This window comes from Argentina silus (genome assembly GCF_951799395.1).
Source record: "Argentina silus genome assembly, chromosome: Y".
Taxonomy (NCBI): Eukaryota; Metazoa; Chordata; class Actinopteri; order Argentiniformes; family Argentinidae; genus Argentina; species Argentina silus.
Window position 1 is genome coordinate 34,552,395 of NC_139654.1, and position 144,179 is coordinate 34,696,573.

Sequence of the window (144,179 nt, forward strand, 5' to 3'; positions counted from 1 at the left end):
CCTAGCAGCGGATAGTTCGGCGGGGAAATCTCGGGTTGAGGCGCCCCCGCCGGCTCCGGCTCCGCCTCAGCACAGAGCACATTACACGCCTCACACCTCCCTAGCTGTCGTGCACGCATCCCGGTAGCCCTCTTTACCGCTTGAGGAAACTCCTCCCAATCTACACCTAGAATCAGGGGATGCGTGAGGCGTGGGCTAACCGCCGCCTGTACACTATGTTTTTTTCCCTCAAAATGAATTTCGATAGCGACCACCGGATATTCGTGAATGTCCCCATGCACACACCTCACCCGCACCCTCGATGCCTTCAACAATGCCCCCGGCCGAACCAGGCGCTCCTGGATCATGGACTGCATGCAGCCCGAATCCAAGAACGCCTGGTGCGTATCATGCTGTATCCTTACCGGAACACGATACGCCGCTCCTGGTCCGGGGGGAGGGCCCGGTATGTCGCCGATGCGGACGACCTGTCCCACCTCCTTCGCCTGGCACTCGGCCTGCACATGGCCCGGCCGTCCGCACCGCCAACACACCCCCCCTGTCGCTCGGGGTGCTATCTGTCGGGCCGGGGTCGGCTCTGGATGGGTGCGCCCCTGCCATCTCGACCTTGGGGCGGGCGCCGGCCTTTCTCCTTCCGGTCCCTCGGCTCCTCCTGGGCGTCGGCCCCCCTGGCGCGGGGCCGGGGTTGGTCGTTGCGGCCCCCGCGGTGGGAGGGAGAGATGGTCCTCCGCCAACCCCACGGCGGTCTTGAGGTCCTGGGGGCGGTGGCGGCTCCCCTGACAGGAGGGGCAGCAGATGGTAGGCCCACTCTCGGTCCGGCCACCCCGAGATCCTTGCCGTCCCCTCGAACACCGCGAGGAACGCCTCCGGGTCGTCCAGGTCCCCCATCTTCTGTAGCTGGACCTTGGGGGGACCTTGTGCCGACCCGGTCCCCGGCGCCGGCCTGATGAACCTGGTAAGGTCCTGAAGGAGGGCACGGTCCGCAGCCCTCGCCGCTGTCAGCTCTCCCAGCGCAGCCTGCTGGGTCTGTTGTAAGATGGTCTGTTGCTCGAGGATCAATGAAATCCTCGAGACTGCTGCTGCTAATGTCTCCATTCCGTGTCCCAAGTTGGGCGCCAATGTAACAAGGTCCGTTAGTACACAGAGGCAGACGCAGTATAGGGATCAGGGATTGCTCCCGTTTATTCATAAAGTCTTTCGTAAAACTCTTAGTTGGCTTTCCAGCCTCGTCAAAAGGTTCGTTCGTTCGTTCGTTCTCTCTCTCTCTCTCTCCTCTCGCCGTTCCCAGCTCACCTACTGAAATGGCAGAAGCACACACATCTTAAGCACTCGCCAACGAGACTTTATTTGCAACAGGTGTGCAACGAAGCCTCGCCGACACAACCCCGGCCACGGTCCTGTAGCTCCCTCTACAGGCCGAACGCTGCATGTCCCCCCACAGTCGTCCTTCCAACACCAGCGACTGCTTCTCTCTTCCTCCCCCGGGTCGACGTTCCTCAAGACTGGTCCCCAATGAGCTCTTCCTCACTGGCTCCTGAGTTCTCCAGTCCTAGGTCAAGAGCTGCCAAGGTCCAGACGTTCCGCTTCTTGAAAAATGCGGGCTTATAGCTTCTCCTGAGAGCCCCAGTTCCTCAAGACTGTTCCCCCAAGGTCCCCAATGAGTCCTCTCTGACTGAGAGTGAGTCCTGAGTCCTGAATGAGTCCTGATTTATCCAGTCCGACGTCAAGAACTGCCAAGATTAAGCCGTGCCGCTACAAGATACTGCGGGCTTGTAGCTTCTCCTGAGAGCCCCACTTTGGGCGCCAAAAATGTCTCCCTGGTATTCAGGCCCTGTATAGCAGCCCCCGCCCAACCATCTGATAACAGGTGTGGATCCTCAGCCTGAGGGGTCTTACCCTGTCAGATGCTGACTGGTCCTATGTAGGTTGGTGTCGATTAGACTCACTCCGCTGTTAACGGTCTACGTCCCATAGTTCCTCCCATATCTTCCTCTACCCACCTCAGCTGCACTGAAAAGTCACCCCAAATAAAACCGTACACAGAAGTGGGTAATCTCTATGGTTAACGACCGCTCTAATCTGATATGAGTGCCAGTTGGTGTGGTTGCGGATAAAAGGGTTTATCGGTAAGGATAATTTACCCAAAGGAGGTAATAAGGGGCCAGATATAACCCTTCAGATCCTAAGATGTAATATGCACAGTAGTCTATAATATTTTATGTTACCAGGAGGAGGTAAAAAGGCTTATGATGGATGGAATGACTATAAAAAAAAAAATAATTATGAATTAAAATTGAGAGAACTGTTCCTTTAAATGCAGGTTACATTTTTTAATGATGGCTTAAAACATTGCAGCATTACAGGCAGAGTGATTAAATGGTAAAATGCTCGTATTCAAAAACGCTAAAAATTTGAAAAGAATAAATCAGTCTGTCCCTACTCTGCCTGTGAAATTTAGAGAAGTCCCAGTTTCACTCCGTCGAGCGTAGCCGGTGCCTCTTTACGCCATATCTGTTGTTGTACAAACAAAGGTCCTCCGTTGTGCTTGTGTGGCGAGGCCGTCAGTCAGAATTCAATCAGAGTGTGAGCTCCGGACAAGGAGATTCTGCTCGGGTGCTAGAGTATGAAAGCTCCAGTTTCCACTCCGGGGTAGTCTTCAACACACTCAGTCCTGCTCCGGTCCTTCAGGCGTTACGCTCCGCAGCGGGGAATGACCGTTGTACTGCTCCAGGGAGCTCTTTTTATAATCTTGCAATGGGGCTTTTTGTTACCCCCACCCTTTCTTATCTAGTTCATTTAGTCAGGCATAGAATTTGATCAAGTTCATTCAGTCAGCACTCTGAGTTCGCACCCATGCTTAATCATGGCCATAAGAGCACCTGTTGTTATGTCTACTAGACATACTTATCACACTCATGCTTAACCATGGACTCAAGGACACTTTTTGTTGACTTCTGCAACCTGACCCACTCCATCCCGCAGATCCTACACTATTAATCCTTCTTGTGCCATACTAATCTAGGCATTTCTCAAAGTTAACATTTAGTACATATGGTATACAATCAACATTAGCACACATGATTAGCCTACTTCAGTAATCATCCCGGAGTAAGAATTATACAGTCAACCATTAGTATGGTAGCCTACTTCAGTAATCATTTCTGAGTAAGAATTATACAGTCAAACATTCGTGCATTTGGTTGCCTACTTCAGTATCAGTTAAACCGCTATCACCACGAGGTCCAACAAGATATGTTGACCCGGAGTCATACACTACCCTTTATCATTTTTCTTATTCAGTTTTGCTTTTGCACATATTTGAACTCATTTATCATTAATCAGTTACCCATTTTTGAATCAACTTATCATTAATCAGTTACACACATTTGAACCAACTTATCATAAATCAGTTACACACTTTTGAATCAACGTATCATTAATCAGTTTCACACATTAACCAGGGTCATTTCATAGAGAAAATCAAGGAAGGACACCTCTCCTCCATAGGCCATTTCTGGTGGGGAATCTAACTGTAAATCCTCTGTGTCTAGGGTAATGATCGGCATCGGGTCATACCTCTGTATCTCTATGTCATGGGTTAAATCGAAGCTGAAGACTGTTTCAGGAGCCTCCTCGGAGGTGCACCGTCCCATCATGTTTGGCATGACAGGATCTTCAGGAACCTCAGCCATTGGCTCCAGTATGATCAATTCTGTTTTTGTGAGCGGCGAGTATGGGGACTGAGGTGAGCAGGGAGAGCTGAGGGCCTCGTCCAACACCACCCAGTCAGGCGGTATCTCTAGCTCTGGTAACTCCAGTGAGGAGATATCCCTTGGCTCCGATGGGCCCTGTGATATATTTGGTGGTGGTGGCATGACCTCCTTCTTCTCATGCACACTTCTGCCTCCTGTTGGCTTCTGCACACTGTACTTTGCCATTTTGCTAGGGGTTTGTGTAGCGTCAGGCCTAGGTCTGTTGGCCTCAGTCTTGGTGTCTTCAGAGGCCTTCTGTCCACAGGGGGTATAGATTAACACCGTTGTCGTCTCAGACGTGTCCTCTTCCTCCTTTAGTAATGCTCTCTTTGTCGTTGAAGTCCCCTTTGTTAAAGCTTTTTCAGTTGTGGTCTTTGAAGTTGATGCCTTTCCATTTGTGGTCTTTTTAGCTGATACCCTGTCAGGTGTGGATTTTTTAGCTGATGCCCTGTCAGTTGTGGTCCTCTTAGTTGATGGTTTGTCCGTTGTGACTTGGTAACCTTGGGTGTGGTGTTTAGGCCGGGAAAAGGCCATACTAATCTCGCCCTCGGCGACACTCTGTGTCCCTCGTTGGGCGCCACTGTAACGAGTTCCATTGTACACAGAGGCAGACGCAGTGGTGTGGTGAGGGAAAGGTCCCGTTTATTCATAAAAGTTCTCACAAATGTTCGTCTCTGGCTTTTCAGCCCTCTCAAACACTCGGCAACTTTCCAGTTGCCGTTTCTCTCCAATATCTCCTGCTCCGCCGTTCCCAGCCCCCCTACTGAAAGCAGAGGCACACACATCTTAACCATTTCGTTAAACGAGACTTCATTCGCACCAGCTGCGCAACAAAGCCTCGTCCCCCGTGACCCTGGCCACGGTCCTGTAGCACCCTCTACAGGCCGAACGCTGCATGTCCCCCCACAAGCACATACCTAAGAACGACATAACCTGTTTCTTAGTTTGTGGTTTCGGAATGTCTTGGATTGCTTGAACTCTTTTAGGGGAGAGGGATTTGCCCTCTGCTGTGATCACATGCTCTAGGAAAACAACCTTTTCTTTGACAAACTGTAATTTTGATATGTTAGCCTTTATGACCTTCCGCTGCTAAGTGTTTTAATAGTTTAACAGTGTCAGCCTCGCATTGTTCCTGTGTTGGACTACAAATCATCAGGTCATCAACGTATTGTAGGAGTGCACTTCCTGGCGATAGAGTGAGTTGTCTTTTAAACATTCATTGTAGATTGTTGGAGACTCACAATAGCCTTGACACAAACGTGTGAATGTGTAAGTTTGTTCATTAAATGAAAAGGCAAACCAAAACTGGCTGTCCGGATGGATGGGTATGCTGAAAAATGCATTTGCCAAATCTACCACGGAGAACCAATTACTCTTAGGAGGTACCTGAGAGAATATAGTATTCACCTTCTGTCAAAAGGTGATGACGTCACATGAATTTAATCATCAAAAATAATACTTGAAAATTATAAGTTGTAAAGTTATAAATTATAAAGAAAGTTATAAATTGGGGTGATGTGGTGGGTGTTGATGGTTGTGCAATGAGATGTAGGTGAGAGGTCAAGGTGTTCTGCTGTTTGTGAAATTAGAAATTAACCAGGGGCCCTGAGAGCTGGTCACAACGGATCAAAGACTTGTGACAGCTGCATCAGATCGATCTCTCAATGTTTAGTTTCAAACATGGGGGGCCCTGAACTGACTGAAGCCCAACCAAGGGCCAGCTAAAGTTTGTCACTGATAAGTGCTGTGTGATGTGTCGTGATGACTTCATGCCGCATACATACATCTATGTCAAAATTTCATATGAGGCTTAAAATAAAAGCTCAATACTGAGGGTTAAAATGTGCAATTAAAAAAAGGCAATTAAAAAATGGTTAGGCTGCTACTCTAGTGGTAGTAATGTGTTGAATAATGAAGAATAAAAATAAGTGTTCAATAATGAAGAATAAGATTAGATTAGATTAGATTAGATTCAACTTTATTGTCATTGTGCAGAGTACAAGTACAGAGACAACGAAATGCAGTTAGCGTCTAACCAGAAGTGCAAAATAGCAGAAAGTGCAATGAACAGTATTTACAGGTAGTGCAATATATGATCAGTAGTAGTGCAGTATGATATAGTATAATATAAGCAGTATAATATAGCAGTGCAGTATAGCAGTATGTGAGTAGCAGTAGCATTATAGCAGAATAAATAGTTACAGTATGAGCAGTGTAGCAGCATATGAGCTGTATGGGTAATGCAGTCTAGCAGTATATATGTATTAACAGTAACATAAAAATAAAATGGGGAATTAAAAAATGGTTAAATTTAAAAAAATGTTTAGTTTCAATCATGGGTATGACACGTCGCGGGCGTGTCACTGATAAGATCACATGTTTCCCGGGCAAAAAGGTGTATATATATGACCCTGTGTGAGATCTGTAGTAGTTGTCACTATATGACAGTGTCTAAAATGTCGTCTACAAGTAAGATGTGGGAATTGGACGGCGGTCGTGTAGTGCGTGTAGAGTTTGCATCAGGAGGTGCATTCCCCTATGTGGACATATACACTTTCGAAAAAGAATCTGAGAATCTTCTGAGAATCTATTCATCAGAATTCGAAAGATTGAAGGGTCACATCCTGGAATTCATCCGCTACATGCATTCTGTGCACGACATTCATTTTTACGGAATAAAAAATGTTAAAGGATTCCTTGGCTGTGCATACCTCTGTGTTCACTGTCACACGGGGTATAGCCGAGAAGGTGGACACTTCTGCGAAAAAGCTTGCAACGTCTGTCTTTCAGACTGTAAACAACAAGCTGCATTTCAAAAAGTCCGTTGTAATGATTGCAATCGTAACTGTTCAAATATGTTGTATGTATGTTATAGGATGCATAAAGTGTGCAGATGGCGCCCAAAAGCTGAAAAGATGGCGAGCAATTGTCAAATAAATAAAAAATGCCTTAAATGTGGATTTACATACCGTATAAACCTCACAGACTCTAAACCCCATGTCTGTACAATTCAAGTTTGTAACATCTGTAAACAACCCCTTCAGAAAGAGGTAGATATTCATCAATGTTACATGCAACCTAAACCTCATGTAGCAGAGGAGGAGATTAATCAGAAGCTGGTATTTTATGATTTTGAATCAAGCCAGACAACAGGAACACATATCCCTGTCTATGTGGCTACACAATCCTAAAATGGGGTGCACAGGGCCCTGATTGTGCTCTAGAGTTTTTAACGTATTACCGTCAAAAAAAATTCAAAGGCACAGTGTTCTTAGCACATTATAGCAAAGGTTATGACAGTTATCTAATTTTAGATGCTTATGTAAAACAGGGGATAACACCGTTCGTCATAGCCCAAGGGAGTAAAATCATACTCATTATAGATAGACAATTCCGGCTCAAATTCATTGACACATATTCCTTCATCCCCATCCCCTTAAGACAGTTTCCAAAAGGAAGCAAAAAAGGGATATTTCCCTCATAAAATGACCGATTATTCAAACAATAATCTAAAGTTAAATAACTACAAAGGTCGGTACCCTGCTGCTGAAATGTACGGGTGTGATGAGATGTCTGTAGAGCAGAGAAACAGTTTCTTTAAGTGGTATAACACAGTAAAAGATCAGGAATTTGACTTTTTTAACCGAGTTAAAGGCTTATTGTCAGAATGATGTGGAGATTTTAGCCGAAGGTGCCACCAATTTCCGCAATGAATTCATAAAGACAACTCGATGCGACCCTTTTGAGAGCGTGACAATTGCGTCAGCTGCTTTAGCTGTTTTTCAAACCAACTTCTTAATCAAAAACACAATCGCATTACCCTATGCTAACAACTACAGACGACAATTCAAGGCATATTCCCATGCTTCGATACAGTGGCTTGAGTATCTAGCGTCTTCACGCGGCATTGACATTGAACATGCATTAACACCGCAAGGTGAACGTTGTTTTGGTCCTCTTCATGTCGATGGATTTGCCGTGATAAAGGGTGTGAAAACCGCATTAGAATTCTATGGCTGTTATTTTCATGGTTGGCCGACTTGTTATAACCCTCATGACATATCACCGCTTACAGGATCAGAGTTTGGGGTGATGTACTCTGACACCATGAAAAGGCTAACTCGGTTAGAAACAGAGTTTAAGCTGAAAACAGAGGTTATATGGGAACATACATGGAATTCGATGAAACAACAGCAACCTTCTGTTAAATTGTTCCAATTGTTCCAACATCTACACATTCCTTAAGCAGAAGCAGGAGGCCTCTGGGTATCCTGATGAGGTTACAGACGAGGTTAGTAAACAGGCTTACATAAACGATTATATAGAGAACCAAGGTATCCAACTTGACCCTCATAAAATTGAGTACAACGCAGCCAAGCGTCAGATCGCAAAACTTTTACTTAATTCCCTCTGGGGAAAAATGGCTCAAAGATCTAATCAACTTACAACCAGCATAGTGAAAGAACGCAGAGAGTTTTTTCAGTACCTCTTTAGCAGTAAGTATGATATAAGCCAGTTCCATTTCATAAATAATGATGTTGCAATCATTCAATGGCGTCATAATTCCAGGTGTGTCTTACCACCCGGTGAATCAAATATTTTTTTAGCTGCGTTTACGACAGCATATGCGAGAGGTGAATTATACAAACAGTTACATTTATTGCAAGAGCGAGTCCTATACTATGACACCGACTCAATCGTTTACCTCTCTACCCCTGAGGATCTTTATACCCCTCCGACAGGCAATTATTTAGGTGATTTGACATCGGAATTAGCGGCTGATGATTATATTTGTGCGTGGACAGCAGCGGGGCCAAAATCCTACGGCTTTCTCACCCAGCAAGGAAAGGTGTGTTTGAAAGTCAAAGGTTTTATCCAGAATTATGAAAATTGTAAAAAACTTAACTTTAATAATTTGACTGATCTGGTAGAAGACTATATTATAGATCCTAACACGCGACGCGAGATCCCTCCCCGTTACAATAGAATTAAACGTGATATCAAAGCTTTTTCGCTCACTAATAAACAACAAGTGATCAACTTTTCAGTTGTTTTTGATGGGTAGAACACTGCCGTTTGGTTACTGAGTTGTTATTACCTGTTATCACCGGTTATTACCTAGGTTCCCAATAGACTGTGTTCACAATATTACCGGGTGTTTTCTATAGTTCTGTAGGAACATTATTTGAAAAAATGTATTCTACAATGTATCCTAATGGTGTTTTATTGTATTTGAAAAATGTATTCTACAATGTATTCTACGATGTATCCTAATGGTGTTTTATTGAAATTGAAAAATGTATATCTCATTAAATTCTTATTCATACGTCACCCCGCCTCATCATTTTTACATATTCCAGGCTGGATAAAATCAGGGTTCACCGTTAACCATGCTGTTAGTCTGCTATAGCTTACCCTTGAGAATGGAGGTGACTGTCGACCTGGCATTCCAAATGCCATGTAGCATGCTAATAGTGGGGCCTAGTGGCTCAGGTAAAACTTTTTTTTGTAAAACAATTACTTGAAAACATGGAGAGTACATTTTCAAAAGTGCCGGCTCGTATAATCTGGGCATACTCTTCCAGCCATTGTATGACGAACTCAGTCAAAATGTCAATATCGAATTCATAGAAGGTATTACCGCAAACTTTAATGATGAAAATCTTTTCCCTCGGAACCAGCACAATCTTTTAGTAGTAGATGATTCCATGGATGTGGGAGGCAATCATGATGAATTAATGAAAGCGTTCACAGAATATCGACATCATAAAAAATTGAGCGTATTTTATCTGCTTCAGAATTTGTTTAATCAAGGGAAACATTCGCGCACGATTAGTTTAAACACTAATTACATGGTGCTGTTTAAATCACCACGTGATAAAATGCAGATCCGGGTTTTAGCTCAACAAATGTATCCCGGCCTGAAAAAAATATTTTTAGAAAGTTATGAAGATGCTACAAGGGAACCGTATACATATTTAATCGTTGACCTACGTCCTAATTGCCCAGAAGCCTTAAGACTAAGAAGCGGGATACTTCCAGGAGAGTGGCCGACGGTCTATCAATCTAGAAAGTGACGAGACTTTTTAAATAAATAAACAATGTCTCAACGGATAAAAAGAAACCTTCCCATTTTAAAAGCTTTGCTCGCTCTAAAACCCAAGGAGAGAAGAAGCTTTCTATGTCGGGGGTCGGAAGATCTCATACTCGCCCTGTGTGAGATTGCATTAAACATATTGAAGGGAAACATCCCTCTCACACCTGACCAGTTCACCAAATTAAAAAAACAGAAAAAATTTATGAAGCTTTTTGCCAAGCGTAAAACAGGATTTAAGCACAAGCGGAAAGTGCTAACGCAATCTGGTGGCTTCCTGCTACCATTATTAGCCACTGCAATTCCGTTTATAACTAGTCTGTTCTCTCGTCAGAGATAGCCATAGACACTCTGGTTATGGCTGCGTTTAATAAAATGTACATGATTTCTACACAACAGTTGGATAATTTAACCCAAAAGAGCTCACAGAGCATTGGTGAGCGAGCCCAACATGTCTTGCAAAACAATATGGAACGAGTTCTGAAACAGACAAGTGTTGACTCGCATACTAAAGCCAAGCAGTTCAATGATTTACTCGATAAATATCTAACCTTGCTCCGCAAGGGGGAGACTCGAGATCGCGAAATCGTTTTTAAACTACCTGACAAGCCTTCTGAGAAATCAGGTGAAGCTGATGAAGGCTACATAAGAGTGGAGGAGGAGGAAGAAGCTTCTGACAACCTGGAGGATGAGATTTTGGAGAATATAGGTTCTCGCAATCGAAAAAATGCAGCCTACATTCTGCAGAAGCTTCGTCAATCAAACCTTCTAAGATGGAATCGTTCAGGCGAGATAATTGTCCAGGATACCCCTATTAAAGGATCTCATATTTTCGATTTGATGAAGACGCCGTCAAACCGACGGTTCCATTCCGGAACTCTACCACGCGGATGGGATGTATTTTTAAATACAATTTCTGAATTAAATATTCCAATCACAACGGTTACGAACACACATGCTCGCCAGCAATTATGGCTTAAACCCTCCAAAACCTCCAGTGAATCAATTCCTCAGATACGTCACAGCAAGAGAAACCGTGGAGAAAAAAATAAAAAATCTCCATTGTCAACATCATTATTAGACATGTCTTACGACAGGACCCCTTCTAAAACACCTAAGGATATATTACAGATGGCTACATCAGCAGACTCTGAATGGTCAACGCCCACCGAATGGCAGCTCTCTACACCAATCCCTCCTAGATGGCTAGATTTCAATCGAAAAAAATGAATTCAAGCAGACTGTATGATCTTTTAATCAATAAATGATTTATTGAAATTAATATATGACCGAAAGAGTATTCATTCATGACAATTATAACACTCTTTAAACAGTTTTAAAGAGCATGCATTCTGATTATACGTTTTAACAGTCTTCACCCGTGAAATACATTTAGCATATTTCTTGACAAACTTGCTGACCATAACATCATTCTTTTTTAAATGATCAGAATACAATCGCATTGTTTCTTGAAAGGAGAGTCCTTTAAATCGTTGACAGAGGAAGAATACTACATGGGCTCCACAAGTCGTTGAATAATCATCTTGAACCTTCTGTTTGTTATAGCGTATTTCATGAGCATTCCTTGATAGAAAACGCATAAACGCTTCAGGGTAGAATCTGTGATCTGGAGGATTCGCATATGAGTCAAAAAATGTTGCCTTGTCAGGTTCAGCTTCAATAATCATCCCCACCCAATGTTCACCCTCCCTGTTCTGATCGTGCGTGTTAACGACTAGGTAGCTCGGTCATCTATCTATCTTGGAGGGTAGTAAATCACTAGGCCAAACACCTGCAAAAGCATCACCTAAAATTGGCTTTAATATAGACTCCAGCTGATGGTTATCCATCCTTTTTCAGGTTTAAAGGTTTCCACTTTTTTAATAGTCGATCAGGACTTTGAGGCTTTGAGTTTATCTCTATGACACTGTCATAGCAGGCATACACTATCAAGGTCATTGTCTCGGGTAGGGCTACTCTGAATCTTAAATCCAGACGACAGGTACCATGCACCGAGGGTGAGAGAGCCTCGCTGTCTAATTCATCATCCCTCGACAAATTGAACAGGAACAATGAGTAACCGTTTTCAAAGTTGTCACGGTTAATGCAGAGCGGAGAGTCTCTGATATGTCGGTTTGTACCCAAATATAAGTTGTAAAATTCTCGAACACTCTGATGTGTATCAAAGTGGGGTTGGTAGGGTTTTGCAGGGATAAAGCGTGAATTTACACTGAGACTGAGATATTCAAGATCCGAGTGATGGAATCTGAATGGGTTCTTATCCCTTGCTCCAACGAAAGCTCGATGATCAACTAATCCCGCTACTATATATTTAGGGAGCCTCCCTAAATATAAATTGTCTTGCGCGCACACCCGTGAGCCTCTAGGGATTGTATAATTCTTAACGACTACCCGGCTTATAGGGTATAGCGCATTGGATTTCATCAGAGCAGCCGAATGTCCTAACATGACATCGGGTGAAACCTGTACTTTTTTCGCAAAAATACTTGCAGATAGGATTTTTAATGCATACTCCTGGTCTGCAGCTGACACCAGTGTAAAAGCACTTTTGGCTTTCACCAGTTTCAAACGGACATCCACATTGTTTAACAAGAGTCTTTCGGAGAAAAATATGTCACTGTGTAGAGGCCCCATTAGTTCGAATGCGCGTGAACCTCGACAGAAGCTCGCGCGCTTAACAAGCCCTGTGTTAGGACCATCAGCCGCGATAGATACAGAATCCAAATCTGCACCTTCATCTTTGTACCAGAGCCCTGCTGAAAACTGGTTCTCCAAGGTTTCTTTTGAAAAGTTGAGCAGAGTTTCAATAATAGATCTGTAAGTATGTGTTGCGGACGATGAGCTAATGAGAACATCATTCAGACTGACATCTACCTGTGAGAATATAGTATTTAATGGGTATTGTATTATTCCACAATTATCAGCGCCTGCAAGATCTGTTCCATCTGCCTTGGTAATCTTGAGTCGTAGATAGAGCAATGTTGAGTTTAGATCTAGATAGGCACTTCCACTTCCGGATATCTGAAAATCCAGAACCTCTTGATCCACTATAGAGTTTAGAGGATGGATCTCCACGTAACTGCTTTGTTCTATAGACAATTGGGTCATGGGCGGTGCAAAAAGGTCAAGTTCCGATTTGGTGCACTCAGCTGAGAGATGATGTACAAGAGACATTCTTCTTATTCTTATTCTTATTATTTTTAGAATATATTTCCGTCACTTAGTCTTTTAGCCTTTCTGGGATTTTTTGATATGCGTTTCTTAGAGGTGCGATGCTCTAACAATGCCACAGATCTTTTTCTTCTTCTTCCTCTGGCAAGGCGTCCTATTCCTGATCCTTCCTGAGACTGGCTGGCTCGATTGGCGATATGACTGGTTACGGCCCCCACAACGTCTGATGCTATCCCCTTCGCTGCTGATTTCAAATGTGGTTTAACAATATTTGCCCCTCGCTTAAGAAACGGTAGGACAAATCTGAACGCCCGACTTAAGATAGACCCTAACCCTCGGCCATATTGCACAGGAGCACCTACAAACTCACTTAGACTGCCACGACCTGTTTGGTTTCCGTAATAATTCACAAATCTTTGTGAATCCATTTTTTATTATTATTATTTTTTTTGCGGCTGTTTTTGCTTTGTTCTATAGATTCAGATGAGAGACTTTGGTTTAAAGTGCAGCTTGCAAATTGTCTTCCCGTATGTGAATCGAATCGGCTTGTTTAAATCCGTTTTTAGCTCAATCTGTATATCCTGTATGCGCTGTTTATTAACAGGAACGTAGTGTAGCTTGCTATAGGAGAGAGTGATTACATCACCGTAAGATCCTTCTTTTTTAACGATTCTTAGAAGGGGAACAACATAGTCTCCAACATGCTGTGCTTCCACGATATTCGTATAGACGAAAAAATTATACTGCCCTGCATTAATATCGCTGGGATATTTACTCATGGGATTTCCACCCGATCGTGTCCATTCGTCAGGCTCAAATCCTAGCATGTAGGCTAGTGGAGCCTTGAACCTGAGAGAATATTTATCAGGTCCTAATACAGAAATTCTTTTAGGTATAGAACTGTCATATAAAAGTAGATCTGTTTTTTGTTTCTTAAATAAGGCATTTATCTCCTTCACTATCGCATCGACACTGTCATAATAGGGATTTTCTGGTAGATTGGAGGGTCCCGCGGTCTCGAATGGTCTTTCAGGTCATAGGTATCTTCTAAACTTATAATATTATTCCATGTATGACAGTACATTATCTCTGCTAACGCCACCTCATAAGGTCCATGTAACTCTATAGGCTGAGACAGCGTTATCGTATAATTTGAACTGTTATTGCTAGGGTAAACGTTGTGACATGCATTTGAAGGGAGCGTCACATAGAAAGATTCTCGCTCCTCCATCCTTGCTTCTTCTAGTTTGGCTTCTTCTTGTTTTTCTTCTTCCCAAGCTCTATGACCTCTTTAGCAGGCAGCCATGAGTCAAACTGACTAGGCCAACCTTGCCAGTGGACTAAAACCATCTTCCGTCCGTTTTGAATTTTCTTGTCTAAAATCCTTTCTACCCGAAAGACTGTGTCAGGGGTGATTCTCACTTTCTGCAGTTCTGCCTCATAGAACGTGCCAGTAAGAATTTCACCTTTTATATCCCTTAATTTATAAACGGTCGGGAGTCTAGGGATACATTCGTTAACTATAAAGTATTCATCAGTGAATGATTGTTCGTACATTTTATCGAATATCCCCCTGTATTTGGAAATCCGCACAATGTCACCCTCTTTGAATTTAAACACTGGGGGCTTACTGTTCAGAGGTAAAGTCCCGTATAAATTCTCAAAGACTTGCATGCTATTGGAGGGTGTTACCTCAACAGGTTTCATTTTGATACTGCTATGATAACTATTATTATAGCTATCAAGCAAATCCGGAATCACATCAATATATCTGCGGGTGTTCTTAGCTGTGAAAAACCTCCACATGTTCGTCTTCAGCGTACGGTTAAAACGTTCCACGACTGACGCCTTCAAATCACTACCCGTTGCAAAGTGTTGAATATTATGTTTCTTCATTAGTTTTTCAAAGATACAGTTAAAAAATTCTTTTCCTGCATCCGTTTGAATTTTAACAGGTATACCGCTCTCCTCTAAGACTGCAGCAAAGGCCTCTGCAACTACGACGGCCGTCTTGTTTTTTAAAGAGCGTGCATAAGCTTTTTTTGGAAATTACTGTAAGCAGAAATTTAAAGTTATCATTGTCTTTAGACAGTGCACCCATATCGCAAAGATCCGCTTGAAATTGATACATAGGACGTGGCGCAAAAACACGATTTCTAGCATAGGTTTTACTAGCCGTTTTGTGTAAGGTATACGCCTCCTGACCAGACAGCCACTCTCGTACTTGATCAGTGCTAACTTTTTCAGCCGTCTGCTCTTCGACGGCTTTTTGAAGTTTTTCTACCCCTCCAAATGATCCCGGGTGTGCAGGGTCATAATATATTCTCTTCATTACACGCTCAGCCTTTTTTGAGGTCATGACGACTAGTAAGCATGCAAGATCTGAGTACAATGGCAATTTTGCATAATTATACCAATATACACCAATTCCTTCCAACGGTTAAAAGACACACAATCTCTCACAATTTCCAATGACCTCTCAAAACGGACAACTTGTTCAATGTCAACATCGCTCCATGTTTGAAATAAAGATTCATCATTAACACGATTAGCAATAGCCCGTTTTACAAGAGAGCTGACCCCAGGATGACCTGAAGCGGAATTTAAAAAGTTAAAGAATAGTCTGAAAGCATTCCCCATTTTTGATCAGTTTAGACTAGTTCAAAAGAGAGTGTGAACTATTTCAACACGCTTCCAGTAGGATACGAGTTCATCTATCATATGATCCCGGTCCTTGTTAACCCCCACATACGCATCAACGATCTCTTTAAGTTTCCCCTGGATGTTTTCTTCATACTTCAGACCGTATAGAAAGGCCTCGGCTGCTCCTTGAACACGGCCTGTTGCTATCTCCCCTAATCCAACCGTCTCCAGAGCAACCATAAGAGTCGGGAGAAATTTCCATGTCCACAGGGCGGTCATCAGCGCCTCAAAGTTGCTGTAAAAGTAATCACTCTCTAGAGGGTACAGACAAGCATGCCGACGTTGGCTTGGATGACCGGTTTTACACCCATAACATTCGTTTTTTATCTGATCATCTATCACCAATGTTAACACAATGGCAACGCCGGCCTTCACCGTGTCCAGAAAAACATCACCACCCTGACGCTGAGATTGAAGCCGGTTCTCTAGAATTTCTTTAACCTCTACAACCATCGGATCATCCAAGGGAGGGTTCTGAGGGGTCCCCTGAGCAGTGATGCTAGCTTCCGCACCGGGTTCGTTCTGAACCCCAGCGGATCCCGCTACTTGCAGGCGAGGCGAAGTCGGAGGTGTTGGATAGACGTTGAGGACAGAACGATCTTCAGCCACGGGGGCAGCAAAATCTGAAGCCTGGCCCCCAGGGGTGTACAGACCGGGTGCTTTGTCTGATGTTGGCTTGTTGGTATACGGCCTATATCTTCTGACGGGGAATTCAAGAGGCGCGTACAGAGTATTTGACACGTCGCTGTCGGGCGAGACGGGAGAGTAGGTGACAAGGCTAATAGGCTCCTCGGAATCGCTCTGATGTTCTAGGGCGTTCCACCTCGTGAGGTCGTCCGTCTGGGCATTCCGGTAGTCTTCAAGAACCGGTTTATACAAATCATCGTAGCCGCCAGATTCCTGAGAAAGGCTCGGAAGATAGCTGAGAAGCATAGACTCTTCATCCTGAGATTCTAGGGGTTTACATTCCCCAGATGTAGAGTAGCCTTCGTCTTCACTTGAGGAAGGCAAATCGTTGACTGTGAAAAAATCTGCCATGTTGAAGTAATAAGTAATGTCGCACAAACTCGTTTTTCCAAACTTCTTATATAGATTGAAGGTGAGGGGCGGGGAAGGGCTTGTGTCTAGTAGGCGTGTCTAGTAGGCATGTCTAGTAGACGTGTCTAGTAGCCATTGGTAGTAGAGGTGTCTATCATGATTTACTATGATTCAACACCGTCTGTTTCATGCATGAAAAGATTGGAAAAAGATTACGTCTGGATGGCTCAGAGTCAGACAGAGATCTAGGGGTTAAACGCCTGGAAGGGCCTGAGATCCGTTTACCAGAGCACGTGTTCAGACGTTTTGCCAGCTGGATGAGTCTCAGTCTTTGTCTTTCCTGATTGAAAAACTCGGTGATAGCTTTCAAGAGATTTGTCAACCTTGAGAAGTCTACCACTTTGAATGCCAATTTAATCGGACAGTAGCGCTCTTTCTCCATCACCGTCTTTGGTCTTTCAGAAGACTCTGCCTCTGTCTGGAATCGCACCAACAGCCATATGTGAGATCTTGAACAGTCAACAAGAAAAGCTTCCTGCAGGGAACGGCTCGGTACTCTGGGATCCACGTCCATGTGGATAGAGGGTTTCATACCCTTCAGGGTCACATTTTGCTTGTCGTGCACAGAATGCATGTAGCGGATGAATTCCAGGATGTGACCCTTCAATCTTTCGAATTCTGATGAATAGATTCTCAGAAGATTCTCAGATTCTTTTTCGAAAGTGCATATGTCCACATAGGGGAATGCACCTCCAGATGCAAACTCTACACGCACTACACGACCGTCGTCCAATTCCCACACCATCCTTGTAGACGACATTTTAGACACTGTCATATAGTGACAACTACTACAGATCTCACACAGGGTCATATATATACACCTTTTTGCCCGGGAAACACGTGATCTTATCAGTGACACGTCCGCGACATGGGTCATACCCACGTTTGAAACTAAACATTTTTTTAAATTTAACCATTTTTTAATCCCCCATTTTATGAACCCTAACCCTTCATTATTGAACACTTATTTTTATTAACCCTAACCCTTCATTATTGAACACATTACTACCACTAGAGTAGCAGCCTAACCATTTTTTAATTGCCTTTTTTTAATTGCACATTTTAACCCTCAGTATTGAACTTTTATTTTAAGCCTCATATGCAATTTTGACATAGATGTATGTATGCAGCATAAAGTCATCACCACACATCACACAGCCCTTATCAGTGACAAACTTTAGCTGGACCTCGGTTGGTCTTCAGACAGTTCAGGGCCCCTGGGTTCCTAGAAAGAGAAAAGGTCCCCCTAATCCAACCATTCTCACGGTTCTATATCCTATGGGGGGTGACCACATCCTCAAAAAAATGTCAAGTTGCTAAAACTAATTTCACAAACAGCAGAACACCTTGGCCTCTCACCAACGGCGCATTGGGCAAACAACAACACCCACCCCATAAAACTGTCAAGTTCCTACATCTAATTTCACAATCAGCAGAACACCTTGGCCTCTCACCCACGCCTCATTGTGCAAGCATCAACAGCCCACCACATCCGCCCCAAAGGGGCGGGACTTATAATTTTCAAGTATTATTTTTGATGATTAAATTCATGTGACGTCATCACCTTTTGACAGAAGGTGAATACTATATTCTCTTATGGGGTCAAAGTAGAGATTATCAGCTTTAAATGGGTTTCTTTTCAGATTGGATTCACCATTTAGAAAGTACAACCATTTTTAAACATCCCCCTGTTTCAGGGCTCCAAAAGCATTGGAAAAAATCATATAATGTCCAAATAAAGTACTCATGTTTAGTATTTGGTCGACAATCTGAAGACTGACTTGGCCAGTCAAGAACTTTACGCTTTTTGGCCCCAAACAACTCCCAAGTTGCTATGGCAGTATGTTTAGGGTCATTACCCAGCGTCTGGTGGGGTCAATGAGTTGCAGACTTCAGGTTATTGTATGCAAAGGATTGTCAACCAAATACTAAACATGAGTGCTTAATTTGGACATTTGATAAATCTGTCCCATTACTTTTGGGTACCCTGGAATAGGGGGACTATGCATAAAAAGTGGTGTAACTTCTGAATAGTGAAACCAATATGTACACCAATATGATTAAATAAAAGCTGATAATCTCTACTTTAACCTTATGGTAATTCTATAAGTGGAGTGTAGAGCCAAAAGAAGAAACAATGCTTTGCTGTCCCATGACTTACGCAGGGCACTGTATATCCATCCTTATGTATTCGTTTGTTAGTCTGCTGTTGGACTACTAGCCTTGCCTTGCTGTCTGTAGCCTGTCTGTCTCACTGTAACGTTTAGCTGTGTGTGGCAGCAATGTGTTATCCCTATATTGGTACTGTAATGGATTCCTGGTCTGTTTCTATTCATTAATTTCAGTCAAGACTGTGACTCTATCTAGCTATTGTTTTCAAATTGTTTGTATCATTTTGTAAAATACAAAAAATCTGCTCAAATGCATGAATTTATTTTTAAATCAAAATGACATCTTGAAGTGAGGCAAGACGACAATCATGGTTGTTTTTACACCAACTAATTGCAATTATTGATGATGAATGTGTGGAAATATATCTGTGCAAATGTTGGCTAATTGGAATTAAATGGGAATAATATAAACCAAACTGTCGTCGTTTATATCACCCAATTAAAGCTGAATGTGGACCTCAAAACTACTGTGATACTGCAGCCTATACATAAGTATAAGTTAAAAGGCTCAATGTGGTTATTCCCCACATTTGTGTAGTTGTGATACTTTTCTCAAAAGCATAACTTTATTGAACTGACAGATTCTTTGAGACCTAGCCCCTTGTGCAGACCTGGAAGGGTCGGATATGTACAGGCAAGATGGTAATAGCTTCACCTTTCCCTCTGATAGGCCAAGTATAATATTCATCTCAACAATACCTATAGACAATCATTTGTGATCTACACGTGTCTTGGGAGTAGGCGCTAGGGTTCCTTTCTGGACAGGGCACACAGCATTTATAGTTTCTGATGGCTTACTTTTCCACTTTCAATCTGATCTTCAAAGAAATACAGATCAAATCAAACCATTTGTATGGCACATTTCATACACAAATGCTATACAATGCCCTACAGTAAAAATACAGAGAAATACATAAGACAGTCTAGAAGCTTTATTGATAATTGTTAATATTTCACAATGCATTCCACAAACAGTTCTCAGAAGAGTTCATCACAATTCTATGAAGTATCACTTACAATTACCTGCATAACAAAGTTTCCAAGTTACATAATTTAAAAAAAAGACAGTAATGTTTTTTTTTCGTTTTTTTTCTTAACTTGGATGTTTGTAAACATGTTCTTCCAGAGTTTATTAACTAGGCAGCTGTAATGAGGTGAAATTATGTCCTCATTTTCTCAACAAAGTCTCCAAATGTTTCTAGCTAGAAATACACAGAAGTATGAAGTACTATGGATGCCCAACTGGCTGGCCAGTGTTTATAGACCTCAGTTAAGCATAGTGACAAGGTTGTTGAGCACACGCTCAGGCACCACTGAAGAGAGCTAGAAGCTTTGTGAAACTACAGTAGACCAATAAAACAGTAAAATCAAAAATACTTCATCATACCAAAAACACCACAGGTGTTGGTTCTCCACAATTGTAAAAAAAATGTGAAAAAAAAAAAGAAGAAGAAAGAAATACTTTGTTCCCAATTTTCCAAACAGTGGGTGAAAACAACCCAGCTCATGGTGCAGTTATTTTCCCAAAACGCATAATGTGCTAGATTAGAATACAATGCTTGTGTTGGTTTTACATTCACACAAACTAGTGTTTCGAACCAGATAAATGGCCATTACAGCACTTTATTTCATCAACAGCAGGGTATGCTTTTGAGCTGGTGCAAAAAAACAAAACAATACAATAACTGATAACCCAGGATGTTTTCCAGGGAACACTGGAATTCTCAATCACAGGACTTTCACGGACAGACGCATTATTCAATCAGCCTTGCGCTTCAGTCCAGGGACTTTGGCTTGGATCCTGGAGGAGACAGAAGGGACAGGGATTTAAGTAAGGTTCTCACTGGAGATTATGTCACTCCAGGACACGCCTCAATAACAAAACAACACCTCTCTACAACCACCACTGCTACATCCAATATTCTAGAGTAGCCATTTGTAGGATCATAACTGATAAATAAAAAGGAGACAAAATGGAGACAAGCACTTTCCTCTTCCATTCCTACAACACATTTTTTTTAAATGTTTGTTTCATGAATTTCAGCAGATATTATATCTTATTTCATCCAACAGTATTTACTTACTTTCCAACAATGTATTTGATCTGGTTGTTCACCAGGCCAATGTAATGGTCAATTTGTACCTGAAACACAATAAAACATTACAACACAATCATTACATGAAATCTAGAAGAACACCAACTTTTGCTTCTTTTACTTTTACTTGAACTCAACATTGATATTGAGCTTAATATACAAAAACACAAGGATGCTTACTGCACCAAAATACAGAGGTTCCTTTCCAATTCCTGGCTTAGTGAAAGGAAAAACAAGTTGTGGTGATGGTGTCATAAGGTATTCATACCTGGTACTTCTCATAGACGATAGGACAGCTGAACACTCCCACCAGTCCTGGTAAGAAGGGGGAAAGAAACAAAAGGTGAGATAATTTGTTTGCTTTTCCTAGAACAGAATAATGACAGACAAAATCAGTCTTAAAGTAGTATCAAAACCTTTCACAGTCCTAGTAAACTGGTGTGTACGCTACACGTCTGAATCAGGCCTTTAACATGGTTTCCTGAAATACCCACAGCTTAGAGCTGTTAGAGTTAACAGTTACTACATTGGGCTAGAGTGAGAGAGGAGCTAAAGCAGTCACAAGAGAGGCTGAGAGCATTACCAAGCACTATGCTGACTATGCACTAGAGTTATAGAACTACTGTAGGTATCATGAAAATAGCTTTTTTTCTATCACAGTTTACTATGATACAGGAAATAAAAGCTCTGTCTTACCAATAATCAGGAGAGTGAGTCCGTTGAACAAGGCACCAACATAGGTGAGAATCCACATGAGCACAGCAAACTGAAGAGAGAGAAAAAGCAATGATAGGTTTAAATTGCACATCTTTGAAATACAGTATTCAACAATCCTTCAATGTGTTCATAAGCACAGCACTCGAGCCTGACAGATACATCGGAGCACCGATATTATCTGCCGATACTGGCCTTTCACAGAAATATTGGTTTCGGCACATATTCCTCTGATAAAAATTAACGAAGTAAAACAATGCAGGCATAAGGTGTTGCACTTGTTTTGAGAATGTGTCAAAACATAGTTTTGCCAGCAGATATTAGCATTTTATCTGCGGACTCACTGACTACATACAAGGAATGCGCTGTGACTGCAACACATGGATTGAGGCAGAACTCATGAGCTTATGAGTTTCAATTTGGACATAATGTTTCTCAGTTGATTCCGTGCATTTCATCAGTAGGCTAGTGTATATGGACACAGTGCGCTCACAAAGCAAAGAGCTCAGTTTGTGTCATTAATTTTCTGCTCTGAATATAATAATAATCATTTATATTACCACGCCCAGCCAGTCGGCATGCTCCCCGTTTCGAGATAAATGTAGGCAAAAGATAAAGCAGTTTTGTGTTGTGATGATTTTGACAGGAAATAATATCTCACAGCAGTTTGTTGTTACCTTGTACACCTAATGGGTGTAGCTGAAATCAGAGCAATTGAATGAATGAAGCCTTTATTGCCCCTATGGGGAATTCGCTTTGCACAAGGAGCTTAAACATCAAGAGACATCAAACATAACAAAACATAAGCATTGTAAAAAACATAATAAAAACATCATAGAAACATCATAAATGGCATCATTTGGGAGATCATGTAATCAACGCTATATACCATAGAGGTTGCAGTGGATCTGCTATGATCTTATTTGCTAAATTCGTAGTGTACTGATCTGTCATGTAAGTAATACTACACATTGGTTCGCCAGTTATCTTGCCACCCAGTTTAACAACCCTGTCTAGTTTGTTCTTATTTTGTACAGACAATGCTCCTCCCCAACACTGAATACAAAAGGTCAAAATATTCTGAATGAAGGTCTTGTAAAACAGTGTCAGCATAGTTCTGTCCACATTAAAACTTCTGAGTTTCCTTAAAAAGTAGAGGCGTTGTTGAGCCTTTGCAAAACTAGCATTGGTGTTAGCATTCCATGTCAGTTTGCTTTCAATGATAGTGCCCAGGTACTTGTACTCCTGTATGCTTTCAATGGTTGTGTTGTTCATAATTACCGGGGACAGAGAGGAGTTTTTTCTGAAATCAATGACAATTTCTTTAGTTTTCTTTGTGTTTAAGATCAATGAGTTATTTGAGCACCAGTTGTAGAAGTGATTAATCTCAGCTCTATAACTGGTCTCATTGTCAGTTAAAAGGCCTATCAGAGTCACATCATCGGCAAATTTTATCATTGTACAATTATCCTGATGACTAACACTGTCATTGGTATACAATGTGAACAGCAAAGGTGAAAGGACACAACCTTGTGGTACCCCAGTCTGAGTGCTGATGACAGATGACTGTCCTCCATGAACATACTGTTGCCTCTCAATAAAGAAGTTATATATCCATGTTATGAGTGTATGATTTACACCCATGTTACCCAGCTTCACTGTCAATAGATCTACCTGGACAGTATTAAAGGCAATTGGAGTTGGCTGGACCGCCACTTTAAGAAAGTGCTGGATAGCTGGATAGCCTGGAGAAAAGGTTTTCCAAGATGAGACAAAAGTGGTGGTGCTGGCATGCATACTTGACCCACGCTACAAAGAGTGCCCCCTGTCAAACAAGTGTAAATCAAGCAAAAACTTGGCTTCGGAAAGAGGCAGAGAAGATTATGCAGGCAACTACTACACCTGACAGAACACCATCAGCAACCAACAGTGAGGAGGGGGACCCTAAAAGGCCTAGACTGGAGGAACAGTCCCACAGTCTCCTAGACAGTCTCTATGATAGTATGCTGACTTCACAGACTTTTCATCCATGGGGTACCTGAGGGGATAAATGAAGAGCTGGAGCGTTACCCAAAAGTGCTTGTGATTGACAGGAAGGCAAGGCAACCCTTGAGTGGTAGAGCCAAAATAGTGGCTGCTTTAAGGGACTGTCTCTACAGGCAAGGAGATACATCTCCACCCTCCTCTGTCCCAAGTGAGAGGGTTTTCAGCACTATTTGGAACATTTATGAGGACAGACGGAGCTCTGAAGGAAGAAAATGCAGAGAAACTGTGCTTCCTGCACTACAACCTGCAACTTTTGGATTGGCAGTATTGAGGACTTGTTTAACCTGAAGAACCTGTGACGAGTGTAAAATGCTATAGGCTAGGCCATCACTTCACATCATCTTGTTCTTATAGAACATGCATCTCTCTCTCAGAAAGGACAGGGATAGAGAATGGGAGAAAGAAAGATTTAATATCAAGTCGTATCGAAAAATTGTGTCTGAGGTGAGGGAGTGTGTGTGTATACACTCACCGAGCACTTTATTTGGAACACCTATACACCTTCTCATGGTGGGGGTGGTGTAATGGTGTGGGGAATGTTTTCTTGGCACACTTTGGGCCCGTTAATACCAATCAATCATCGCTTGAATGCCACAGACTATCGTCTGATGATCAAAACTATTGTATCATAACAAAATAGACATAAAATAAGAACTAAAACAGCACTAATCACGATAGTGTTGGAACCATGATGACGACTATTCATTTTGCATGTGGTCTGAGAGGTGCTGTATCGGTAGAATGGCGATTGATCACAGAAATTTCAACAAATGGAATTTAGTGGGACTAGGAGATCTGCAAGGAGTGCCATAGGATTCCATTTTTACTTGGCATGGTATTATAATGAAATTATGTATAATGATTAATAACACCATGAAATATGAAGGGAAAGACAAGTACAGTTTTGTCACACGATGTTTGCTAAATATGTGAAGGCACCAAGGCAATACAAGGATGTAACAAGCGTTCCTGTGAAATATCCTGTGCTCTTCTCCATCACAAGATATGCTGTCCCACTACATTTCAATGCAATCTCATAGAAAAAATGTGCAAGTTAAATAAATGTATTTGGAACAGCCCTCACAAGTTTACCATCCACAAAACTGCCATTGGCACCCTAATTTATGGAATGACCCGTATGCACTCTATCACCATATATGCATACCAATGCAACCCATCACCATACATGGATGTTTGAGAGATGCTAAGGTAGTGAGCACTGTACAAATTAAAAAGGAATTAAAGTAAACATACTTCACTGGGAAGCAGAATCAAAACATCAACTCTTTCTGTCAAGGTGTATTCAGGGAGGTGAAGTGTTCATAACATTGCATATAGACATGTTATGTTGTATAATCCTAGCACTGGCATGACTCCCTGACCTACATGATAGACGCTGATACTTGTTCTGATATTTTCCTGCCCAGGAACAACCACACAGATCTGAGATGATTTGGTTTAGGCAAACCACGCCCCCCCAGCCCCCACCATGCCAGAGAGGGGCAAGGCTAACTATTAGATGTCAGGGTGAATGCATTTCATCTGAAGGTGTATCAGGGCATGGGACCTGCTAAAAATGTATTATCCACAGTTAATTTCCCTAAACTCACATCAATTCAAAAGAACACTAAATCACGACAGTGATTTACAATACAGTGCCCTCCAAGTATTGGAAAGCATTTTGTCTTCTTTTAGCTCTATACTCCAACAGTTTGGATTTGAAATCAAACAATTACTATGGGGTTAAAAGTTTAGATTCTCCGCTTTAATTCAATGTTTTCTTTTTTCAGATTGGCCTCACCATTTAGAAATGACAAGCCTTCCCCTATCCCAGGGCTCCAGCAATATTGGGGAAAAAATCATATAATGTCCAAATAAAGTACCCATGTTTCGTATTTGGTCGACAATCCTTTGCATGCAAAAACTGCCTCAAGTCTGCGGTCCATTGACCCCACCAGAGACTGGGCATATTCTCTAGTGACGGTCTGCCAGGCCTGTACTGCAGCCATCTTCAGTTGTTGTTTGTTTTGTCTTTTTGAATGGCTGTGTAGGCAACCCACAGCTCCAACTCCATCAAGTTTGCTGATGACACCACTGTGGTTGGCTGAAGTGGAGAGTCAACAGTTTCAAGTTCCTTGGTGTCCACATCACAAAGGACCTAACATGGTCACAACACACTCATTCTGTGATCAAGATGGTGCATTAGCGCCTGTTTTTCCTCAGACGGCTGAGGAAATTTGGCATGGACCCCCAGATCCTCACAAACTTTTACAGCTGCACCACAGAGAGTATCCTGACCTGTTGCATCACCGCCTGGTACGGCAGCTGCACCGCCCTTGACTGTAAGGCTCTAACACAGAGGGTGGTGAAAACGGCCCAGTCTACCCCGGGCCGTGAGCTCCCAGCCATTCAGGACATTTACTCCGAGAGGTGCAAGAGGAAGGCCGGGGAGATCATCAGGGACAGCAGCCACCCCAGCCACACCCTGTTCTCTCTTCTTCCATCCGGGAAGTGGTACCGGTGCATCCAGACCCGCACCAATAGGTTCCGGAGCAGTTTCCACCCACAGGCCATAAGGGCCAAACTACACCAACGCCGTTACGGCACCGTAACGTCTCCGTAACGTCAAAAGCAGTTTAGCAACTGTTATGGAAAATACATTCATAAAACTATTTTCAGGTTATACACTTTCATATGACTGATACAACTTGTGTAACTACTGTGATTAAATTTTCTCTTGCCACACCTCTAAAGTTCTATAGCCATTGTTCTGAGAAGCAATGTATAATTTACCATGTGAACAGCGGTGGTTTCGGAGGGAGTGGTGAGAGAGAGCAATAATGGGGGGACAGGCGCATCCTGCCGATAGGTGTGAAATGTTGAACGCTGATTAATCAGTAAGAAAGCGCTGATTGATCAGTAAGAGAGTCTCCCCATTGTTCATTCTCTCCCGCCCTTTCTCACGTAAGCACAAGCCCATCAGCCGATAGCCGTGGCGGCGCCTACTATTATGTTCAAACTGTATAAAAGACAACCCAGTTCTACAACAGGTTCAACCACCCAGCTGCGGTGGCCTACCCCACCCCCTCTCCAGGAGCTGTCTCTGTCGGCGTGCAGGGCCATTCTACACCTCTCCCCCATCTCACACAGCCCCCCATCTTCAAAGGCGTCACCGACCTCAATCACCAGCCATCAGCCACTGTCTACTGGAGCGCCCAGGGACAAAGAGCCACCCCACCACCCACCCCCCCCAGCCTCCCAGCCCCTCCCCCCTACAATCACGGCAGACCAGGTGAGATCGGGACTAAAGCGACTTAACCCCAGGAAGGCAGCGGGTCCAGACAAAGTGTGTCCCAGACTGCTCAAGACCTGCGCTGCCGAACTGGGAGAGCCGCTGAGGTACTTATTTGACCTGAGTCTACGTCTTGGTAGGGCCCCAACACTGTGGAAGACATCATGTCTTATCCCTGTCCCAAAAAAGCCACATGCAAAAGAACTCAATGACTTCAGGCCTGTCGCACTCACCTCACACATTATGAAAACAATGGAGAGACTGCTTCTACATACACTCAGACCCCAGGTTAGCCATGCACTGGACCCACTACAGTTTGCATACCAGGAGAAGGTTGGAGTGGACGATGCCATCACATATCTACTGCACAGGACGCATTCTCACCTGGACAAAGGGAAAAGCGCTGTGAGAATCATGTTCTTTGATTTTTCCAGTGCTTTCAACACCATCCAACCCCTCAGATTAGGAGACAAGCTCCTGCAGATGGGTGTGGACGCCCACCTGGTATCCTGGATCACTGACTACCTGACAGGGCGGCCACAGTTTGTCAGACTGAAGGACTGCCTCTCGGACACTGTGGTATGCAACACCGGAGCACCACAGGGAACTGTGCTCTCTCCTGTCCTGTTCACCCTGTACACGTCTGACTTCTGCTACAACAAAGAGTCATGCCACATGCAGAAGTTTTCGGACGATACGGCAATTGTGGGGTGGATCAGAGATGGGCAGGAGGGGGAGTACAGCAACCACCTACAACTCAACACTACAAAGACCAAGGAGATGGTGGTGGATTTCCGTAGGTCTAAGCCCGCTCTGCTACCAGTCTCCATTGAGGGAGTCAATGTGGAGATGGTCAGCACATATAAGTATCTGGGGGTCCACCTGGACAATAAACTGGACTGGTCAGCCAACACTGATGCGATTTACAAGAAGGGACAGAGCCGGCTGTACTTCCTGAGGAGGCTGCGGTCCTTCAATGTCTGCAGCAAACTCCTAGGGATGTTTTACCAGTCTGTGGTCGCCAGCGTTCTCTTCTATGCAGTGGTGTGCTGGGGAGGAAGCACTAAGAAGAGGGATGCCGGACGACTGGACAGGCTGGTAAGGAAAGCTGGCTCTGTTGTGGGAGCTGAACTGGAGAGCATCACTTCAGTAATGGAAAAAAGAACTCTGAGCAAACTGCTCACCATCATGGACAATGAAGGTCACCCACTGTACCACACCATCATCCAGCAGAAGAGCTTGATCAGCTGGAGGCTACGAGCACTGACAAGCAAAACTGACAGACTGACTAAATCATTTGTCCCCAGAGCCATACAACTCTACAATAGGTCAATCAAGGGCAAAGAGATGGACTTCTCTGCATAACCTCCACCCTCGGTATCATATCACTATCATGTCACTGTTTCACCTCATTATCTACAATGTTTACTAGCTATGCTAGGTCTCATACACAGCCCCTACCTCCCTCCACCAGCCTGGACTAAATGCACTTTAAAATAGTCCATATTTATGTAGCCCGTATTTAGTTTTTAGTATTTAATGCTAGTGATGGCAGTTTGACACTGAAGCTTCGATACGTGCTTCAAACACTGACCAACAATTTTATCGAAGCACTGCTTCGAAGCTTGCTTTGGTGCGAAAAAAATCACGTGACATATGACGTCCGAAGCAGCAACTGCTTCGTTGCCTGAATGAATCACCTGACTGGTTCGCGGTCCAATCAGGTGATTCACTGGCACTGCCTCGTCTCGATTCTGACAGGTGAAAGGTTGCGACAGTTTTGAATTTGAGTGCCTCAACACTTTATAACCGCTCTAAACAATGCACAATTTGTGGATTGTCGTAGTAGGTGCGTTGTTGCTGTTGAGTTGTTGGTATTGCGTTTGTATTCTCTGAGTGTTCTTCTTGTAATCTTTGAGTGTTCCCCATCCCACATAATCACCCCCTGCCATAGTTACACAAACACACCCAACCTATGCCATATTTTCCCCAGCACTCTCTCCTGAATAACACAATACACACATTCATCAATCTTTATTTGTAAATAGAACATGATATTCAGTCTTAGTGTGTGTGTGCATCAAAGAATTTCATCAAAGCAAAGATGCTGTAGCGAACGGCGTGGTAGAGCAGCTTGCCTTAAGCGGGTATCGAACTCGCAATCTTTCACTTACAAACCGGCCGCGCTAGCCACAACACCAAGAGCGGTAACTCCCTTGGCGGAATTGCTAACGGGCCTTTCACAATACTTTAAATCCAAGGTTGATCAAAGCAAAGATGCTTCAGAACAAAAGATCTTTTCTACAAAAGTAAAGTAGTTTCTCCAACACTGCTCATTGAGGTGTGTGTGTTCGTGCGTGCGTGCGTGCGTGTAATTAAAAGCCTCCTGTCCACCAACTAGCCTGCCTAATTTGACTGCAGCCTTGCACTTCGCCAGGAGAGGTCACTGTAACTGAAGCTTCGAGTAATGAACCCATTTTCGAAACAATTGGCACAAGTGGTTCAGTGCTTCACAAAAGCTTCATTTGCCCATCACTATTTAATGCTATAATTGCACTGTCTGCCTTACCTTTTTGCACCTCACCGAACTGCAAAGACATTTACAACTGCACCTCGCCTGTATAAAATGCTGCTAATGTTGTATGTTGTATGTGTATGTTATGTGTGATACCCCTATGTCTGTATGCTACTTGGAACCTGAATTTCCCCCTGGGATAAATAAAGTTTCTATCTATCTATCTATCTATCTATCTATCTATCTAACCCTGATAATTGTCTCTTCAGACTTGCGCTGAACGGAACCCCGGATCTACGCTGGGCTGCTGTTACGCTCTTTTCTCTTGTTTGCAAACAATAAATACCGGACTCAGATATTGTGGCTACTCAGGATTTGTTTCTTGATTCTTACCTCAGAAGAGCTAAAGTACAGAGTGGTAAATCCTAGACTTCCACCACACAACTCATGGTGATCCATGAGACATGCTAGGGTTAGCATGCGAAAGCAGCACGTCTGTGAAGCGAGGCTCGCTTGAAGCAGCATAGTTTTACACTTCAAGTCTATTTTCCCCGGCAGCAAGACTGTTGTAGAGGTGTAGATGTAGAGAAATTAACACATATCATCAAATATAAATATAAAATACTTTTATGATGGCTTCTTTCTGATTTCTGGCTTGACCTGCAGTGACAACTCTTTGGTCTTCATGTTGACAGACACCAATACCAGACTCCAAAGGAAAGAGTCAGATGTGGAGTTTTTGCTGCTGAAATGCCGTCCCTATTATCTACCGAGGGAATTTACTGCTGTGTTTTTGGCCGCTGTTTACATCCCCCCGCGAGCTAATTCCACGGTAGCGCTCAGCAAACTCCACGAAGCTATCAGCGCGTTAGAGACTGCTCATCCTGATGCTGTTTTTATCACCGCCGGCGACTTTAACCCATTAGCCGCGCGACGAATACCGCCGGTTGCTGCATTGCGCAACTTTGAATCTACCGCCATTTTTGATTTGTCGTAATTTTCATGAGTGCAGCATATAATGCACTGTCATTGGTTCAAATACACATGAGGTGGGTCTTGTTGATTTTTTAAAACCACGTGAGCACCCAAATGTCGTGTGGTTCGCCGAAAATCACGAAAATCAATCAGACATACACGTGCGTTTATTGTAGATTTTTTAAAACGCACGTGTATGTCTGATTGATTTTCGGCGAACCACACGACATTTGCCACTCACGTGGTTTGCTGCACTCATGAAAAGTACGACAAATCAAAAATGCTGCGCCACGCAACAACTGGCGGTAGATTCAAAGTTGCGCAACGCAGCAACCGGCGGTAGATGCAATGTTGCGTCGCGCAGCATCCGGCACAAATGGGTTAACCAGTGCAATTTACGGACTGTATTTCCCAAATACTATCAACATGTGGATATTCCCACCCGTGAGAAGAACACACTGGATCATGTTTACAGTAGTATACGCAGTGCATACAAGGCTGCACCCCGCCCCCACTTTGGACACTCGGACCACATCTCATTGTTCCTGTATCCAGCCTACAGACAAAGACTGAAACAGATAAACCCTGTCACTAAACAAGTCAAACTCTGGACCCCAGAGACTGAGAGCACCCTGCAGGACTGTTTTGCTCGGACAGACTGGGATGTGTTTAAAGCTGCAGCCACGCTGGAGGACTCTTCTGTCAGCATACAGGACTATGCTGAGTATGTGACTGGGTACATTAGCACTTGTGTCGACAACATCATGCCCACCATACAAGTCAGGAAGTTTCCCAACCAGAAGCCCTGGATAAACAGTCAGGTACGCCACATGCTGCGTGCTCGCTCTCTTGCATTTAGATCAGGCAATGAGACGGAGTACAAAGCTGCGAAGTATGGACTGAAAAAAGCCATTACAGCGGCCAAGAGGCAGTACAGAGAGAAGCTGGACGGCTTCTATTCTACTGCTGATCCGGGCGGATGTGCCGGGACCACCCGACCCCCCTCCCCTCCACTAACCATCTCATCAGGCCAGGTAAACAAAGCCCTGAGGAAGATCAACCCCCGCAAGGCAGCAGGACCAGACAACATCCCTGGGCGGGCTCTCAGAGCATGTGCCAACGAGCTGGCTGATGTTCTCACCTCCATCTTCCACCGTTCCCTCCTGCTTCAAGACTACAAACATCGTCCCCCTTCCCAAGAAGAGCCAACCTGCCTGCCTGAATGATTACAGGCCAGTAGCACTCACTCCAATCATCATGAAGCGTTTTGAGAGAGTGGTACTGGCACACATTAAGAGCAGCATACCGGACACCCTAGACCCCCTGCAGTATGCCTACCGGCCCAACAGGTCCACCTCAGACGCTATCGCTGCTGTCCTCCATTATTCCCTCTCCCACCTGGAAAACAAAGACTCCTACATCAGGACGCTCTTTGTAGACTACAGCTCCGCTTTTAATACGGTCATCCCCCACAGACTCATCCACAAAATGTCCACACTTGGCCTGCACCCCACCCTCTGTGACTGGCTCCTAGACTTTTTGACTGGCAGGCCGCAGTCTGTCAGGATTGGTAATAGGAATTCAGCCAGCATTATTACAAATAGTATTGCCCCCCTTGGCTGAAATAACCTCAATTAGACGTTTCTTATACAGTCATGAGAAAAAATTAGGACACCCTATGAAAACCTTTGTCTTCTTCAACATATTCAAACATATGGACATTTGATATTCATTTGAACAATATTGAAAAATTGAGGTAATATAACTAAACAAATACAACTGAAACAAATTATTTAAAAAATGATTGGTAAAATGTAATTAATAGAAATGCAATCTTCTTGTGAGGAAAAAGTTAGGACACCCCCACATTTAGTTCCACTTAAAATGCCTAAAATTATAATAAAGAGCACCACATCAGGTGCAAATGATTAGAACATCGTTACAGAGGATTTTGGAGGAGCCTGTCCTATTTAAGCCTCAGATATTTAGTTTGGTTTGCTCTTGATTGTTGAAGTGAGTTGCATCACCATGGCGAGATCAAAAGAGCTCTCTGAGGCCTTCAGAAGAAAAATTGTAGATGCATATGAGTCTGGGAAGGGATATAAAAAGATCTCCAAACTATTCGAAATTGGCCATTCCACTGTCTGGAAAATAATTTACAAGTGGAGAACATTTAAAACCACCACCAACATGGCCAGGTCAGGCCGCCCAAGCAAGTTCAGCCTAAGAGCTGACCGAAAGATGCTTAAAGAAGTCTCCAACAATCCCAGAATGTCATCACGAGACCTACAGGTATCTCTTGCCACAATTGATGTCAAAGTACATGCATCCACCATAAGAAAGAGACTGAACAAGTTTGCATTACATGGGAGGTGTGCAAGGAGGAAACCCCTGCTGTCAAAAAAAAACATCAGGGCAAGACTAAAGTTTGCCAGAGAACACCTAGAGAAAGACCAGAACTTCTGGAACAATGTGCTTTGGACAGATGAATCCAAAGTTGAACTATTTGGGCACAGTAAGAGTAGACATGTTTGGCGCAAAACCAAGACAGCATTTGAGAACAAGAACCTCATACCAACTGTGAAGCATGGGGGTGGAAATGTCATGGTTTGGGGCTGCTTTTCTGCAGCAGGGCCTGGTCAGCTCACCATCATAGAATCCACTATGAATTTTGTATTGTATCAGAGGGTGCTTGAGGAAAATGTGAGACCATCTGTTCGAAAGTTGAAGCTGAAGCAGATGTGGACCATGCAACATGACAATGACCCAAAACATTCCAGTAAATCTACCAAGGAATGGCTCAAGAAAAATAAATTGAGAGTTCTGGAATGGTCAAGTCAAAGCCCGGATCTTAATCTTATTGAGATGCTGTGGATTGATTTGAAACTGGCTGTGCATGCAAGACACCCCTCGAACATCACACAGCTGAAAGAATTCTGCAAGGAGGAGTGGGAAAAACCTTCTCCCAATTGATGTCAGAGACCTGTAGACAGTTATAAGAAACGTCTAATTGAGGTTATTTCAGCCAAGGGGGGCAATACTAGCTATTAGGGCATAGGGTGTCCTAACTTTTTCCTCAGTAGGAATTGGCATTATTGTTAATTTTTCGTTAAATAAATGATTACAAAGTTACATTTTCATAGTTTTTTGTTCAATTACATCCCCTTTATCTATAGACATTGTTAGAAAGAAGATAACATATTGATATGTCCATATTTTTAAGAGAATAACTTAATATTTTGGGGGGTGTCCTAACTTTTTCTCATGACTGTAGTTCTCCAGTGGTCCAGCAAAGTCTATATGGACTCTTTGCCACGGTTCTTCAGGCCAGTCCCATGGGTGTGTAATGGAGCCAGCTGTGGGAGGTTTCTCAATTTCTGGCAGGCAGAACATAACTTTGCTTTTTCCTCTATAGCTGCGTCCAGGCCTGGCCACCAGAAATAGCTGTGTGCGATCTCTTTCATTCGCACCACACCACAGTGTCCAGAGTGGAGCTCATCAAGCACTTTCTCTCTTAGTGGCGGTGGAATGATGACACGATAGCCCCACAATAAGCATCCAGACTGGACTGACAGCTCTTTCCTTCTCACCAGGTAAGGCTTCAAACTCTGTGTCATCTCTCCTCTCCTTCCACCGGTGATGATGTCCATAACCTCAGACAGGACTGGATCAGCGCGTGTGTTTCTTCCCATGAGACGAGGTCACGGAAGCAGCAGGCACTTGCACGAAGTAGAATATCTCGGCTTGTGTTGGTTCAGAGTGTCTGACAGGCAAGTGGAGCCTGGAGAGCCCATCTGTGTTACCGTGCCAGTCTGCTTTCCTATACTTTATGTCATACTGGTGAGCAGACAATAACAGAGTCCATCTCTGCATGTGACTGGCTGCCAGTGACGGTATGCCAGTGTGGGGACCAAAGATAGAGGTCAGTCAGTAGCGTAAATTTCCTGCCAAAAAGATTTTCTCTACTCCAAATATTATAGACAGTGCTTCACGCTCAATCTGTGCGTACCTGCTTTCTGCCTGGCTCAAGGTCCTCGATGTGAAGGCAATTGGCCTCTCTTCCCCAGATGGTAAGATGTGTGACACTACTGCACCCACACCATACGGCGAGGCGTCACATGCCAACTGAAGTGGTAGTTTGGGGTCGAAATGAGTGAGGGCCTCTGATTCAGAGAGGGCCAACTTGAGTTCTCTGAAAGCTGCCTCACATTTGTCTGTCCACTTCCATATCTTGCTTTTGTTTAAGAGCTCATGCAGTGGCTTCAGCTTATTAGCTAGGTTAGGCACGAACTTTGCGTAATATGTCAGCAGGCCAAAGAATGAACTCAGGTGACTCACATTCTTCGAGGACGGTGCATCCACAATAGCCTTCACCTTTGACGGGGCCTTGTGGAGTCTGTTACTGTCAATTACATGGCCTATGTACTCAACAGAAGATCTGAAAAAAACACATTTAGTCTTCTTTACTCTCAGACCATAATCCTCCAGTCTTTGTAAGATTGCATCCAGGTTCCTTAAGTGGGACTGCTCATCTGGACCTGTGATGAGGTCATCCAGATAGCACTGGACCCCTGGAAGCCCACACAGGCTTCAGCAATCAGCCTTATCCTATGATCTTTATGCTAATTTTCCTTTTTAGCCAGTCCACTTTGTCTATCTTCATTTGTTGTTTCGTTGAACTTACTGTCCTTCCTTTCTCCATTTTCTTTGTCTCCTTTCCACTGCGGAGATTCCTGTCCTCTGTTCGAGCGTCGTCTTCTCTACAATGCAGTCGCTAGCTTGCTAGCTAGTAGCGAAGTTAGCCACAACCTCGTGCTGTACATCCGTGAAAAACTTGCTCACGTCGGACTTTCTACCGAAAATAATAAACACAACGCGGGAACGTATTACCTTGTCGCCAGTTTGTTGTACACTCCTACTTTTACTGGAGTATCACTGTTAATAAAAAGGCATGAGACGGAGGAGTATTTCTTATGGGTAATTGTATTCTTGTCAGAACTCCGGAATCAGCATAACACACAAGGTACATAAGGGATACGTGACGGTATCTTCGAAGGGACAAATTTAGATGGCCAATCCATAACAGGATCCTTGGGACGACCCTACCCTAAACCCTAACCATTTAACATTTGGAATTCAATGGGGTGACGTCAGAGTCGATTCGTCCCAAGCATCCCACTTAGCATTTAGCTTTCAAAAAGCCTCTCTATCAGATGCTCCTCTCACCTTGAGTGAATCCACCAGGTCTTTGACCAGGAAGACACACCGCAGGTCTGTGATGGTTTTGTTAAGCCTTACCAGGGCAGAGTCGCTGTACTTGTGGACCGCATCCTCTGGCAGAGCAACATCCTGGTCCAAGTACAGCCTGGGGGAGAACAATAAAAACAACATTAGAAAGTACAAATACAAATAACACACCTAAACATTACAGCTAGACAGAGATGGTATATACACCCTGGTCAGGGTACAGCTGAAATCTTCACTATTAAAACCCCTCAACATACATTGTATATTATACATCACATACACAAGTCTATATGATGACATCATGCACATGTATGACAGAACATAAGGGATGTCTGGATCCAAATACGAATTGGAATGAACCATCAGCTTCAACAAACAGGAATATAAGTCACTAAACAAAGGAAGAGGGGTCTGCAATGTTATCTAAAGCTCACAAGAGTTTGAGGAGACTGGCTGGCCTCTATTTGCTTGCTGGATTGAATCTTTCATCAGAAAGCATTGCCAATAGTGAAGATTGGGAATGTTTACCCTATATTACAGAGTCATGTTTGTGAAGAGTATTGTGACAGATGTTATGTTATATCCTGAATCCCAAATCAACCCCTCACCCCTACTCTGAGGTGAGCCACCACTTGAATGGTTGCCCATCAGATTCTATTCTTGCAACTCCATTCAGAGATACAAGTGCATGGGGTCTAGTTTTTTCGCTAAAGCTGCAGATGTGTCCTCTAAGGCTGTTTGTGTGGCAGCAATGATTTCCTTTTGCCCAGAAACATCCTTCATCTGCACTCAGGTTAGCCTGGTATCGATATGTTTTGACTGCAGAAGCTTGCTGTTCAACCCGAACCTGTAGTACACTCTTCTCCTTTTCTAGTGTAGATATTCTTTTTGAGAAACAAGAAGCTTGTAATGCGATGGCCACTTTATTTTTTTTATATATATTCTTTAACATCTTTGGGTTACTGTTGAGCTCAGACATAACCCACTTAGAGGGCTCATCTGGGCTGTCTAACCGTTGTAGTACATCATGCTTATCAATATACTGCCCCAATAACATTGGTTTCACAATGGCACATTCAAATCTAAATGAAAATCAATATGAAAAACTCAAACTGTCTCCCTTTCTCAAGAACAAAAGAAAATGACAAGTGTTCCCAAGGGCTGTCTATCCAATTACTCTAGGAAACCAAACCAGCCACGTTAGCAATCCCTTGTAACCGTATGACAATTACTTTATGAACAATACACACATCTACTGCCCCTGGATGTATAAAAAAAGAAACATATACACACACACCAAACACTTTATTAGGAACACTATACTAATACTGGATAGGGCCTCCTTTGCTCTCAAAACAGCCTCAATTCTACGTGGCATTGATTCCACAAGATGTTGGAAACATTTCTTTGAGATTCTGGTCCATGATGACATGACTGCATCACGCAATTCCTGCAGATTTTTCAGGTGCACTTTCAAGCTGTGAATCTCCCTTTCCACCATATCCCAAAGGTGTTCTATTGGATTCAGATCCGGTGACTGGGAAGGCCACTGAAGAACACTGAACTCATTGTCATTTTTATGAAACCAGTTTGAGACGACTTTTGCTTTGTGACATGGTGCATTGTCATGCTGGAAGTAGCCATTAGAAGATGGATAAATTGTGGCCATGAAGGGATGCACATGGTCAGCAACAATACTCAAATAGGCTGTGGCATTCAAGCGATGATTGATATACACACACAACTGGACTTTATTAGGAACACCTCTACACCTTCTCATGGTGTGGGGAATGTTTTCTTGGCACACTTTGGGCCCGTTATTACCAATCAATCATCGCTTGAATGCCACAGACTATTTGAGTATTGTTGCTGCCCATGTGCATCCCTTCATGGCCACAATTTACACAGACACACATTAACACACACTGCTCAAAAAAATTAAGGGAACACTTAATCGTCACAGTGGAACACCAAGTCAGCTAAACTTCAGGGATATCAATCTGCCCATTTAAGAAGCACAAGTGATTGTAAATCAATTTCACCTGCTTTGGTGCAAATGAAAGTGACAACAGGTGCACTGGAGAGGCAAAAGCAAGACAACCCCCAAAAAGGTAATGGTTTTGCATGTGGTGGCCACAGACAATTGCTCTCTCCTTATCCTTCCTGACTGATTCTTCTCTAGTTTTGTGTTCTGCTAGTGTCCTTGTCACTACTGGTAGCATGAGGCGGTACCTGCAGCCCACTCAGGTTACACAGGTAGTCCAGCTCCTCCAGGACGGCACATCCATACGTGCAGTTGCAAGAAGGTTTGCTGTGTCTCCCAGCACAGTCTCAAGAGCATGGAGGAGATACCAGGAGACCGGCCATTACACGAGGAGAGCTGGACATGGTCGTAGAAGGGCATCAACACAACAGCAGGACTGGTATCTGCTCCTTTGTGCGAGAAGGAACAGGAGGAGCACTGCCAGAGCCCTACAAAATGACCTCCAGCAAGCTACTGGTGTGCATGTGTCTGACCAAACTGTCAGAAACAGACTCCATGAGGGTGGCATGAGGGCCCGACGTCCTCTAGTGGGACCTGTGCTCACTGCCCAGCACCGTGCAGCTCGATTGGCATTCGCGAGAGAACACCAGAATAGGCAGGTCCGCCATTGGCGTCCTGTTCTCTTCACAGATGAGAGCAGGTTCACACTGAGCACATGTGACAGGCGTGAAAGAGTCTGGAGACGCCGTGGTGAACGTAATGCTGCCTGTAACATCATCCAGCATGACCGGTTTGGCGGTGGGTCAGTGATGGTCTGGGGAGGCAAATCCTTGGAGAGTCGCACAGACCTCCATGTCATAGCAAACGGTACCCTGACTGCTGTTAGGTACCGGGATGAGATCCTCAGACCCATTGTCAGACCTTACGCTGGTGCAGGGAGCCCTGGGTTCCTCCTAGTGCAGGACAATGCCCGGCCTCATGTGGCCAGAGTGTGTAGGCAGTTCCTGGATGAAGAAGGCATTGATACCATTGAATGGCCCTCTCGTTCCCCTGACCTAAATCCAATTGAGCACCTATGGGACGTTATGTATCGATGCATCCGACGCCACCAAATACCGCCACAGACTGTCCAGGAGCTCACTGATGCCCTGATCCAGGTCTGGGAGGAGATCCACCAGGACACCATCCGCCGACTCATCAGGAGCATGCCCAGACGTTGTCGGGAGGCACGCGGGGGCCATACACACGACTGAATCACATCATGAGTTGCCGTGATAAAATTCACACAAGTTGGATCAGCCTGTGATTTGAATTTTTTACTTTGATTTTCGGTGTGATTTTGAATCCAGCCCTCAATAGGTTGATGATTTTGGTTTCCATTGACCGTTGTTACGTCATTTTGTTCTCAACAAATTATACAATGTACATCAGTAAAGATTTTCAACTTGAATAATTCGTTCATCAAGATCTGATGTGTCCCTGTGGGGGGACATGCAGCGTTCGGCCTGTAGAGGGAGCTACAGGACCGTGGCCAGGGTGATGGGGCGAGGCTTTGTTGCGCACCTGGTGCGTATGAAGCCTCGTTTAACGAAATGGTTAAGATGTGTGTGCCTCTGCTTTCAGTAGGTGGGCTGGGAACGGCGGAGCAGAGAGAATTATAGCTGAAAAGCTAGCGAGAAGAGACAGAGACTGAAAAGTCCTCAGCGAACTAAAAATAAACAAACAATTCCCTCATACCGACACTGCGCCTGCCTCTGTGTGTCACGGACCTTGCTACATTGGCGCCCAATGTGGGGCCAGAGGCATGGAGACGCTAACTACGGCCATTACGAGGATGACGCTGATCCTGGAACAGCAAGCCATCCTGCAGCAGAACCAGCAGGCCGCGGTGGGAGAGATGACAGCGGCGAGGGCTGAGGACCGCGACCTCGCCGGGGCCATGAAGGCGGGGCCGGCACAAGGTCCCCCCAAGATCCACCTCCAGAAAATGGGGGACCTGGACGACCCGGAGGCGTTCCTGGCGGTGTTTGAGGGAACGGCGAGGATCTCGGGGTGGCCGGACGGCGAGTGGGCGTACCATCTGCTGCCCCTCCTGTCAGGGGAGGCGCAGCTCGCTGCCCACAGCCTACCAGCGGCCGCCCAACGGGACTACCCGTCCCTGGCCCGGGCAATTCGAGACCGCCTGGGCCTCTCACCGGAGGAACACCGTCGCCGGTTCTGGGCCCTGACTATGGAGGAGGGGAGCCGGCCCTTCGCCTACGCCCAGCAGCAGCGAGACAGCGCGTGGCGGTGGCTGGACCCGAGAAACAGCTCGGCGGAGGAGGTCGGGGACCGGGTGGTGTTAAAACAATTTCTCACGGGGCTCACGGCCCGAACCGCCACCTGGGTCCAGTACCACCAACCCCAGGATCTCGCGGCCGCCGTAGGCTTGGCAGAGGACCAACTCTCCCTCCCACCGCGGGAGCTACGACGACCAACCCCGGCCACGGGAGGAGCCGAGGGACCGGAAGGAGAGAGGCCGGCGCCCGCCCCGAGGACGAGATGGCAAGAGCGCGCACATCCAGAGCCAGCCCTGGCCCCGCAGGCAGCACCCCGAGTGACAGGGGGGGTGTGTTGGCGATGCGGACGGCCGGGCCATGTTCAGGCCGAGTGCCCAGTGATGGAGGTGGGGCAGGTCGTCCGCAACATACCGGGCCCTCCCCCCGGACCAGTAGCGGCGTATCGTGTTCCGATAAGGATACAGCATGATACGCACCAGGCGTTCTTGGATTCGGGCTGCATGCAGTCCATGATCCAGGAGCGCCTGGTTTGACCGGGGGCATTGTTAAAGGCGTCGAGGGTGTTGGTGAAGTGTGTGCATGGGGACATCCACGAATACCCTGTGGTCGCTATCGTGTGGGCTACCGGGGTGCGTGCATGACAAAGAGGGAGTTGTGAGGCGTTTAATGTGCTCTGTGCTGAGGCGGCGCCTCGCAACACTGCCGAGGAGCCGGAGCCGCAGGGGGGGTCTCAACCCGAGATTTCCCCGCCGAACTATCTGCTGCTAGGTAACTTCCCCCTCGAGCAGTCTCGTGACGAGACCCTACGAACGGCCTATGACCAATGATAGCGATTGATGGTACTTTGGTACGGCCAGACACAGTACGCGCCCACCCCTATTTCATGATTATCAGCGACAGATTGTACCGAGTAAGTCGTGACTCACATAGCCAGGAGGAAGTAACCCAGTTGTTGGTTCCCCGTAGCCGCCGGGAAATGGTCTTCCAGGCGACTCATTTCAACCCCATGGCGGGCCATTTAGGTTATGATAAGACACTAAACCGTATAATGGCTTGATTTTATTGGCCGGGAATTCGGGCAGAGGTGCGTAGGTGGTGCGCTTCTTGTCGCGAATGTCAGTTGGTAAATCCCCCAGCCATTCCACGGGCCCCCTTGTGGCCCTTACCATTGGTCGACCGCATTGCCATTGATATTATCGGGCCATTTGATCGGTGTACACAGGGATATCGATTTGTGTTGGTCTTGATAGATTACGCAACCCGATACCTCGAGGCAATACCGCTGCGCAATATTTCTGCCAGGAGTGTAGCGCAGGCATTGTTTCAAGTAATCTCCCGCGTGGGAATCCCGAAAGAGATTCTCACCGACCAGGGCACTAATTTTATGTCACGCACCCTTAAGGAACTGTACGGGTTGTTGAACATCAAGGCGGTTCGAACCAGTGTTTACCACCCAGCCACTGATGGCCTTTGTGAGCGGTTCAATCGGACCTTGAAATCAATGATCCGGAAGTTTGTACACGAGGATAGTCGGAATTGGCATAAATGGCTAGATCCCCTGCTGTTTGCGGTACGGGAAGTCCCCCAAGCTTCCACCGGGTTTTCCCCGTTTGAATTACTCTACGGGCGTAAGCCCTGGGGTGTCCTAGACCCTCTTAAAGAAAATTGGGAGGAAGGGTCTAGCGACAGTAAAAGTAAAAGCGCACAAAGCTCCACGCCCTAGGGGTTATCTCACGCGAGCATTTGCTGCAAGCCCAGGAGCTTCAAAAGCGCCTATACGACAGGGGAACTAACCTGCGAGAATTTACACCGGGAGACAAGGTGCTCGTACTGTTACCCACCTCCAGCACGAAATTACTCGCGAAGTGGCAAGGGGGACATGGATTATGAGGTAGTACGCTCGGACCGGGGGGATAGTTTGCAGGTGTATCACGTAAATCTCCTAAAAAAATGGAACGACGTGGTCACTGTTGCTCTGGCTACAATAATTCCAGAGGGAGATGAGTTCGGTCCGGAAGTCCCAAAATCAAAAGTTAGCACTCCGGTCGGTATTGATAACCATCTCTCTGCTAGCCAGGCCACGGACGTTGCAGATTTGCAAGCTAAGTCGCCGACGTGTTCTCTCCCCTGCCCGGTCGGACTACGCTTATCGACCACCATATAGAAACGCAGCCAGGGTTAACGGTGCGCACGCGTCCCTATAGGTTAATGGTACACAAATGAGACATTTTGTGCAGGGAATTGAAAGCCATGCTGGAGCTGGGTGTGGTCGAGGAGTCCCGCAGTGATTGGTGTAACCTCATCGTGCTTGTCAACAAGCCGGATGGGGCTATACGGTTCTGTGTGGATTATAGACGGGTTAATGCGGTCTCCAAATACCGCATATACCGGAGGGAGATCCGGTATCTGGGGTACCACTTGGGTCGAGGGGAGGTGCGGCCGCAGATTGAAAAGACTGCGGCCCAAGACGAAAAAGGAGGTGAGGGCCTTCCTGGGGCTGGCTGGCTATTACCGGCAGTTCGTGCCGGGATTTTCAGAGCTGGCCAGTCCCTTGACGGACCTCACCCGGAAGGGTGCCCCGGATCCGGTCCAATGGTCGGGCCAGTGCCAGGGGTCGTTCGAGGCCCTTAAGGGCGCTCTTTGTGGAGAAACGGTCCTGTATGCGCCTGATTTTAACCTCCCTTTCTCCCTACAGACGGACGCATCGGATAGAGGCCTGGGAGCAGTGCTGACCCAGCAGGTGGAGGGGGCTGACCGGCCGGTGCTGTACCTGAGCTGCAAACTGTCGGAGAGGGAGGGCCGGTACAGCACGGTGGAGGAGTGCCTGGCCATCAAGTGGGCGGTCGGCGCCCTCCGCTACTACCTGCTGGGTCGCGCTTTCACCCTCTACTCCGACCATGCTCCCCTCCAGTGGCTCCACCGCATGAAGGATGTGAACGCGAGGATCACCCGGTGGTATCTCGCGTTGCAGCACTTCAACTTTTCGGTCGTGCACAGCCCGGGGGCGCAGATGGTCGTGGCAGACTTCCTCTCCCGTGCAGGGGGGGGGGGGGGAGTAGGTTGTCGGCCGTCGTGTCGCCGGCCTGTGTCGGGCGGTGGGGGTATGTGGGGGGACATGCAGCGTTCGGCCTGTAGAGAGAGCTACAGGACCGTGGCCAGGGTGACGGGGCAAGACTTTGTTGCGCACATGGTGCGAATGAAGCCTCGTCTAACGAAATGGTTAAGATGTGTGTGCCGGGAACGGCGGAGCAGAGAGAATTACAGCTGAAAAGCTAGCGATAAGAAACAGAGACTGAAAAGTCCTGAGCGAACTAAAAATAAACAAACAATTCCCTCATACCGACACTGCGTCTGCCTCTGTGTGTCACGGACCTTGCTACAGTCCCTTAAGTGTTCCCTTATATATATATATATATAAACACTCACTGGCCACTTTATTAGGTACACCTTGCTAGTACCGGGTTGGACCCCCTTTAGCCTTCAGAACTGCCTTAATTATTTCTGGCATAGATTCAACAAGGCGCTGGAAACATTCCTCAGAGATTTTGGTCCATATTGACATGTTAGCATCACGCAGTTGCTGCAGATTTGTCGGCTGCACATCCATGATGCGAATCTCCCGTTCCACCACATCCCAAAGGTGCTCTATTGGATTGAGATCTGGTGACTGTGGAGGCCATTTGAGTACAGTGAACTCATTGTCATGTTGAAGAAACCAGTTTGAGATTATGTGAACTTTGTGACATGGCGCGTTATCCTGCTAGAAGTAGCCATCAGAAGATGGGTACACTGTGGACATAAAGGGATGGACATGGTCAGCAACAATACTCAGATAGGCTGTGGCGTTTAAACGATGCTCAATTGGTACTAAGGGGGCAAAAGTGTGCCAATAAAATATCCCCCACACCATTATAACACCACCACCAGCCTGAACCGTTGATACAGCAGGATGGATCCATGCTTTCATGTTGTTTACGCCAAATTCTGACCCTACCATCTGAATGTTGCAGCACAAATCGAGACTCAGACCAGGCAACGTTTTTCCAAACTTCTATTGTCCAATTTTGGTGAGCCCGTGCAAATTGTAGCCTCAGTTTCCTGTTCTTAGTTGACAGGAGTGGCACCCAGTGTGGTCTTCTGCTGCTGTAGCCCATCTGCTTCAAGGTTCGACATGTTGTGCGTTCAGAGATGGTCTTCTGCATACCTTGGTTGTAATGAGTGGTTATTTGAGTTACTGTTGCCTTTCTATCATCTCGAACCAGTCTGGCCATTCTCCTCTGACCTCTGGCATCAACAAGGCATTTTCGCCCAGAGAAATGCCGCTCACTGGATATTTTCTCTTTTTCTGACCATTCTCTGTAAACCCTAGAGACGGTTGTGCGTGAAAATCCCAGTTGATCAGCAGTTTCTGAAATACTCAGACCAGCCCGTCTGGCACCAACAACCATGCCACGTTCAAAGTCACTTAAATCACTTTTCTTCCCCATTCTGATGCTCGGGTTTGAACTTCAGCAGGTCGTCTTGACCATGTCAACATGCCTAAATGCATTGAGTTGCTGCTATGTGATTGGCTGATTAGATATTTGCATTAACGAGCAGTTGAACAGGTGTACCTAATAATAGTGCCTTTGGAAAGTATTCAGACCCCTTCACTTTTTCCACATTTTGTTATATTACAGCCTTATTTTAAAATGGATTCCATTTATTTTTTTCCTCATCAATCTACACACAATACCCCATAAAGACAAAGCGAAAACAGGTATTTAGAAATGTTTGCAGACCCTTTGCTATGACACTTGAAATTGAGCTCAGGTGCATCCTGTTCCCATTGATCATTGAGATGTTTCTACGACTTGATTGGAGTCCACCTGTAGTAAATTCAATTGACTGGACATGATTTGGATCGGCACGCACCTGTCTATATAAGGTCCCACAGTTGACAGTGCATGTCAGAGCAAAAACCAGGCCATGGGGTCGAAGGAATTGTCCGTAGACCTCAGAGACAGGATTGTGTCGAGGCACCAGGCTTGGAATTTCGTCATTTTAGGGGCAAGGCCATTTGGCCTTCCCGTTCACATTTTTTTTAAGGGCACAAAGGCCGTTGGGTTAAATTACGCTGGTTTTACCTTTCAGATTAATACCTTAACATTCTCATTCACCAAGCAACATTAATTATGTATTAAAACATTTGTTTTAATTTAATAACATTGTAAAGCATTTAGAGAGACTGTGAGTATGGGAGAGAAAGAGAGAGAATGTGTGTGAGAGAGAGAGGCTGAAACAGTGTGCACAGCCTGGCCATAGAAGTGAGAAGGTACAGACAAAAACTGCGACAGAAAGACAACAGCCACCACTGTGACCGAAACACAGAAGTATCAGAGATACACTTTCTCCTGACACAGTGCAGTGCACAATATATTAAATATATTAGAAAGAACCTTTTTGGAAAATGACAAATTAACCTGTTTTGAAAAGATGGCAAAATGAATCTCCTGCCTGAGTTCATCTAAGAGGAAAGAAAGAGAAATGCCTCCTCCCTGCCATAAAAAAGGAACCTGCTGAGGTGAAATTAACATCACCTAAATATGAACATATATACACTCAAAGACACAAACAAAACTACCTTAATAATACAAGCTCAATTTGAATTTGAAACAGAGTGTGTGTGAGAGAGAGAGAGAGAGAGAATGTGTGGGGGGGACAAAGAGAGAATGTGAATGAGAAAGAGAGATTAAGACAGTGTGTGTGTGTGTGTGTGAGAGAGAGAGAGAGAATGTGAGTGAGAGAGACAGGGAGTTAGATTATTTTAATCTGACTCGGAATCAGAATCAGAATCTGGAACAGGGTCAGAGTTCAGTCTTGGCCCATACGGCTGAATGTCTGGTCTCCTGCTTGAGAGGCCAGCTCTCCACCACCTTGCCACTGCATCCTCGCTTTGGTATTCCAAGGGATCACATCCCTGTGATTTAATTAAGAGATCTTCTATTGTTTTCAATTTCAATCTCAAGCGCCAGTCTCCTTGGATCCTCTTGATAGTTGAAAATTGGCGTTCAACTTGGGCTGTGGAGACAGGGAAGACGAGTACAATCCTGATGAGATGAAGGAGGTTTGGATAGATGGCTTCCTTTTCTGTGAACACCAGTCATTTTAAGATTACAAATGGCTGAATAGCAATAGTGTTTCTTAAACGTATACGTTAAGTTCAGCCATAAACCACATAAGTCAGTCATGTATTATAGCAAAACCGCTTAGCAAGAAAAATACTAGATTCAAAGCTGACCGTAGCTGACAGCTATCTGCTAGTAGAAGCAACACAAGATGTCGACCCCTTTTCCCTGAGGAAGGGAAGACGTTAGCGCTATCCCAACTAGCTAGCTATCGCTAGTTTTCATGACGCAAAAAAAATGTAACGTTAACGAGTCGACTTTAAATAGGCTAATACAATGGTAATTACCTATCAATAGTACTTTCTATAAAAACGTAAATGTTAGGTCCTGTCAAATACTACCACATACTTCAGTTAAACCAAATCAAAACAGCTTGGCCCGCTTGCTTACCTGTGCTTGTCTTGCTCCCGTTTTGAGAGGCTGAGGAGGAGGCTGGTTGACGTTCTTCTTGCATGTGATGTTAATACTTCACCTGCGCGGTTCGCGAAGTTGCGCAAGTTCTATTTTGGAACAATCACAGCAGAGCAACCGCTCTGATCCACAGACACGGGACTAGCCTACTGTGCGCACTAGGGTGGCTGTAATTCCATAAAAGCCCACCACGCGTCACTAGCGTTGTTTACACTGGAACTTTGACAGGGGCACAAAGGCCACCTTGGCCGTCGTGAAATTCCCACCCTGCGAGGCACAGATCTGGGGAAGAGTACAAAAACATTTCCGCAGTATTGAAGGTCCCCAAGAACACAGTAGCCTCCATCATTCTTAACCCTCGTATTGTCTTCACTTTTTGGACCCTTTGGAAGTCTTCGGGTCAAATTGACCCGGGACATTATTGGGGCTTTAAAAGCAATACAAAAATACAAATTTCCATTCAAAACTCTTTAACATATATTGTCTTTATCTCAATTCCAAACAATATAGATAACATGTATGATTAATATTTGCAATTAATCTCTGCTAGATCATATTTAACAGTGGAAGTGTAATTCGTTTTTTGTGATAAAGTTATAATTTATGTAAAAAATCTGCTATAATAAGGACTTGGGTGGAATGCTTATCTCTGAAAAGTTGAAATGAAACAATGTTTTCATTGATGTTTATTATTTTTGAAGAGATATTCTCATTTGATTTTCATCTTTATCTTATTATAATCAAAGCTGTGAAAAGCAAATACAGGTGATGAACGACAATAGAAACACGAGAACCAAACTTAGATCGATTTAGTCACTGGATATGAAATACATCTCTCAAAAATGTCTCAAAAATAATTTGAGATGATTTACAATAAATAGAAACACAAAACATGAACGAAATGTACACTGCTTTATTCACTGTCAGTGAAATACAGTACACTGAAAAATACATCTTTCAAACAATTCTGAAATAATATTGGATACATGTGAATTAGAAAAATGGTGTGTGTGCATGGGTATGCCTGTCTACACAACACATGATGCACAGAATTTGAGAGTATGTGTACTACAGATGTACTTTTAGCAGTTTCTGCATGTGGTTTGTGTCTTTGAGTCCTTTGAGGGTTCACACACCTCGCTGTGCTTCCTCTTGTTGCCACCAGCTGCAATCTAGAATAATGAAAATACTTTATTAGTTCAGGATTTTTTTCCCACCACATCTTCTAATAGTCAATTTCAATTTGACCCACATACATACAGAGATACTCAGAAACATACACACACACACACACACACAGATACATGCACACATAAACAACAACAACAACAGGACACTTACTTCAGGCACTGGAGGTTGTGGTTGTGTGGGTCGTGCAGGTGGGACAGCAGGAGCCTCCTCCACCCTCCTCACTATGGCTAGAGAAGCTGGGTTCCTGGGCACATGTTGTCTCCTCTGTATGTGCGGTGTCACCAGTGCTCATAAGCATCACATTTTTGCCCTTTTTGGGTATGTAGGATACCAGGGCCATGTTGGCCGTAAACACAAAGTGGGAGGAATGGACTGGCCTGTTCGTTACAGTTAGAAGCTGAGGTGGGAGCTCTGTCTTATTTTTTCTGACTGTTCCACCCATTGTCAGCTTTCTTTTGAGAAGTTCCTGTCCCGGGCTGTACGATGTGAAAAAATTATCCCAAGTGATGTTGTGGCCACTGAGGCCCTGTGACATATCCAGTACCACCCGTGTCCCCTGGTGTCTCTCAGGGTCTCCTCCCTCTGGCTTCCCAGAATGTTTTGTAACAACATTGTGCAGATTCTGTGTGTGTGTGTGTGTTTGTATGTGTGTGAGTGAGTGTGTGTGTGCATGTTTCTGTGAGTCTGTGTGTCTCTGTGTATATGCGGGTCAAATTGACCCGAAGACCTTGTGAAGGACATAAATGTGTAGGGGGGGTGTAGCATGTGCACTCAATGATTTTTTTTTCTTTGACATGTTCTTCACAGTAAATAAGCCAAGGCCATGGAGTTTCAGGTTGAAAAAATGTTTCTTTGTATATTTTTTCTTCAAGTAAAAATTTAAAACGGGTCAATTTGACCCGAAGACCACACAAGGGTTAAATGGAAGAAGTATGGAACCACCAACACTCTTCCTAGAGTTGGCTGCCCAGCCAAACTGAGCAATAGGGGGAGAAGGGCCATCGTCAGGGAGGTGACCAAGAACCCAATGGTAGACTCTGACAGAGCTCCAGAGTTCCTCTGTGGGAGAACCTTCCAGAAGGACAACCATCTCTGCAGCACTCCACCAATCATGTCTTTATGGTAGAGTGGCCAGATGGAAGCCACTCCTCAGTAAAAAACACATGACAGCCCGCTTGGAGTTTGCCAAAAGGCACCTAAAGGACTCTCAGACCATGAGAAACAAGATTCTCTGGTCTGATGAAACCAAGATTGAACTCTTTGGCCTGAACGCCAAGCGTCACGTCTGGAGGAAACCAGGCACCACTCATCACCTGGCCAATACCATCCCCGCGGTGAAGCATGGTAGTGGCAGCATCATGCTGTGGGGATGTTTTTCAGCGGCAGGGATGTTATGGAAAATACACTGAGAACTGTTTTCAGGTTATACACTTTCTTATGACTGATACAACTTGTGTAAATACTGTGATTAAATTTTCTCTTTCCACACCTCTGAAGTTCTATAGCCATTGTTTTGAGAAACGGCGGATAATTACAATATGGATAGCGGTAGTTTCAGAGGGAGTAGTGGGGGGAGAGGAAGAACAAAGGAACAGGCCCATCTTGCCGACAGAAAGGTGGATAAGTGTGAAGTGTTGAACGCCGATTGATCAATAAGAAAGTCTCCCCATTGTTCATTCTCTCCCGCCCTCTCTGTTACGCTCTTGTCTCTTGTTTGCAAGCAATAAATACCGGACTCAGATATTGCGGCTACTCAGGACTTGTTTCTTACCTCCGAAGAGCTGAAGTACAGAGTGGTAAATCCTAGACTTCCACCACAATTTGGGGGCTCGTCCGGGACCGCCTGCCCTGAGTTCGTCATCTCTCTGCCAAGAAGGTCAAAAGTTGTATATGGACAGGATATATTCCTGGAGCCCGAAATCCTCCCTTTGAAAGTTCAGAATGCAACGGTTGAGAGCAAGGCGCCTGAAAGGAGAGGGACGGAGTTCTCAGGCACAGCGATTCCAACAAGACATTGAACTCGGAAGAGGTGAGTCCACAATATTTGTGAATTAAAAATCCTAGGCCTCGTGTAGGACTGGGTGCTAGCAAAAATCCGAGTGTCAGGGACACTCAATGTCTGGAGGACACACAGTTTTTTGGTATACCTAGAATTTGCATGAAACGCGTAAAAGACCGGTGTGGAGACACGTGAATAAAAGGTAAGGAACTCACCTATTGTCGTTGATGACACTTAACCTTTCTAAAATACCTGAAAAAGTTGCTATACTAATTTGATAATGGGGAAAGCTGCCAGTAAGGCGAACCCGCTGCCTTCGAGCACGGAGGGGTTCGCCAAGATAATAATTGAAAAATATGGTCGATGGACATGCAAACAATTGCCTATGTGGGAGATTTGGATTTTCCATTGAACGGGAGTTTTAGCCAGAGACAGATTAGCATACTGGGAGATAGGCTTGGAAATCATGCTGCTGGTAAGGTAAAGCAAGTTGAATCAAGAAGATAAACGCAAGTTAGGTAGGCTAGGGTCTTCTAACCAGTGTCCTATAGTTTCATTGTCTGAGCAGGTTGATGCGGATCTCGACCGCCTCTCTGTTCGCCCACCACGGCACCGACCCCAGACGGCACCGCAGGCTGATAAGAAGGAGAGAAACGGAGCTATAAACACGGAATTACTGTCAACAATCCGAGGGGCACGAAGAGGGCTATGGACGGTCAGAGGAAGTGGGAGAGGTCCCATCAACGGCATTACCTGGTGAGATAAAACCAATCAAAATATGCCGTTGGGTAATGCACCGCTAAATTATTTTTACGGATGGAACTTGCCCGTCTCCGGGCTGAGATCAATTGCACAGAGATTGTTGGCAGAAGCCGAGCTAAGAGTTATAAGATTGTACGTTCACAGACAAAAGATAATTTTCATTGTACAGCTAGGGTCTCCGAAAGTCAGGATGAGAGTTTTGAAAAAGTTTGGTTTAGAGAGAAGAGGGACTTATTGTAAGGACAGTGGCTTTATTGGATTGACCAGGGATATTGCGCTGTGTCTGTAAGGAGTACAAAGGATGAGTTTCGTGAGATACGCGGGTCAGACCCCCATGTATCTCTCGCTAAGCCGTAACGGGGGCAGGATGTAGGGCCTCGGGTATCATCTTGCAACCAAGTAAGAGACTGGGTCTCGTGAGGGAGGGGACGAGTACTCGACAGCAAGGGCTTACCGTAGCCGGTTAGAGTGTACGTTTGTAGGAATACGAAGTGTACGCCTTATCCCAGAGCAAAATAACATCGCTCAGTTTGTGGGAACTGTAATGACTGCAGATGACAGTCGATTATCGGGAGTACCGTCTGCTCTCTGAGCTCAGCACCAGATATGACGTTGGTCTTATAAAGAATATGCAGCCGCTGGTTGTTGTACCCAAGGGGCCTCACAGACTGCGACAGGCGCAGTATCCCCTGAAGCTGTAGATGGTATTACACCAGTTTTTGATGCGTTATTGGAAAAAGGTATTATTGTTCCATGTCCTGACAGCTTTTTTCGTACTCCCATCTTCCCCGTAAAAAAGGCCAAACAGGAAGGCCTACCTGGTGCTTTGTTCGGGATCTTAAAAAGGTTAATGAAGCAGTCCAAGCGCGCGCCCCTATTGTTCCGGATCCATATACTAATTACTCATATACCCAGTAATGCTACATATTTCTCAGTGGTCAACCCAACTAATGCGTTCTTCAGCAGTCCTGTACACAAAGATTCCTAGTTCTGGTTTGCATTTTGCTTTAAGGATAAGTCATATAATATAATATGATATATATATATATATATATATATATATATACACCCACACACTCACCGGCCACTTTATTGGGTACACCTGTTCAACTGTTCGTTAACGCAAATATCTAATCAGCCAATCACATGGCAGCAACTCAATGCATTTAGGCATGTAGACATGGTCAAGATGACCTGCTGAAGTTCAAGCCGAGCATCAGAATGGGGAAGAAAGGTGATTTAAGTGACTTTGAACACGGCATGGTTGCTGGTGCCAGACAGGCTGGTCTGAGTATTTCAGAAACTGCTGATCTACTGGGATTTTCACGCACAACCATCTCTAGGGTTTGCAGAGAATGGTCCGAAAAAGAGAAAATATCCAGTGAGCGGCAGTTCTCTGGGTGAAAATGCCTTGTTGATGCCAGAGGTCAGAGGAGAATGGCCAGACTGGTTTGAGATGATAGAAAGGCAGCAGTAACTCAAATAACCACTTGTTACAACCAAGGTATACAGAAGACCATCTCTGAACGCACGACACGTCGAACCTTGAAGCAGATGGGCGAGAAAACGGGGTCCAACCCAGTACTAGCAAGGTGTACCTAAGAAAGTGGCCGGTGAGTAAGTAGCCAGGCCAAAGATCAATAAGGTATGTTGCTTAGTTTGTCCCATCTTTCATGAAAAAAGGGCCCCCTCCACCAGTACAATTAGTACAATTATAAGCACAACAAGAGGGCTGTAACAAGATCCGTGACACAGAGGCGGACTCGAGGTTGCTGGTGTGGGAAAATCCTGTTTATTTTATAAATGTTTGTCAGGACTTTCCAGTCCCCGCTTTCCAGCCGTCCTCTCCCAAAGCAGAGGCACACATATCTTATACCATTTCGCCAACGAGGCTTCATTCGCAACAGGTGCGCAACAAAGCCTCGTTTTCGTAAACCCCGGCCACGGTCCTGTAGCTCCCTCTACAGGCCGAACGCTGCATGTCCCCCCACAAGCTCATTTTAACAAACAACTGATCAGTTCGAACTATTGAAAGAAATGTACGCACAAATTCTCAAAGCTTTATACACTTTTTTGGGGGGGTGAATCCATGTGGTAGACCAATCAAATTGTGGAGCAATGACAGTAAATTAATAATAATGATACAAATAATATGTAGTTTGAAATATTTCGGCACAATATTAGTTGGCCTAATAATCACTGTCATGATTTATTAACTTGAAATTGATTGCCATGAAATGATGACGTTTGCATAATCTGAATTAATAGCCTATCAAAAGTTTAATCATTTTCAACATCAGTGTCTGTCATAATGAACTATTTATTATGCATCATAGTCATAATTAAAATCAATGAATCATCATTAAATTTTTATTGGGCTCCTATATTGTCATCTTGCATTCATGATTGTGCGGTACAGCTACATGCCACAAACCAGCTACAAACCATTATTGAGAATATACAAAAGTATAATGCATGTACTGGCCTATACACAGAAAGCGATTTTATGTACTTTAGTGGTAGTGTTCAATTGTTGCGGCACTTCTGGATGCAACGCGCCAAAGTCTAGCATGGTTCATAAGGTTTCCATGCTCGTTCGCAGTGCCTCGGTCGTGTTGATACAATCCCTGCGTGTTCCCGCCCCTTGGCTGGCTCAGACTCTTCTATATGATATCAGCGCTTTATAGGAGGTCAGAGAAATGCTTCTATCGTCCGATCTGGCCTAAAAAAAAAAATCTGACGGCCAAGGCATGAATTTGTATATTTGTAAGTAATTGTACAACATCAAAGTCACGCTGGAATCAACCTCATTTGGCCAGGAACAATACAGACTTGTGCCATTGGAATTACATTGGGAATTGTCTTTTTGGGCAGAACTACAAGTGAGAACTACAACGGTATCACAAGTGGCCACTAGGCTTTTGCAGCATACCCGCCAGACGGCCGAACTAGACCAACAAGACCATTTTCCTCTGCAGGCGCTTTTTAGCAAACTGTAACGTGACCGTCCTTTTTAAGGATAACTAGTGATTTTCGGCTTGCAGTGAAGCCTCTGTAGTTCGGCTTGTGAGGTATTCTGCGGATGGTAGTCTCTGACACATTCACGCCTACCTCCTGGAGAGTGTTCCTGATCTGTAGGACAGTTGTTATTGTTTTTTTCTTAATTATGGTGAGCATTCTTCGGTCATTCACTGTAGAAGTCTTCCTTGGCCTACCAGCCCGTTTGCGATTGCTGAGCCCACCGGTGCTTTCTTTTTTAATGATGTTACAAACTGTTGATTTATCAAAGTGTAATGTTTTGGCTATGTTTCCGATTAATTTTTCTGACATTTTATTGGCATTTCTTTGGTCCTCATGTTGACAGACACCAATAGACTCCAAAGGCAAATGCAAAGCCTAGCATCAATACTAGACATTGACAGCTCTCTTATGCCTGCACAAATAATGTGACGGAACACACCAGAAACACCCGTCATGCCATTTTTTCAATACTTTTGATGCCCTGAAATAGTTAAAAGTTCCCCTGTTAAAAGGGGTTGCAATTTCTAAATGGTGAAACCAATCTGAAAAAGAAAACATTGAATTAAAGCTGAGAATCTCTACTTTGAAATCAAACAATTGCATTACTATGAGGTTAAACTGTTGGAGTATTGAGCTAAAAGACAAAATGCTTCCTCTTTCCAATACTTACAGAGGACACTAATGTAGGGTAGGGTAGCCACTCACTTGAATGGGTGTCCTTCGTCAGACTTCTTGATATACAAGGGCATCCTGCAGGCTATCCTGAAGCAGATAGTTACAGAAAGGAGGGCGAGGCCCACGTAGGAGCAGACACTGATGATGCTGCACACCGTCAGGGACAGGAGCAGGAAGAGGCTGGCACCAAACACCACGCCTGTGGTCTTGACATCACGCCAGTACAGGAGCTCAACCACTGCAGGGAGAGAGAGAAGGGGTACAGGGTCAAACAGCTGCAGGGGAAGGGGGTAGAATCAGAGGCTAATGGCAGCCTCTTCATGTATAAAGCTAGGCTATACTGTGGAAGTGATGTGGAAATAGGATGATGAAAATCAGGATGAATCAGATTTTGATTTGCTTCAACTTTAAATAATTTGTCAAAAAATTCAGATAATTGGCTACTACTAGCCATTGACAGTCCCCGAGCCCTCAGGATGCACACTTCTTCCCTACACAAAAAAAGGGATTCGCTCCGAGGCTCGCAGGAGCTGTCGCATTCTTACTTTACTGCTGGAGAATAACACTAATCAGATACCTTTAGGTTGACCCACACAGCCTCTTTCATAGCAGTCCTGCATATCACCACCTCTGTGTGACAGGATGGGGGTTGGTGGACTTTAGACAGACAGCTGGGGCTGTAGGAAAGACAGCTGCTTGTGTTTCACGAGGAATTCCAGACAGGTCAGTGTACAATATTAGACACATTTCCTACTGCCTGTTGACATTCTTAAATGCAGACTAAGCTTGTGGGACATTTCTTGAGTCTGCACTGTGGAGTTCAGTCAACAGCTACAGTTGGTAGGGGTTTAATCCCTGGACACCACTGCTGCGCGCCGCTGCACTGTACATGCGGTGTGAAGTGCTGCCGAAAGCCACCACAAGGTGGTGAGAAGAGCTATGAAGGATGTTTGAAAAGAGAATGGTTTGCCTTATCAGTTTACCTTATCAGATAGATAGCAAAATCAAGTTTATTATAGCAGAGTGTGGAAATCGTTTAAATATCAGGTTATTTTAACAAGGAGCTACTCTTATACTGTCATCACGCATTCTCACAGCGCAGAGCAGCAGGGGAAATGTTTTAGCACAATTATATTTTGTGAGGGGGTGCTGCCTAAAATGCTGTGAGGGAGGTGATGATGTCTTTGGATGAAACTTAATTTAGAATACGGAATATACACTCACCTAACACTTTATTAGGAACACTATACTAATACTGTTGGGCCTCCCTTTGCTCTCAAGACAGCCTCAATTCGTGGCATTGATTCCACAAGTCATGTTCATGAAACCAGTTTGGGACGACTTTTGCTTTGTGACATGGTGCATTATCATGCTGGAAGTAGCCATTAGAAGATGGGTCAATTGTGGCCATGAAGGGATGCGCACATGGTCAGCAACAATACTCAAATAGGCTGTGGCATTTGTTGTGGAAAATTCATTGATATAACTGTTTGAAGGATATACACTTTCACATGACTGACACAATTTGTGTAAATACTGTGATTACATTTTCTCTTGCCACATGTAAGAAAACGTGTTCTTTATTTGAAGGAGAAGACAAACTACTTCTTAATTTTAGCTATTTATTTATATGTCAAAATTCTAGACTTGTACAAGGACCACTTTTGGCAAAGAAAATCACAGTCAGCAAGCTGTTAATCTGTAACCAACCTTCCAAAAATGGATGCATTCAAACAGTCAAACAAGGCATTTTACAGTAAACAGAATGATTGTGATTGGCTATTTGGTTGGGGAGGAGCCGCGGTTTAGACTTGGCTCTCCTCTCGTTGGTGCTTTAGGCTGGTCCCAGCCCCTGACACACGATCCGTTCCAGGTAGAGATATCGCCGGTCCGTTCCCTCTGGGGAACGAGTTGACCTGCTGAAGAAAACATACACCTACTCTGATTTGTCCTTTCCTAGCCTAATATTTTCCATTACATCATTCTTAAGTTATGTGTGTGTTGCAGCATCTATCTTGATGACCTGACCCTTACCTCTTCATGTATTAATCCAAGTACCATGGAACTAATGCTTGATTCATCTCATTTAATGCTTGATTCATCTCAACAGGCCATCACATTAGTAAATTTCAGATGATTAAAAAACATATAAATTCAATTGATTTACATATGGAATATCAAATACAATTAGTAAATTTAATCACCCTAAATAAAGAACTGAATAGCTTTATTTACTCGTCTGCTATTGAGCATTATGATGCAACTGTTTTTATAAAAATAATTTCTAACAAAACCCTCCTTTCACACCTTTTAAGGTGTGAACCAAAAATAAATTGTTTTTTATAAAAAATTCTCAACAAAACCCTCCTTTCACACCCCTTAAGGTGTGAACTAAACCTTTACCACAGGAGTCTTGGGTGTTGCGGTCTCAGGCTCTGCCTCCACCTGCCGTACCTGGTTAGACAAAACTCGAGACAAGTTAGTCAATGCATTCATGTAGTCATTGCAATTTATTTGCCAAATGTCTAAGGACGGCAGGTGGCCTCCATGTCTTGGAGGACCTGGCATTTGAGCGACCTGTCAACAACTCATGGGGCGTTAGATGTGTTTTGCTGTTTGGTGAGTTCCTCATCGACATCAGTGCTAGGGGAAGTGCATCTAGCCATGTCAATCTGGTGTCGTGGCATACTGGTTGGGAATGAGTTCATCCCTTAGCCATTTTACTTCAGTGCTGGCTGTCTCTTTTTTACAGGGAGTGGCTTCCACCCACTTAGTGAGCCTATCTACCATTACTAGTAGGTATCTGTAGCCTTTCACTCTGTTGTCTGCACCCATATCTGATGTCCTTGAATGGTGCGTCTGGTACTGGGAACTTTCCCATGGGACACTTGTAGACCATCTTTGCGTCGTGGTCATTGCATGTGTCACATTCTGTCACATAGTTTTCCACCATGCTGGTCATGTGTGGATGAATTTTGATTTTAATCAAATTAGTGTCAATCAGCGGCCTGTATAGATGGGGTCAAGCAGTAGTTCCAAAACCTGAACACTATATGGAGCTAATCAGTAATTGCTGAACATGAACATTAAATGGAGCTAGTCAATAAAGCTAGCCAATAGTTGCTTAAATTTGAACACTAGATGGAGTCAATCAATAGTTACTAAATTTGAACACTAGATGGAGCCAAACAGTAAAGCTGTTTGATATGAAAACAAATGGAGCCAAACAGTAAAGCTAATCAATAGTTGCTAAATATGAAAACGAGATGGAGCCAAAACAGTAGCTTAGCCAATAGATGCTAAATATGAAAACAAGATGGAGTCAAAACAGTAGCTTAGCCAATAGATGCTAAATATGAAAACAAGATGGAGTCAAAACAGTAGCTTAGCCAATAGATGCTAAATATGAAAACAAGATGGAGCCAAAACAGTAGCTTCTAAGCTTGAACATTAAATGGATTCAACCACTAGTTACTCCATTTTAAGGAAGTAACGAGACAAAGAAAACTTTTCAGGGTGGGGCCGGCCTCCCACTTACTTAACAACCACAACAACAGTAGAGTCAACAACTACTAGAGACAACAACAACTCTCGCACAATTTCTATAACAGTTTACACCAATATGTTTACACCAATATGTCACTTTCTTTTACTTTCAAACACAATTACTCTCCAAACTCTCTCACCTCCCTCAGCTTCAATGCTTTACCTATTCACACAACCTGGCTATACGCTCTCTACTCATAACAAGATTCTAACACACAACAAAATTTACAGGACTTTAACCTGAGGGATTTTAACCCAAACAAAAGAATTTACGGGCCTCTCACCCGAGGGATTTTAACCCAAATAAAAGAAAACAATTTACAGGCCTTCCACCTGAGGGATTTTAACCCAAATAAAAGAAAACAATTTACAGGCCTTCCACCTGAGGGATTTTAACCCAAATAAAAGAAAACGATTTACAGGCCTTCCACCTGAGGGATTTTAACCCAAATAAAAGAAAACGATTTACAGGCCTTCCACCTGAGGGATTTTAACCCAAATAAAAGAAAACAATTTACAGGCCTTCCACCTGAGGGATTTTAACCCAAATAAAAGAAAACAATTTACAGGCCTTCCACCTGAGGGATTTTAACCCAAATAAAAGAAAACAATTTACAGGCCTTCCACCTGAGGGATTTTAACCCAAATAAAAGAAAACAATTTACAGGCCTTTCACCTGAGGGATTTTAACCCAAATGAAAGAAAACAATTTACAGGCCTTTCACCTGAGGGATTTTAACCCAAATAAAAGAAAACAATTTACCCAAATAAAAGAGAATTTTGACATATATTGCTTTGATTGTTAAATTTTCATCGTATACATAGACTTCTAAATTTGGTAGTTGGTTTACTCTTACCTCCTCCACACTCACAGTCTACAGTATTCAAAGTTAACTATGCAGAATTCGGTTTATAACAACAGGTTTCTGCTTACCTTTTTGTTTTTGGCGCGCCTCTGTGAGTGTTGAGGGGTTACAAGAAAACAACTCCGTCTGGCTTCCGTCTCCCGGACTTCGCCGTCGGTTCAATTCGGTCCAATTTCTTCTCTTCCAATCACGTCGGGACGTCACCAAATTTGTAAGAAAACGTGTTCTTTATTTGAAGGAGAAGACAAACTACTTCTTAATTTTAGCTATTTATTTATATGTCAAAATTCTAGACTTGTACAAGGACCACTTTTGGCAAAGAAAATCACAGTCAGCAAGCTGTTAATCTGTAACCAACCTTCCAAAAATGGATGCATTCAAACAGTCAAACAAGGCATTTTACAGTAAACAGAATGATTGTGATTGGCTATTTGGTTGGGGAGGAGCCGCGGTTTAGACTTGGCTCTCCTCTCGTTGGTGCTTTAGGCTGGTCCCAGCCCCTGACACACGATCCGTTCCAGGTAGAGATATCGCCGGTCCGTTCCCTCTGGGGAACGAGTTGACCTGCTGAAGAAAACATACACCTACTCTGATTTGTCCTTTCCTAGCCTAATATTTTCCATTACATCATTCTTAAGTTATGTGTGTGTTGCAGCATCTATCTTGATGACCTGACCCTTACCTCTTCATGTATTAATCCAAGTACCATGGAACTAATGCTTGATTCATCTCATTTAATGCTTGATTCATCTCAACAGGCCATCACATTAGTAAATTTCAGATGATTAAAAAACATATAAATTCAATTGATTTGCATATGGAATATCAAATACAATTAGTAAATTTAATCACCCTAAATAAAGAACTGAATAGCTTTATTTACTCGTCTGCTATTGAGCATTATGATGCAACTGTTTTTATAAAAATAATTTCTAACACACACCTCTAAAGTTCTATAGCCATTGTTCCGAGAAACACCGTATGATTACCATATGGATAGCTGTAGTTCCGGGATGAGGGGTAGGAGAGAGAGAGAGAACAAAGGTACAGACACATCTTGCCGACAGGAAGGTGGATAAGTGTGGAATGTTGAACACCGATTGATCAATAAGAAAGTCTCCCCATTGTTCTTTCTCTCCCGCCACTTCTTCTGTAAGCACAAGCCTGTCAGCTTTGTAGCGCCTACCATTTGTGGTTCCATCTCTATAAAAAACAACTCTAAGAATCACCTCTTCAGACTTGCGCTAAACAGACCCCCGGATTTGCACTGGGCTGCTGTTGGGCTCTTGTCTCTTGTTTGCAAGCAATAATAAATACCGGACTCAGATATTGTGGCTACTCAGGACTTTATTTCTTGAATCTCACCTCCGAAGAGCTGAAGTACAGAGAGGTAAATCCTAGACATCCACCACACATTCAAGCAATGATTGATTGGTATTAATGGACCCAAAGTGTGCCAAGAATATGCTACACGGTCCATCTGACTGCAGCCACATATTTTCTCTGAAATATGAAGAGGGGAAAGGAGGCTGGATGACTGTCATTCATATTCCATGAACCAGCTCAATGTAACATCGAAAGGTGACAGCGACACATTCAATAACGTCCTGCATCCCCCTCCTGTTCTCTCACAAGAGAACAAGAAAAATTACATCAGCCCAGGGACGGACTGGAACAACAAAACGGCTCCAGACTTTCAGGCGGGGAGCGGGCAAGGCTGCGCGAAGCCCACAGATCAACTGGCCTATACGCCAGCCCCGCAGCTAAATCAACATTTTCGTTAAAACATGGAGCAAATACAACACTAATGTAATCTTGTTCTGTGGGCATATTTTTTAATCATAATGTCATTGCTTATTTGGGAGGCATCTTCTGACAATATGCTCTGGACAAATAGCCAAAATGAGAGGGGGTTCAGACCAGATTGACATACTGACAGGAAACTATATGCAACACTCGTGATTAGCGCTATTTATTTGTTTTATTCATTGTCATTGTACATGGCATGTAAACACTTTTGACTGACTCATGAAAGTTCTCATTTAAATCATCTGAAATACTGTACGTTCAGTGACAGAGCAGAACATTTGTGTCACGAACTGCGCTCTTTGCTTTGTGACCACACTGTGTCCATATAGAGTAGCCTACTGCTGAAATGCGTGGAATCAACTGAGAAACATTATATCCAAATGGAAACAACTCATAAGATACTCTTCACATAATTAATCAGGGCAGCATCATGTGCCCTTGCGACATCGTCACAGCGGCGGCACGGCTCTAAAGTTCGGCCTACTGTAGTTAGCAGACAACTAAATCAAATGGCTTAACCGTCAAAGAGCTTATAGTTGAAAAACCCAAATTGCAAGTTCCTGCCAAATAGGGAATTCATACAAAGTGCAGATGAACCCAAACCAGCAACTTCAAATGTGCTGCTTGAATGTGATTTAATTGATTATCAAATAGCCAGACAGCTGTCAAATCAAATAAGAGCAATCAAAGGACATTGCAGGAAAAGTGAACATGGGCAGGACCTGTAACACAAGCCAACCTTCTCTCAAACAGAAGCCACAGACATGGTACACATCGTCAGAGGAATGGAATTAAATACTGCAAATGAAACCGTCTTACTGGAACATGCTTACAATGTTACAGCATTGAATTTTGGGGGGCGGTGACAACGTAGCTTTCATTTCTCCCAACATCACAAGCTAGCAGTCCTACTAGCCACGTGTGGCTACATGACATTGTAGTAGAATTTAAGTAATGGTATTTTGAAATAACATACCGTTAACCAGAGCTGTTGATTCATTCAGAGACTTTATTCACAGAGAACGAAGCCGGGTCAGGTTTGCAAAGTTGAACACCTTTCACTTCCGTTACCTGTCCTTTTATAAACATCACACAGGTCAACGCCCTTCATTCAAATTCCTGTCTACTTACACCAATGATATTTAAGAACTACATTTCGTCATCCAGGGGCTACTCCCACCTGACATGGCATCGGTCAGTCTGTGGAGAGATCAATTGACCTAGGCTATTTACAAAAGCCATCTGTCCTGGCTGTTGACAACTGTGTTTATTACTCATCTATCCTGTTTCTGCAGCTTTGATCTATTGTAGTCCATTGTGTTCATACCCTCTAGTCAACCCCCACTTATCTGATCTCACCCCTTCTGAGATGTTCCAGGACCATCTGGTGTCCTTGTGACCTTTTCCCCTAGGTGTGGGATTACAACCCTTATATTGTCTTTAAATTTACCATAACATGTAATTCCATACATAGCTGGCTAACAAGCCCTTGGCTGTATAGCTTATTTATTAGCCAGCTAGCCCTGAAGTTTGCATCCACCCGGGCCTTTTTCTAATAACATTGCTGACAATATGAATAACACTAGCAAACATGCAACCGATAGATACGCATGGCATGACGATTTACTGGGGTAGGGAAGTGCGGTTTCCAATCGTCTTTTAAGTATGATGCAGGTGATTGATGTCGATGACTGTTAACTATTTTGAGAATGACACACCAAACTCATGAAAAAGAAAGTGGCCAATGGTAAGCTATTTGAAGTGAGGATCAATGGGCAAACTTGACTTCCGTACCCTAGTAGCTTCAGATTTCCGGAATGTTAACACTTCCGGCGTTGCAAACATGGAGGGGGGCTGTTAAAATCCAAAATGTGACTGTCTACTAGTGATGGCAGTTTGACACTGAAGCTTCGATACGTGCTTCAAACACTGACCAACAATTTTATCGAAGCACTGCTTCAAAGCTTGCTTTGGTGCGAAAAAAATCACGTGACATATGACGTCCGAAGCAGCAACTGCTTCGTTGCCTGAATGAATCACCTGACTGGTTCGCGGTCCAATCAGGTGATTCACTGGCACTGCCTCGTCTCGATTCTGACAGGTGATAGGTTGCGACAGTTTTGAATTTGAGTGCCTCAACACTTTATAACCGCTCTAAACAATGCACAATTTGTGGATTGTCGTAGTAGGTGCGTTGTTGCTGTTGAGTTGTTGGTATTGCGTTTGTATTCTCTGAGTGTTCTTCTTGTAATCTTTGAGTGTTCCCCCTGCCATAGTTACACAAACACACCCAACCTATGCCATATTTTCCCCAGCACTCTCTCCTCAATAACACAATACACACATTCATCAATCTTTATTTGTAAATAGAACATGATATTCAGTCTTAGTGTGTGTGTGCATCAAAGAATTTCATCAAAGCAAAGATACTGTAGCGAACGGCGGGGTAGAGCAGCTTGCCTTAAGCGGGTATCGAACTCGCAATCTTTCGCTTACAAACCGGCCGCGCTAGCCACAACACCAAGAGCAGTAACTCCCTTGGCGGAATTGCTAACAGGCCTTTCACAGGGTCGTTACAATACTTTAAATCCAAGGGTGATCAAAGCAAAGATGCTTCAGAACAAAAGATCTTTTCTACAAAAGTAAAGTAGTTTCTCCAACACTGCTCATTGAGGTGTGTGTTCGTGCGTGCGTGTAATTAAAAGCCTCCTGTCCACCAACTGGCCTGCCTAATTTGACTGCAGCCTTGCACTTCGCCAGGAGAGGTCACTGTAACTGAAGCTTCGAGTAATGAACCCATTTTCGAAACAATTGGCTCAAGTGGTTCAGTGCTTCACAAAAGCTTCATTTGCCCATCACTACTGTCTACATATGGCAAGCATGAACAAGCATCAGAACTGGAGGACCTAAAATGGTCCACGCATTATCAACCGCACTGATCATCCAATTATGGTGAGGGGAAGTACTTCATAGCGTCAAGTCGTTCTCAGCTCCATCGGCTACCCCATCATAACACGAAACCACACCGGCCACGCGCGTGCGTCAACGTGAAAAGCGGATGCGAATGCCGAACGTTATGTAGCACTATATTGGATCACTCCAATATGGTATCCTTCCGCGCGGCAGGATACGTTCCGAGTAGAATTTCAGAGAAGTCCCGTGTACCGGGTAGTGCTGCGGCTGCATCACCCCATAAATAGCAGTCCACAGCACTACTTCTTCCTCTTCTCGGCGCGTTCCGTAGAGGTGGATTCTGGAGCAACGATTCGCTTGGTAAGAGCTCTGTGTGCAGAAGTATACTCGCAGCTATTCAATAGCTTGGAGGAGCTAGCTAGCTAGCCTCTCCATTGAGTGCTCTGCTGTCACTTCGCTCGATTTGGCCTGTGCCATCTCGTTCGAAGTTTGTCGTCGTTGTTAAGTTAATATTTGTTCGACACCGTGTACCTGGGCGATACACGGTTTGGTCAACCTGTATTGCGGCGCTGAGGGTTTGTCCTTAATTTTAGTTGTCTTGACTTGTCTGTCTACCGGAACCCTCCCGGTTAGCCTTCGGGCTCGGGGACCGCGCCTACCTCTAGCAAGATTGGGAAAACTGTATGGTTGGCTTCACGCCGCCTTGCAGATTTTCCCCCCGAGTTGAAGCAGGGTGACGCGAAGTACTTTGCGCGCTTCTTCTCACAGGGCAGTGCCATCTTGTTTTACCCTCGTGCGTTCCACGGTGAACGAGCTATGAGATCCCTCTAGCTCAACGAGCGGTGACCACATACGGGACCTTCAGTTACACACACAGTCCTGTTGACCACCACGTATAAAGCTGGGAGCTAATAAACGTGGTGTCAATTTCCCTGCAATATAGGTCTAGTCATTGCTTAAGCAATTCACTAGCCCTATTAACCACCACGTATAAAGCTGAGAGCTAATAAACGTTGGTGTGTGCTTCAGCACAGCCCCTCGTGTAAATTACACAGACTAGCAGGTGTGTTTACAATAGGCGCCACTAGAGGGTGCCGTTGTATTGGCTAACATTCACTGGGTGTGATATAGGTTCAGTATCCCTCATTCTCTGCTACAACAGGGGCTTGAGTGGGTTGTACTTTAGGCTACTGGTGACCAGTTACCACTGTACAGTTTTATATATATATATATATACTGTATATACACAGTATATATTGTATATATATTTATATTATATATATATATATATATTATATTATATATATAATCGATATATAGATACACTAAGGTTGAGAGCTATCTTGCCTGGTGCACTGTTATCATACACAGTGTCTTCTCCCCTCCACAGTAACCCAAGTATGGTTTTTCACTGTGTGGAGTGCAATGCGCGCATGCCCGCTGAGGACGCACACATTACCTGTATGCGCTGTCTTGGGCTGGACCACGCACGCTGGGCAGTGGAAGACCCCCTCAGCTGCGTGTCCTGCGAAGTGCTAGGAGAACGGCTGTGTGTGGCTCGCCTAGAGAGAATGAAGGCCTTAACCTCCCAGAGACCTGCGGATGACCGCCTCCCCCCCTGTGGTACGGTGCGTCGTCGGCAGAGTTCCCCTCCAGCCGCTTTGGGCGCCCCCCCTGCCAAGCGGCGCACGGAGGAGGAATTGGACCGCCTCGAACGTAGGGAAGCTGACTTGTGCGAGGCAGTGAGCGCTTTGGAAGAGGAAGGCGACGACTCTCTCTCTCTTCACGCTCCAGACGACCTGGATGTTGGCGACAGTGCCTCGGTGCTGCTACAGCGCTACAAACGCGCTAGGTCCGCAGCACCATCAACCGTTGGATCTGTAGCGCCCTCAAACGCTGGCAGCGCTGCTTCAGAAGGACCACCGGTGGTTACAGAAGCGACGTGTGCTCTCCTGGCGAAGGTGGCTGTCTCCCTTGGCCTCAAGTGGGAGGAGCCAGCCTCTGACAAGCTGCTCATCCCCACCTGTCCCCAGTTCGCGGTGGCATTCCGTGAATACTGGACCAGGATGCAGGGGCGCTTCCGCCCCTCCAGGGATACCAGACCATGGACCCTCATTGCGGACCAAGAGCCCTTGGGGATCAACAGATATCCCACAATGGATGACATGGTGACGGCTATGATCCTCCTTGATAAGGAAATCATCGGCAAGGTGCCGCAGCTTAAGCCAGGACCCGAGAGACTCAGTGACCAGCTCCTGAGTTCTACTTTCAGCGTCCTCTCCTCCATGGCCCGCCTTACGAACGCGGCCATGCTGCTCAGCTCCTACCTGGCCCGCCTAATCCCTACTCTCCCAGGAGGAAGCCAGGACCTTGTCGACGAGGCAATGGAAGTGTCCAGGTTGCTCGGTCTGCTGCAGACAGACTTGGCGCGAGCTAATGGCCAAGCCATGGCTTCAGTTGTGTCCTCGCGCCGCCACCTTTGGCTGTCTCAGTCCAAGCTGCCGCTGCCGGTCCAGAAGACCTTCATGGGGCTCCCCCTCACACCAGGTGCTACCTTTGGGCCGGGGGTTGATGCTATACTGCAGCAAACGGCGAAGCTACGCAAAGACAGAGAGACTTTGCAGCAGTTCATGGCCACGTCGCGCCCCAGACCTGCTCCTCAGACGACCTGGCAGCCGAGGTACAGACTCCCGCCCGGGTCCCAGCAGCGCCTCTGGCCTCCTCCCCCGCCGCCAAGCCAGCCTCAGAGGCAGCGGAATGGTAACCAGGGGAATGTAAACCAGCAGCACCGCCAGCGGCGCGGTGGCCCCCCTCCCGGACGCGGACGACCTGCGGCTAAGAAGGGTGGCCCCCAGCAGTCTTCCTGACATGTTGGCCACCGGCCTCGGCCGCTTCTCCCAGGCCCAAAGGGCAAACTGGGTGGAGCGAGTGGAGTCCCCTTGGGTGCTGAATACAGTCCTGAGGGGTTACAAACTCCAATTCCGTCGCCGGCCACCGCCCTACCGGGGCATTCGGACCAACCGTTCAAAGAAGGAGGTCCTCCGGTTGGAGATAGCCTCACTTCTCAGCAAGGGTGCTGTCAAGAGGCTAGAGCCATCAGAACGGCTCAGTGGATTCTACTCCACGTATTTCATTGTGCCAAAGAAGGATGGCGGCTACCGTCCTATCCTGGACCTGCGCGCCCTCAATTGTTGCTTGAAAGAGCTGAAGTTCAAAATGCTCTCGCCAGCACGCGTGTTACAGGCCATCTCCAAGGGTCTATGGTTCACCACGCTCGACTTGAAGGATGCATACTTCCATGTTCCCGTTCACCCAATTCACAGGAAGTACCTCCGGTTTGCCTTCGAGGGAGTGGCCTACGAGTTCCAGGTCCTCCCCTTTGGGCTCTCACTGGCGCCGCGTACCTTCACCAAGTGTATGGACGCAGTTCTGGCGCCTCTGTCGTCCCAGGGACTTCAAGTTCTGAACTACCTGGACGACTGGTTGGTTTGCGCCCCATCGAGAGAGCAAGTTACCAGGGACACCAGAATCCTGTTGAGCCACATCCAGGATCTGGGTCTCACCTTGAACAGACGGAAAAGTCACCTGAACCCCTCTCAGGAGGTGACCTTTGTCGGGATCTCAATGGACTCGTCTCTTATGAGAGCATGCCTCCCTCAAGAGAGGGTCGCAAAAATCCTGTCCTTCCTCGACCGTTTCCAGCTTGGACGAACTGTATCCGTTTTGGAGTGCCAGCGACTGCTCGGCCTACTGACGGCGGCTTCGCTGTTGGTCCCGTTGGGCCTTCTCCGTCTCAGACCACTGCAACGGTGGTTCAACTCCCACAAACTGCATCCAAAGCTACACAAACACCGTCGCCTGGTGGTGACAAGGGAATGTTTGTTAGCATTGCATGGCGCTCCCGTTCCTTCCTGATGGATGGTACGAGGTTGGGCAGAGTGGTACACAGAGAACTAGTGTGCACCGATGCCTCGCTGACGGGCTGGGGTGCAGTGTTCAGGGGCATGGCGGCCAGCGGCCGCTGGAGCCCCCCATGGACTGGTCTGCACATCAATGTATTGGAGCTCAGGGCGGTCTGCCTAGCCCTCCAGCAGTTTCTGCCCTATCTGAAAGGACAGCATGTCCTGGTCCGATCAGACAACACTACAGTCGTAGCATATGTCAATCACCAGGGGGGCTTGAGGTCCCGCCGCCTCCACGAGATGACTCGGGAACTCTTGCTATGGGCTCACACCCATCTCGCGTCTCTACGAGCAGCGCATATCCCGGGGATCCTGAACACGGCAGCGGACATGCTCTCGAGGGATGGGCCACGAGAGGGAGACTGGCGTCTACACCCTCAGGTGGTACACCAGCTCTGGGACAGGTTCGGGAGAGCACAGGTGGACCTGTTTGCCTCTCAGAACAACACTCACTGCCCCAGCTGGTTCTCAATGTCGGACCCCCCGGGGCCTCTAGGTCTGGATGCCCTGGCTCACGATTGGCCGATGACGACGCTCTATGCGTTTCCTCCGTTTCCCCTGATCCCAGCGACGCTGGGCAGGGTCGAGATGATGGGCCATCAGGTGCTCCTGATAGCCCCGTATTGGCCGAGACGCCCCTGGTTCAGGCTGTTGCTGTCTCTCCTCTCGGGGACACCATGGAAGCTGCCACAGAGACTCGACTTGCTTTCACAAGCCCAGGGGGCCCTATGGCATCCGGACCCACATCGCCTCCAGTTGTGGGCTTGGCCTCTGAGAGGCGCAAGTGGTCAGACTTAGGCCTCCTGAATGACGTCATGCACACGTTGCAGAGTGCCAGGGCCCCCTCTACCAACGCGGCATATCAGACACGATGGCGTGTGTTTTGCTCTTGGTGTGAGAGTCAGAACGCCAATCCAGAGAGCTGCAATGTTCAGACTGTTCTGCAGTTTTTACAGTCTTTGCTCGACGCAGGCTGGGCGGCTTCTACACTGAAGGTGTATCTGGCCGCTATCTCTGCATGCCACGATGACGGGCCAGAGGGACCGATGGGTAGCCACCCTTTACTCTCCCGGTTTCTGAAGGGTGTTCGACGTCTATGTCCGGTAAGGGCCCCTCTGGTGCCCACCTGGGACCTCGACGTGGTGCTGTCAGCGCTTACCCTGCCACCTTTTGAGCCCCTGGGCTCTGTGTCTCTTAAGCACCTTTCGTTGAAAGTGGCGTTCCTGTTGGCCATTACCTCCACAAAGAGGGTTAGTGAACTTCATGCATTTTCTGTGAGTGCTGAGTGTTTCCGGATGGGCCCCGACAAAATGAGCGTCACCCTCCGACCTAACCCCTCTTTTCTACCAAAGGTTCTGTCTACCGGACATGTGAACCGACCTTTGCACCTGTCTGCCTATACCCCTCCCACGAGTGCGAGTGGGATAGGTACTACCTCCAGTGTACTGTGCCCGGTCAGGGCCTTGGACACTTATGTCACGCGGACACGAGCATTCCGAAAGTCTGATCAGCTTTTCGTCTGCTATGGTGAGAGAGTTCTGGGTCAGAGGCTTTCGAAACAGAGACTCTCACATTGGATTGTTGACACCATTACTACCGCATATCAGCTGGCCGGCCGGCCTTTGTCATCTGCTATAGTAGCACATTCTACTAGGGGCGTGGCTGCCTCTTGGGCCCTGCTCAGAGGAGTTCCCCTCGCTGACGTCTGTGCCGCAGCCAGTTGGGCATCGCCTAGCACTTTTGCTAGGTTCTACCAAGTCAATGTGGCCCCCTCTAATGAGGTGGAACGGGCAGTGCTGGGGGTTGCCTCCGCCTCTCTGGGAGCAGACGATGGCCCACTACAATGTTGACTGGCCCAAGCTCAGCCCCGTCTTCTAGGTGAGTGCTGGGCTTCGCTTGTTGACTGGTCATAGATCGCCGAGTGATCTGGTATTGTGATACCATATTGGAGTGATCCAATATAGTGCTACATAACGAAGGTTACGTATGTAACCACGGTTATGTGAGCTAATTGGATCACTCCAATCCTTTTTCCGGAGATCTATGGCGCCTCGAAAAGGACACAAGGAAGAAGTAGTGCTGTGGACTGCTATTTATGGGGTGATGCAGCCGCAGCACTACCCGGTACACGGGACTTCTCTGAAATTCTACTCGGAACGTATCCTGCCGCGCGGAAGGATACCATATTGGAGTGATCCAATTAGCTCACATAACCGTGGTTACATACGTAACCTTCGTTTAGGTGCCCACATCAGACGCAATTAAGACACGCAGGAGAGAAGTTGCCGATGGATGCAGTATTGGAGTATTCTAACAGGGTTTCTCCCCAAACCAATGAACAGATGGGAGAGGCGGTACTTGCGAAATAATGCTTGGAGCGTAGCGTCTCAAATCGGACCAGTTTCCATTTGAGACGCGGGATAAAACATGCGCTCGCAGACGTGCGCATGCGGTGTGGATGAAATTATTGAATAGAATGGGAGCTAAAGTGTGGTTTCCATGTAAAATGTCTAGTTTGACCTAGCGGGGCCTCCGCGTTGCGCAATGGACCGCTCTTTTCCTACCCATTTGCCTCCCTCCGACAAATCGGTCAAAGTGGTTAATAAGGCAAAAAAAAACGTTTAAAAAAAATAGCGCTATAAAAAAGGCAGCATCGGTAAACAACAGATAATGACAACACTAACCCCGTTTGGCATCCATCTTGAGCCTCCAAGCATGCAGCACCAGCTCCAAGCTCAGCTGTGCGAGCGAGAATAAAGGGGAGGCAGTTCACTTCCTGCTAGGTCAATTTGATGTCCGCAGCGTTCCATACCATCATATTTACCTGTGATTTTAATAGATTATAATTATAGTTTCTACTCAGTTTTGGTGCAAAAGGGAGGGGAAATCTCAGATTTGGTCATTTTGGACGGAACACGGAATGGAGATTGACTAAGTCTGTGTAAACGTTAACCAGCTCCAACAAGATAAGTGCCACCTTGTTAGAGTTAATACTGAAACCAGAATTCCTAGTGAGTTAAAAAAAACTATATTTAAAAGACAGATAATGACTGATCACTGCACACACAATACTGAAACTTCCAACCCTCAGCTATTTCAAGAAAAGCCCTTGTGTGACTCATTAAAGCTTAGGTTGTAGGTCTAACAGTGAGTATAACGTTCTCCCCCTTGATGGGCTATTTAAACTAAGTCAAGACACGCATTTGAGTGTCTTGTATAAATTCATTCACAACCCACTTCAAAAGGAGAAACATATGTTTGTTGTCAACTAAAACAAGTTTTACTCTCAAACTATCCTATGTTCGAAAAAAACAAGCACAGGAGGAGACAACCTACTCCATCATATTAGGTATATAGCATTTCTCCTTTCAGTGAGCCTAACCCAAGTGTGTGAGGTCACTGTGGCTCATCCTTTTGGCCTATAATGACATTACCATTTGATTTACAACATACAGACACAGTCATTCAATGTAGTCATTATGTCTAAGCTCAATACTGCTTAGTCACTCAGGTTATGACACAGGCTGGCCTGGTGTACACTAATACCATTACATTACCCAGACCAACTGACAGCAGCAAAGTGCCACATCCATATTTGACTGAGTGTCCACTAGACAGATAATAGAAGCTATATAGAATGAATGACACCATCATTGTGTCAAATAGAGTTGACACAGAGGTAATGTGCGTAATGCACAATACCCTCTCTGTTGCAATGTGCCAATTGCTATCCCCAGATGATGCAAGGGCAGCACACATGACAATCAGCAGAGCAGCCGTAAGGACAGACAGCACCAGAGAAACTGAGGATAACCATACACACTCTTACACTCATCTAATAATATACCTAGAATGGTTACAACTGGTTTAAAGCCAAGAGAAATAGAAGGAGTCTCTTCAGCAATAAGTCAAATTTTTCCTCTGGTGTAGGCTGTCATTGAGTCATTTTAAACTCACATTAAACTGCATCCATCACAGATATGGAACGTCACTGTGCTTTAGCACATGCTGAGGAGAACTGACTGAGTCAAAGCACCTTTTCAACACTTGCGTAGTCAGCAGAGGAGGAAAGATGGCTCTGCACTCAGCAGCACTTATGTCAAAGACGGGTTAGAGCAGTGTTTCACCACTTTGGTCCTGGGAGGCCTCTCCCTCAGGGTTGCACATTTTTGCTCTTGCCCAGCACCAACTACTCTTATAAATTGATTAATCAACAAACCCCCTTTAGTCTGGTTCCTTAGCTTCAAAATATGATGAAATTGATCGCTGCGGATTAAAGCGCCAAATTTGGTACAAATGTTCTTCGGGATGTATAAATCCATTTCAGAAGGGGTTATGGTGCCCAAAAATGCAGACTCGTTTTTGGTGCTTTTTTTTGGACATAAAAGTCAATATGGCTGCCGGCACAGCACAGAAGACGTTCATTAAGCAATTTTGTTCTTGTTTATTTGTTAGTAGTGGACCAATATTCAATAATATAAAATTATTTATCACAAGTGACAACAAAAAGGCAATAAATGTATTTACAACACCAGAAATGTACTTGTAAACCACTCAGATGTTGCTTACTACTGCATGAAGTACCTTACAAAAAGGTATGTAAAAGGTTGAAAACACAATGTTAATCAAGCCAAAAACTAGCCAACACACCCTAGTAGTTGTAATCTATAAATTATGCATTGATAACATGAAATTAGAAAGAAGACGACTTCCCTAGTAGGCACCATCGTGTCACATCTAACTACAAGCCCCATGGCTAACTTGCAGCTCAACTTAAGCCTTAAAATTGCTACCTAAGATAATTAGTTAATAAAGCAGATAACCCGTCACTATACACAATGGGTGTATCAAGGTGACAGTCTTATCGGTCAGAATCCCATTAGAAAATTAATTCATGGCTAGCTACCAGTATAAGCTTATGGTGATTTGAAGACTACAACACACATGGAATATCAACATTGCACTAGATAGCATTTTTTAAAGGCTGTCACAAATGTATTTTGTGTGTGTAAACATTGAGACAAACCTTTTAAATATAGTGTCAAAATGTATTTAATGTTAAATTGTAACAATGTTTGGAGAGTTGTTTGACAAATTGCTCTGCATTTTTATTTTTCTGGCCAATGTTCATAGACATGTATTCAAGGCAGTGCTCACTAACATATTCAGTAACTCAGTTGATTTAGCTTGAATATCAACATTACGCCAGATAACATTTAACCCATTTACTCCTAAAACGCCTGCTAAAAACGCCTATAAAAACCTATGTTATTCTAGGATAAATATCCTTATCTCCTGAGGGTTTTCTGAAAAAATACGAAGAATTGTCAACGTCTACCAAAACCTTAATATCTAAGCCTCTGTAGCACATAGAAACATGAATAAATGACATTTTAAAGGTAAGAATCACAGGTTGTATTAAAACATGCTCCGTTAGCACTAACATACCAACACATTTTTCTAAAAATCCTCAAAATCAGATGGGGAAGAAAAAATATATTTTATATGATTTATTTATATAACAAATAACATTTTAAACATGCCAACACACAGACCAAGGCACCTTGGTATGAGAGAGAGGTGGGAAAGGAGTGGGGAGGGGTGGGGAAAGTCCTGAGGTGGAACTGGGAACAGTCTCAGTCTCTGAGCTCCATGGCTCACATCTCTCCTCTTTGGCTGTTGAACAGCATTATCCTCACACAGACAGACAGACAAAGACTGACTGACTGACACACACACACACACAGACTGACACACACACAGACAGACAGAGCAAATCAATCTTGGCGAAGGACGTGGTGCATGAAGCACTCGCGGTGCAGAGGAAGGTCACACTGCCTGCACCCCATCAGAGTTGACCCAGGACGCACGTTGGTGCCGTAGTGCTTCAGAGAACACTCCCTACAGGTCTTCCTCTTGGTGTTGATCTGGCCCAGGTCATGCTCAGCAGAAGCTCCAGTTGGGCTGGTGGGGAGCACCTGGGGAGCACTTCTTGCAGTGACGGGGACGATCAGCTCCATGGTCAGATCCTCCAGCCAGTCCTTGTAGCCGCCCCTCCTGTACTTCCACTCGGCTCCAAATCCTCCTCTGTCGTAGCCATCTCGCCGCTCTCAAACACACACAAAATCAACAATAAACGCACGTGTATGTCTGATTGATTGACGTGATTTTCGGCGAACCACACGACATTTGGGTGGTCACGTGTTTTTAAAAAATCAACAAGACCCACCTCATGTGTATTTGAACCAATGACAGTGCATTATATGCTGCACGCGTCATGAAAATGACAACAAATCAACAACGCTGCGCCACGCAGCAGCCGGCAGGAGATTCAGAGTTGCACAACGCAGTAACCGGCGGTAGATGCAATGTTGCGGCGCGCAGCATCCGGTACAAATGGGTTAAAACAACAGCCTCTTTAAAAGGCTTTAAAAAAAATTATTTGAGTGTTTTAACAACGAGACAAATACATTTTAATATTCACTTCAAATTAATTTCAAGTAAAATAGGAAAGACATTTAGAGAGTTGTCTGCATAAATTACACTTTTTTTTTTAAAATAAAAAAAGGGTTGGGCAGATAATTTCTTTCTCCAAACTTTCCTCTAGCAATCACTCTGATACATGATAATATTCATCTTATCTGTCCACAAGACCGTTTTCCAGACCTCTGCAGGCTTTTTAGAAAACTGTAACTTGATCCTTTTTGCGGATAACTAGTGGTTTGCACCTTGCACTGAAGCCTCTGTAGTTCGGCTGATGACGTATTCTGTGGATGGTAGTCTCTGACATATTGACGCCTACCTCCTGGAAAGTGTTCCTGATCTGTGGGACAGTTGTTTTGGGGGTTTTCTTAATAATGGTGAGCATTCTTTGGTCATCCACTGTAGAAAGCTTTCTTGGCCTACCAGCTCATTTGCGATTGCTGAGCACACCAGTGCCTTCTTTCTTTTTTAATGATGTTACAAACTGTTGATTTTGGTTAGTCTAAGATTTATCGTTTTTTCCCCGGATATTTCAGCCTCATAATGGCTTCCTTGACTTTTATTGACGTCCTCATGTTGACAGACACCAATAGACTCCGAAGGCAAATGCAAAGCCTAGCAGCAATACTAGACATTGACAGCTCTCTTATGCCTGCACAAATGTTGTGACGGAACACCTGACTAACCATACATCTGTCAAGCCAATTTTTCCAATACTTTTGGTGCCCTGAAATAGGGGGACTAGGTATAAAAATGGTTGTAATTTCGAAATGGTGAAACCAATCTGAAAAAACAAAACATTGAATAAAATCGGAAAAGCTCTACTTTAACATTATATTAATTTAATTGTTTGATTTAAAATCCAAACTGTTAGAGTATAGAGCTAAAAGATAAAATGCTCCCCTTTCCAATACTTATCGAGGGCACTTTATAACTTTCTCTGGAATATCTGCATAACTAGACAAGATTTAAAAACAGCCTTTTTAAAGGCTTTCACAAATTGATGAGTTAAGAATGAGAAACATTTTCTATATTTAGTCTAAATCAATTTCTTCTTTTTTCAAATTTCCTGGTCAGTAGTCTTAGATTTGTATATACAGTTACTTGGTTGCTTTCGCTGGAATATCAACAAGACAGCTAGATAGCGCTTCAAAACAGCATTTTTTTTTTTTATAAGGATGGATTGGAGTGTGATTTGTTCTAAGGTAGAGGGGGATCTTAGGTGCCCGGTAAATTCTCTGCAGAAAAATGGGGCAGATGTGTACTGCAATTCCCTAAAATTAGTAGTTTAAGGAAGTTGATGGACTACCTGTAGAGGTAAATTTCAAAGGGTGTGGCACGGTAGTAAAAAATTGAGGATAATAAGGCCAAGTGGCAGAAATTGTACATTCTCAAATGTACATCCTCTAAACTGGAGAAACTGTGAGAAACAGAATAAACAAAAGCAAGTTTACAAAGATTTCAGGCGATCAAAACGTCAATCTACTGCTCCAAGAAGTCAGGGAAGCTCCATCAATGAGAACTGCAACTAACCCAACCGTGCCATCCTCTTTTCATGCTAAAATCATTGACAGAGCTGCCATTGTACACTCATTGCCTGCCCACCAAGTTTCCACATTTGGGCGGCCATTTTGAATTGTCCTTATAACTCACGTGTTGGATTAAATTGGGCACCCCTTCTAGGATGTTTTTATAATCACCGAACACAAGGAGTAACTATACCAATCTTCATGCTTTAATCCGCCATGCAACACATTTTTTTTTTCTGCTAAGGCATTGGACTACTTAATTAGTTCAACCAGGTGTTAGTGATGGGCTACAACTAAAATGTGTAGCAGGACCAGAGTTCAGAAACCCTGGTTTAGAGACCCAACCCTGCCTGCTGCACTCGTACTGTGTGAGTCACCTCCAGGTCATTAGTATAGACGCGACACGTTAGCCAATCATTAAACACACTGCAAAAAAGGGGTGTCTGAAAACTAGATAAAAACACTAAATTTGAGGTAAAATGTACTCAAAACAAGTGAAATTATCTGTCCATGCAGCAAGATAATTTCACTTGACAAGATTTCTTGAATTAAGATAATTAAATCTAGAAACAAGCATGTCTAAAGAGGTATTTGGAAGGCTTAACATACGCTGAAAATGCTGGTTTTAAGATCAGATTACTTATAATTGTACTTTATACAGCCCCAAATTAAGTGAAATATACTAAATATAAGCATAAAATGCTGGTTGTAAAATGAGATTACTTAAATTTAAACTTTTTAAAGCCTCAAAATAAGTGAATTATACTAAATATAAGCATAGAATGCCGGTTTTAAGTCTAGATTACTTAAAATTAAACTTTTTACAGCCTCAGAATAAGTTAAATATACTAAATATAAGCAATTACATATTTTGGTTTCTTACTTTTAGCAAATTAAGCTTAAGATTAGTAAAATAAATGTATTCAATTTAGAAAAAAATACTCGGTATTAGTGAAGAATGACTAAGCGCTGTCTTAATGCAAGCTGGTTTATCTTGAAACAAGGCTTACTGCATCTTTAAACCTTAAAATCTAAAGCCTGTCCTTATTTTTAGAATAATGGTGCAGAAATAACAACCAGAATTGCTTATAAGACAACATTTATTTAACATCAGCAAGTCAAGGTTGCTATAGACATTTGAATACTTTTCCATAAAAATTAAAAGCAAAAGAGAAAAAAAAAAAAAAAAAACTCAGCCCTCTCAATTATGGATTTTTCCATTGACTATCATTTTAAATACAGGCCTCAATGAGGTAATAACTCTAAGGATTGATTATTGTTATTAGTGATACTGTATAAACTTGTGCAACACAAAAAACTATTGTAGGCACAGCTAACAATAATATGACATACAGGCCTCAATGAGGTAATAACTCAGCGACACTGTATAAGCTTGTGCAACACAAAACTATTGTAGGCACAGCTAACAATAAGAACTGACATGACAAAATACTCAGCTACTTCTCAATGAAAGATTTCCAATCAGCCATTGCTTTTTTGTAAGCACTAGTGGCATCTTGATCGTGGATTGTGTCACCAATTACCTCTGTTTGAATAACGGACAGGAGCGTTGCAACACATTTCGGATATCTTAAGTGCAAAGTGTAGTAGTATGCCATTAACACCAACATCCCGTCTGAGAAATCTTCCTGAGGGAGGGTGGTCACAGGTACATTACCCACAGCCACGATGGTGGTTGATCCATCAGAAAGCAGAACTGGGGAGGAGAGAGGACGCTTCTCCAGGTACAGGGTAGGGTCTTCGCCTGACTGGAACAGAATAAAAAGAGTGAGAAGACATAAACATGTATTGAAAGTCAGGTGTATGTTCAATATAAAAATCATTTTTAGATTAAATGATCAGGTTGCAACCAATGACAAGCACTCTTAAAATAGTCATTATTAAAAACACTGATGAAAAATATTGATTTATTATCACACTGGAAGAAATAATCATGAATTACTTCAAAATGGGACAGGGGGGGACATGTGTTAAAAAAACATTTGTTTGACAGATCAAGGTGTAGGAATTTAGGACGGATTAAAAATTGATACAAGCTGATGCAAGGTGGTATATTTTTAATATTTCTCGGATGAATGAATGGATTAATTAATCAAAGGTTTTGAAACATTTCTTGGTATTCCTTTATGTGAACACCATTTGAGGGACACTAGAGGCACTTATGTCTTCCCCTTTTTGCAAAAAGTAGGGTCATATCTGTGATTGTGAACTTAGGGTGTATTGTTATGTGAACATGCACAACAATGTGAGAAAATAAGAGGACAGCAAGGAATCAAGACAAAAATGTTCTTACCTTCAGGACATGAAGAAGTGCCTCACAGCTATTCCCAAGCTTCTTTGGTGGTGAAGTTGGTGAGGGGAAAAGGGATGGGAGTGCATTGAAGAGGGAAAGGGTGAACTCCACTAAAGAATAGAAAGATTGGTCTGAATGGTCTGAATATGGTATAAATCACAATACATTTGCATATGGAACAGCAACTTACCTCCACGGACATCCAATGGAAAAGGGGGTTTCAGGGCTTTCTTCCACACACCATAGAACTGCACCTTGGCACAAAAGTCTGCCCATCTTCCTTTCACTTCCTCGATGTATCTGCTGTTGGTGCCACCTACTATGCGCCGCAGCTCATCCATTGCCTAAGACAGCATTGTGCACAGTTATTCAACCATTGGACATTTAGAACACAGATGGATAGACAGTAATTCAAGTGCAAGTAGTGAAAAAAACAAAAAACATACATTTCGAACATCTCTAAAGCATGGATATGCCTCAAAGATTTTTGCAGGTCGGTCTTCTTCCCTTGTAACATCTGCATCAATGAAAGCCCGTCTGGCCTTAAACTCAAGGTCTAAAACTTGAGCAACATCGCTTTGATTGGGTTTTGCATTTGGCTTATTGTACATGTTGCTCAAGGTTTTGTAGTGCATAGCCTGCATCTTCAGACTGTCCTGGCCGACTGAAATGGCAAAAAACAGAGCAGACATTTCAATGTAAAAAACTTTATTGCATTATTATGCAGGTCGGTCTACTTCCCTTGTAACACCCAAATCAATGAACTTAATTGAAATAAGGTAAATACAATAATTTTATGTTGTTTATATGAACAATGAGAGTTGTCTGAAAAAAGTGTTTCCATTAACATCCACAATCTAAGGAAATTTAAATTGAATCTCCAACAGTTTAGACTCTGATTTGCCACTCTGAAAGTCATTATCATGGATAACAGGCTGAGAGGTGTGCTGAGGTGGGCTTACCAACATCATCCTTTGCAGGCGTGGTTGGTGAAGCGATCACAGTCCTGAGTGAGGAGCCTGAGGCTGATGCGGATGGCAGCAACGAGGTTTTGGTCTTTGGCTTCCTTGGCACAGAGGGGGGTCGTTGTGCTGGGGATGCTTTTTTGGGAAATAATGAAAAAAATCTCAACACAATTAAAAGCATGATAACAAAACAGGCAGATAAACACAGTGCATGCCTAGCCATGAACTCTGGCTCAACAAATACGGACAACTATAGTTTCATTACATGATTAGTATCATTACATGATTAGTATCATTACATGATTAGACATTTTTTAGACAAAAAACAAGTTGTATGACAGCACCCCTTCATTTTTTGCCCACAATTTGCACACCTGCACTGGAGTTGTCCTCGCTGAGGTCATCATTGCTCTCAAGAAGTACGGTATTATCACTCGAGTTGCTTGTGTCTGTCCAATCCGTCTCCATGCCTTGGTTGTCTGCACTGAAGAGAGCTGTCTTTGCCACTCCTCTTTGTGGTACAGAGCCTTGCCTCTTCCGTGGGGATCTCATATTTTGGAGTCGCTTGTACATTTTGGTGTAGATGGTCAGCTGTGGTAAAAGAATGTTAGATACGTTGTTTGTCTTGTTGCTGACCTGCCCACAGTTTTGGTTTAGATAAAAAACAATACTTACATATGGCATGTTTGGATCATCATCCCGTAACATTGGGTAATAGTCTATAATCTTCTGTGACATGGCTCTCATTTCCAATTTTGACGGGTGTCTGACTTCTTTCCCCATGGGACTAGCACGCAGGATAGCAACCATACTGGTTATTGTGTTCCTTACAAGTCTGCAACATAGCTCCTTGGACATTTTGCAATTTTTTTCCTTTCCATTGCAGAGCAGTGCAAAGTATTGACTACGCACCATGTCTATCTCTGAATCTGTGTACACCACATACTCTGGAGGGTCTGGCATTTTCATTTTTTTCTCAGCAGATATGGGGGTTGAGGTTTGAGGCTGGCATGGTGGCATGGCACAATTGTAGGCATCTTGGTCCGTGGTATTTTCACACTATTAGGATTGTGTAGAATGAAAACAAAATGCATTAGAACCATTAAAATTCATACTTTACTCATTTTTACTCATTCCAATTTGTGTTTACATTTTCACTGATGAAATTCCAAAGTTTCTTTCTTTTGAGGAAATTCTCTGGGCCAGGAAAAAGATCCCTCAGGTCATCCCGGCTAAGGCCTTTCAAAGCCGCCTCATCAACACTGGCAGCTGTGAAATATATGACAAATATCTATCTGTAGATAAAGCAGTAGCAAGCTACAGAACCAATCAATTTATTTAGTAAGGCTATACACTGCAGCTAGAAGGTAGTGAAGCACCAGAGACATAGTTAGATTAACCTGAAATTGTAAAAACACTCCACATATTTTACATTGTCATGTATTGGTTCCCAAGAGTCCAAGCTTTCAAATGAGGTATAATGACTATGCTACATAACAATCTGATGAATGGCGGATGATTTACGATGTTGGGGGGGTTGGGGGAAGGGTAACGTTCCCGCCGGCGGGACACTGCAGACCGCGTGTTTTTAAAATGTGGGATTTCTATTTCACAATCATATATTTTGCTTTAGAATTCTGACTCTTACTTAAAATGTTTCATCCTAAGCATATTTTAAATTCGTTAAGCAAATGAAGGTTGAGGAAAAACCCAGCAAGCAGAACAATTTTGGATTTCAAATAAGGTATTCAGTTATTAATAAACTAAAGTACACTCTATAAATAGCATCAATACATCAGATATAAACTTCATTCATGACTTACCCTCCAACACCGATAGAGTGGCATCGTCAAAAGTATCCATCCGAGATTCATCAGCTCCCTGAAGCATTAACAGGCGGTACCGTAGAACTACCTGGGAAAACCCATAGGCAAACAGAGCTCGTTAGCTAGCGGGTAGCGTGTAAAAGTGCACATTAGCTAACAATTAACTAGCTTGCTAAGCATATACCGACATACGGACAAAGCATGTTCTTCTTCTGCTTCTTGGCAGATTTTGTAATACCACCACAACAACCAATATGATTTTGGCAAGTAATATTTACCAATTCTATAAAGTTTACTGACCTTGAGCCGCTGTTCTTGCACTTCTTCAAATGTAACGCACGCAACTCTTTCAGTTACTCAAGTGGAGAACCGCGATCTTGATCTCAATCCACGTCATTGAGGTGGGACCATTGGAGGATATGAACTGAGGATGCGCAGAAATGATCGGATGTAAACATGAACTTGTTAGCAAAATATTAGTAAAACAAAACATTTACCATCATAACATTAATTAAGTCACATTTATAATTAGAGAAATGTATTGTTAAAATAATAACAAATGATTTCATGAGTGCCCTCCTCCCCATCCACCTCAGGGTCATTAGCCCGCGACAACGACGGTGCATCATGGCAGCGTGGAGGTGTATGATATGTTTCGTCTTTGTTGCTTTAAGTCTTAAAGTACTCCTTAGCCACATTAATAAAAGTCACAGTCGCAGCCCGGATTTTTGGGTTTACTGTGGTATTGATGGATGTGAACAGGATTTTAGAGTTTTTAACTCTTTCTTTCGCCACATTAAACGGACGCACCTTCAGTATTTGAGGACTGGATGCCCACCAAGCGGATGGAGTACGACGCCTTCTTCTCGGTCTTTGGGACAGGAAACATTTGGTGTTTCGGTGTTTGCCAGCTGTAGCACTCCTGCAGCGGCCAGCACTGTGGCTGTCCCACCTGATGCCTCTCTACCTGAACCGTCACTGCAGCCTGACGCTGACGGCCGCCTTGAGTCCGTAAGTTTCCACAATTCAATTTATTTTGACCTTTGAGGGCTTATCGTGCCAATTAGGTTGCTCTCTGTGTGATGCTGACTTGTGCTGATGCTGGCTGTGTTAAGTAATTTAATATTGTTGTCCTACATATAACGATATATTTAAATGGTGGCCTCCACACTGCGAGTGTGCGCGTTAATCATGCATGATTTGAGTAGCCTATGCACACTTTTTACTTTCATAGGCCTGCCTATTATTGTCTCCATTGAATGCTAAATTAGATATCGTCATAATACGACGTTATACAAGGTAACACAGGCAACAATACTTGCAATACAATTCGAGAAATTAATTATGTGCTCTTTGCACACAAGAATAAACATAAAAAAAAAACATTGTATTCCTCTTACCTTAGATGATAGAGCTGCTCAGGTCCCAGACCAGTGAAGCGAATGTGGGATTAAAATTAAGTTTTTCCCCTCTCGTGCGTCCTCTCAAAAAATCCATTTCAAATCAATTGCAACTTTGACTGTGTCCATCTACTCACTCTTTAATAAAAAATTACAACTCATTTTATAAAGGAAGAAGCTGTTGCTGTGACATCCAGAACCAGACCTGATATTGCTAGATCTGCAGCGGCATTCGCCATCAGTGTCCGGGAACAGTGCCACTTGTCACAGGTAAATTTATCTTCATGGGCAAATGCTTTAATGGTACTATTAATATCATATTTGTGAATAATTACTTGAGACAATATTTATAAACAATATATAAATAATGATTTATTTCAATATTTTAATGTAAAATATGGGCCTGTGATCAATAATTATATGGGTGAAAAAATAATTTACATTTTAAATATTTTCCCAGAGAACTGTCAACAGTGTCATCTCAGGGGTGCAACAGTACCAAGCTGCTCTCATTGACACGCTAAGGGAGAGAATCAGAAGGGTGTTTGAAGAGAATCCAGACCCAACTGCTCAGCTCCAAGGTGAGGCTTTGGCTACGTTTGATGCGTTCATGGATCCTTTCTCAACCACAGCATATGGACAGAATAAAACCATCCGGGAACTATTCAATCCAGTCAACCCAGAGGAAGTTGTGGTGTCCCAGAAGATTTGTTGGGTAAAGCGTGGTCTTTCAAGGGTCATGGCCTTAAGAGGCAAAAGTTTTTACTATGTACCACTCATTCAAAGTCTTAAGCAGTTACTGACCAATCCCAGAATCTTCACCATGTTAACCACTGTACCACAAAGAAGTGAGGGATTCTTGTATGATTTTACTGATGGAACCCTTTTTACATCCCATCCATTATATTCTCAAAGGCCAAATGCATTGCAAATACTATTGTACACCGATGAAATTGAAATATGTAACCCTTTAGGTCCCCATGCCTCTGCAAATAAATTACTGATGTTTTATTATAGTTTAGGGAATATAGATCCAAAATTTAGGTCGAAGTTGGCTGCAATAAGACTCCTTGCTATTGCCAAGGCAAACGATATTTCTCAGTGGGGTGTTGATGTTATACTAAAAAGAATCCTAAAAGATCTGACACTTCTGTACAATGGTGTTAGGATTGACACCCCAAATGGTGAAATTGAGTTGTTTGGTGCTGTGATAGCCATATGTGGAGACACACTTGCCCAACATGATATTGCTGGATTTAAACAAGGTGTTGGTTTTGCTTATAGCAAATGTAGACATTGTGAATGCTCCTTTGAGGATATGCAAAGTGTTTTTGAGGAGAATAGGTTTGCTGAAAGAACTTTGGAAAAGCACATTAGGCAGTGTGTTGAAATAGATAAGGCAAGCACAGAAACATTGAAAGCATCCCTCAAAACCACTTATGGGATTAACAGAAGAAGCAGACTAGTTGATGTTCCAGCATTTGATCTGATCAAACAAACACCACAGGATATAATGCATGTCATTTTTGAAGGTGTTGCACCAATGGAAATAAAGCTTGTATTAAAAAACCTGATTCTGTCAGGACAGATAGAATTAGATGAGATTAACTCAGCTATTCTAAATTTTCCTTACTCACCTCTAGACATACGAGATAAGCCATGTCCTATTAGTGTCAGTACTTTAGCTGCTAATGACAATAAATTAAAGCAGTCATGTGGACAAATGTTGATACTTTTAAAAATCCTACCTTTTCTTTTGAATGATATGGACAACGAGTATGTCAAATTTATTCTCAAGTTAATTGAGATTGTTCAAATTGTCCTTGCTCCTGTTATTTCTTTAGAAACTGTATTACGGCTCAGACGCATGATTGAGCAACATCTGCATCATTTCAAAGAACTTTTTTCTGAAGCCAATGTAATACCCAAGCAACATTACATGTTACATCTACCAAGCCAAATCATATCTCTTGGTCCATTAATTAGAAGTATGTGTATGCGATTTGAAGCTAAGCACAGTTATTTTAAGCAGTGGGCTTCTAAGTTAAATTTCAAAAATGTCTGTAAATCGCTTGCAAACCATAATCAGTTCCTTGAATGTTGTCAAAATGAAATAGGCATTGAGCATCCAATTTTTGCTAGTGAAAGAGAATCGGGGCCTGTCTCAGCTGTCAAAAATATTGATTATGTTAAGAGAAAAGTCAAAGATTTTCTAGGCGTAGAGGTCATGCAATCTGTTGTCTCAGTGAAATGGTACATCCTCAATGGCAATAAGTACATTAGTGGGAAATCTATGATTATTGTAAATGTAGATGGTGCTTTCCCAGTGTTCGGACTGATAAAAGATATTTTTGTGATTGATTCCTCTTATGTTGCTTTTGAGTACCAGCGTTATGAGACACTGAATTTGAGTCCAGAATTGCTGGCATATGAGGTGGCAGTTCCCAATGTTGCCCAGGCTACAGAATTTGTACATGAACTCATTGACTGTATTTCCTATTTTTCAGTTAGTTTCAAGGAACATATGTTTGTGCCAATAAAATATAGTCTTTGTGATATTATTGCCCACAGAAGTAGGCATTAAAATGGAGGAATGATAAGGGATGCATTGATGTATTGGGTGATCAAGTTTGCCTGTTTCCTGTTTTGTGTTTCCTGTGCCTGTTTTGTTAACAAACATTGGTCATCAAAAAAGATAAGATTTCTCTGTGATCGATTCCTCTTATGTTGCTTTTGAGTACCAGTGTTATGAAACACTGAATTTTAGTCCAGAATTGTGTCTTTGTGATCTTATTGCCCACAGACATTAATTTGGAGCAACAATGTATTGGGTGATCAAGTTTGCCTGTTTCCTGTTTTGTGTTTCCTGGGCCTGTTTTGTTAAACAAACATTGGTCATTAAACAATTCCATTGACTGTATGGTGAGTTGTGGTGAAGGCTGTATAATTTATCCTGACATTGTCTGAACATACTTGAAGGTAGAGCAATAATAAACTCTGTTTCTTTCAGATGCTTTTTGTGTGACTCTTGAATCAAGCAACTTGAGTTTGTTACTGAATCTTAAAACAAGCTTTATTTTGATGAGAATTTGGGGGAGAGATGTAAAAGATCTTATTTTAACAGTTATTTACCTCATTTTAAGATTTCATGCCTATTTGAGACAAAAAAGATAAGGTTGTGCTTGATTTAAGATTATAGTGTAAAGTTGAACACTTAAAATAAGAAATTCACTCTTAAAACAAGATAAATTATCTAACACTTCTAAATCTAAGTTTTTTTATCTTGATAAGATTCAAATAATTTGCAGTGCAGGTAATGTCACTTTGGCTCAAAGCCCCTCTTCCCCCCCCATGCACCTTTGCACAGCCTTCCTCCCGTCAACAGGTCACAGTGGTGATCTGACCAAAGGTTCATCTGACAGCACAATAGAAGTGCAATACACATCAGAAGTCCAGAGATTAGAACAATTTGGAAAACATAACCTTTCAAACAGTGCCTTGTAAACAAGAACCAGTGATTTACAGTTCAACTGATTTACACATTCAGAGCAATGTTCACATGCATGACTGCACAGGATGGGACAATCAACTCTCAATAGCTAGCTTTCTCTGCTCAACTTCCAAAGGTAGTGTGCAGGAAAATGTACCAACCAATATGTAATATCTGTGCATTGATGCAACCAAAAAAAGAATCCCTCAGTCAGAGCACAAATCCAAATCAACCCTACAAAACCTTACCATACAAACATATAATTTGTGCGAAAAAATTAATTCAGGAAGTGTAGCAGAAAGCAGAGGGAAAGAGAGGGATACCCTTGTCTTTCCAGTGGTTGCAAGGCAGCTGGAACTCCTTATTGTCCATCTTTTCCATGCAGAATGAACCTGTGTGTATATAACAGAACATTCCAGACAGCGTGCGGGCTGTGGAGGCGGACGCCCAGGCGGGGTGTGGAACCGAACCTTTCTCGAGTGAGACAACTGCAGCGTGCTTGCCCTCTCCCTCGCTCCCCCTCTTTCTCCCTCCCAGGCTGCAGGACTAAGGTCAGCTGACTGTCTGCTGGCTCAGAGAGGGGCTAATGCACTGACGCAGCGGCTATAAACTTTACCGACCTCCTCGCTCCCCCCTCCTCCTCTCGCCTCCCTGGGTAAGTGAAAAAACTATAAGAGTAGTGGTATTTCACCGTTGGCCGAAGCCTCCCACTTATTATACACCTCATGTCTCTTCACAGTGCCAGACTAGAGTCAAGCTCAACAGGATCTTCTTTCCCCACTGATTCCGCCAAGCCCGTTCCCTTGCCTGTAGTTTCGCTACATAGTAGGTAGGGACAGTGGGAATCTCGTTCATCCATTCATGCGCGTCACAAATTAGATGACGAGGCATTTGGCTTTAAGTCATAGCTACTCCCGCCGATTACCCGCACTTCATTGAATTTCTTCACTTTGACATTCAGAGCACTGGGCAGAAATCACATTCTGTCAACACCCACCTCAGGCCTTCGCAATGCTTTGTTTTAATTAAAACAGTCGGATTCCCCCGGTCCGCACCAGTTCTAAGTCAGCGCTCAGAACTGGTGCGGACCAGGCGACCCGCAGAGACCCTGCGCAAACGGGGCCAACAAGCACCGCAGCTGAAGAGATCTGCGAGAAAGGCCCGGTGCATGTCCAGAGTCGGCACCACCAACCGCCGCCCTGACCCCTGAATCAACCCACCTTCTACGCGGCCCAACAGACCCCTGCCAGCTGCCCCGCCGGAGCAGAACAGCCAATGAGAACCCGCAAGACGAGCCGCCACCACACTTCCAACAGAGTAGAGAGGACAATGGAGCGACTGCTCCCCAAGCCGCGGCACAAGCCCAGCCCCGCTTCGCACTCCAGCTCAACCGACCCAGCCCTTAGAGCCAATCCTTACCCCGAAGTTACGGATCTGACTTACCGACTTCCCTTACCTACATTGTTCTAACATACCATAGGCTGTTCACTTTTGTGAGAAAAGGTGTTCTTTATTTGAAGGAGAAGACAAACTACTTCTTACTTTTAGCTATTTATTTATATGTCAAAATTCTAGACTTGTACAAGGACCACTTTTGGCGAAGAAAATCACAGTCAGCAAGCTGTTAATCTGCAACCAACCCTCCAAAAATGGATACATTCAAAATGTCACACAAAACATTTACAGTAAAACAAAGTGATTGTGATTGGCTATTTGGTTGGGGAGGAGCCGCGGTTTAGACTTGGCTCTCCTCTCGTTGGTGTTTTAGGCTAGTCCTAGCCCCTGACACTCGATCCGTTCCAGGTAGAGATATCGCCGGTCCGTTCCCTCTGGGGAACGAGTTGACCTGTTGAAGAAAACATACACCTACTCTGATTTGTCCTTTCCTAGCCTAGTATTTTTCCATTACATCATTCTTATGTTATGTGTGTGTTGCAGCATCTATCTTGATGACCTGACACTTACCTCTTCATGTATTAATCCAACGTTCCATGGAACTAATGCTTGATTCATCTCTCATTTATCAACAGGCCATCACATTAGTAAATTTAGCACACTGCAGTAATGTAGTTTTTTTATAGCAATAATAAACTGTTTCTTATAATAATGATTTCCAACACTTCTCAATCAAGAGTTAATGATTATCAAACAAATGTTCCCTGTATCAGATTATTAAAAACATATTAATTCAATTGATTTGGATATGGAATATCAAATACAATTATCAACAACTTCTTAATCAAGAGTTAATGATTATCAAACAAATGTTCCCTGTATCACAGTGGTTCTCAACCGGTGGGGCTCGAGTAGGCTACAGGATGGGAGGGGAAAAAAAAACACGAAAAATCACGGACTCACTGGCTATTAGTAGACCTACAAAGGAGATGCAACAGATTCCCCCCCATGTCGAAATGCAAGTGGTTGGACTATTATAACACACAAACAAATCAACCACACAGTTTCATTTCAAATCTACCAATACAGGGGGTAGTATTTTGAGCCTGTGACGCAACGTCACGTAAGTGCTACTATATAAGCGTCCGCACACGCATCGTAGCTCCATTCACTCTAGTCTAGTCTCTTGCCAAGTTCGCTTGTGCCAGCTCTCGCTAGTCTATCTGTTATCAATCTCGATATCGATTTACTTAGGCCTATACTTCAAAACCCAAACAGTCTTTTTAAAGACTAACCCCACAAACAGTCTTTTTAAAGATTATCCCCATCTCAGCCCTAGCCAGTAATTTTTTTAACTGCTAGGCGTGCACTTAGCTAACTAGCTAGCAACTTTTTCACCGTGTTGCAACACAACTATACGACCCACGTGACTAAGACACACACACACTCACAAAGGACTACAATTGTTAAGTCTTAAAATAAAATCTGCATTGCCTGCAAAATCGTTATTGTGTACTGTTGTATTAAAGATCGTGCCTAAGTCCCGACTGATTAGCCCCCGATACTAGTCTCTCAACATAGCCACACACGCACACATCGTTACATCATAGCCTAAACTTTATTGAAAACACAACTAATCCACATCCAAATTATTTCAAAACCAAACAAAAATGGAGAGATTTCAAGTGAGGATCAACAAGGCAACCGACGCACCACCAGCTGCAAAAAAGCTTCGAAGGTACGATGAATGAAATACCGCAATCGTGCACAAATCAAGGATGATTTGAGGCTATGTTTATCAGACATTGCGCCAAGAATTGAGGATCTTTGCAAGGCAAAGCAGGCTCAGGTCTCACATTAACATCGCCAACCTGCAAGCTTCTGTAAAAAATGCAGATGATATGCCTACTATTAGGCCTAGTAATAATAACAATAATAAAGCATAAATTCATATCAGAGGTCTGGTGCCAATTCCCAATTATAGCAGTAGCCTAGTAATGATAATAGGCCTACTGATGATAATGATAATAATAACAACAACAATAAAGCATGTAACCTCATATAATTATATAGCAATAGCCTAGTAATGATAATAGGCCTACCACTACTCATAATAATAATAATGCCTGCAAGCTCACATTAGAAGTCTGGTGCTACTGCCAATTATAACAATAGCCTAGTAATGATAATAGGCCTACCTACCGCTACTGATGATGATAATAATAATAATAATAATAATAGTGTGGGCCTAACAATAATAGCCTAGCCTAGGGCTATCTATCTATGCAAGGTGGTGTAGTGGGGGTGGCGCCGGGAAGGGGGGGGGGGGTGGCCCAACTGCAATGAACCAGCTTTGGGGGGGGCCCAGCTTGCAAAAGGTTGAGAACCCCTGCTGTATCAGATTATTAAAAACATATTAATTCAATTGATTTGCACATGAAATATCAAATACAATTATTAACAACTTTTCAATCAAAAGTTAATGATTATCAAAGATAAATATTTCCTGAATCAGATGATTAAAAACATATTAATTCAATTGATTTGCACATGAAATATCAAATACAATTATTTTAATCACCTAAATAAAGAACTGAATAGCTTTATTTACTTGTCTGCTATTGAGCATTATAATGCAACTGTTTTCATAAAAATAATTTCTAACACTTTGGAGATATGGATACAGCCCAGTGCGAGATTTACGCATCTCGCCCAGTTTTTCAAGGGCCAGCGAGAGCTCACCAGACGCCGCCAGAACAAAGACACTTTCCAGGGCTTGGGCCTCCATTCCAGGGCACCCTGCCTACCACAAAGAAAAGAGAACTCTGCCTGGGGCTCCAACCAGCTTCTCGGGATCGGTTGCCTCACAGCGTCCATCTCCGCCACTCCGGATTCGAGGATCTGAACCCGACATCGCCCCATCCTTTAGGACCGACTGACCCTCGTTCAACTGCTGTTCACATGGAACCCTTCTCCACTTCGGCCTTCAAAGTTCTCCTTTGAATATTTGCTACTACCACCAAGATCTGTACCAGTGGCAGCTCCACCCGGGCCCACGCCCTAGGCTTCCATGCTCACCGCAGCGGCCCTCCTACTCGTCGCGGTGTAGCCCTCAAGGCTCCCGTATAGGCCAGGTATGGGCCCCGACGCTCTAGCGCCATCCATTTTCAGGGTTAGTTGATTCGGCAGGTGAGTTGTTACACACTCCTTAACGGATTCCAACTTCCATGGCCATGCTGTCTATATCGACCGACACCTTTTCTGGGGTCTGATTGTCTGACTGTCGGCATCGGGCGCCGGCTTAACCCGGCGTTCGATTCATCCCGCAGCTCCAGTTCTGCTTACCAAAAGTGGCCCATTAGGCGGCTCGCATTCCACCTCAGCCGACGTTACCAACACCAGTTTGGAACATCATCCAAAGAAGAAAAACACTGGTGAGCTCAGCAATCGCAAATGGCCTGGTAGGCCAAGGCCGACTTCTACAGTGGATGGCTGACGAATGCTCACCATAATATTTTTTTTTTTTAAAAACACCAAAAAGACTGTCCCACAGATCAGGAACACTCCAGGGAGGTAGGCGTGAATGTGTCAGAGACTACCATCCCCACAAGACTTCACCAGCAGAACTACAGAGGCTACACTGCAAGGTGTATACCACTAGTTAGCAACAGAAACCAGATGGCCAGATTACAGTTTGCTAAACAGTACCTAAAAGAGCCTGCAGAGTTCTGGGCGGGAAAAAAAGTGTTGTGGACAGATGAGACAAATATTAACATGTACCAGAGTGATGGCAAGTGTAAAGTAAAAAATAAATTAAATAAATAAATAAAAGGAACTGCCCAAAATCCCTGGCATACCACTTCATCTGGTGGAGGGGGTGTTATGGCTTTGGCATGTATGGCTGCCACTGGAACTGGCTCACTTGACTTAATTGATGATGTAACTGCCGCTGGTAGTGCACAGAAACATCTTGTCTTTGGATGGTGCTTCATCATACAATAAGAACACGGTACAGTAGATACAGTATCAGGAGTTTTTAAGGGCCAATAAGCGGAAAGTTCTTGCCTGGCCAAGTCAACCTCCAGATTTAAATCCAATTGAGCATGCATTTCATTTGCTGAGGAGGGAACTTCAGGCAAAAAGACATCAAAACAAACAACTGAAGATGGCTGCAGTACAGCATTGGCAGAGCATCACCAGAGAATATACCCAGTGTCTGGTGGGGTCAATGGGTCACAGTCTTCAGGCAGTTATTGCATGCAAAGGACTGTCAACCAAATACTAAATATGAGTGCTTTATTTAGACATTATATGATTGTTTTCAATACTTTTGGAGCCCTGAAATAGGGGGAGTATGTTTAGAAAATGTTGTACTTTCTAAATGGTGAAACCAATCTGAAAGAAAAAAAAAAAACAGTAACAGTAAAAATCCAAACTGTTGGAGTATAGAGCTAAAAGAAGACAAAATGCTTCCTCTTTCCAATACTTATGGAGGGCAATGTATATAATGTAGGTAACTATGGAACAGACTACAGCCCTTTTCACAGAGCTGGGTGGGGTTGATGTGGGCATGGGGGGCTATCATGGGGCCTGTAAGGAGGTGTTAAATTTCAGTGCTCCTATCGCTGGTTATTTCCAGTAAGGGTTAAAACCAGACTGCGGTAATCTAAATCGACAGAGCAAAAAGCTCTCTGGGTAAATCACTAGGGGGTGAGGGGTGAGCCAGACAAAGTGAGACCTGCCACCAGGTGCTGAAACCCTGGAAGCTTGTAGAATAGGGCTCCGGGCAGCTGAGAGGAAATGGAGAAAAACTGGCCTCCGTGATGACCTAGACCCTTATCTCTCTCCTCCTCCTCAACTACACCTCATCTGCATCAGCTGCTAAAACTTCTTACTACCATTCCAAAATTCAATCCTCTGCCTCTGACCCAAGGAAACTGTTCTCCACATTTTCCTCACTCCTCAACCCACCTCCTCCCTGTCTGCGGATGACTTTGTCACCTACTTTGAAAAGAAGGTTGATGACATTAGCAGCTCTTTCCCTCTACCTCTCACCAACACTGCTACCTTTCCTCCCAAACCAGTCCCCAAACCCCTGCACAATCACTCCGCTCTTCCACCTCGGCTGGCCGCCTGGCACCGCCGCCTCTACATGGATGCAGCAGCCGCACTACTCGGTCACAACTTTTCACTGTCCTGGCGCCCCGCTGGTGGAATGAGCTTCCCACTGCTGTCATGACTGCAGAGTCACTACCAATCTTCCACCTTAGATTGAAGACCCATCTCTTCAGGCTACATCTTAACGGTCCCTCCTAAAGACCTCTTCACCCCTACTACCCTGTACAAGTTTCTCTCCTGTTAGCATTGTGACTGCCAATGGCCCCTGGTCTGAGCATTGATTACTTTATCTTATGATAACTGATGGATAGATGATTCACTTACTTAAACAAATGTATTTTGTTGTAAGTCGCTTTGGATAAAGGCGTCTGCTAAATGCCATAAATGTAATGTAAAAAAAAGGTGTGGGGTTTAATGAGAGAATCTTAACTGGGTCACTCCCTATGAATGTAAAAGCCTAATGTGTGGTGTCATATTGCTTTTAAACATCTTTGCAACAAAGGGGCCTTTTTAAATATTCAATCCGTTTCTGCACTGTGGAGTCATGAAAAATCCATTCAGTACTTACCAGATCAAGAGGATAGATTGCAAAATGCAAGAGTTAGGGAAACTGAAATGACATACTAAACTACATAAGAATTAACTGAATATGAAAAATAAGACCCACGAGGGACAATGCAGAGGGGAAAAAGTGAGGTAAAGAATAACTGAGGTGTACAGGGACAAACATTTTTTTTTTTATGGATTGCGGTTGGTGGGAGAGAACAACCAAGGAGGATGGATCGATAATGAACCACCAATAAGAAACAACTTGATCTTCCATGCTGAAATTACCTGACACTGCGCTCATGTTGGGCATCTGAGTAGTTTTGGGGCCCTCCGTGTCCTTAGCAAGGGTCTCCGGTTTGCGAAAAGGGAAGTGGGCAAGAGAAGCCTGAGATGGGGTCTGTTGGAGGTCAGCCTTACCCTTCTGGGGGGAGGTCTTGTCTGAGGACTGGATGAGGTGGTGGTAGGGGGCTAAGCTATGGCTGGGGGCTTCTTCCTGGATTTCTGAAATAACATTTGTGGAAGCCATCTCCTTCTGCCGAAAGGACATGTTGTCATCCATGTCCAGCTCTGGAGCCACCTTCATGTCTCCACCTGGAAAATTGATGGATTCTTGGCCATCCAGGACTGGGGACAGAGAGTCTGTGGATGGACTCTCCATTGGCCTTTCCACACTGGAAATGTAGTGGCTCAAACCTGTCTGCCATTTTGGACAAATCTTGATGAGTAGAACAAAAAGATTGGTTTATCTGGATGGGCTCTTTGCTCTGGGGTGTGGCACAAAAGCATTTATCCTCTTCAGGAGTCTTCTTCTCAGCTGCTTTGGCCTCTGTCATCTCAGCATTCTCCTTGAGCAGTAACATTTTGGAATCAAAAACAAAGGGGTTAGTGGCTGACAGATTAACAGGGACGTTGGGAGACTCACTGATCTTACAGATAGGTTCAGGGCTTTGTTCTGTGCTTCCTTCAGAGGAGTCAGAGTCCACTTTCCCTGGGTTCAGAAGGAAGGACTTTAAGATATCGGGGAGAGACAGTGGAAGAGCAGAGTGCTCTCCCTCTTTAGGGGCGGTAGGGAACTGACCTATGAGGGAGTTGGCAGCCATCTTGCAAGACTCATACGTTTTGGTCTCATCATAATATGACGGAGGGCTATCTTGAGAGTCTATGGCTTGGACCAGGTCTGGGGTAGGACTCTGACATTTTATCTGCCCTGCTGTCAGAGTTGGCATCCCCAAAATGGGAGAACCCAGTGTCAGCCACAGGGGAAAATTCATCGAATGGACTCTTCTTGACCTCGAACATCAAGTCATCGTCTGATTGGCCGAGCATGTCTGGCTCGTACCCAGGGGAGCCACTGGGGAGCGCTGTGTCCTTGGAGAACGTATCCATGGACACCCTGGAGTTGTCTTGAAAAGCAAGGAATGGAGAATCCCTCTGCTCTGTTGGGTTAGAAGAGGCAGGTGCAATGTGACGTGAGATTCGGGGACCATCTGGGGGTTACTGGGTGACTGTGAAGAAGTGGTGGTGAAACCGTCGAAACTACGAAGACCATCTTCAGGGGACACGGAGACACCGCTGTCTTCACAAAGGGACTTGGACCTTTGATCCTTCTCTGAGCTCAATAATCAATCGTTTTCTAACTGAGAGCAGGTAGCAGCTTCTAAACCTCTCACAATATCCTCATCATGCTTACTAAGGCCCGAACTGGAGTTGTTACCCTCTTCACTCCAAGGTGAATCCTTGGAGAGTGTTTTGGGGGGCTCGGTAGGAGGCCACAATGAAGCAGCACCAGCAGACGCTGAACAGGGGGGTTGCTTTGGACTCTCAGACAAAGAGAGTTACTCCAGGGAATCGGGAGAGTGAAGAGGAGAGAGAGGAGATGGGAACAGGGCATTGACCCTTCTGCCCAAGTTCTTGAGTAGAGAGGGGAGGGGGATGCAATACATCAAGACACACTCCATTCCTTCAGTACCTATGACACATGTTGGCAGTATGCTTCACGATACAGGGGCGTTCAAACAGAAAAATAAATATAAAACATCAATCCACTTTCAAAGTTACTCTGAAACGCAAAATGTGCTTTTGAAAACTAATCTACACAAACTATACATGCGTTTCAGAAATCCATAGCGATAAAGTAATAACAGAGAAAAAGACGTGAACCTTGAAATGAAGAGAAGATGCAGGAGGAGGATAAAACAGACAGCCAGCAGAGAAAATAACTTGCCTGTAGGGAATTGCATCAGAAGTTGAGATGGGGCAGGAGGAAGAACAGGTTCATCTGAAAGAGAGACACCAGCATAGCATGAAATGGTCAATACAAGCAGAGAGAAAGGCAGAAAAAAAACAAGGTTAGAATGAGACCAGCAGCAGCACTGCCATAGTGTAAGGCAAGGGAGGGATACAACAGTAGTGTGACACCTTGCTGACTGTTTCTCTGTAGACAAAGGCATCTTGGAGCATAGACTACATAGAGGGACAGCTTTCAGGCATGCAACAAAGAAGTCAGGTCACCATGATGACTGTAGGAAGCAGGTCTGTAACGAAGTCCGTTGTACACAGAGGCAGACGCAGTATCGTAGTGAGGGATTTTGTCCCGTTTATTATCACAACCATTCACTCTAGCGGCTTTTCAGCCCGTCTCACAGTTCTAGCGGCTTTTCAGCCCGTCTCACAGTTCTTGCGGCTTTTCAGCCCGTCTCACAGTTCTTGCGGCTTTTCCCAGTCGTCTGTCCCGGAAGCCACTCCTCTCGTTCCCAGCCCACCTCACCTTCTGAAATGGCAGAAGCACACACATCTTAAACATTTGCCGGCGAGACTTAATTCGCAGCAGGTGTTCAACAAAAGTCTCGCCGACACAACCCCGGCCACGGTCCTGTAGCTCCCTCTACAGGCCGAACGCTGCATGTCCCCCCACATACCCCCACCGCCCGACACAGGCCGGGGAACCGACGGCCGACGACCTACTCCCCCCCCCCTGCCCGGGAGAGGAAGTCTGCCACGACCATCTGTGCACCCGGTCTGTGCACGACGGAAAAGTTGAAGGGCTGCAACGCGAGGTACCACCGGGTGATCCTCGCGTTCACATCCTTCATGCGGTGGAGCCACTGGAGGGGGGCATGGTCGGAGTAGAGGGTGAAGGCGCGACCCAGCAGGTAGTAGCGGAGGGTGCCGACCGCCCACTTGATGGCCAGGCACTCCTTCTCCACGGTGCTGTACCGGCCCTCCCTCTCCGACAGCTTGCGGCTCAGGTACAGCACCGGCCGGTCGGCCCCCTCCACGCGCTGGGTCAGTACTGCTCCCAGCCCTCTATCCGACGCGTCCGTCTGTAGGGAGAAAGGGAGGTTAAAATCAGGCGCATACAGGACCGTTTCTCCACAAAGAGCCCTCTTAAGGGCCTCGAACGACCCCTGGCACTGGCCCGACCATTGGACCGGATCCGGGGCACCCTTCCGGGTGAGGTCCGTCAAGGGACTGGCCAGCTCCGAAAACCCTGGTACGAACTGGCGGTAATATCCCGCCAGCCCCAGGAAGGCCCTCACCTCCTTCTTTGTCTTGGGCCGGGGAGAGGCGGCGATGGCCGCAGTCTTTTCAATCTGCGGCCGCACCTCCCCCCGTCCCAAGTGGTACCCCAGATACCGGATCTCCCTCCGCCCGATCACGCACTTTTTCGGGTTGGCCGTCAGCCCCGCCTGCCTCAGGGACCGCAGAACAGCAGCCACACTCCGCACATGCTGCGGCCAGGTGTCACTGTGAATGACAATGTCATCTAGGTAGGCCGCAGCATAGGCGGCGTGCGGCCGCAGAATACGGTCCATGAGGCGCTGAAAAGTGGCTGGGGCTCCGAACAACCCGAAAGGGAGCACGGTGAACTGGAATAACCCGAGCGGAGTGGAGAATGCCGTTTTCTCCCGGGACACCGGCGAGAGTGGAATCTGCCAGTATCCCTTCGTGCAATCCAATGTCGTGAAGTACCTGGCCGTACCAAGCCGGTCCAAGAGCTCGTCGACCCGGGGCATCGGATAGGCATCGAACTTGGAGACCGCATTAACCCGTCTATAATCCACACAGAACCGTATAGTCCCATCTGGCTTGTTGACAAGCACGATGGGGCTACACCAATCACTGCGGGACTCCTCGACCACACCCAGCTCCAGCATGGCTTCCAACTCCGTGCACACAACGTTTCGTTTGTGCACCGGCAACCTATAGGGACGCGTGCGCACCGTTAAACCCGGCTGCGTTTCTATATGGTGGTCGATGAGCGTAGTCCGACCGGGCAGGGGAGAGAACACGTCAGCGAACTTAAGCTGCAAATCTGCAACGTCCGCGGCCTGGCTAGCAGAGAGATGGTTATCAATATCGACCGGAGTGCTAACTTTCGATTTTGGGACTTCCGGACCGAACTCCTCTCTCTCCGGAATTACCGTAGCCAGAGCAACCGTGACCACGTCGTTCCATTTTTTTAGGAGATTGACGTGATACACCTGCAAGCTATCCCCCCGGTCCGAGCGTACAACCTCATAATCCACGTCCCCCATGCGACGTTTGACCACAAACGGCCCTTGCCACTTCGCGAGTAATTTCGTGCTGGAGGTGGGTAACAGTACGAGCACCTTGTCTCCCGGTGTAAACTCTCGTAGGGTAGACCCCCTGTCATACAGGCGTTTCTGACGCTCCTGGGCTTGCAGCAAATGCTCACGTGAGATAGCCCCTAGGGCGTGGAGCTTTGTGCGCAAGTCGAGGACGTACTGGATCTCACTCTTACTGTCGCTAGACCCTTCCTCCCAATTTTCTTTAAACAGGTCTAGGACACCCCGGGGCTTACGCCCGTAGAGTAATTCAAACGGGGAAAACCCGGTGGAAGCTTGGGGAACTTCCCGCACCGCAAACAACAGGGGATCTAGCCATTTATGCCAATTCCGACTATCCTCGTGGACAAACTTCCGGATCATTGACTTCAAGGTCCGATTGAACCGCTCACAAAGGCCGTCAGTGGCCGGGTGGTAAACACTGGTTCGAATCGCCTTGATGTTCAACAAGCCATACAGTTCCTTGAGGGTGCGTGACATAAAATTAGTGCCCTGATCGGTGAGAATCTCTTTCGGGATTCCCACGCGGGAGATGACTTGAAACAATGCTTGCGCTACACTCTTGGCAGAGATATTGCGCAGAGGTATTGCCTCGGGGTATCGGGTGGCGTAATCTATCAAGACCAACACAAATCGATAACCCTGTGTGCTCCGTTCAAATGGCCCGATAATATCCATCGCAATGCGGTCGAACGGGTTCTCGACCAATGGTAAGGGCCGCAAGGGGGCCCGGGGAATGGCCGGGGGATTTACTAACTGACATTCCCGACAGGAAGCGCACCACCTACGCACCTCTGCCCGAATCCCCGGCCAATAAAATCGAGCCATTATACGGTGCAGTGTTTTGTCATACCCTAGATGGCCCGCCATGGGGTTGAAATGAGCCGCCTGGAAGACCATTTCGCGGCGGCTGCGGGGAACCAGCAACTGGGTTACTTCCTCCTGACTATGTGAGTCACGACTTACTCGATATAACCTGTCGCTGATAATCGCAAAATAGGGGTGGGCGCGCACTGTGTCTGGCCGTATCAAAGTACCATCAATTGCTATCACTTGGTCAAAGGCTGATCTGAGGGTCTCGTCACGAGACTGCTCGAGGGGGAAGTCGCCTAGCAGCGGATAGTTCGGCGAGGAAGTCTCGGGGTGAGGCGCCCCCGCCGGCTCCCCGGCAGTGTCGCGAGGCGCCGCCTCGGCACAGAGCACATTACACGCCACACACCTCCCTAGCTGTCGTGCACGCATCCCGGTAGCCCTCTTTACCGCTTGAGGAAACCCCTCCCAATCCACACCTAGAATCAGGGGATGCGTGAGGCGTGGGCTAACCGCCGCCTGTACTCTATGGTTTTTCCCCTCAAAATGAATTTCGATAGCGACCACCGGATATTCGTGAATGTCCCCATGCACACACCTCACCCGCACCCTCGATGCCTTCAACAATGCCCCCGGCCGAACCAGGCTCTCCTGGATCATGGACTGCATGCAGCCCGAATCCAGGAATGCCTGGTGCGTATCATGTTGTATCCTTACCGGAATACGATACGCCGCTCCTGGTCCGGGGGGAGGGCCCGGTATGTCGCCGATGCGGACGACCCGTCCCACGTCCATCGCCCGACACTCGGCCTGCACGTGGCCCGGCCGTCCGCACCGCCAACACACCCCCCCTGTCGCTCGAGGTGCTCCCTGTGGGGCCGGGGTCGGTTCCGGATGGGTGCGCCCCTGCCATCTCGTCCTCGGGGCGGGCGCCGGCCTCTCTCCTTCTGCTCCCCCGGCTGTGCGTTGGCCCCCCCCCCCTTGCCGCGGGGCCGGGGTTGGTCGTTGTGGCCCCCGCGGTGGGAGGGAGAGATGGTCCTCGGCCTGTCCGACGGCGGTCTGGAGGTCCTGGGGGCGGTGGTACTGGACCTTGGGGGGACCTGGTGCCGCTCCGGTCCCCGGCGCCGGCCCGCCTCGCCGCCGTTAGTTCCTCCAGCGTCGTCTGCTGGGTCTGCTGCAGGGCCGTCTGCTGCTCGAGGACCAGCGCTATCCTCGACATTGCCGCTGCTAACGCCTCCATTCTGCCTTCCCTCTGTGCCCCACGTTGGGCGCCAATGTAACGAAGTCCGTTGTACACAGAGGCAGACGCAGTATCGTAGTGAGGGATTTTGTCCCGTTTATTATCACAACCATTCACTCTAGCGGCTTTTCAGCCCGTCTCACAGTTCTAGCGGCTTTTCAGCCCGTCTCACAGTTCTTGCGGCTTTTCAGCCCGTCTCACAGTTCTTGCGGCTTTTCCCAGTCGTCTGTCCCGGAAGCCACTCCTCTCGTTCCCAGCCCACCTCACCTTCTGAAATGGCAGAAGCACACACATCTTAAACATTTGCCGGCGAGACTTAATTCGCAGCAGGTGTGCAACAAAAGTCTCGCCGACACAACCCCGGCCACGGTCCTGTAGCTCCCTCTACAGGCCGAACGCTGCATGTCCCCCCACAAGGTCATATTTAAAAAAAAACATCCCTTTTATAGGCCTACGAGTATCAGGTTTAAGGACCCAGGCTAAATAGAACTACAGGTATTAAGAATTTGTAGTCATCATTTTGTTGTTATCAAGTTAATCAAAATCAAATACTTGGCCTTGGCAAAGGGCACTTATCCAATCCTTAATCACAATACTGCATTGTTGGGTCTTTGACTTGATGACAAACTGCATAAAATCCTCTACTGACACAGAGGCAGGGCATTGGGTGGGTGTTGAGGTGACAATAACAGCGTGAATGATTATTCAGATTATACCAGTTTTAGACCAGCTACCTCTCCTGTCTAGGTTCCAGCGTTGAAGTAAACATAATATTGAACCAATAGACATACATAACATTTTCAATTCACTTTCTGTATGTTGTGTCAATGACTTAATTTCACAGTAAAGCAGAATCGTAATGAAACAATTGCTCAAGTTTAGCATCATTAACCATGTATGCTAGCTAGCATGACGATGAAACAGTTACACCATGAAATGTGTCATGCCATGTCAAAAGGAGAAAAAAAAAGCTATAGGGACGGGTCTACAGTAATAGGCCTACATTAATTTCAACGGCAGCCATGTTAACATGTCATAAGTCATTACTGGAGACATGAGACTGCTGGTGATGCCTGAGTGGTTAGCCTATATGTGGTGGGGGAACTGAGCATGCATGACATGAGCATGCTACACATTGGCCTAATCGTTCACCTGCTGCTATTTGAAAACCAAAAGAACTCACTGTACATTTGCTGTCAAAACTCACTCGTGGACATTACATGTTTCATTCCACACGGAACACTCAAGGCTCACCCTTTTGATACCAATGTAGTCAAATACATGTTCTAAAGACCATAATCAGAATACTCCTTGCAATAGCTAGGCTACAGCCTAGGCTATCTAGGCCAAATGCAACATTTCAAATGAATGAGACAGATCCTGTCCACTCTGGCATATTCAGTGAGACATCTGAATAACATAACTCAAGGTTAAAAAAGAGCTGTACTTGACTAGACAGGGTCCATGTGCCTAAGGGTGGACACATTGCCTAACTTGGATAATGAGCTGGCAAGTTCCAGCATGGGGAAATCCAAATCGAAAGCAGTGAGACACATTATAAAACTGCAGTTGAAAATTATAGAACGGCTCTGCAATTCTGCTTCAGTAATGGACACTATGCCAAGTGTGCCAGTTCAAATGAAACACCACAAGAGTCTGAAGTCTGATCCAGTGAGGGGAGGCAGGGCACTAGAGTTATGCACTTAACTCTATTTATCTTGCCCTTTCCTAGGATACATTACAGCAAAACAACTATAACAAACACAAGGGCCTTTAAAACATTCATAGACAGAACTCCATCTTCTGAACATCTCTTATAGACACCTAAATGACAGGACACTGAAGGAGCACAGCCATCAAAAGTGGGCCTTCAGCGATTAGGGCCTAAAGCAGCAAGCAGTCTGTCAACCCAAGCCTTCGTAATGGTCTCTCACCAACCCCGCCCTGCCTCTCTCTGTCGTAGCTACCTAGCATGCGTCTTCTCAGCAAGAGAAGCACTACTTCCACAAATCAACATTGAAACAACTAACAGTCCAACAATGATGTTCAATTGAAATCGAATTGGAGATGAATAAAATAAAAACGTCATGAGGCAATGCCATAGTTTGACAAGCCATTGCAAAACTCAAGTTTTGGTGGGCCGCATCATATTCACAGCGCAAGCTAACTCGCGTTATCATTATCGCTTAACCATGTGTATGCCAATAAGTTAAATCATACGAGTAGAAACCCAGGCTGACTCAAATCATTTGCAACAACCCAAAAAATAACTTAAATGACAAATAACAAAAATGTGTAATGTTGGCGCATGAACCAACACTGAGCATCATTGGCTAGCCACCAACCATGGTTAGCCAGCTAACGTAAAGGTAGCAGGAAAGAACAAATGGCATCAGGCAAAACGCAATCATGAATGAAAAGCTACAAATTGACTGAAACATTGTTGTTAATAATGCTTAATATGGATTAGGAAACCATATCATGAGATTTAAATGTTGAATTCCTTCACACACTCACATGGTGCTTGTGCAGGTGCCGCAGTCGGTTCTTTCTCTGGAGCCGCTTTGCCTCAGGGACCGCAGAACAGCAGCCACACTCCGCACATGCTGCGGCCAGGTGTCACTGTGAATGACAATGTCATCTTGGTAGGCCGCAGCATAGGCGGCGTGCGGCCGCAGAATACGGTCCATGAGGCGCTGAAAAGTGGCTGGGGCTCCGAACAACCCGAAAGGGAGCACGGTGAACTGGAATAAACCGAGCGGAGTGGAGAATGCCGTTTTCTCCCGGGACACCGGCGAGAGTGGAATCTGCCAGTATCCCTTCGTGCAATCCAATGTCGTGAAGTACCTGGCCGTACCAAGCCGGTCCAAGAGCTCGTCGACCCGGGGCATCGGATATGCATCGAACTTGGAGACCGCATTAACCCGTCTATAATCCACACAGAACCGTATAGCCCCATCTGGCTTGTTGACAAGCACGATGGGGCTACACCAATCACTGCGGGACTCCTCGACCACACCCAGCTCCAGCATGGCTTCCAACTCCCTGCACACAACGTTTCGTTTGTGCACTGGCAACCTATAGGGACGCGTGCGCACCGTTAAACCCGGCTGCGTTTCTATATGGTGGTCGATGAGCATAGTCCGACCCGGCAGGGGAGAGAACACGTCAGCGAACTAAAGCTGCAAATCTGCAACGTCCGCGGCCTGGCTAGCAGAGAGATGGTTATCAATATCGACCGGAGTGCTAACTTTCGATTTTTGGACTTCCGGACCGAACTCCTCTCTCTCCGGAATTACCGTAGCCAGAGCAACCGTGACCACGTCGTTCCATTTTTTTAGGAGATTGACGTGATACACCTGCAAGCTATCCCCCCGGTCCGAGCGTACAACCTCATAATCCACGTCCCCCATGCGACGTTTGACCACAAACGGCCCTTGCCACTTCGCGAGTAATTTCGTGCTGGAGGTGGGTAACAGTACGAGCACCTTGTCTCCCGGTGTAAACTCTCGTAGGGTAGTCCCCCTGTCATACAGGCGTTTCTGACGCTCCTGGGCTTGCAGCAAATGCTCACGTGAGATAGCCCCTAGGGCGTGGAGCTTTGTGCGCAAGTCAAGGACGTACTGGATCTCACTCTTACTGTCGCTAGACCCTTCCTCCCAATTTTCTTTAAGCAGGTCTAGGACACCCCAGGGCTTACGCCCGTAGAGTAATTCAAACGGGGAAAACCCGGTGGAAGCTTGGGGAACTTCCCGCACCGCAAACAACAGGGGATCTAGCCATTTATGCCAATTCCGACTATCCTCGTGGACAAACTTCCGGATCATTGACTTCAAGGTCCGATTGAACCGCTCACAAAGGCCGTCAGTGGCCGGGTGGTAAACACTGGTTCGAATCGCCTTGATGTTCAACAAGCCATACAGTTCCTTGAGGGTGCGTGACATAAAATGAGTGCCCTGATCGGTGAGAATCTCTTTCGGGATTCCCACGCGGGAGATGACTTGAAACAATGCTTGCGCTACACTCCTGGCAGAGATATTGCGCAGTGGTATTGCCTCGGGGTATCGGGTGGCGTAATCTATCAAGACCAACACAAATCGATAACCCTGTGTACTCCGGTCAAATGGCCCGATAATATCCATCGCAATGCGGTCGAACGGGTTCTCGACCAATGGTAAGGGCCGCAAGGGGGCCCGTGGAATGGCCGGGGAATTTACCAACTGACATTCCCGACAGGAAGCGCACCACCTACGCACCTCTGCCCGAATCCCCGGCCAATAAAATCGAGCCATTATACGGTTCAGTGTTTTGTCATACCCTAAATGGCCCGCCATGGGGTTGAAATGAGCCGCCTGGAAGACCAATTCGCGGCGGCTGCGGGGAACCAACAACTGGGTTACTTCCTCCTGACTATGTGAGTCACGACTTACTCTATATAAACTGTCGCTGATAATCGCGAAATAGGGGTGGGCGCGCACTGTGTCTGGCCGTATCAAAGTACCATCAATTGCTATCACTTGGTCAAAGGCTGATCTTAGGGTCTCGTCACGAGACTGCTCGAGGGGGAAGTCGCCTAGCAGCGGATAGTTCGGCGGGGAAGTCTCGGGGTGAGGCGGCAGTGCCGCGAGGCGCCGCCTCGACACAGAGCACATTACACGCCTCACACCTCCCTAGCTGTCGTGCACGCATCCCGGTAGCCCTCTTTTCCGCTTGAGGAAACCCCTCCCAATCCACACCTAGAATCAGGGGATGCGTGAGGCGTGGGCTAACCGCCGCCTGTACACTATGTTTTTTTCCCTCAAAATGAATTTCGATAGCGACCACCGGATATTCGTGAATGTCCCCATGCACACACCGCACCCTCGATGCCTTCAACAATGCCCCCGGCCGAACCAGGCGCTCCTGGATCATGGACTGCATGCAGCCCGAATCCAAGAATGCCTGGTGCGTATCATGTTGTATCGCCTGACACTCGGCCTGCACGTGGCCCAGCCGTCCGCACCGCCAACACACCCCCCCTGTCGCTCGAGGTGCTACCTGTGGGGCCGGGATCGGCTCTGGATGGGTGCGCCCCTGCCATCTCGACCTTGGGGCGGGCGCCGGCCTCTCCCCTTCTGCTCCCTCGCTCCTCCTGGGCGTCACCCCCCCCCCCCCCTGCCGCGGGGCCGGGGTTGGTCGTTGTGGCCCCCGCGGTGGGAGGGAGAGATGGTCCTCGGCCAGTCCCACGGCGGTCTTGAGGTCCTGGGGGCGGTGGTACGGGCCGGGAGCCCTGCGAGGAACTGCTCCATTATTACCCGGTACCCGACCTCCACCGCCGAGCTGTTCTCGGGGTCCAGCCACCGCCATGCGCTGTCCCCCAGCCGCTGGGCGTAGGCGAAGGGCCGGCACCCCTCCTCCATTGTCATGGCCCGAAACCGGCGCCGGTGTTCCTCCGGTGTCAGGCCCAGGCGGTCCCGAATCGCCCGGGCCAGGGACGTGTAATCCCGTTGGGCGGCCGCCGGCAAACTGTGGGCCGCGAGCTGCGCCTCCCCTGACAGGAGGGGCAGCAGATGGTAGGCCCACTCTCGGTCCGGCCACCCCGAGATCCTTGTCGTCCCCTCGAACACCGCGAGGAACGCCTCTGGGTCGTCCAGGTCGTCCATCTTCTGTAGCTCCGGTCCCCGGCGCCGGCCCGCCGACCCTGGTGCGGTCCTGGAGGAGGGTACGGTCCGCGGCCCTCGCCGCCGTCAGTTCCTCCAGCGTCGCCTGCTGGGTCTGCTGCAGGGCCGTCTGCTGCTCGAGGACGAGCGCTATCCTCGATATTGCTGCTGCTAGCGACTCCATTCCGTCTTTACTTCTGTGTCCCAGGTTGGGCGCCAATGTAGCAAAGTCCTTTTGTACACAGAGGCAGACGCAAGGTCGCGGTAAGGGAATCGCTCCCGTTTACTACAAAACAAATGATCAAAACTGCTTGGGCTTTCCAGCCTCGTCGATAAGTCTCTCTCTCTCTGCTTGGGCTTTCCAGCCTCGTCGATAAGTCTCTCTCTCTCGTGCCGCCGTTCCCAGCTCACCTCGCCTTCTCCAGCTTCGCTACTGAAATGGCAGAAGCACACACATCTTAAACATTCGCCGACGAGACTTCATTTGCAGCAGGTGTGCAACAAAGTCTCGCCGACACAACCCCGGCCACGGTCCTGTAGCTCCCTCTACAGGCCGAACGCTGCATGTCCCCCCACAGACACTTTGCCTTTTTATTTAGGTTGTTGGCTGGGGCATGTGGAAAAACATTAATCTGCAAGAGTTTTCGTTTAGGGTTATCAGGGGCTCTGCACTATGATACATGTATGATTACTGAAATAGAAATGTATTTCAAACTGCCATTTTTATTTTGTGACTTCAATTTCTGACATGTTTTTGTTTTAGTTATGATGAAACTACTTCTGAGTTGTGTGATATGTGTTGAAGCTGAGATAAAGCTTTAAGAAAGGACATTAAGGGCTATATAGCATGCCCCTATATACATTGCTATAGATTGATGAGTCTTATAGCAGTTCTGTCTTGATGGTTCAACATAACTTAGCAGCATATCGTATCCTGCATAAAGCAGTGGCTGTCAATACAACTGACGGAGATAAAATACTATCTTTTTCAATAAATTAATTACCCTATGTTATAGTATGTTCTGTGCTATGGATAGAACAAGCTCTAAAAATAAAGTGTAAGGGTATAAGTCCTGCATGTGCTACATTTGTGTCCCAAAGGTCACATGTCAAAAATGAGAACACGTCACCTGGTGATAGCATGTAGGTCTTTGTGCTCAGTAGTTTCCGTTGAGTTTCTCTGAGAACAATACATGAAAGGAGGCAGGTTTTTTTGACAACTATTTTTGACCACTCAAAGTGGTCCTGTACATTTGCCAGAGCATCACTGGTCTGATATGTACTCTATTCGACTTCAAGTAATGAGACATTTAATTTGTTAGACAAAAAAACATGAAATCTTCCATTATATGTTGTGTATCTACTATCTCGTAGTGATAAAAGTGATCTTAGTGTTTAATCCTTCACATTGGTTTTGTATGAAAGGCCTCCCCTGCAATGTGCTTCGAGTGACACTCCCCTGTTGGCTAACTCTTGAATTACTGCAACCGTAAATGTACTGCAGGTCTGTCTCAGGTTACAGTCTCAACTACTAACAAGTCATGATGGCAGGGTGCGAATTAAGGTGGAGCCAGGGGGACTGAGCTCCTCCGAATGAGACATGAGCTCTGCCAAAAGCACCAAAAGTTGGGGGGGGGGGGTTCTGTAATACTTAATATCTCCATCTACTTTTGTGTGTATTGTATTGTATTGCTGTGCCCGTAGTCTCACTTTGTCAAACTCACACAGTGGCTGTGGGCAGAGACAAGCGACAGTTTAGCCTGTTGGACATGTGTTGGTGGTTGCAGACGCCAATTTTTCATTAGTGACTCCAACATCTCTGAATATCACAGTGACGTTGCTTCATTGTTGCAGTATTGAGTGTGGAGTGGCTGTATGTATGGAGTGGCTGTATGAGGTGAAGTCATCAGCTCTCAGTCAGACAGCTTAGTCATTGCTCCCTCCCTGACAAAGATAGATAACCATCTTGGAGCCTCAGCCTGCCCTGACCGTGGTTACAGCAAACAACAAAATCACAGATAAAGGAAATAACATGACTCAGAAAATGAATACAAAGTGACACTGTTTATTAATTCAGGTCCCAATGACACAGCCAGGGTTTAGAATATCAGACACCAGTTCAGTTCAAAACATATAACTCAACTACATATAGTCATCATGACACTACACAACATGGATTTAAATGGGCACAAGGCATCACTTTGTTTAAGAAAGTATAACATTTGATGGTTACAATGTTTTAACAGTGTTATTAGGGGGAGTGATCATTGGGGGAAATTAGGTTAAACTCGATGGGGGGGATAAAACAGCAACTGAGCATCACTTTCACTGTGTTGTTTTGGTCTGTTTTTGGTTCAGGCTCCCTCGTGGCACAGAGAGGGTGTGGTTTTCGGCTCCTGTTTAATAATAATACCATGCTGTTTTATTATGGATGAGCTGGGTAGGTGGCCCGGCTGTGCCTCACATAACAGGCCTGTTTACACCACTCTGTTTCTGATTTAGTTTTTTAGTTTTTTAATCTAATTTTATCTATGTTTTCTCAGTGTATCTGTGTTCTGTATTGAATGTGTTGCTGTATGTCCATCCTGCCTGCAAACCAAATGTCCCTATGGAATAATAAAGATTGAGTTGACATGACTTGACGAATTTCTCACATTTTATTGAGACGGTGGGATATTGAGAGGGACAAGACGACACAAGGTGATGATGGGCGGTTTCAAACCACTGATCGATACCTATACTTACAGTGCCCTGCGTAAGTGATAGGACAGTGAAGCATGTTTTCTTCTTTTGGCTCAACACTCCAAAATGTTGTATTTTAAATCAAACAAGTACTATGAGGTTAAAGTGGAGATGATCAGCTTTTATTTGATGGTATTTGTGTACATTACAACACCTTTTTATGCATAGTCCCCCTATTTCAGGTTAACCAAAAGTAATGGGTCAGATTTATCAAATGTCCAAATTAAGCACTCATATTTTAGTAATCCTCTGCGACCCATTGAGCCCACCAGACACTGGGTATCTTCTCTGGTGATGCTCTGCCAGGCCTGTATTGCAGCTGTCTTTCTGCCTAAAATCTTATCATCAAGAAATTAAATGCATGTTCAATTGGATTTAAATCTGAAGTTTGACTTGGCCAATTCGTCCTTTCGACTTTTTGGGCCTAAAAAACTCCCTAGTTGCTATGGCAGTATGCTTTGGGTCATTGTCTTACTGTATGAATGAATTTGGAGGCATTTGCTTGCACTTGAGCAGACCCAATGTTTCTGTACACTTCAGAATACATTCTGTTGCTGCTGTCAGCAGTTACAATCATCAATTAAAACAAGTTAGCAAGTTCTAGTGGCAGTTATACATGCCCAAACCTAACACCCCCTGCACCATGTTTCACAGATGAGGTGGCATGCTGTACATCTTGGGCAGATCTTTTTTTCTCCAAACTTTCCTCTTGCAATCACTTTGGTAAATGATAATATCAATCTTATCTGTCCTCAAAACCTTTTTCCAGACCTCTGCAGGCTTTTTAGCAAACTGTAACCTGACCATCCTTTTTGAGGATAACTAGTGGTTTGCACCTTGCAGTGAAGCATCTGTAGTTTGGTTGGTGATGTTTGGTTGATTCTGCGGATGGTAGTCTCTGACACATTCACGCCTACCTCCAGGAGAGTGTTCCTGATCTGTGGGACAGTTGTTGGGGGTTTTCTTAATTATGGTGAGCATTCTTTGGTCATCCACTGTGGAAGTCTTCCTTGGCCTACCAGCCTGTTTGCGATTGCTGAGCTCACCAGTGCTTTTTTTATTTTTAATCATGTTCCAAACTGTTGATTTTGGCAAGCCTAAGGTTTTGGCTATGTTTCTGATAGTTATTTTCAGATTTCAGCTTAATAATGGCTTCCTTGACTTTCATTGACACCTCTTTGGTCCTCATGTTGACAGAACTAATAGCAAACTCCAAAGGCAAATGCAAAGCCTAGAATCAATACTAGACATTGACAGCTCTCTTATGCCTGGACAAATGATGTGACGGAACACACCTGACTGACCAGAAACACCTGTCAAGCCAATTGTCCTATTACGTTTGGGTACCCTAAAATAGGGGGACAATGCATAAAAAATGTAATTTATGAATGGTGAAACCAATATGTACACAAATTATAACGGGGTGGAGTGGTGTGGACCCAAGTGCAGCAATAACGCAGGAGTCAAGGTTTGCAATAATCCAAAATGTAGTTACTTTACGAGGAAACTCAGGTGATACATATGACAGTGAAGGCTCAGGACTGAACACAAAGTGAACAATGAGCCAGGCTTATATGCTGGCATTAAAACAAGGCACAGGTGTAGCCAATTAACTAAATAAGGTGAACAAAGGAAAACAATGAGGAGTCTCTGGCGGCCACTCGTGGCCAGTGGAGGAAGCAGCAGGAGTGAGGAAGATTCCTCACAGTACTCCCCCCTCTAGAAACGGCACCTGGTGTTCACTCGGGGCGCCCAGGGTGACGGCGACGGAACTCCTCGATAAGAGCCGGATCCAGGACGTCCCGGGCCGGAATCCAGGACCGTTCCTCAGGCCCATACCCCTCCCAAACCACCAGATACTGCAGGCTCCGGCGGACCCGGCGGGAGTCTAGCAGACGGTGGACTGTGTAGGCGAGCTGACCCTCGATGATACACAGGGGCGGTGGTGGTCTTGTCGCCGGAACCAGGGGACATGGAAGGTGGGGTTAATCCGCATGTTCCGGGGCAGTTGAAGAAGGTAGGCCACTGGGTTAACCCTCATGAGGACCTTACATTACATTTACATTCATGGCATTCAGCAGATGCCTTTATCCAAAGCAATTTTCAACAAAAACATTTGTTTAAGTAAGTGAATCATCTATCCATCAGTCATCATAAGATACAAAGCTACAGATCATTCAGAATGCAGCAACATGTGTATTGATCAAGACGAACAACACATCTCTCCTGTCTTAAAGTCTCTTCATTGGCTGCCTGTCAGTTTTACAATTGATTTCAAGATCCTTTTACTGGTATTCAAATCACTAAATGGTCTAGCGCCTGAATACCTGTCAGATATGCTTTCAGTTTACAGTCCATCGAGACCTCTCAGGTCCTCTGACACTGGTCTTTTAGTCATACCTGGGGCGAGGACAAAGAAATACGGTGAGGCAGCTTTTAGTGTCTATTGTCCTCGCCTCTGGAATAACCTACCTCATGAGCTTAGGGTGTCACAATCCATAAACACTTTTTCTTTTTATTTACCATTATTTACTCTTAATCCATTATTATTTCTATTCTATGTACAGTTGTGGTCAGAAGTTTACATACACTTGTAAAGAACATGTGATGGCAGTCTTGAGTTTCCAATCATTTCTACAACTACAAATTTCTACAAATTTTTCTGTGATGGATTGATTGGAGCACATACTTTTTTGTCACAAAAAACATTCATGAAGTTTGGTTCTTTTATGAATTTATTATAGGTCTTCTGAAAATGTGACAATCTGCTGGGTCAAAAATATACATACAGCAATGCTAATATTTGGTTAAATGTCCCTTGGCCTTTCACCTCAATTAGACGCTTTTGGTAGCCATCCACAAGCTTTTGGCAAGCTTCCGGTTGAATCTTTGACCACTCCTCTTGACAGAATCGGTGCAGTTCAACTAAATTGGTTGGCTTTCTGACACAGACTTGTTTCTTCAGCACACTCCGCATGTTCTCGATGGGGTTTAAGTCAGGACTTTGTGAAGGACATTCTAAGACCTTAATTCTAGCCTGATTTAGCCATTCCTTTACCACGTTTGGTGTGTGTTTGGGGTCATTGTCCTGTTGGAACACCCAACTACGTCCAAGACCCAACCTTCTGGCTGATAATTGTAGGTTTTCCTGAAGAATTTGGAGGTAATCCTCCTTCTTACTTTCTGTAAAGCACCAGTTCCACTGGCAGCAAAACAGGCCCAGAGCATAATACTACCACCACCATGCTTGACGGTAGGTATGGTGTTTTGGGGTGAAAGGCCTCACCTTCTCTCCTCCAAACATATTTCTGGTCATTGTGGACAAATAACTAAATTTTTGTTTCATCTGACCACAGAACTTTCCTCCAGAAGGCCTTTTCTTTGTCCATGTGATCAGCAGCAAACTTCAGTCAAGCCTTCTGGAGCAACGGCTTCCTTCTTGCACGGCAGCCTCTCAGCCCATGGCGATGTAAAACATGCTTGACTGTGGACACTGACACCTGTGTTCCAGCAGCTTCTAATTCATGGCAGACCTGCTTTTTGGTGGTTCTTGGTTGACTCTTGACCATCCTGACCAATTTTCTCTCAGCAGCAGGTGATAGCTTGTGTTTTCTTCCTGATCGTGGCAGTGACACAACTGTGCCATGCATTTTATACTTACAAACAATTGTTTGCACAGTTGATCTTGGGACCTGTAGCTGCTTTGAAATGACTTTGAAATGACTTTCCTGACTTGTTCAAGTCAATGATGCGCTTTTTCAGATCCGTGCTGAGCTCCTTTGACTTTCCCATTGTAGCGTTTTTGGCTGAGTGTAATGAGTGTATCAAACGAGCCCTATTTAAATGGGCTGAAATAAGTCACCAGCTGTAGTCAATCATTTGATTGACATCACCTACATCACCAACATTTATAATTCAAGGTGCTGTATGTATATTTTTGACCCAGCAGATTGTCACATTTTCAGAAACCCATAATAAATTCATAAAAGAACCAAACATCATGAATGTTTTTTGTGAAAAGGAGTATGTGCTCCAATCAATCCATCACAGAAAAATAAGAGTTGTAGAAATGATTGGAAACTCAAGACATACATGTTCTTTACAAGTGTATGTAAACTTCTGACCACAACTGTATATATGTGTATGTATGCTTGTATGTTCTGTACTTATGTATTTTCAATTTTACTGTTAAGCACCTTGTATTGCAATTTTGTATGAAAGGCACTATATAAATAAAGCTTGATTGATTGATTGATAAGATAAAGTAATCAATGCTCAGACCAGGGGCCATAGGCAGTCACAATGCTAGAAGAAGGATTTTCTTTTTAACAGGAGAGAAACTTGTACAGGGGGATAGTGGGGGTGAAGAGGTCATTAGGAGAGACCGTTAAGATGTAGCCTAAAGAGATGGGTCTTCAATCTACGGCGGAAGATTAGTAGTGACTCTGCAGTCATGACAGCAGTGGGAAGCTCATTCCACCAGCGGGGCACCAGGACAGTGAAAAGTCGTGACCGAGTAGTGCGGCTGCTGCATCCACGTAGAGGCGGCGGTGCCAGGCGGCCAGCCGAGGTGGAAGAGCGGAGTGATCGGGCAGGGGTTTGGAGGCTGACCATTGCTGACAACCTTGAAGGGACTGATGAAGCGGGGGGAGAGCTTGCGGGACTCCACCCGCAGGGGAAGATCCTGGGTGGACAGCCAGACTCTCTGTCCCGGATGGAGAGATGGCGGGCCTGCGCAACCTGTTGGCCTGGATCTGCTGACGCCTTCAGCAGGGCCGACAGAGCTCTCCTCCAGCACCTGCAGCAACGAGCAGTGAGCCGCTGCGCGGCTGGCACCTAGTTCCACTTTGGGCTCCTGCTCCGGGAACAGTGGGGGCTGGTAACCGAGGAGACACTGGAAGGGAGACATGCCCGTGGAGGAACAGGTTAGGGTGTTGTGCACACAGGTCCTGGTTGACCCTCTCCGTCTGGCCGTTAGATTGAGGAGGGACTGACCGTTGCCCCAATGAGGGTATAGAAGGCCCTCCAGAACCGGGCGGTGAACTGCGGACCCCGGTCGGAGACAATGTCCAGCGGGTGACCAAACACTCTGAAAACATGACACACAACAACAAAATAAAGTTACAATAGAATAATAGAATAAAAATAAAAGACATCTGAAACATTATATACAGTAAGAACAGTCCGGTATGATTTAACATCCCCCAGCCTGACTCTGATCACCTACAGATGAACTCCAAGGTCCTTGTGCTTCCTGGATGTCCAGTTAGACGAGATGAGTACCCCCACTGCAAGATTTGGGAGCAAACTATGGTGGGGACAAAAAGACCACCATCCGGGTCCTCCTCCCTCTATTGTGCCCTGGCAATGACTGTCTCAATCCCCCAGTGAACCAGTGCCACAATCGGGGAGCTCAAGAGAATGGGGTCATGGGATTCGTCCAGTTCCGGCGTGTCAAAATGCCTGGATAGGGCATCAGGCTTCTGATTCTTGGAGCCAGGACGGTAGGAAAGGATGAAGTCGAAATGCTTGAAGAAAAGGCTTGACTGGAGTTTAGGCGTTTAGAGTCCTGGATGTAGGCCAGATTTTTGTGGTCAGTCCAAACGACGAAAGGATGTTGAGAGCCCTCCAGCCAGTGCCTCCACTCCTACAGAGCCAGCTTGACGGCCAACAGTTCCTTATTCCCGATGTCGTAGTTACGCTCAGTGGGCGTCAGGCAGTGAGAGAATAAGACGGAGGGATGTAGCTTGTTATCACTGGCATGCTGGGAAAGTACACCTCCAACACCTACATCGGATGCGTCCACCTCAACAATGAAGGGGAGTGCAGGATCTGGGATAACCAGGACAGGAGCCGATGTGAAGCGCCGCTGTGAAGGTCCTTGTGTTGGAATTGTACAATATTCTATTCTGAGTCTTACTCTCCGACCTTTCACCTAGTAGTGTAGTGGAATTTAAATCATGGTATTTTGAAATAACATACCGTTAACCAGAGCTGTTGATTCATCCAAAAGACTTTATTCACAGAGAACAAAGCCGGGTCAGGTTTGCAAAGTTGAACACCCTTTTCACTTCCGTTACCTGTCTTTTTATAGACATCACATAGGTCAACACCCTTCATTCAACAAACGTCTACTTCCTGTTTACATACACCAATAATATTCAAGAACTACATTTCGTCATCCCGGGGCTACGCCCCATTTGGCTTGGCGCCGATCAGTCTACTGGAGAGATCAATTGACCTAGGCTGTTTTCTAAAGCCCTTTTGTCTTGGCTGTTTACAACTGTGTTTATCACCCATCCATCCTGTCCCTAGATCACCTGATTATGTTTACTCAGCTGTGTACCATTCTACTTCAAAGCATCCATACCCCCTAGTCAGCCCCCACCTATCTGATCTCACCCCTCTGAGATGTTCCAGGACCATCTGGTGTCCTTGTGACCTTTTCCCCTAGGTGTGGGATTACCAAGGCTAGTATTTGTCTTTAAATTTACTATAGTAGTACCTAGCAGTACCTTACACAACGCAGAGAAGACATAACACCAGATGCTAGGGAAAGGGGGTTCAGGGGACTGGTTACCATAGCAGCCTAGGACCTGTAGCCTCTCAAGGTCAAATTCCTTAAAAGTGTATATATTTTTTGAGAGAAGAGAATCTCAGAGAGAGAGAAAGCATGCTAGCCTAGAACATAATTATTTCTTTGTAACATTGAATAAAGTACCCTCTCCACAAAAATATGTTGATTTCATCTCATTGCAAAACCTGAAACCTGTTGCTGTGTTGCTGCAGAAGAAATTAAACAACTATCTAACAACTTCGTGCCGTGTGACCCAGATTGCCAGAGATAACCTCACCAGAACCAGAACCAGCCCAGAAGACAGGCATGATTGACCCGACTGCACACATCCGTTCCCGGGAGTTGGGCCAGAAACGACTGTGTGGAGACAGATGAGAGCTTGGCACTCCACCAGATTCCCAGACACTCCTTTCTGCTGTGAAAAAAACTCTTGCGTAATCACGAACAAGCATACGCATGAGTAATGTGTGACTGATATATTAAACCTTCACAGGTAGTGGAATAGTGGGGTTGTCACTAGAAAGTACTGATTAAAACACGTTATCCATATATCTGTTAATTCTCTTAAGACTTTATGAGTCGCTATTTACTTGGTATATATTCTGTATATTCTTAAATCTGAAACCAGTAATAGTAAGACTACTGTAATATTGTACTGTTTGTATTGTACAATCTGTTGTGTTGGTTAACTACAAAGAACTCAGAACGTTCTGTCAATCTGTTATTCTGTAAATCTGTTAGTCCGTTAACTGTCGTTTTATTCTAGTAATTGATCACTATTAGTGTTAAAACTAAAATGTCACCTACAGAAAATAATACAGATAAACCCACAACTGAAAAAAGCGGTCGAGCCGCTCCTGATATGTCATTGACAAAAATGATTTGGTTCTCGACGTCGGCAAACACCTAAAATTAGACATAATTTAAATAATTAGCAAATACAATGTAAAAATGTATGATAAAGGTTTATGGCCAGTAGACACTATTCAAAAAGCATGGGGCAACATTCAGCGTATGAAAGCTGGAGAAGAAAGTGGAATCGGATCGAGTCAGGCTTGAAGCAGAGCCAAGAGCTGAAGTGCTCAAGTCAGAACTCGAGGCAGAGTGTGCTCGATCCCGGAAGTGGAGGGAGAAGAAAAGAGATGGACGAGCGGAGGAGGGGCCAGTCCCCCTACAAAAGACTATCCCCCCTGTGAGAGAACTGAAGCAGATGATAGCTACAGTGCCAGGCTATGGAGTTTGCAGCTCAGATTCATTCTCTTCCTCTGATGATGATGTTGTAACAAAGATCAGAAACAAAACTAAAGAGATAAATCTTCGACCAGTTAAAACTAAGAAACAAAAAACTGTAAAGAAAGCGAGGATAAAAAACCCTACCACACACACCAGGTTCCTGATCAGCCAGGGAGAGGATGCGAACATGGGTGGGTGAAGCCTCCCACGTCACCACTGACTGGAATGAGAGAATCAAGTGTCTCATGAAACCCGGTGAGCACTTTGTGGACTTTGAGGAACGCTTCCGTCAGACGTGGCTCAGACACAGTGGCATTCCTTCAATAAAATCAGAAAACATTGACACGACCACCAATGGAGCCCTAAACCACCAACTGATGCATGCAGTGAAAGAGCATGAGGACTCCGAAAGAGCATGATCACCATAAATACAAACTAGAGAGAGTAACCTTATGGTAATCTCATGGCAAGATTGTCAAAACTGGATCGTGATATGGGAGTAGGAGGTTCTACAAAGGTCAGAGTGGTCTTGAAGAAACAAAATCGAGCACCTAAATGAGATGGAGAGTGTCACTCCTGCAAAAAAAACCTGGACACTGGAAGGAGGACTGCAGGAAAGGAAAATGGCAGGAATCCCAGAGGGGAGGAGACAAGGTCCCTAACAATCCGCATGACTCAAACTCAATGCTTCAACTCCCGCCGGGATTCTAAATTCAGCAGAGTAACAGCTGCAGGGAAGAAGCTGTTCCTGAGCCTGCTGGTGCAGGAACGGAGACTCCTGTACCGCCTCCTGGATGGGAGGAGGGCAAACAGTCCGTGGCTGGGGTGAGAGGTGTGATGTACTAGGCAGTTTTCACCACCTGTTGCAGGGCCTTCCGGTCGGAGACAGAGCAGCTGCCATACCACACTGTGATGCAGTTTGTCAGAATGCTCTCGATGGTGCACCGATAGAAGTTCCTAGGAGACAGATGGGCTTTCTTCAGTCTCCTCAGGAAGTATAGATGCTGCTGCGCCTTTTTGACCAGGGTGGAGTTGAGGGTCCAAGAGAGGTCCTCGGAGATGTGGATACCCAGGAACTTGAAGCTGGAGACACGCTCCACCTCCATCCCATTGATGATGGGGTGTGATGGGGGTGTGTCTGCAGCCCTTAGCTTTCCTGTAGTCCACAATGAGCTCCTTGGTCTTCTTGGTGTTGAGGGCCAGGTTGTTGTCGGCACACCACGCCGCCAGGTGCTGGACCTCCCTGTAGGCCGGCTCGAACTCTCAAGAAGAGACTAGCCAAAATGCGTCAGAAAGGAGTGCCCTGGCCAGAGGCCCTGCCTGCAGTATTAGATCAACACACAATAATACCACAGAACTGAGCCCCTTCAAAGTCATCACAGGCAGACCAATGTCACTACCCGGTACTATTGATCTGAGACGATCAGATGTACCTAGATTATTGTTTAGCTCTTAGCAAAGCCACTAAGGCAGCTGAACAGCAGGTACATGATGCGTGGGTAGAGCCTCCTGAGGGGGGACATATTATCGTACCAGGTCAATGGGTTATGATACACAAACCACAGAAAGTTACGCTAGAAGCTAGATGGGGAGGTCCCTGCCAGGTTTTGTTGATAACCAACACAGCAGTTAAAGTAGAGGGGAAATCAAAATGGATACACACCAGTCACTGTAAACTGTTGATCATACTGGGGTGGACCAAGTTGGGCTACAGAACCATATGCGATAGGCTATGGGGGCCTACCCCGGGTGAAGACAGTGTTAATGGGAAACATTAATTTGATGTCACATTACATCCATGCTGTCTACCTCAGATAGGGAAATGTATTGTTTTTATTTGGGCAATAACAACAACGCCTTAAAATGAACCTTGTTACTGCTGTTACTACTCTTTTTTATCTGTCTTCCAGGTGGAGTTGTCCAAATCAGGGTGAGCTGTGAGCTGCACCAATTCACACTGACATCACTCCTGGAACTTCAACGTTAACGTGTTATCTATCAAGTGTGCTTCAGAGGCGACTTGATAGTTCTTAATTCGTCGTACAGTCCACTGATCTATCAGGTGGTAAATAAAAAGATGACAATCTGTGGTATTTGGGTAGCAGGATTTTGTGTGTGGACTGAAAAACAAACTATTGAAGCATATTTACACATACACAGTATAACTTCATAACAACAGTTTGTGTTCTAATATAACCATCATGCTTCAACCTATTTTGCTCCTTAGTATGATATTGTTACAGGTCCAGACGGATCCACAACACGTTGCCTTACAGTATGCACACAAGGTAGGAGGAAGGATGAACCAATCTCAATGTTTGGATGTTGATGCCCACATCTCATGCACTGGGAATACCCAAAATGCCTGTCCCCTTTAATGCTACTGTAACAAGTTCGTGACACAGAGGCGGAGTCGAGGTGGTATGGTCTGGGAAAATCCTGTTTATTTGATAAAATGTTCGTAATCTTTCCATAAAGTTCGTAAAACCCCAAACACTCGGCGACTTTCCAGTCGCCCTCCTTCTCCCTCGAACCCCGAGGCACACACATCTTAAACCATCTAGTCAACGAGGCTTCATTTGCAACAGGTGTGCAACGGAGCCTCGCCGACGTCACCCTGGCCACGGTCCTGTAGCTCCCTCTACAGGCCGAACGCTGCATGTCCCCCCACATACCCCCACCGCCCGACACAGGCCGGGGACACGACGGCCGACAACCTACTCCCTCTGCGCCCCCGGTCTGTGCACAACCGAAAAGTTGAAGGGCAGCAACGCGAGATACCACCGGGTGATCCTCGCGTTCACATCCTTCATGCGGTGGAGCCACTGGAGGGGAGCATGGTCGGAGTAGAGGGTGAAAGCGCGACCCAGCAGGTAGTAGCGGAGGGCGCCGACCGCCCACTTGATGGCCAGGCACTCCTTCTCCACCGTGCTGTACCGGCCCTCCCTCTCCGATAGTTTGCGGCTCAGGTACAGCACCGGCCGGTCAGCCCCCTCCACCCGCTGGGTCAGCACTGCTCCCAGGCCTCTATGCGACGCGTCCGTCTGTAGGGAGAAAGGGAGGTTAAAATCAGGCGCATACAGGACCGTTTCTCCACAAAGAGCTCCCTTAAGGGCCTCGAACGACCCCTGGCACTGGCCCGACCATTGGACCGGATCCGGAGCACCCTTCCGGGTGAGGTCCGTCAAGGGACTGGCCAGCTCTGAAAACCCCGGCACGAACTGCCGGTAATAGCCAGCCAGCCCCAGGAAGGCCCTCACCTCCTTCTTCGTCTTGGGCCGCGGAGAGGCGGCGATGGCCGCAGTCTTTTCAATCTGCGGCCGCACCTCCCCCCGACCCAAGTGGTACCCCAGATACCGGATCTCCCTCCGCCCGATCACGCACTTCTTCGGATTGGCTGTCAGCCCCGCCTGCCTCAGGGACCGCAGAACAGCAGCCACACTCTGCACATGCTGCGCCCAGGTGTCACTGTGAATGACAATGTCATCCAGGTAGGCCGCAGCATAGGCAGAGTGCGGCCGCAGAATGCGGTCCAGTGGCTGGGGCTCGGAACAACCCGAAAGGGAGCACCGTGAACTGGAATAGCCCGAGCGGAGTGGAGAATGCAGTTTTCTCCCGGGATACCGGCGAGAGTGGAATCTGCCAGTATCCCTTCGTGCAATCCAACGTCGTGAAATACTTGGCCGTGCCAAGCCGGTCCAAGAGCTCGTCAACCCGGGGCATCGGGTAGGCATCGAACTTGGAGACCGCATTAACCCGTCTATAATCCACACAGAACCGTATAGCCCCATCCGGCTTGTTGACAAGCACAATGGGGCTACACCAGTCACTGCGGGACTCCTCGACCACACCCAGCTCCAGCATGGCTTCCAATTCCCTGCACACAATGTCTCGTTTGTGTACCGGCAACCAATAGGGACGCGTGCGCACCGTTAACTCCGGCTGCGTTTCTATGTGGTGGTCGATAAGCGTAGTCCGACTGGGCAGGGGAGAGAACACGTCCGCGAACTTAGCTTGCAAATCTGCAACGTCCGTGGCCTGGCTAGCAGAGAGATGGTTATCAATACCGACCGGAGTGCTAACTTTTGATTTTGGGACTTCCGGGCCGAACTCATCTCTCTCTGGAATTATTGGAGCCAGAGCAACAGTGACCACGCCGTTCCATTTTTTTAGGAGATTTACGTGATACACCTGCAAGCTATCCCCCCGGTCCGAGCATACTACCTCGTAATCCACGTCCCCCATGCGACGTGTGACCACAAACGGCCCTTGCCACTTCGCTAGTAATTTCGTGCTGGAGGTGGGTAACAGTACGAGCACCTTATCTCCCGGTGTAAATTCTCGTAGGGTAGTTCCCCTGTCGTACAGTCGCTTTTGACGCTCCTGGGCTTGCAGCAAATGCTCGCGTGAGATAACCCCTAGGGCGTGGAGCTTTGTGCGCAAGTCCAGGACGTATTGAATCTCATTCTTACTGTCGCTAGACCCTTCCTCCCAATTTTCTTTAAGAAGGTCTTGGACACCCCGGGGCTTACGCCCGTAGAGTAATTCAAACGGGGAAAACCCGGTGGAAGCTTGGGGGACTTCCCGTACCGCAAACAACAGGGGATCTAGCCATTTATGTCAATTCCGACTATCCTCGTGTACAAACTTCCGGATCATTGACTTCAAGGTCCGATTGAACCTCTCACAAAGGCCATCAGTGGCCGGGTGGTAGACACTGGTTCGAACCGCCTTGATGTTCAACAAGCCATACAGTTCTTTGAGGGTGCGTGACATAAAATTAGTGCCCTGATCGGTGAGAATCTCTTTCGGGATTCCCACGCGGGAGATTACTTGAAACAATGCCTGCGCTACACTCCTGACAGAGATATTGCGCAGCGGTATTGCCTCGGGGTATCGGGTTGCGTAATCTATCAAGACCAACACAAATCGATATCCCTGTGTACACCGATCAAATGGCCCGATAATATCCATGGCTATGCAGTCGAATGGGTTCTCGACCAATGGTAAGGGCCGCAAGGGGGCCCGTGGAATGGCTGGGGGATTTACCAACTGACATTCGCGACAAGAAGCGCACCTCTGCCCGAATTCCCGGCCAATAAAATCGAGCCATTATACGGTTTAGTGTCTTATCATACCCTAAATGGCCCGCCATGGGGTTGAAATGAGCCGCCTGGAAGACCATTTCCCGGCGGCTACGGGGAACCAACAACTGGGTTACTTCCTCCTGACTATGTGAGTCACGACGTACTCGGTACAACCTGTCGCTGATAATCGTGAAATAGGGGTGGGCGCGTACTGTGTCCGGCCGTACCAAAGTACCATCAATCGCTATCACTTGGTCATAGGCCGATCGTAGGGTCTCGTCACGAGACTGCTCGAGGGGGAAGTCACAGCGGATAGTTCGGCGGGGAAATCTCGGGTTGAGACCCCCCCCCCGCCGGCTCCGGCTCCTCGGCAGTGTCGCAAGGCGCCGCCTCAGCACAGAGCACATTACACGCCTCACACCTCCCTCTCTGTCGTGCACGCACCCCGGTAGCCCTCTTTACCGCTTGAGGAAACCCCTCCCAATCTACACCCAGAATAAGGGGATGCGTGAGGCGCGGGCTAACCGCCGCCTGTACACTATGCTTTTTCCCTTCAAAATGAATTTCGATAGCGACCACAGGGTATTCGTGAATGTCCCCATGCACACACTTCACCAACACCCTCGATGCCTTTAACAATGCCCCCGGCCGAACCAGGCGCTCCTGGATCATGGACTGCATGCAGCCCGAATCCAAGAACGCCTGGTGCGTATCATGTTGTAGATAGATAGATAGATAGATAGAAACTTTATTTATCCCAGGGGGAAATTCAGGTTCCAAGTAGCGTACAGACATAGAGGTATCACACATAACATACACATACAACATACAACATCAGCAGGATTGTAAACAGGCGAGGTGCAGTTGTAAAAGTCTTTGCAGTTAGGTGAGGTGCAAAAAGGTAAGGCAGACAGTGCAATTATAGTACAGTGCAATTATAGCATTAAATACTAAAAACTAAATACTAAATATGGGCTACATAAATATGGACTATTTTTAAAGTGCATTTAGTCCAGGCTGGTGGAGGGAGGTAGGGGCTGTGTATGAGGCCTAGCATAGCCAGTAAACATTGTAGTTAGTATACATTGTAGTTAATGAGGTGAAACAGTGACATGATACATGATAGTGATGTGATACAGAGGGAGGTGGAGGTTATGCAGAGAAGTCCATCTCTTTGCCCTTGATTGACATATTGTAAAGTTGTATGGCTCTGGGGACAAATGATTTACTCAGTCTGTCAGTTTTGCATGTCAGTGCTCATAGTCTCCAGCTGATCAAGCTCTTCTGCTGGATGATGGTGTGGTACAGTGGGTGACCTTCATTGTCCATGATGGTGAGCAGTTTGCTCAGAGTTCTTTTTTCCATTACTGAAGTGATGCTCTCCAGTTCAGCTCCCACAACAGAGCCAGCTTTCCTTACCAGCCTGTCCAGTCGCCCGGCATCCCTCTTCTTAGTGCTTCCTCCCCAGCACACCACTGCATAGAAGAGAACGCTGGCGACCACAGACTGGTAAAACATCCCTAGGAGTTTGCTGCAGACATTGAAGGACCGCAGCCTCCTCAGGAAGTACAGCCGGCTCTGTCCTTTTTTGTAAATCGCATCAGTGTTTGCTGACCAGTCCAGTTTATTGTCCAGGTGTACCCCCAGATACTTATATGTGCTGACCACCTCCACATTGACTCCCTCAATGGAGACTGGTGGCAGAGCGGGCTTAGACCTATGGAAATCCACCACCATCTCCTTGGTCTTAGTAGTGTTGAGTTGTCGGTGGTTGAGTTTGCACCATTGCACAAAGTCCTCCACCAGGCTCCTGTACTCCCCCTCCTGCCCATCTCTGATACACCCCACAATTGCAGTATCGTCCGAAAACTTCTGCATGTGGCATGACTCTTGGTTGTAGCAGAAGTCAGACGTGAACAGGGTGAACAGGACAGGAGAGAGCACAGTTCCCTGTGGTGCTCCGGTGTTGCATACCACAGTGTCCGAGAGGCAGTCCTTCAGTCTGACGAACTGTGGCCGCCCTGTCAGGTAGTCAGTGATCCAGGATACCAGGTGGGCGTCCACACCCATCTGCAGGAGCTTGTCTCCCAATCTGAGTTGGATGGTGTTGAAAGCACTGGAAAAATCAAAGAACATGATTCTCACAGCGCTTTTCCCTTTGTCCAGGTGAGAATGCGTCCTGTGCAGTAGATATGTGATGGCATCGTCCACTCCAACCTTCTCCTGGTATGCAAACTGTAGTGGGTCCAGTGCATGGCTAACCTGGGGTCTGAGTGTATGTAGAAGCAGTCTCTCCATCGTTTTCATTATGTGTGAGGTGAGTGCGACAGGCCTGAAGTCATTGAGTTCTTTTGGGTGTGGCTTCTTTGGGACAGGGATAAGACATGATGTCTTCCATAGTGTTGGGGCCCTACCAAGACGTAGACTCAGGTCAAATAAGTACCTCAGCGGCTCTCCCAGTTCGGCAGCGCAGGTCTTGAGCAGTCTGGGACACACTTTGTCTGGACCCGCTGCCTTCCTGGGGTTAAGTCGCTTTAGTCCCGATCTCACCTGGTCTGCCGTGATTGTAGGGGGGAGGGGCTGGGAGGGAGGGGGGGGTGGGTGGTGGGGTGGCTCTTTGTCCCTGGGCGCTCCAGTAGACAGTGGCTGATGGCTGGTGATTGAGGTCGGTGACGCCTTTGATGATGGGGGGTGTTGGGAGATGGGGGGGTGTGTGAGATGGGGGAGATGGGAGACAGAGACAGCTCCTGGAGAGGGGGTGGGGTAGGCCACCGCAGCTGGGTGGTCGAACCTGTTGTAGAACTGGTTCAGTTCATTGGCCCGGTCTCGACCTCCCTCAACACAGCTACTGCTCTTCCTCATGCCCGTCATCATCTTCATCCCATCCCACACCTCTTGCACGTTGTTCTGCTGCAATTTCCTCTCTACCTTCCTTCTGTATAACTCCCTTGCCTCTTTCAGCTTGACTTTGAGTTCCCCTTGTGCGTGCTTCAGCTTTGCTAGGTCCCCCTCTTTGAACGGCCTCTTTTTCTTATTGAGGAGGGCCTTGACATCGCTGGTAATCCAAGGCTTGTTGTTTGGAAAGCAGCGCACAGTTTTTGTGGGAACAACAATGTCTTCACAGAAGTTCAGGTAGTCGGAGTAGCAGTGTGCGAGCCCATCAATGTCATCACCATATGATTGTTGGAAAATATTCCAGTCTGTTATGTCCAAGCAGTCCCTCATGGCCTCATCCGTCTCGGGGGACTTCTTCTTGAAGGTGCGTGTTCTGATTGGTTCTCTCCGAACACATGGAGTGTACAGTGGTTGTAGGGAGACCAGATTGTGATCTGATTTCCCCAGTGGTGGTAGTGATGTGGCGGTGTAGGCATCCTTAATGTTTGCATACAGAAGGTCAATTGTTCTGCTCTGTCGTGTGGGGCAGTTGACATACTGGTGAAAGGCGGGCAGTGTTGAATCCAATGTGACATGATTAAAGTCCCCTGATATGGCAATGTAAGCATCGGGGTACTGAGCTTGGAGTTTTGCGATGGTAGAGTGGATGACGTCACACGCGGTTTCAGCCATAGCTCGGGGTTGTATGTACACAGCGATGACGATGGCGTTCGTAAATTCTCTGGGCAGATAATAGGGACGTAAACTCACCGCTAGTAATTCAACATCAGGGCAGCAGATAATGTCCTTCACCGTAATATGTCCAGGGTTACACCATCTGTTATTGATGTAGAGTACGAGCCCGCCACCTTTGTTTTTGCCACTCAAACTCGGGTCTCTGTCCGCTCTCACATGCGAGAAACCAGGGAGCTCAATGTTAGCATCTGGTGTGTTGTTGTTCAGCCACGTCTCCGTGAGAATCATCAAGCTGCATTCCCTGTACAGTTTTACGTTCCTCACCAAAGCTGCCAGCTCGTCCGTTTTGTTGGAAAGTGAATTAACGTTACCCATCACACACGAAGGGATCGACTGTTTATACTTCCACCGCTTCGCTACGACCCTCTCCTTAACTTTAGCCCCAGCTCTGCAGCCTCGATAAGGCCGTCGAATCTCCTTCGGAATGCTGTTAACGTAAGTACTGTCGGTAGTTCCCTTTGATCTGAGCTCGAGTAGCAGATTCCTCGAGTAAGTCCGCGTTGTGCTGCTGCTTTCCTGCGGAAAAGTATCCGTATCCATAGGATACAACATGTCCACGCATTGCATGTAAATAAAATATAAAAATTGCAAACGGAAAAGTAGTTAAAAAGACTTAACAAAGACAAAACAACGAGAGCTACTGGATGGACAGCCTGCTCACGCCGGCGCCTGCACGATACGCCGCTCCTGGTCCGCGGGGAGGGCCCGGTATGTCGCCGATGCGGACGACCTGCCCCACCTCCCTCACTGGGCACTCCGCCTGTACATGGCCCGGCCGTCCGCATCGCCAACACACCCCCCCTGTCGCTCGGGGTGCTTCTTGTGGGGCCAGGGCTGGTTCTCGACATGCCTGCCCCTGCCATCTTGTCCTCGGGGCGGGCGCCGGTCTCTCCTCCTCCGGCACCATGGCTCCTTCCGGGTCGCCGGGGCTCCTGCGGCGGGAGGGAGAGATGGTCCTCCGCCAAGGTAACGGCGGCCGCGAGATCCTGGGGCCGGTGGTACTGGACCCAGGTGGCGGTCCGGGCCGGGAGCCCCGTGAGGAATTGCTCCAACACCACCCGGTTGGACCTCCCCTGGCTGGACCTCCCTGGGTCCAGCCACCGCCGCGCGCTGTCCCGCAGCCGCTGGGCGTAGGCAAAGGGCCGGCTCCCCTCCTCCATCGTCAGGGCCCGGAACCGGCGACGGTGTTCCTCCGCCGTGAGGCCCAGGCGGTCTCGAATTGCCCGGGCCAGGGACGGGTAGTCCCGTTGGGCGGCCGCTGGCAGGCTGTGGGCAGCGAGCTGCGCCTCACCTGACAAGAGGGGCAGCAGATGGTGTGCCCACACGCCATCCGGCCACCCCGAGATCCTCGCCGTCCCCTCGAACACCGGCAGGAACGCCTCCGGGTCGTCCAGGTCCCCCATTTTCTGGAGGTGGACCTTGGGGGGACCTTGTGCCGACCCGGGTGCCGGCCCCGTCGAGCTCCAGGAGGAGGGTACGGTCCTCAGCCCTTGCCGTCACCATCTCCCTCACTGCGGTCTGGTGTTCCTGCTGGAAGTGGGCCTGCTGCTCCAGTATAAGGGCCATCCTTCCGATAGCCGCGCTTAACGCCTCCATTCTCTTTTCCTCCGCCTTCGCTGTGTCCCAGGTTGGGCGCCACTGTAACAAGTTCGTGACACAGAGGCGGAGTCGAGGTGGTGTGGTCTGGGAAAATCTCGTTTATTTGATAAAATGTTCGTAATCTTTCCATAAAGTTTGTAAAAACCCAAACACGACTTTCCAGTCGCCCTCCTTCTCCCTCGAACCCCGAGGCACACACATCTTAAACCATCTAGTCAACGAGGCTTCATTTGCAACAGGTGTGCAACGGAGCCTTGCCGACGTCACCCTGGCCACGGTCCTGTAGCTCCCTCTACAGGCCGAACGCTGCATGTCCCCCCACAGCTACTCTCATGAAAGACTACTACTACATGACTGCTCAACAGAATAGCCCCCAGTACTACTACTCAGCCCTACTTATAGCTGTGTATTCTATGTTGCCCCTAACACAGACACACTCACCGGCCACTTTATTAGGTACAACTGCTCGGTAACGCAAATATCTAATCAGTCAATCACATGGCAGCAAATCAATGCATTTAGGCATGTAGACATAGTCAAGATGACCTGCTGAAGTTCAAACCGAGAATTAGAATGGGGAAGAAAGGTGATTTAAGTGACTTTGAACGTGGCATGGTTGTTGGTTCCAGACAGGCTGGTCTGAGTATTTCAGAAATTGCTGATCTACTGGGATTTTCACGCACAACCATCTCTAGGGTTTACAGAAAATGGTCAGAAATCCAGTATCCAGTGAGTGGCAGTTCTCTGGGCGAAAATGCCTTGTTGATGTCAGAGGAGAATGGTCAGACTGGTTCGACATGATAGAAAGGCAACAGTAACTCAAATAACCACTTGTTACAACCAAGGTATGCAGAAGACCATCTCTGAATGCACAACACGTCGAACCTTGAAGCAGATGGGCTACAAAAGGGGGTCCAACCCAGTACTAGCAAGCTGTACCTAATAAAGTGGCCGGGTGTATGTCAGACCTGAATGTACAAAGTTGCACACTGTGTTCTCATGGAAATGGACACCAAGTCAGAACCACACTATAACTCTAGCACACAGACTCAAGGGATGCTACTGTCTAAAATCTGGAAATGGTAGTGTGCCCGTTGGTCGGAGTGAGTGTAATCACACAGTCACAACTAGGTCTCACCTACCCAGCTTCAACACCTTGAACAACACTTATTGGGTTTGCGGTTTAAGGGCCTACTGTATGTTATCAAGTTTGGGACCTGTTATCTGGGTTTCGTTCTTCCTGGGATTGTGGTCCCATTATAGCCGTACATCATCTAGGACTACCCTATGTGCAACACTCATACACACGCACTAGATGTTCATTTAATACCGATGTGTCATCCAAACTGTCTCACTCTACAGGTATTCAACATTTCCTTCTCTCTGTATACTCTCCTGTGGGTGTTTACTATACCCTGACTGATATCAGGACTTTGGCACAGGGGATGGATGAATTGGCTAATGCTACAGCGTTATCATTCGAAATGTTGGGAGATGAGTGTTGCGGTTCCCCCTCCCAACCAACCCTCTGGCACCACCTCGAGGCCGCGGCGGTCATCACTGGAGCGTCTTCCCAGTTGACAGCGCACCTGTTCCCTATCGCCTATCAGTGCACCTGCTACCCATCGCCAATCACCCGCCTATAAGAACCCTGCCCGATCTTCTCTCCAGTGCCAGATCGTACTGTGTCCCATGATTCCTCGTCCTCCCTGGTGTTCCCTCCTCGCCGACCCCTTCCACGGACCTAGCCCCATTCCCTGTCTCTGATCTCCCTGCCTGCCGAACCCCCCTGCTCGTCTGACTACCCGCCTGCCTGCCGAACCCCTGCTCGTCTGACTACCCGCCTGCCGAACCCCTGCTCGTCTGACAACCCGCCTGCCGAACCCTGGACCGACCCACGACCACTCTATTGGATTACTTTCCCCTACCCCTTTGAAGTGGGCCGTGGCGGCCCTGGGCAGCAACCCCGCCTTGGCTGCGGATTTTGAGGGGTTCAAGGCTGAATTCCGCTTTTTGTTCGATCACCCCCAGGAGGGCGCTGACGCAGCTGCGTGCCTCCACGTCATCCGGCAGGGAAACCGCTCGGTGGCGGATTATACGGTGGAGTTCCGCACCCTCGCTGCTGAGAGCGGCTGGGGAGAAAAGGCGCATCTCAGCGCGTACAAGCGGGGTCTTGCAGATCATATCAAGGACTGGCTCCTCAAGAATGGTCCTACGTCGTATCAGGAGCTAGTAATCCTTGCGTTGGAGATGGACGACTGCCTGCAGGAGAGACGGCGGGAACGCGGCCCGGAGAGGACTTCGCCTCCGGGGTTGACTCCCTCCCTGGGGCGTCTTTTCTCCAGCCCCCATCCCAGCTCTCTCCGAATCCCGATCTCCACGCCTCCTGTCCGGACCGTCTCTGGCCACAGAGCAGCCGACACCAGCCCAGAGGAAGAGCCGATACAAGTGGGCAGGTCCCGTCTGTCCGCAGCGGAACGCGAGCAACGGTTCAACGTTGCCTCTACTGCGGGCAGACAGGGCACTACATCCGGGCCTGTCCAACTCGTCCTCGAACCCCCAAGGTAAGAGACATGGCTTACCAGAGAGAGAGGTCCTGGTAAGCCATACCTCCTTCACCCACGCTGGTACCTCCCAAACTCGCCTCATTCCCACCTCCCTCTCCTGGGGCCATGAGTCTCACAGCCTGGGTGCCCTCCTGGATTCCGGGGCCGACGACAGCCTCATCGACGCCACCCTGGCTAAAGAGGCCAGAATTCCCCTGCTCGCCTTGGATACCCCTTTTCGGGCTCAGGCCCTGGACGGTCGACTCCTGGGCACCATAACCCACAGCACCATCTCCCTCACCCTCACCCTATCGGGGAACCACCAGGAAACTCTCCGGCTCCTCGTCATCCCTGCGTCCACGGCCCCCCTTGTGTTAGGTCGACCTTGGCTAGAGAGGCACAACCCCCACATTTGCTGGAACACTGGGAGGATCCTGGGGTGGAGCGTGGGGTGTCACGCCAACTGCCTCCGCTCCGCTCCCTCGCCACCTGGACCTTCCAGACCGGTCGCTCCGGCCCCAGACTTGTCCGGGGTGCCTCCCACCTACAACCACCTAGCCGAGGTCTTCAGCAAGGAACGTGCCCCCTCACCGGCCCTATGACTGTGCTGTCGACCTCGTTCCCGGCGCCGCCCTCCCGTCCGGCCGGCTCTACAACCTCTCCCTCCCGGAAAAACAAGCCATGCAGGAGTACATCTCCGAGTCCCTGGCCTCGGGCATTATCCGGCCCTCCTCCTCCCCGGTGGCAGCGGGGTTCTTCTTCGTAAAGAAGAAAGGAGGAGACCTCCGGCCCTGCATCGAATACCGCGGCATCAACGGCATCACCATTAGGAATAAATATCCCCTCCCTCTCCTGAGCTCGACTTTCGAGCCCCTTCGTCACGCGGCCGTCTTCACCAAGCTGGACCTCCGGAGTGCGTACCATCTGGTGCGCATAAAGGAGGGGGACGAATGGAAGACGGCCTTTAACACCCACCTGGGGCACTTTGAATTTTTAGTGATGCCTTTCGGGCTCACTAATGCCCCGGCCGTCTTCCAGGCCTTGGTGAACGACGTGCTGCGTGACATGCTGAATGTCTTCGTGATAGTTTCCCTGGATGATATCCTGGTGTTCTCTAGAACGGAGGGGGAACACCAGCAGCACGTCCAGCTTGTTCTCCAACGACTCCTGGAGAAGAGACTCTTTGTGAAGGCCGAGAAGTGCCAGTTCCACGCCGCCTCTGTGGAGTACTTGGGTCACATCGTGGAGAGGGGCCACCTGCGGGCGGATGGGAGGAAGATCTAGGCGGTGGAGGAGTGGCCTCAACCCCTGAACCGTCTGCAACTACGATGCTTCCTGGGCTTCGCAGGATTTTACCGGCGGTTCATCCGGGGTTTCAGCCAGGTGGCCGCTCCACTGACCGCCCTCACTTCCACCCTCTGCCCGTACTCCTTGACCGCGGAGGCCGCCTTCTCGACCCTCAAGAGTCTGTTCACGGCGGCCCCGATGCTCATCCACCCCGACCCCACCCGTCAGTTCTTCGTGGAGGTGGATGCTTCCGACACCGGCCTCGGGGCCATCCTGTCCCAGGTGTCCGCGGAGGACCAGAGACTCCACCCCTGTGCGTACTTCTCCCAGCGGCTGACTCCAGCGTAGAGGAACTATGACGTGGGCAACCGGGAGTTGCTGGCGGTGTATGCGGCCTTGGTGGGGTGGAGACACTGGCTCGAGGTATGGTCCGACCACAAAAATCTAACCTACATCCGGTCGGCCAAGAGACTCAACTCCCGCCAGGCACGCTGGGCCCTCTTCTTTACTCGATTTGAGTTCTCCATCACCTACAAGCCAGGCTCCATGAACACCAAGGCCGACGCACTCTCCCGCCTGGCCCCGGAGGAGGTGGCTCCGTCAACCCCCGGTACCATCCTTCCCCAGTGGTTGGCGTAGTCACCTGGGCCATTGTCTCTGTGGTCTGGGCGGCCCAGCGAACTCACCCCAGCCCTGGAGGCGGACCCCCCGGACGGGTCTTCGTCCCCCCGTCAGCCCACTCTCGAGTCCTGGAATGGGGGCATGGGAGCAAGTTCGCGTGTCACCCGGGGGGGGTCGCACGCTGGCTTTCATCCGGAGGCGATTCTGGTGGCCCGCCATGGAGATGGACACCCGGGAGTACGTGGCTGCATGCAGCATCTGCGCCCGGAGTAAGGCGTCCCACCAATCCCCGGCCGGACTGCTACAGCCCCTCCCCATCCCTAGCCGCCCCTGGTCCCACATAGCCCTGGACTTTGTAACCGGTCTGCCTGCCTCCCAGGGTAACACCGTGGTCCTTACCATCGTGGACCGGTTTTCAAAGTCCACCCACTTCATTGCTCTCCCCAAACTCCCCTTCTCTGCCGAGACCGCCGACCTCCTGGTGCTCCACATCGTCCGTCTCCATGGCATTCCCCAGGACATCGTGTCTGACCCCAATTCACTTCCCGGGTGTGGCAGGCCTTCTGCAAGGGCATTGGGGCCACAGTCAGCCTCTCCTCCGGGTACCACCCCCAGACCAATGGCCAGGCAGAGCGGGCCAATCAGTGGCTGGGGACGGCTCTCCGTTGCGTCTCCTCCCGTCATCCTACCTCCTGGAGTCGACACCTGCCCTGGGTGGAGTACGCACACAACAACATGACCAGCAACGCCACCGGAATGTCTCCCTTCGAGTGTTCCCTGGGTTACCAACCCCCCATGTTCCCCAGTCAGGAGATAGAGGTTGGGGTCCCGTCCACCAGGGCCCACCTCCGCCGGTGTCGGCGGGTCTGGAGGACCGCTCGGTCCGCTTTGGAGAGAGCCACCGAGCGGTCCAGACGCGCCGCCAACCGCAGACGCAGACCCGCCCCCACCTACCGCAACGGGTTTGGCTACGGGCCAGGGACCTCCACCTCCCGGAAGCTCGCCCCACGCTACGTGGGCCCCTTCCCCATAGACCGAATCATCAACACCTCTGTGGTATGTCTCACCCTCCCAAACTCCATGTGTCCCAACTCAAGCCTGCAGTCTCCAGCCCCCTGTCTCTCACTGTTGAAGCCCCCCCTCCGCCCAGAGTGCTGGATGACGGCGACCCAGTGTGGACCGTGAGGGAGGTCCTGGCGGTCCGCCGCAGGGGTCGCGGATTCCGGTACCTGGTCGACTGGGAGGGCTTACGGACCCGAGGACCGGAGCTGGGTTCCAGCCTCCCACTTTACTGACCCCACCCTGCTGTCCGATTTCTACCGTTCCCACCCCGACGCTCCAGGACGGTCGCCCGGTGTCTCCCGTAGGGGGGGGGTACTGTTACGGTTCCCCCTCCCAACCGACCCTCTGGCACCACCTCGAGGCCGCGGCGGTCATCACTGGAGCGTCTCCCCAGTCAACAGCGCACCTGGACCCGATCGCCAATCAGCACACCTGCGACCCATCCCCAATCTACACCCTACATAAACCCTGCCTGATCTTGACTCCAGTGCCAGATCGTACTGTGTCCCACGGTAACCCTTCGAGTATTCCTTTACGCTTCTAGCCCCAGATTACCTCTCTCTCGAGTATCCTGTGTTTGTTTGTGTTGTCACAGCGTTCCCTTGTGTCCACATCCAGATACCCCGTCCTCCCTGGTGTTTCCCCTCGTCGACCCTTCCACGGACCTAGCCTCCTCCCCGACTACTGGACCTCCCGGCCATCTGCTCGTCTGACTACCCGCCTGCCTGCCGAACCCCCTGCTCGTCTGACTACCCGCCTGCCTGCCGAACCCCGGACCGACCCACGACTACTCTGTTGGATTATCCTTTTCTCCCCTACCCCTTTTCCCCCTCTATTATGAAATACGCCTTCGGGCTAAACCCCCACCATCTCTGAGCGCCGTCATTTGGTTCCGCTGACGTTCTAGTGCAACACAGATGGACTCAATTCAACTTATTGAGTGACTTGTTGAAGACATTTTTGCATTGCATAGGAATGTCATAGCAAAGGGGATGAATACTTATTGACTCAAGATATTTCATCTTTTAATTTTTTATTAATTTGTAAACATTTAAAAAAATATATTTTGGCATTATATGGGTATTTTGTATAGATCAGTGACAAAAAAACAATTTTAAGTCAGGTTGTAACACAACAACATGTGGAAAAAGTCCAGGGGGGTGAATACTAAACTGCACTGTAACTAGTTCACTACCAGGATTAGCACAAACATGCTCCACAATAACTCATGATGACAGTTACAGGAGTGTTGCATCAGAAATGCCAGGAATGTTTTCCTATCACAGTTGCTATAATGACATCAGATTAATTTGGAATTTCTCTTCTACATTTCAAACAGATTTTGTATTTTTGCATTACGCAATATGTATTTTATTTTGTTACAGAAAGAGTAAAACATAACACTTACACTCACCGGCCACTTTATTAGGTACACCTTGCTAGTACCGGGTTGGACCCCCTTTTGCCTTCAGAACTGCCTTAATTCTTTGTGGCATAGATTCAACAAGGTGCTGGAAACCTTCCTCAGAGATTTTGGTCCATATTGACATGTTAGCATCACGCAGTTGCTGCAGATTTGTCGGCTGCACATCCATGATGCGAATCTCCCGTTCCACCACATCCCAAAGGTGCTCTATTGGATTGAGATCTGGTGACTGTGGAGGCCATTGGAGTACAGTGAACTCATTGTCATGTTCAAGAAACCAGTTTGAGATGATGTGAGCTTTGTGACATGGCGCGTTATCCTGCTGGAAGTAGCCATCAGAAGATGGGTACACTGTGGTCATAAAGGGATGGACATGGTCAGCAACAATACTCAGGCTGTGGCATTTAAACAATGCTCAATTGGTACTGAGAGGCCCAAAGTGTGCCAAGAAAATATCCCCCACACCATTACACCACCACCACCAGCCTGAACCTGAAGGCAGGATGGATCCATACTTTCATGTTGTTTCCGCCAAATTCTGACACTACCATCTGAATGTCGCAGCAGAAATTGAGACTCATCAGACCAGGCAACGTTTTTCCAATCTTCTATTGTCCAATTTTGGTGAGCCTGTTTCCTGTTCTTAGCTGACAGGAGTGGCACCCGGTGTGGTCTTCTGCTGCTGTAGCCCATCTGCTTCAAGGTTCGACGTGTTGTGCGTTCAGAGATGGTCTTCTGCATACCTTGGTTGTAACGAGTGGTTATTTGAGTTACTGTTGCCTTTCTATCATCTCGAACCAGTCTGGCCATTCTCCTCTGACCTCTGGCATCACAACAAGGCATTTTCGCCCAGAAAACTGCCGCTCACTGGATATTTTCTCTTTTTCTGACCATTCTCTGTAAACCCTAGACATGGTTGTGTGTGAAAATCCCAGTAGATCAGCAGTTTCTGAAATACTCAGACCAGCCCGTCTGGCACCAACAACCATGCCACATTCAAAGTCACTTAAATCACCTTTCTTCCCCATTCTGATGCTCGGTTTGAACTTCAGCAGGTCGTCTTGACCATGCCTAAATGCATTGAGTTGCTGCCATGTGATTGGCTGATTAGATATTTGCGTTAACGAGCAGTTGAACAGGTGTACCTAATAAAGTGGCCGGTGAGTGTATATCCTGACACAACTCAGCGGTACACATTGTATGTGGCTGAAAGAGCAGGGTATATGACAGCTGTCTTAACCCAAGAACATGGTGATAGAAATAAGCCTGTTGGTTACTATTCACAGAAACTAGATCAGGTGGCCCTCGGCTGGGGGCCATGTTTAAGGGCAATGCAAGCTACCTATTCAGCTGCTCTCATGGTTTTACCACTGGTTTTGGACCAACGGCTCATTATAAAATGTCCTCATGCTGTACACACGCTGCTTACAATGAATAGAGCTGCACAGTTCACTACTGCTCGGTGGAATAAATGTTCTACTGTGTTAGAGAGTCCTAATATCAGTATTAAGCCATGACTGTTGTGAGTTACTGTTAGATTAACTAGCTGATGGGGTTACAAAAACACAGGCTTTACACACAAGATTCTAAATCACCTCTGCTACATGATCATAGATAGATCAGAACATATATAATCAGGGGAAATAGAATGCTGGTTTGGGGCTGGGTCAAAATCAATTGTGTATCAAAGAAAAGAAAAAAAGAACAGGAATTCCTGATTATTCAGGAAAATTCCTCTCCCTAAAAGGAGCACTCTCAGGACACGGCACCACAGTCAATAAAACTGCTGTAGGTTATGTGCGGGTAATTGCCTACCATCAGTTAGATAGTTCAGCATCTCTCACAACGTAAAGTGCTCTCCAAGGACACTGTGTGTATACTGTAACATCCTGTAACAAACAAACAGGCAGTTTGTAAACAATAAATCACACATGAATGAACATCTCTTGAACATCCCTAATCAGAAGCCATGGATGAACAGTGAGGTTCGACTCCTGCTGAAGGCATGCGACATTGCCTTCACATCAGGTGATGCTCAGGCCTATAGCTCATCCAGGGCTAACCTGCAGAGGGGCATCAAAAAGGCCAAGCACAACCACAAGCTAAGGATCGAGCATGTGGCAAGGCATCCAGGCCATCACAGACTACAAACCCACTAACACCTCCCCCCCCTCCATCGACGCCTCCTTGCCTGATGAGCTGAACCACTTCTATGGCCGCTTTGACAGGGACAACAAGGAGGTGGCCATCAAGGCTGTGCTCCCTGCAGATCACTAGCCCCTCACTCTCTCTCCCACCGACGTGTGTGCGGCACTGAGCAGGACTAATGCACGCAAGGCTGCTAGTCCTGATAGCATCCCCGGACGTGTCCTCGGGGCCTGTGCTGTGCAGCTGACTGAGGTTTGGACTGACATATTCAACCTGTCCCTAGCCCAAGCAGCTGTCCCCGCGTGCTTCAAAACCACCTCCATCGTGCCGGTGCCAAAACACTCCACTGCAACGAGCCTTAATGACTTCCGCCCAGTTGCACTCACGCCCATCATCATGAAGTGCTTCGAGAGGCTGGTCCTAGCTCAACTCAAGACCTGTTTACCACCCACACTGGACCCCTTCCAATTCGCCTACCGTCAGAACAGGAGTACAAAGGATGCCATCTCAACGGCACTTCACTCCGCCCTGTCCCACCTTGACAATAGCAACACCTATGTGAGAATGCTGTTCACTGACTTCAGTTCAGCTTTCAACACCATCATCCCCTCCAAACTGATCACCAAACTGAACTGGGCATCAATTCCTCCCTCTGCAACTGGATTCTGGACTTCCTAACCAACAGGCCACAGTCTGTTAGGCTACATAACCACACCTCCTCAACCCTCACCCTGAACACCAGCGTTCCACAAGGCTGTGTGCTGAGCCCCCTCCTTTACTCCCTCTTCACCTACGACTGCACACCTGTACATGGCTCAAACACCATTGTTAAGTTCGCAGACGACACAACGGTGATTGGTCTCATCAGCAACAACGATGAGTCGGTCTACAGGGAGGAGGTCCAGCACCTAACAGTGTGGTGTAACGACAACAACCTGGCTCTCAACACCAGGAAGACCAAAGAGCTCATTGTGGACTTCAGGAAGTCAAAAGCTGGCACACACACCCCCATCCTCATCAACGGGACTGAGGTGGAGGGAGTCACCAGCTTCAAGTTTCTGGGTGTCCACATCTCTGAGGATCTCTCCTGGACCCTCACCAGCGTCTCTTCTTCCTGAGGAGACTAAAGAAGGTCCATCTGTCTCCTCAGATCCTGGTGAACTTCTACCGCTGCACCATCGAGAGCATCCTCACCAACTGTGTCACAGTATGGTATGGCAACTGCTCTGCCTCTGACCGGAAAGCACTGCAGAGGGTGGTGAAAACTGCCCAACGCATCACTGGTTCCTCACTCCCCTCCATTGAGGCTGTCCAGGGCAAACGATGCTTGCGTAAGGCACGCAGCATCGTCAAGGACATTTCTCACCCCAACCACAGACTCCGGGAGGCGCTACAGGTCTCTCCGCACCCGAACCAGCCGGTTCAGAGGAAGCTTCTTCCCTGCGGCTGTCACCCTACTGAACTCTAACTCTGCACCTAGGTGACAACCTACCAACCCCTACACCCCCCCCCCCCCCCCCCCGGACAATTGCCATTACTATAAACTGTACATACTGCATCCTCACTTGTACACACTGCTCTTATACTACATACTACTGCTCTTCTGTCCATAATGCACATATCCTTATTTTTTTAATGCTACTGTTAATACACTGCACATCTGTACATACTGTACATATCTGTTTATACTGTTCATACTGCATTCCATATTTATTCTGTTTATTTACTTTAATGTTACTGTTAATACATATATACTGCACTGCCTATACAGCTCATATGCTGCTTATACTGTTCATACTGCATTCTATTAATTCTGCTTATAATGTTACTGCTAATACATATACTGCTGTTACGACTGGGGGGCAGTGTGGTGGACCCAATAGCGGAGAGATACTCAACACAGGCGCGAAGTGTACTTGAAGGTGTATATTTAATAAGAATGGATGGGGACACGGGAACAAACAAAACACTCGGACTAAGGATAAAATAAAGGCGGAGAACATAAGCTCCGTAACAGAAATACTCGCTACACAGGCGGCAGATAAACTGGATGAGGAATACAGGAACAGGTGAAACTAGTAAAGCAGGTCAACAGACAGGTACTCACAAAACAACGGGGAGAATCTCAGACAGGGACATGAGGGAACACACAGGTTAAATAGTAACAAGGGACAGAACACACAGGTGAAGGGGATCAGGGAGAATCCCGGCTGATTGGGAGGGATTGACCCGTGTGGACAGAGGGGGGCGCCAGAGTCACCAGACAGAGCCCTCAGGCGTGACATACTGCTACACTGCACTACTTATACTTATACTGCACTACTTATACTGCTCATATACTGCACTACCTGTATATATTGTTCACACTGCACTTTTCTGCTTTTTTGCACTTCTGGTTAGACGCTAACTGCATTTCGTTGTCTCTGTACTTGTACTCTGCACAATGACAATAAAGTTGAATCTAATCTAATCTGCTCATATCACTTTGGGTGTTGCAATGATTGTTAACAATGATTGTTTGGTGCTAACACCACAAGTATTAATGATTAACATGAGTCACGTCATCATCAATACTTGTAGTGTTAGCTCTACAATGCGAGCACTATTAGGGGAGTTACAGTGCCCTCCATAAGTATTGGAAAGAGGAAGCATTTGTCTTCTTTTAGCACTATACTCCAACATTGGATTTGAAATCAAACAATTACTGTGGGGTCAAAGTAGAGATTCTCAGCTTTAATTCAATGTTTTTTTGTTTTTTCAGATTGGTTTAAAAAGTACATGATTGTTTAAACATGCTCCCCCTATTTCAGGGTTTCAGTATTGGAAAGAAATGTCCAAAAATGTCTAAATAAAGTACTCATGTTTCGTATTTGGTCAACAATCATTTGCATGCAATAACTGCCTGAAGTCTGCGACCCACTGACCCCATCAGACACTGGTTATATTCTCTGGTGATGCTCTGCCAGGCCTGCACTGCAGCCACCTTCAGGTGTTCTTTGATTTGAGGTCTTTTTGCCAAAATCGTATCATCGGGAAATTAAATGTATGTTCAATTGGATTTAAATCTGAAGATTGACTTGGCCAGTCAAGAATATTTAGCTTTTTGGCCCTGAAAAACTCCCTAGTTGCTATGGCAGTATGTTTGAGGTCATTGTCTTACTGTATGATGAAGCGCCATTCAATGAATTTGGAGCAGACAAGACTGACTGATAGCCAGTTCTTCCGTGTCACTGACCATCCCCTGCTCGCCATCGTCCAACACCACCGTGCCCTCCTGAACCGGGTCACAGACGATCTCGACAGCGCTTTTCGGCTCATGCACGAGCGCCTCACCCAACTCAAGCTCAATGCCTCGAGCCAACCCCAACCCTCAGGGCCGGCGCCTTCGCCTCTAGATGCGAGCCTAGTCCCCGGACTCAGTGCCCTGACCCCCCATGGTTTCCGAGAGCCTCACCTCGCACCGCCTTGCCCCTTCGGAGGTGAGTTCGATCTCTGCCGCGGCTTCCTGGCCCAATGTGAGCTCACCTTCCACTACCAGCCCAGCACATTCCGCTCCGAAGGGGACAAGGTGGCCTCCATCGTCTCTCTGCTGACTGGGCACGCGCTGAAGTGGGCCGTCGCTGCCCTGGGCAGTAACTCCGCCTTGGCGTCTGATTACAGGGCTTCAAGGCGGAGTTTCGGTTTATTTTCGATCAACCCCAGGAGGGCTCCGATGCAGCGGCCCGCCTCCACGTCATCCGCCAGGAGAACCGTTCGGTGGCAGATTACACAGTGGAGTTCGGCTGGGAGCGGCTGGGGAGATAAGGTGCTTCACAGCGCAATCAAGCGGGGTCTAAACAACGACATCAAGGACTGGCTCCTCAAGAACTGCCCCTTGTTGTACCAGGAGCTGGTTACCCTCGCCTTAGAGATGGATGACTGTCTGCGTGAGAGCGCTACGAACGCAGCCAGGACAGGACTCCATCTCCAAGGCTGATGACCACCCTCAGCCGGGCACCCCCCAGCTTCCTTCCCGGACCTCCCCGAGCTCCAGCCCCCACAACGCCCCCCATGATCACCTTGGTCCCCAGAGCCGAGGAGGAACCAATGCAGGTGGGCAGGTCCCGGGACCAGCGTTGCCTCTAGATCACCCGCGGCAAAAGACATGGCTTACCAGAGAGAGGGGTCCTGGTAAGCCACACTACACTCGCCCACCCTGGCACCCCTCAAACTCGGCTCATCCCCACCAACCTCGCCTGGAACCAGGAGTCCTACAACCTTGGTGCCCTCCTGGATTCTGGGGCCGACGACAGCCTCATTGACGCCACCCTGGCTAAGGAGGCTGGGATTCCCCTGGTTCTCCTGGACACCACTTTACCCAGGCCTTGGACGGCCGACCCCTCGGGACCATTACCCATCAGACCACCTCCACCACCGCTAGACTCTTCGGCTCACCCCCCATCTACTACCATCTGGCCGAGGTGTTCAGTAAGGAACGTGCCCTATCCCTTCCCCCTCACCGCCCCTACGACCTCTCACTCCCGGAGAAGCAGTCCATGCGGGAGTATATCTCTCTGAGTCCCTGGCCTCGGGCATCATCCGGCCCTCCTCCTCCCCGGTGACAGCGGGGTTCTTCTTCGTGAAGAAGAAAGGAGGAGACCTCTGCGCCTGTATTGATTACCGGGGTCTCAATTCCATTACCATCAAAAACAAATACCCTCTACCAATGTTCCCTCTAAGCTGCGCGCCTGTGCAATCGCGCACTGCTCGCACATTCTCAGCGCACAAGAAAATCTATGCAGCGCATAAAATAAAATTCACCATAAACGTATTAATTAATATCTAATATTAGACCTAATCTAATCTAATTAATTAGACCAATAATGTGTTTTTTGTACCATTTTTCAATGTAACACAGTGAGTGACAGGTGTCCAGCCAATGATACGATACGGTTTACTTACGCTACGCAGCCAATCATAGCATTGATAGTGCTTGCATATGTGCCCTGCCCATACGCACCATGCAGGTTAGCTAGCTAACAACAATGCGGCGGAGTTAACCCATTTGTGCCGGATGCTGCGCTACGCAGCATTGCATCTACCGCCGGTTGCTGCGTTACGCACATTTGAATTTGCCGCCAGTTGCTGCGTAGCGCAGCATATTTGTGCTACATTTCAAGCTTCCAGTGCAGATTGTGAAAGAGGATTTAGTTTAATGAATCATATCAAAACAGCATCCAGAAATCGTCTTGAAGTGGCACATTTGGACCAGCTGATGCGCATAAAGTCAAAGCAAGAAGCAGACGAAGCCATCAACCTGGACAAAGTGTCCATTGAAGTGAGAAGGACAGACGTGAAAAATAAGGTAAAATTAAAGTCAAAATGTGTGCATATTCTAGTGACATTTATTAAGATTTTTTATTTATGGATATTAATCATTAAATGCTGTTACTACTAGATAGTTTATGGGTAGTAGAAATGCTAATAAAAAAACTGTGTAATTAGATATTTTACAGACAAAGAGTTACAGGAATTTACACTGTATCACAAGCTACAGCACATGTCATTGAGCAAAATGTGAATGTTTTAATGTGAACAATCTGAAAGGTGTATATGTCTAATTTTTTTCCAGAACAGGACCCTCAGCCAGGCCACAACTGGACCACAGCCAGGCCAAAGCAGGACTCTTCCCATGGCCAAAGCAGGACTCTCACATATAACATATAACATACTATACATCTCATGAACAACAAGATTTTTGTCTTTTTCATTTTAAGTGGGCCAAATCGCTTATATTAAAAGTAAACTAATGAAAATTGCTGCTGTAATTTGATTCTTTTAATAAGCCATGTAACTTGCTATGATCCAAGGTTTTGAACAGGTGTGATACTGGTGTGTGGCCACAGCGTGCACATCTGATGTTGCTCACAGTGGTCCTCAATGTGCTCAGGGAGCTTGTGTGTATGCCCAGACACATGAAAAATTAGAGGGAACATTGCCCTCTACCTCTCATCAGCTCGACCTTTGAGCCCCTTTGTCACGTGGCCGTCTTCACCAAGCTGGACCTCCGGAGTGCGTACCATCTCGTGCGCATAAAGGAGGGGGACGAATGGAACACGGCCTTTAACACCCACCTGGGGCACTTCGAGTACCTGGTGATGCCCTTTGGGCTCACTAATGCCCCGGCCGTCTTCCAGGCTTTGGTGAACGACGTGCTGCGTGACATGCTGAACATCTTTGTGGTGGTCTACCTGGACGACATCCTGGTGTTCTCCAGAACGGAGGAGGAGCACAGTCAGCACGTCCGTCTGGTCCTCCAACGACTCCTGGAGAACAGACTCTTTTTGAAGGCCGAGAAGTGCCAATTCCACGCCGCCTCCGTGGAGTACTTGGGCCACATCATAGAGGAGGGTCACCTACGGGCGGATGAAAGAAAGATTCAGGCGGTGGTGGAGTGGCCCCAACCCTTGAACTGCCAACAGTTGAGACGTTTTCTGGGCTTCGCAGTGTTCTACAGGCGGTTCATCAGGGGGTTCAGCCAGGTGGCCGCCCCACTAAAAATCCTCACCTCCACGCTCCGCCCGTACTCCTGGACCTCGGAGGCGGAGGCCACCTTCTCGACCCTGAAAAGTCTGTTCACGGCGGCCCCGGTGCTTCTGACACCGGCCTTGGGGCCATCCTCTCCCAGATGTACAGAGGATCCACCCCTGCGCGTACTTCTCCCAACGTCTGTCTCTGGCGGAGAGGAATTATGATGTGGGCAACCGAGAGCTGCTAGCAGTGTATGTGGCCTTGGTGGAGTGGAGACACCTGATATACATCCGGTCGGCCAAGAGACTCAACTCCCGCCAGGCGCGTTGGGCCCTCTTCTTCACCCGGTTCGAGTTTACCATCTCCTACAAACCAGGCTCCACTAACACCAAGGCCGTACTCTCCCGCCTGGCCCCGGAGGAGGTGGCTCCGTCAACCCCCGGCACCATCCTTTCCCCCTCCCGAGTGGTTGGCGTCGTCACCTGCCCAACGCACTCACCCCAGCCCAGGAAGTGGACCCCCCGGATGTGTCTTTGTTCCCCCGTCAGCCCGATCCTGAGTCCTGGAGTGGGGTCACGCCAGCAGGTTCGCCTGCCACCCGGGAGTGGGCCGGACTCTCTCGTTTATCCGCTGGCAATTCTGGTGGCCCGCCATGGAGGCAAACACCAGGGAGTACGTTGCTGCCTGCACCATCTGCGCCTGGAGTAAGGCCTCTCACCAGCCCCCTGCCGGACTACTGCAGCCCCTTCCCATCCCTAGCCGTCCTTGGTCGCACATCGCCTTGGACTTTGTCACCGGCCTACCCGCATCCCAGGGAAACACGGTAGTGCTCAGGGTACTGTATACTCAGTTAGGCCTATGCGGCCAACATAATGTAAAGTGTGATGTTTTCTGAATAAACAGGTGCAGATGAGACATGAGAGTTTACTGTAGCTATGTCAGGCCCATGCATGGTATTTGTCCAACAGCCCGTGGAGTCTTGCGGTTGGACGTCTTCTGTTGCAGCGAGCGTCTTCTGTTCCCGTCTCTCCTCGCCTCTTGGAGTCTCTTCAGCTCCGCCCGTAGCTCTGCAGTGTCTCTCTGAATGATGGCAATCCTACAAGGAAAGACAAACAACAATATTTATCCCATATTATGAGGTATACATTATACATTTAAGTCATTCAGCAGACGGTCTTATCCAGAATGACTGACAACAAGTGCATCTAGAATAAGTGACAACAACATATTACAAGTACAACTTTCGATCAGAATAAATGCTTGTAATATGTGTAGCATGCGTCTGAGCTCTAGTGGAAAGTGGTAGACTAGCTTGCTCTGGCCTAATATGGAACAGCCTGTTCTTCCATATGCTTCGACTGCATATTAATCACTAACGGAACTCCAGCTAGGCTTGAAGACACATTGTCTGTTGTAAAGGGACTAGGTCAGAGTGAACTCTCTTGCCTCCTGGGGGGCTGCATGTGTATAAGCTATGTGATTGAAGAAGGTTGAGTGACTCTCTTGCCTCTCCTGGAGTTGGACAGCTCTCCTCTGACAGTATGTGGTTTACAGAGAACTGTGATTGCTTTCTACGGACTGTCAAGAGTGTTCCTCATGGATTCTATCTGTTTGACTTTACGGGGGGTGAGAACCGTGTAAACCCTAGAAAATTGCTGTAACAAGATCCGTGACACAGAGGCGGACTCGAGGTTGCTGGTGTGGGAAAATCCCGTTTATTTTATAAATGTTTCTCAGGACTTTCCAGTCCCCGCTTTCCAGTCGTCCTCCTCCAAAGCAGAGGCACACATATCTTAAACCATTTCGTTAACGAGGCTTCATTCGCAACAGGTGCGAATGAAAAGCCTCGCTTTCGTAAACCCCAGCCACGGTCCTGTAGCTCCCTCTACAGGCTGAACGCTGCATGTCCCCCCACAATTGCCATCTTGGATTACCCACGATTTTTGTTACCATCTTGAAGCTCCCTACCTCTCACTGGAATCTGTCTGTTGTGTTTTTACTACCAAATTTGAGCACCACTTGGATTACCCTCTCTTAAATCTTGTACGGCCCGGTGAAGCGCTTGTCTTCCTCCCTGCTTATCTGCCAGCCTGCTCGACAACTCCTTCCCTCTAAAAGTACTTTTCTCCCTGTCCTTCACTGCGTTTGATGGGCTCTAGCAGTTAAATCGCATTGAGTAATTCTCTGCTTTTATTCCTGTTTGTTCTGCTGGCAAGAATTGTGTTTTGGACATGTTTTCTGACTGTGTGTCCTAGTGCTGGCTGGTTTCAAGTCTGTGGTTGGGTTCTGGCTTGCTGCATATACCGACCATGGTGATTTTAAGAACGGTGTGGTTCTAACCTGGGCAGTGTGAGCGTAAATCCGACTCGGTGTGAAAATCTACTCGGGTAGCTCATATGCATTTGTATCGAGCTATCTTTATGTAATGTAGTAAATCACTACAGCATTTATCCAATTAAACACTAGGCAACCATAAGCACTGTTCAATTCGACCATTAAATAAAATCACTTAAATCCCCTGTCGGAAATCTGGCCCTCCCCCGACCTGCAACGCCACCTGAGTACACCACTCCGAGCTTCAGTGGGATTCGATGCAAGAGAGGCCGTGGCAGGCTCCCGTACAAACGGGAAGAGATGTCAACGCCACAGGGGCTGGATGCTCCGGTATGGTGGCCTCATACTAGATCCCATGCCCAGTAAAATCAGGAACCGCAGAGAGGAGACGGATGGAGGAGATGCACGAGATGAGGAGGGGTCTAAGACCAGTGTGATGGAAATCTTTCAGTGAACAACAATAAATGATGTTTGGTCTCAGTTGAGACTCAGTTGGTCTCAGTTGAAGTATTATACAACGTTGGTCAGCTGGATCAGCATTCCTTCACCA

The 144,179-nt window shown here is 46.5% G+C and overlaps 1 pseudogene across 1 annotated transcript; it reads right to left on the reverse strand.

The window, feature by feature from the left end:
- Positions 1 to 20,768: 20,768 nt before the first annotated feature.
- On the reverse strand, positions 20,769 to 112,478 carry LOC310824085 (annotated as a pseudogene). The gene is made up of 9 exons: positions 112,181 to 112,478; positions 93,328 to 94,158; positions 92,835 to 93,140; positions 54,415 to 54,622; positions 35,875 to 36,013; positions 21,803 to 21,872; positions 21,375 to 21,421; positions 21,095 to 21,153; positions 20,769 to 20,811 (listed from the first exon to the last, which is right to left on the reverse strand). The product of its transcript is annotated as an uncharacterized misc_RNA (transcript).
- Between the last annotated feature and the right edge of the window lie 31,701 nt (positions 112,479 to 144,179).